At 54.1% G+C, this 137,134-nt stretch overlaps 9 protein-coding genes across 11 annotated transcripts; all 9 read left to right on the forward strand.

The window, feature by feature from the left end:
* The first annotated feature begins 12,431 nt into the window (after nt 1–12,431).
* HOXC13 (homeobox C13) lies at nt 12,432–18,947 on the forward strand. The gene is made up of 2 exons (XM_030323138.1): nt 12,432–13,164; nt 18,691–18,947. Exons 1-2 carry the CDS (start codon nt 12,432–12,434, stop codon nt 18,945–18,947), a joined length of 990 nt encoding a protein of 329 aa, XP_030178998.1.
* A 9,344-nt stretch (nt 18,948–28,291) lies between these two features.
* HOXC12 (homeobox C12) lies at nt 28,292–29,929 on the forward strand. The gene is made up of 2 exons (XM_030321041.1): nt 28,292–28,898; nt 29,691–29,929. The coding sequence occupies exons 1-2, from the start codon at nt 28,292–28,294 to the stop codon at nt 29,927–29,929; spliced, it is 846 nt and encodes a 281-aa protein (XP_030176901.1).
* A 16,855-nt stretch (nt 29,930–46,784) lies between these two features.
* On the forward strand, nt 46,785–48,967 carry HOXC11 (homeobox C11). Its single transcript, XM_030323319.1, has 2 exons — nt 46,785–47,466; nt 48,735–48,967. Exons 1-2 carry the CDS (start codon nt 46,785–46,787, stop codon nt 48,965–48,967), a joined length of 915 nt encoding a protein of 304 aa, XP_030179179.1.
* A 9,900-nt stretch (nt 48,968–58,867) lies between these two features.
* HOXC10 (homeobox C10) lies at nt 58,868–64,011 on the forward strand. The gene is made up of 2 exons (XM_030321595.2): nt 58,868–59,717; nt 62,878–64,011. The coding sequence occupies exons 1-2, from the start codon at nt 58,967–58,969 to the stop codon at nt 63,153–63,155; spliced, it is 1,029 nt and encodes a 342-aa protein (XP_030177455.1). The 5' UTR covers nt 58,868–58,966; the 3' UTR covers nt 63,156–64,011.
* Nucleotides 64,012–73,390: 9,379 nt separating this feature from the next.
* Nucleotides 73,391–77,256, forward strand: HOXC9 (homeobox C9). Its single transcript, XM_030322785.2, has 2 exons — nt 73,391–74,588; nt 76,335–77,256. Exons 1-2 carry the CDS (start codon nt 74,051–74,053, stop codon nt 76,577–76,579), a joined length of 783 nt encoding a protein of 260 aa, XP_030178645.1. The 5' UTR covers nt 73,391–74,050; the 3' UTR covers nt 76,580–77,256.
* A 6,020-nt stretch (nt 77,257–83,276) lies between these two features.
* Nucleotides 83,277–86,844, forward strand: HOXC8 (homeobox C8). Its single transcript, XM_030322786.1, has 2 exons — nt 83,277–83,759; nt 85,132–86,844. Exons 1-2 carry the CDS (start codon nt 83,324–83,326, stop codon nt 85,422–85,424), a joined length of 729 nt encoding a protein of 242 aa, XP_030178646.1. The 5' UTR covers nt 83,277–83,323; the 3' UTR covers nt 85,425–86,844.
* A 6,546-nt stretch (nt 86,845–93,390) lies between these two features.
* Nucleotides 93,391–104,668, forward strand: HOXC6 (homeobox C6). 2 transcript variants are annotated; one of them, XM_030322789.1, is made up of 3 exons: nt 93,391–93,520; nt 102,609–102,771; nt 103,495–104,668. In XM_030322789.1, the coding sequence occupies exons 2-3, from the start codon at nt 102,618–102,620 to the stop codon at nt 103,800–103,802; spliced, it is 462 nt and encodes a 153-aa protein (XP_030178649.1). In that variant the 5' UTR covers nt 93,391–93,520; nt 102,609–102,617; the 3' UTR covers nt 103,803–104,668. The 2 variants fall into 2 exon arrangements, with proteins under 2 accessions (XP_030178649.1, XP_030178647.1); XM_030322787.1 differs by lacking the exon at nt 93,391–93,520 and having other exon boundaries at nt 101,469–102,771.
* A 2,227-nt stretch (nt 104,669–106,895) lies between these two features.
* Nucleotides 106,896–108,782, forward strand: HOXC5 (homeobox C5). The gene is made up of 2 exons (XM_030322790.1): nt 106,896–107,544; nt 108,259–108,782. Exons 1-2 carry the CDS (start codon nt 107,091–107,093, stop codon nt 108,471–108,473), a joined length of 669 nt encoding a protein of 222 aa, XP_030178650.1. The 5' UTR covers nt 106,896–107,090; the 3' UTR covers nt 108,474–108,782.
* A 17,535-nt stretch (nt 108,783–126,317) lies between these two features.
* HOXC4 (homeobox C4) lies at nt 126,318–129,679 on the forward strand. Of its 2 annotated transcripts, none has more exons than XM_030322779.1 (3): nt 126,318–126,936; nt 127,085–128,025; nt 128,520–129,679. In XM_030322779.1, the coding sequence occupies exons 2-3, from the start codon at nt 127,587–127,589 to the stop codon at nt 128,873–128,875; spliced, it is 795 nt and encodes a 264-aa protein (XP_030178639.1). In that variant the 5' UTR covers nt 126,318–126,936; nt 127,085–127,586; the 3' UTR covers nt 128,876–129,679. The 2 variants fall into 2 exon arrangements, with proteins under 2 accessions (XP_030178639.1, XP_032449877.1); XM_032593986.1 differs by having other exon boundaries at nt 126,318–126,650; nt 126,820–128,025.
* The last annotated feature ends 7,455 nt before the right edge of the window (nt 129,680–137,134 follow it).

The raw sequence follows: 137,134 nt of genomic DNA on the forward strand, positions 1-137,134 counted from the left end.
GGTTCCTTCCCCCCATGGAACCTCTGACTTCTTGTATAGTGAAATGTGCCTGTAGCCCCCAGGTCTGCAGGAGCCTGGAAGTGGACAGTACTCTTAAAACAAAAAACAAAAAAAAAAAGGCCTTTTTGCTACCAAAAAGAATTGCCAGTGAAACTTGCCAGTGGACCCAGAAGCCAGTAAAAACCAGTGAAGTCAGAAGAATTGCTTGGCTCTTTGACCCTAAACAAAATCATGTATCACGTTAGATTAATTCCCAAACTGAATTTAATTTTTTTTTTTAAGTGCCTCGTTTTGGTAGGATAAGAAGACACATCTGGCAGGGATGAGGTCATCACAAGAAGAGTTTGAATACGTGCAATAAAAAAAAAAAATAAAACAAAACAAAACACCGCCTCTTCTTGAGTCTCACTTGAGGTAGAGCAAACAGCTTGGCAGGAACCATCACGGAGGGCAAAGTTTCCTGCAAGTCAATCTCCTCTGTTACCTATATTCTGGGCCTCCAGCTCGCTCCTAAAAATCAAAGGGCGCGGACCCACCATTCTGAGCGACACTCACGACCTTATTCGTGTCTGTGTGAGGTTTCAGTGGACTTTTACATTAAGCGCCCTCCCCTGCCCTGTTTCTCGAGAAGAGCTGGAACATACTCTGGTAAAACAAAAGGGGAAAGGGGAGACGGTCTGTCAAATCCTAAAGCAAAGAGCAACCAAGGCTTCCTAAGTAAATGAAAAGGACTTGGGGGAAAGAAATAATCCGTTGGTGTAGATACCGCGGGGTTGAAATGACTCCCCATCCCTGCAATGCCATACATAATTAAGAAGGACCCGATCTGAGCGGCTCTGGGGGTTGCAAAGCGGCAAAGAGCGGTCTTTGGAGGCTTGGGGTGTCAGCAATCCCTCAGTTTACCACGCCCCCCTCCTCCTCCCAGCCGTCCACGCGAAAGCCGGGTCCGGAGGCTTGCAAGGTCCGGAGACCTGCTCTCCGGGCTCGGCTGCGGGGCTGCGTCCCCGCGCCACCGCCGGCCAGCCGCCCACCGCCCGCAGCGGCCGCAGCTCGGACTCTGCCTGCAGAGGGGGCCGCCCCTCTCCAAAAGTGGCTTTGGGGAGCTATCTGTCCCGGGAGGGCCAATGCGGGAAAGTGACTGGGTCCCCCACCGTGGAGACGTAGCAGCGGGACCCCGCTCCAGGAAAGGGCGAGGAGGCGCTGGGCTCACGCCCGGCCCCAGTGCGGCGCCAACACGTCCAAGTTCCGCTAGGAATGTCTGAAAATCAAGTTTCTCCCCATTCGGTTCCCCACCCCCCTTTAAGTCTATTCCCTTCCAAAAACCAAACACTTTGACGGGCGGTCGCCACCCGGTCTGGGAACTGAGGTTCTGATTGGGACAGATTTCGTTTGGTTCAGGTTGAGGAAATAAGGGTCGACCTGTCCTAGGGTGGGAACGTGGGGACCTCTGCCTCTGAACTGTGCAAACCTCTGGGGCTCCCTCGAAGAGGAGTGCGCTTTCCCAACTGCCCCAAGCCTCGTTAGGTTCCGTGGAGACCATGGGCACCACTGGACCCCGGACCACTGTGGGGGACAAAGAGAAAGCACTGAGAGCCGCTGCCGGCACCCCTCAAAGTCGCCCGCGGGAAAGCCCGGTGGAACGCGCGCCACTGCGGGGCGAGGAGAAGCCTGTTCTCCTCCCTCAGCTTCTGCTATTCCCTCCGCCTGATTTCGGCTGGAGGAGGTCGTGGGTGTTGGAGGGCAGAAGACGAAGCTGCTGGGGAATTAGGAAGGCAATACTCCTGAGTTCCTTGACCGGCCCTGGGAGAGAAGAAAAGGAAATAACCAACTGATATCAAAAATAAAGATCTGGAGCGAGATTATGATCAAACGGGCTTTTCTGCTGACGCTCCCCACGCATGTCCGAGCTGGCTCTGTCCGGGAGGGCACGAAAAGATGCTTTTTTGGCATTGAGCAGGAGGAACCCCCCCCCCCAGCTTTGGATACTTAAAATTCAAGTGCGAAATGACAGCTGAAGAAATGGTGGAGAGGGAGGTGTTGAGGGGTTTTTTTCATTGTCCTAGGGGTGTGTAACAAAGCGGATTTTGAAGTGACTACAAATACTTTCCCTGTTCACGGAGCGTGGACCTCACTCTTCAGGTCCACTGTGGGGGGGGGGGCGGGTCACAGCGGCAAGATTCTCCATGGATGTGGGCGGACAATATTCCAGCATCCTAAAAAACATCATCAGAGCGACATCGTGGAAAAATTCTGGCAACCTTTCCTGTCACTTGTCTTTTGGTTATTTGAGTAATTCAGGAAAAGGAGAATTTTGGTTGCTTGGGGAGGGTCCTCATCGCTGGAGAAGAGAAAAAAAGGAAAATCTAATAGAGAATGGTGGATTGTGTTCTGAAATGGTGCAATGGGTCCCTCTGTGCATTTTTTTTTTCTGGTGTAAAAGGACCGAGTCCACCTTTCTGGGGCATCCATTTTTTCGAACGAGACTGCTCCCACTGTGGTAAAAGACATAGGGCTAGATAAAGTTACCAAAATGTGTGCGTGTGTGTGTGTGTGTGTGTGTGTCAGGGGGAGAACAAAGGTTTTCTACTTATATCGATGGAAAACATATTTCTTGGTGGAAATCATTCTGGGGCTCTAGTTTTTTTCCAGGGTGATCAAAGGTGGGTAGGACCAGCCCCCTCCACATAATCCTTATTCTGAATATGCACTTGCAGGTGAATCTGGGGCATTACTCCCCCTGACTTGAACCTGTAGATTCAGATCCTTATTCCAAGGTGGGCAGAGCATCTGAGAAATCCCTACTGAGTTCAGAGCCTGGGGAGTGAGCCCTCACAGGCCAGCGTGGAGACCAAGGGGATGTCTCTGGACCCAGCCAGGAGCTAGGCTGCACCCAGAGGGCCTGAGGCCAAGGGAGCAGTTACCTTGGGGGTGGGGGTGGGTGCTTAGGATTGGGTTTTCTTCTTCCCAGGATAAATCACTTTGGGGAAACTTTTTTCAAGGAAGGGACTAAGCTTTGATGGTAGTGAGCCCACTTTTCTTACTGGCAATATTCGAAGAGAGAAACTCACCGCTCACTCAATGCTCTTTGGAAGAGCGTCCCAAAGAAAAGATTTAATATAGAAAATTTGTAGACTCCGAGTACAAGTGTAGAAGTACATTTGCAATTATGTCCTACTGGATGGGGATTTGTCATCCTGGGTTTCTACACAAAACGTGACCATGCCGCCTCATATGCATGTAATACGTTGCAGCAAATGCCACAAATACATAGCCATACCGAATTCATACTGAGATTTCCATCATGTGAATAATTTGCTTTTCTCCTTTACCCTTGTGCCAGCTAAAACTTACGCAGCTTTGAAGAAGTCTTTTCTCGTGGCTTCCCTGCCCCTGTCTTCTAGCCCTTTCCCCCCACTGCTCCCCATTTTTCTTTTTGAGCCAAGAATTCTCTCTAAATTTTTTGAAAAATCTTAGTAGGTGCATGATTTTTTTTTTAACCGCTTCCTTATCCTAAGACTGGGCATAAGAAACAGAAAATAGGGTTTCCCCCCTTTCTTTCCCATTTGGGAGGTGCCCTTTTTACAGGAACAAGCAGACGGAGGCTGAGAAGGAAGGGAAAGCTGGCCGATTCCTGGTCCCGGCGTGGCGGTTGTCAACAGAAATCTGCAATTAGGATGTGACCCTGTAAATGGGCACGGGAGCCCCTGGAAGTACAGGGACCTGACTCCCAACGCCCCCCCCCCCCCCAACACAAGGCTCACTCAAGCACTCCCGGGAACGGCCAGGCACTGGGTAAGCCCACGTCTCCCCCACGCCCAGAGCTCTCAGCAACCTCGTTAGTCTGCCGTAGCCATAAATGAACGTACCCACCTGTGCGCTCAGCCATCGGTGCCCACCGAGTGCACGCAAGTGCATCCCTCGGGATTGCGGGGGCGATCGCGGCCGGCTCCTGGGATCCCGCTGACCGGCCGCGGCGAGTGGAGGGGGCGCTTCCCGATGCGGGCGCTCATCCCGCGGTCCTCCCATGTCGGCCATTTATTGTCCTGTGTGCAAGCGGCGTTCGCCAAGCTTCAGCTTGGCCAGAGTTAGTGAAATCAAATACTCAATAATTACTACATGCAAAACAACAACAACCCCCCCCCCAAACCAGCCTGTTAAAAGAAACCAAGGAACTCTCCAGGTCTTGGGAGCAATCCAGAGAGAAAAGGGAAAGGAGTCAGAGGCTTGGCTCCGGGCTCCCGGCGGAGGCAGGCGGCCGTGACTGCTCCGGCCGAGGGGACTCACCATCCAGGCTCCGGAAGTGACCCGAATCTCCTAAAATCTGTGCAGAGAAAAAAAAAATGCGCTGAAGGAACCCTGTCAACGCCAGGATTCTGCCAAGTTTGGCGAGAGGGCAACTTGGTTTCCCGCAGGCGCGGAATTCCGCTAAGTGATAGCTGGGGAGGGGTGGGGGACGGATCTGAGAATCACACACTGCGAAGTTGCTCCTGGATAGCCTCACACCTGGTGTCTTTATTCCCTCTTAAAAATAAAATTGTAAAAAAGCGTTTATGCCTTACATATGCTTGAATACCATTTCCCCTTAATAGCTAGCTGCATCAGAGAAAACACCGGTGGAAGTGAATTAATAAACAGGTCTGTGCCCACGTATATCTTTATCCACAAAACCGTAGGTCATTCCCAGACACACATATCAGCATGGGTATAAAGACAATTAAAGGCTTCATATTTTAAAAATTAAACGTGACTATGTTTCATAATCAAGGGAAATATTTTCAAAGTTTTTACAAAGATTACTTAATTATCTGGATAGGGGTATCTGAGGGCACATATCTTGTGTTAATATTTATCTAAAGTTCCCTCGACACCTAACAAAGCATCTATTATGTGCTTACTTATCTGAAGATGATAGGTCCATAATAGAGGAGAAATAAATAAATCTGTATTACTTCTTTGGAGGGAAATTCATTAATAAGCCAAGCATTGAAAAGAGAGTTGCAAGTATTTTAAGTCACAACGCAGATGCTGGCAGAAAAGGATCTTCCTAAGGCTTCAGAGTAGGCAAGGAATTGCACAAGTCCTTCCCTCCCCATGCCTTAAGAAAGCATCTCTGCAAACCTTGAGGATGGTCTTTTGTCACATCCATTTGTTTATGGTGGCTTAGAGGAAGGAGGGAAGGCCACCTCTGGGGACAGCTGGAGTTGGTGGGTCCACAGAGTCTCCCCAAGCTCACGTCCTTTCCTTTAACCCCTACCCACTCCATCAGTCCGCCCCAACTGGCACCCCTGTCATGACTAACCCGTAAATGTCTCCATGCTATACAAGCACTATACACACCCATCACAACACATGTTCCCCAGCACGGGCACTAACTGTCCAGTAGTGTCCAAAAGCCAGGACTCAACAATCAGACTCCCTGGAAATACTGAAGTTCACCAAGTATGAGGAGCATGGGGTGGTCTCTTTGCCTTGAAAGGTATTTCTTCTTATTGGAGTTAACTTTTCCCTGACTATGCAAGTAAGTGTGGTAATTTTGGGGAAGAGAGAAAATGGATGTTCTCGTTCTTTCTGGTTCTTTAGATTTCATCAACTTTGCTGAATGTACAAGGCAACACCACAACTAAGAGAGAGGAAAAAAGTGATCCTAAAATACTTCCCGAGGGAAGGGAAATTTGGGTGAGAGGGAGGAGGCAGTGAGGGAAGGAAAGTCTAGCAGACTCTCCCCAAGGATATCATCCTAGCGATAGTTGCCCACCAGTCACTAAAACTGCACCACATTACATCTTTTCAGGAAGATTGAATTAATTACCACCAGTTGGAATCTTGCTCCAAGGACCCAGACACTCAAACTCCCTCCTGCCTTTCTGCTCCACAGATCTCAGGCAAGGTTGGCTATTTTGTCCAAGAGTGGTTTATTCCCCCCACCCTGCCCCTTTTGTTGAGTCCTTGGGTCTTCACTTCCATCTTTGTTGGAGATGGGGGAAATTACATTTTCTTTCTTTTGATAAAGCATCTTCTGAAGGTCCTTTAGTTACTTGTCTCCTGCTTGATTCTTTTCAAATTAGAATGATGAGACTCTATGTTCTTCTGTGGCTTCTGAAAGTGTCTGGTCATGTGGAGAATGAGGCTGTAATCCATTTAGGGTGGAATTTCCCCCCTTCCTCCTGATAAAATGTACATGTACCCTCTGCCATCTGCCTCTTAGGGTTCCACAATATTCCACTTCCCAGCGGTGGCATTAAGGGGGTCTGTCACCTAGTTAGAGGTGAAATGTCTAACCTTTCAGCTCTTTTATATTTTGTCATTCTTTGGGACAGGTTTAACAGTCCACTTTGACACAGAAGAATGATGTGTTGGGGTTCACAACCCCTCCTTGTCCTGAGGAAAAAAAAATTATAGCTTCTGCATAGCTTCTTTTAAAGTAACTGGAAATTAGACAGACAGACAGAAAGAGAGAGAGGGAGAGAGACTGGTCAGCCTCCTTTCTAGAAGCCCCAAGTCTAAACCCTAAAAGATGGAGGAAATTATTGAAAGTGATAAATGCCTTTTCCAAGCATTCGGTGTGTTGGCTTTCTGACCAAAAGGGGCTTTTGTTAGATCTCGGCAAGAAAGCCAAACCCAGCTCCCAGCAAACACTCCTCCACCTCTTCCCCACCCCCCTCACTCCCTTGTCTAACTTGAAAATGAACTTGGACTTCCCTCGCAGACAGGCCCTAAAACCAGGAGAGATTTTATTTGTCTGTTTCTGAAGGGCTTCCTAAAAGGGGGAGGTGTTTGGGGGGGAGGGGATGGGCACAGAGGACTCTCTCCCACAACAGAGGATGGGGTAGGGGTAGAGGCTCTGGGGAGGCAAGAAGGGGAAGGAGATACTTTGTGAATTTCTTAACTCCCTGTTAATTCTCTGAATGTCTTTTGTTGGCGGAAGGTGAGGAGAGGGCAAGTGACAGGCTGAGATGTTGCTGAAAGAGAAAAGGGAGTAGGAGGGATGAAGATTAGAAAGGAGGTGACGCTAGGGAAGGAGAAGATGAGGAGGGCTGGGAAGGGGTTCTGAGATGAGCTTGCCCAGGCTGGGAGGGCAAGGCCTGGGAAGCAGTGGAAGAAAGAGGGCTGGGGTAGGGACCCTGGAGACCACTGGAGGAGGTTTCCTGACAGTTCTCCATGGACAGGGCTGATCTCCCTACCCACTCCAGTGCACCACCAGGAAGGGTCTACAATTGTGGGCAGGCTGGAGGAGAATCCAGGAAAAGATCGGTGATAACAGCTTGAACCCGAACTCCTGTGTGGATCCTTGCAGGACCAGACAGGAATGTTTGATATGGCTCCCCAAACTCGGGACCATTACCACAGGTCTTAAGTTGGCAGCAGAAGGGAGTGGATTTCCCTCATGTCTAAAAGAGGGAAGTGAATGGGGTCTTGAGCAAGGCAAGGTTGGGTCTGAGAATGGAAAACCCAGAAACTAGGAGCAAAGTGATGCTCGGCCATCTTGGTCTCATCTTCCCTCAAGCTGGGGGCCCAGGGAGGGAGAATAGAAATGGAAGATACCAGGATGGAAGCCACTGTCCAGGAGGTGAGTTCCCATACTGGGAGGAGAGGTCTGGGTGGCCCTTTTCTGAGACCAGGCAGTGGGGGTGGAAAAAATAAAGTAGAGGAGGTTCCAGAAGGATCCAGGTGCCTGGGAGGTGGCATCTGTGTCTCCATACTCCTTGGGTCATCCCAAATCTTCCAGAGCCCAGAGAGGTGGAGGGAAAAAGGAGAGGAGAAGACTGGGCTGGGCCAGGGAGCTTCAGGGTCAGTCACTTTTCTTTCCTTCTTCACCTGCTTCACCTTTGCAACCCACCAGGAATTTTCTCTGCATGTGTCTCACTCAGACACACACTCAGGGGTGCCTTCCCATAGGCCTTCTCTGACTCCCTAAACCCTTCCTGTATGTGGCCTCTCCATCCAGAACATCCCTTTCTTTCCTGGATAGTTCAAGCCCTATGTCCTCTGTCATCCACAAATCTCCTTTTCCATTCTGCAGCCCAGCCCGTGTTCTGGACAGGAAAGGGCCCCCCAAACTATGCCCGCCCACCAAGGCCCCAAGTCTGGGCCAGAATCCAGACCCCATGGTGGTGAGGCTCTTTGTTCTCCAGCAGCCTCAACCCACCCCCTCCTTTTTTTAAACTGGAATTTCTCCCATAAAAAAAAAAAAAAAAAAAAAAAAAAAAACAACAACGGCGTGGGGGGGGGCAGGAGCTTAAGAGCTTCAAGTTTTTTGTTTTTTGTTTTTTAATCCTGGGGAATATGAAAGAAACAGAGGAAATTAAGGGGAAAAGAAAGGGGAATCAACTGAGGTGTAATTTCCAGAAAGAAGAATCTGGGAACAGGGGACACGTCAACTTCATTCCTCTCCCCCTGCTCCCCAGCCTGGCATTTAAGCTACACCCAGCGCTCAAATGTGCCCTTGAAGCTTGCACCCTCCTGCCGCAGGCGCTGCCAACCTACATCTCAGACTTTGTCTTTAATACAGTGGGCCAGGAATCCCAGCCTCAACTTCAGAAAGGCACAAACATCTGCCTCTTCATTTTCCTAGTGTTTTCCTGGGGGAGGCATAGGTAGCTAGGATGGGCATGCAAATGAAATGTGTATAGGGAGAGAGAAACAGACCAGTAGAGAACATTATTTGCATACAGAGAATTTTGGCCAGAGCTAGGTGTCTTCATGAACACATTGGGTTGTGTCCACAAGGGCATGAGCTGGAACAGTGCATACAGCCTGCACACGGACCCAAATCCACGGGCCTGGAGCAAACACACACACACACACACACACACACGCACGCACTTTCACTGAGAAGGCACACTGAATATCTCCTTCGTATGTTAGAGACTTAGAAAAGAAGAATTTCAGAGTTGAGCTGTGCCTGGAACTCAGTCCCCAGAGGAAGCAGAGGACAGAGTGGCTCCGCCGCCCAGCCCTGACAAAAAAAAAAAAAAAAAAAAAAAAAAAAAAGTCCCTTTGAGAAAGGGGCCCCAGAGCGGAGCCCCAGAGCGGAGCCCGGTCTTCCCGACGGGGGCCGAGGGGCTATTTTCCATTTTCCTTTGATTTAATGAAACGCTCCATCTTTACTCCCACACCGGCAGCTCGGCGAGAGACGGAGGAGTCACATTTCTTTTCCTTTCTCTTGATTTCCTCTAAACTTCCTCCACAGTCCAGCTCCATCGCCCCATCCACGCGGCCCGGCGGGCGAGGTGTGGCGGTGCGGTTGGGGGGGGGGGGCGGTTGGCGAGCGCCGGGCCGAGGGTTTCAGCGCCCGGCTTTCTAGGGCGGGATCGCCTCGGAGATGTAATTACTACGTTTCCAGTGGTGCACATTCTCCTGGAGTGTTTAATTTGGTTTTATTTGTGTCTCAGCGAGATCCACATTTTTTTTTTCGGGGGAGGAGGGAGAAGCGACCCCAGGCTTAAAGTTAATTAACCAACCAGGCTTTACTTTTCACCGCCCGCCCGAAGGCGCCTGCACAGCCGCCTCCCTCCCCGCTCCCGGCGCGCCCCTGTCGTGGAACCAGTTTCAGGCGCGAAATGTCTTGGGGAACCCAGCGGAAGAGCCGGGAATGGTTCAGAGTATGCGGACACTTCCCTGGACGCTTTTAACCCCCGTAGCCCTAGACTTTCTCTTCCTCCAGCCTTCCCACACCCCCAGATCTCTTGGGGGGCCTACATCTTCTTTGGCTGGTCTTCTTGATGAAGGAGACTTTGGTTCCCTCTCCTCTCGTCGCTAAAATTTGGCCGCATCGTGCCCCTAATAAATGGAATTGTAAAATTGCCGGGTTAATTAAATCTATATCTCACTGCAATAGGAACAGTTAATGTCCTTACATAAACCTGGAAAAGAACATACTATTAATTTTATTTATTGCTGGGCCGCCCTGCACCCAGATCCTTCCCGCCGTTCTGCCCCCTACTCCCAAAGGCTGGGGGAAGCGTGTCTTTGGGTCCGGGTCCGCGGAAGAGGCGGCTGGCATTGAGCTAGAGCAGTCCTGGACTGGGGAGGGAGCCCCAGGAATGGGGTGGGCGGCTCAGGCTCTTTGTTTCTCCTGGCGGCCCCGCAGAGCCCGGTCCACGTAGCTCCGGATTCTCCACGGGACCCAGCACTTCACAGGAGGAGAAGCCTGGGTCTCCGCACTACCTCTACACCTGCGGCTGCCAGCCGGCAGGCCTCCTCACCACCCACCCACAGCAGCAAGGCAGCAGGCCGACGGGGGCCAAGGTCACACGACCCAGTCTAGACTGGCCAGACCCTGTTTGCTCTCCTTGTTTTACCTTGACCTTGGACCCTGAGGCAGGGGAGCCAGATTCCTAGCCTAAAGCCGGCTCTCAGCGAGACCCCACCTTCCCCTGGCTCCCCTCTTCTCTCTCCACCATCCTTGCCCTCAACACACTTTCAAGCGAAGGCAGCTTACATTTCAAGCCTCTCTCCTGTCTTTTCCTCCTCCTGCCAGCCCGGCCCAAAGCCTGTTTTTCAGTCGCTGAGGTGACCCTGCCGGAGGAAGATCACACCGGTAAAGATTACTCGGTTCTCATCCTAACTCACCGACCCCAGGGCGCTCTCCATCGTCAAATACCACCTTCCCCTTACAGGGAGAAAGGAGGCGGCCAGTGGGCCAGATCTCAGTACAAACCTGGCATCTGCTCTCAGGTTTGAGGGATCCAGTAGGTCCGGACTAGCCTGGGGCTACTGCGCGGCCCCCACTTGTGTGCTGTCTGGACAGGAGCACCCAGCATTTAAAATCTGTGGCAGTGGCAGGGAAGAGGGAGATGCTGCAGCCCCTCTCCCCTCTTTTCCTCTCTCTCTTTATTACCTCTTCTCCTCAGGGAGGCCCTGTGCTGAAAGGGAACTTGGCTCAATTCCACGGAGATGCGCTCTGGAAAGGGGTGACTCTACTGATGAGCTAAATTAGGCATAGGAAACCCAAGTCTGGAGACTGGGAAGGAGGAGGGGAGCTTTTGGGGGGGGGAACCCAGGAAGTTGGTACTAATTTTTTCTTTGAAATAGGGGGCAATTTTTAAACATGAAGACACTCCACACTAAAAAGGAGCGACCCCAAGAAAGCGGCGGGAGCTAAACTTGGCGTTGTCCAGCTGAGAACTGTGTTGATCCTGGCTCTGCCCCTCGGCCTTCTTAGGCCGATCAGCCCAGGCCATGGAGGGCGGAGACGGGGCCCCGGGGCTTAGGTCGGTCCTTCTGGGGTCTTACTGAGTTGTGCCTGAGAAGGATCCCTCCAAAGGGGCAGCTCCGCCGCCTGTCTCGCTTTCCACGTTTCCTTTTGTACACCGATCTGAGAGTGCTTGCTCTTGTTCTCATCACGGGCTTTTTAGCTTTTCTAGACCGTATCTTTCCCCCACTCCCTACCCCCCACGCCCCTGCCCTTTTCTTTGAAAATCTCTCTGAGGCTTTTTATTTCTATTGTACATTGAAATATCAGTCTATTCTATTGCCCTCATTTTCCTCCCTTCATTCTTTCTCCATTTTCCCTGAGAGCATCCCTCCACCCCCTCCATGTAGTGGTGTGTGTGTGTGTCTGTGTCGTGGGTTGGGGCTATCACATCCTCCCAGCCCTCTCTGCCCTGCGGTCAAGGAGCCGAAAGGGTCCCTCTCAGACAACCCGGGCTTTGGGGAAAGTGGCTGAAAGTCGGAAGTGGAAATACAATCCCGACACCAAAGTCTCGGTGCGCGGTGTCAGGTTCTTTCCATCCGTGAGCTCCAGGGGATTATGCCAGGGCCAGAACCAGGGCTCCCCACGCCTTGCCCGCGCGCTTCCGCCTGTCTAGTTTATTTATTAAGAGAGGAAAAAAATCAGTTTCTCCCCTATCCTTAGCCCCAACCCCAATCCAGTCCCAGGGATCGTTTTTTGGGGTGGGGGTCGGTCTTCCCCACAGACTATCTAAACCTAAACCTAGAGGGAGGCGCCCAGGAACAGTCCTAGCGTCTCCAGACCCCTTTGCGTCGGCCAAATTCAGCCTCCCCCTCCTCCCTCTCCCTCCCTCGGGCCTGCCAGGGGGGCGTTGCCCTGTCCCTTTAAATCTCCCAGCTCCCTCCTCTTTGCCCCTCCTGAGAGCCAATCAGAAGAGACCAGTTTCCCTTTGCCCCGCCCCACCGCCCGGGGTGGGAACCCCAGGAGACCTGGCTCCGGCGTCACGTGCACCGGTCGCGTCACACGGGCGCGGGAGGGGTGCAGAGGGGAGTCGGGCGGGAGACGGCGGATTTCTTAATGAAGTGTCCCCGCATGCGTAGAGGGACTGTGGGGAGGGAGGTGGAAGCACCCGGAGGAGGAGGGGAGGGGAAGGGAGGGAAGGGAGGAGGGATGGGGGAGGGGAAAAGAGAGCGAGGTGTCTCCCTAGCTCGCAGCCTCTGGCAAGTGGAGTTTTTAAAAAGCTCGAGCAGATCATGTCATGACGACTTCGCTGCTCCTGCATCCGCGCTGGCCGGAGAGCCTTATGTACGTCTATGAGGACAGCGCGGCGGAGAGCGGCAGCGGAGGAGGCGGCGGGGGAGGCGGCGGCGCGGGCGGCGCGGGGGGCGGCTGCAGCGGAGCGAGCCCCGGCAAAGCCCCCAGCATGGACGGGCTGGGCAGCAGCTGCCCGGCCAGCCACTGCCGCGACCTGCTTCCGCACCCCGTGCTGGGCCGCCCGCCGGCTCCCCTGGGCGCCCCACAGGGCGCCGTCTACACGGACATCCCGGCCCCAGAGGCTGCGCGCCAGTGCGCCCCGCCGCCGGCGCCCCCCACCTCGTCCAGCGCCACCCTGGGCTACGGCTACCCGTTCGGTGGCAGCTACTACGGCTGCCGCCTGTCGCACAACGTGAACCTGCAGCAAAAGCCTTGCGCCTACCACCCGGGTGATAAATACCCGGAGCCATCGGGCGCCCTGCCGGGTGACGACCTGTCCTCCAGGGCCAAGGAGTTCGCCTTCTACCCCAGCTTCGCCAGCTCCTACCAGGCGATGCCCGGCTACCTGGACGTGTCGGTGGTGCCTGGGATCAGCGGGCACCCAGAGCCGCGTCACGACGCGCTCATCCCCGTCGAAGGCTACCAGCACTGGGCTCTCTCCAACGGCTGGGACAGTCAGGTGTATTGCTCCAAGGAGCAGTCGCAGTCCGCCCACCTCTGGAAGTCTCCCTTTCCAGGTAAGGAAGGGGCCCGAGCGCCGCCGTCGCCAGGGACCCCTCCCCGCCCCGCCTGCCCCGGGGCTCCGCGCCTCAGCCACCCCCGCCGTCTGGCTCCGGCGCGCCGGCTCTGCTGGGCTGCCGATGGAGCCGGCCCGGCGAGCTGCGCTGAGGAATGCGCCGGGGAAGAAATCTGCTCCGACACGTTCCCCGGAGCTGCCCGGCCGAGAGTGAAGCAATCAGAGGCGCCCGATCGCCGGGCCTCCGGCTCCGCTCTGGTAGGGAGCTCGCCTCCTCCTCCCCCAGCCTGCTCCAGTCTCACGCGCGGCTCTTGGCCCCCCGTAGCCCGCTTCCAGCCAGGAATGGGGGTGGGGTGGGCCTTGGGTGCTTTGGAATCTGAAACCACCAGGACAAAACCCTCAACTCACCGAAAAATTGGGGGGGGGGGTGGATAAGAACTACCTCGCCTGAATTTTCAAGATCGTTCAGGCACTAGACAGGTTTTTTTGTTTTTGTTTTTTTGGATAGGGGTCTAATTTGCCGGTTCTAAAGAAATGCAGAATATTTTCTTTCATTGATTTATTTTAAGAATTCGGCCACGAATGTCCCGATCATGAAGGGATCCCAACTAAAATCTCTAGAGAGGGTGTAGAGAAAAGGGAGTTTGCATCTCTCTCCAGGGATAGAAAATTTTCTTTGCCTCTCTGGCATACTGAGCTCAAATCTTGTGGGTGTTCCCCCGCCAACTCCCCCAAATGTCGGAGAGAAAGAGAGTTTTCTATGTTTCAAACACAGAAAAAGGGGAATGAGGATGAGAAGTAGGGGACGGAAGACCTGTGCTGGATAGAGCTGGGATCCAGGCCTGGGTTAGGGACCCCTAAGTCTTTGCCTGTGTGTGCTGGGGATTTACCAGTGTCCTGTTTTTGTTTTTTGTTTTTTTTTCAACTGAGGCTATTACTGAACCAGAGGGGATCCTGCAATCCTCACCACTCCCCAGATGAGAAATGTCAGTTCCAGGTTTGTCAAATTCACATCAGGAGCTTAGGATTCAGCACTGCGCTGACAAATTACATATCCAGAGCCTAAGTCTGCTCTAGTTGTATGCAGAGCCTGGTGGGAGAGGGTTGACTGGCTCCATTCTATTGCCTACAGGAGTCCTGGGGGGCCCAGAGAAGCCACAAATGTCTCCCCATACTATGTAAAGGGGCCCCCAGCTCTACATGTGAGCCCAGGGACATTTTCACTGAGAATTATAGATCTGAAGACCTCCTAAGGGTGGGCCTGAAATTCCTCTGCATCCGGGATTGGGGAAAGGGCAGATGGTGAAAAAAAAAAATCACTGAATGGTGTTAAAAACTGTAGAAACTAACATTCTTGCAAATATTATGAGATTACTTAGTATAACACAACTGAATATCAGGGTGGGACCCACACTAGACACCCCATTTCTGGCTGTCAGAAGATTGCAGGATGATAGAATTTTAGTACGTTGGTATCATGCGTTACCGACTCTGTATGGGCCATAATATTTTTATAGAATAATTTCTGTTATTAACTACCTAATATGAAACACATGATGACACATTTCTAGACGACAGGCAATTCACATGTAAGTATACAATCATGTATTACAGAGAGACGGCCCTTTAATTCTCCATCTCACCCAAATGGAAAACTCCTTTGGAGACAGGGGTCCAGCAGGAATTCTGGGGAGCCGGTAGGCCATGCTAAGGGGCCAAGGGGCAGGGGAGCAGATGGCCACCTGGCCCACTGTGGGCAGAGGCACAGGTGTAGAGCAATGGGCAATGGGTTTAGCTTAGAGAGGTGAAGAGAAGGATACTCTGGCATCCTTGTGTATGTGGAGGGAGGTGGGGGTGAAGGATTGGAGAGAAGCTCAGAAATATCTTTGAGCAAAATATACATCTTAAAGATTCCCGGGGCGGGGGGGGGGAACTGCTCAGAATAAACACTTTTTGATCATAGCCTCCTAGAGAAAAATATCTTTGAAATAAAAAAAAAATACAGCCCAATTGAGATTTAATACACTTGCAAATTACGGCATGGAAATGGATATAAAACCCACTGTTTCTCAGCAGCTATGGGCTCACACACTCCCTGTGTAGAAATAGAACCAGGCTGGTGTATCTCAGTGAGTGCAGACGTCCAGGCAAAAAAGCAGATGAAAAAGAAATTATCTTCAGACACCCTCCACCTTTCTACCCACACAGAGATCTTTTAGAAGTAGTGAGATTTCCAGATAACTCTGTCTATGCAATTGTGGTTTTTTCCGGCAGCATCTAGGCATAAACACTACTGTCTCTCTTTAGCGCCTCTGGCTCTGAGAAACCTCATCTATGGCAGTCTGGGCTGGTGTGGGATATGGAGGCAATTGTTCAGAAAGATCCAGATAATTAGGGCCAAGATGTGTTGTGGCTTCTTCCTTCCCCCAATTATAGAGACCCTTGTTTCATTGCTCTTTTTTTTTTTCCTTCCTATGGTGAGATAGATACTTTTTTTTTTTTTTTAACAGAGAGAGGCAAAAATTCCAGAAGAGAATCAGCAAAAATTCCAAGATAGAATCAGAATGGGGGGTGGGGGGCAGAGAGGACAGGGAGAGACAGAGTCAGATGGGATTAGGGGAGACCAATAAAATGAAATAGTGGGTTCTTTGGGTCATATTGGAAGTCCCTACTGATAAGCTTTGGATTATGGTTGAGAAGAGGAGCTAGGATTCCTAGCTGGACAAAGTCCTCTACAGGGCGCAGAGCTCTGTCGTAAGAGTGGGTGGTCAAGAGCCAGTGGGCAGTAGGAACCATACACAGGACCCCAAGAGTAAGCTAGAGCTGAGCACTGATCTGATTTTTATTCGCTTTTCAAAGGTGTCTGTTAGATCCTCAGGTATGAAGTGGTGTGTGTGCGTGTGTGTGTGTGTGTGTGTGTGTGTGTGTGTAGATGTGTAGATGCTCTGGAGGGAGGTTAGGGAAGGCCTGATCATAAAATTAATAACCAAGTCCCCTACTTACTTTAGGCAGCATAGACACAACTCGAGGTCTAAACTTCCAGATGTTTCTACATCTGTGGATCCCAATTCCTTTCCAGACAAGACAGCGGACAATTAAAGGAGGCTTCTTTGAGAAGGCAAGACTGAACGTATTTTTCCAGGAGGCCAAAACAACCAACATTTTGGTCAGATCCATTAAAAACTTGGGCAAATCAAGCCTCGGCATCCTATAGAGAAAAATAACCAATTTAGACCAGTTATCTGTGTTTCAAAACGGATTTTTAAGGATCGTGTTGATTGACCCTCATCAGAAATTTAGAGTTGGGTTTAGGGGATCCAAAATTGGGAAGGTAACTATGAGCATTTTGAGAAAATGAGATAAAAAATCAGGGACAATTAGCTGGTTAATTCAGGAACCCAAACCCACTTTATCTCATTTTGCTCTCCAGTGAAAAGGAGGTATTTTGGAGCTGGATAGTACAAGAAAGGCTATTTCCATTTCAGAACTTACTACATCATGATGTCGAGCCAGAAAATCTCGGCTTAAAATCTGGCTCTGCTGCTTAAGTCATTTTACCCACTCTAAGCGTCAGATTCCTCCTCTTGTAAGTTGGGCTTAATAAAATAAACCTGAAAAAAATGTTCTAAGGATTTATTTTTTTTAAAGACATATACCTCATGGTATCACTACTTACTGTCTTCGTGTTACTCTTGTCCCAGAATCACCCATCTCCTGAATCATGGCTACATCTGTAAGAGTAAAACAGATTTGAGCACTGAGAGACGGTTAAAAATTATCTTGTACAAAAAAATCATTTTTAACCCAAAGGAGCTCTGTGAAAGTGAAGTTGTTTTGTGTTTCAGATTTTTTAAAAAAGCCTTGGCCCATTCCTACATAGGCAGACACAGGTGACAAGTACAACAATTTTCCTGAGAAATTGGCATCATGACAACAGCTAAACCAGGCCATTGGAACCCCCCTTTTCACATATTCTTCCTGAGTGCTTTATTTCCCACTGCATTTGATTGTGACCCTCTTCTCTTTCCAGCCTGTGTAGACAAGTATTCCTGGATGAGAGCAGACCCAATGGCAATGGTATAGAGAAGGTGTTTTATGAGGGTGGGGTGAGAACAAGCATTTCAGGAAGAGCTTTGTGTCTATGTTCTGGACTGCCTCTCTACTTCCCAAGGGCACTAAGAATGAAGGGGGGGGGGGTCCTCAAATATTCAGTCCTCATCATTGGCTTTTACCTGAAGAAATCTAACAATGACATTTTTTTTAAATTGAGGGGTGAATTATTCAGATAGTCCCCCCCCCACTCCCCACTTCCCCCTTGAAACTGTTGCCATGACCTTTTTATTAACAGGGATGAGAGTGGAGTGGAAGGGGGATATAAGTGAAATATATTGTTCTTAGTTCCTGGGAAATTCACAGAGCATAAAGAAATTGAACTAGCAGTGGTTGGGATAACAAGGTACTTAGGGTTTAAGGTTAGTGTTCCTGCATGCGATGGCCACAGTTTCCCTCAACTTTGGAGGAATGGAGAGGAGAGGTCTTTGGAGCAGAATTTGCTGTCTTGGTGAGTGGATGCTTGTAGGGGCAAGAGGAGGGGCACTGAGTTCTTTTTGTAGAAGACTTATGTGAACAGTGGGTTTTAGCCCAGAGGTCTCTCCTGGTACTTCCTTTGGTGGGCAGACCCTGGGGTGTGGACCCCTTAGCTCCAGGGGCCTGATGCCCTACAACTCAGGTCCAGGACCTCCTACCTTGGATGTCGTTAAATGGCTCACAACATTGGACTTCTAGAGCGATGGGCTCCCAGGCAGGCTGGCTTCACCTGGATACTTTTCTTCTCTACCTGTTCGTACAGGTCTCCGATTCCTAGGGTAGAAGCAGTGACCAAAGGCATGAGGCCCCACTTGGTGGTCTGTGCCCACCGAAGCTGTCTCTCAGCCATGTTCTCCCTCAAACACACAACAGAACATTTTCCCCCTGGTAATGGCACACAGTCTATACTAATGGTTGCCCAAATAATCTAACTGCAGGAAGGAGGAATTTTCCTGAATACCTGCAATCCTCTAGACCCTCAGACCAGGGTGGAATTTGTAGGGACCCTTTTACAGGTACAGGAGTCTAATAATGAGTGCTGTGCAGAGCCATATTGGAGCCTGAGGCAAAAGAAAAAAATCAGTACTACTGGTCCCACGTTTATCTTAAAATTTGTGATTTTGTTTATCATGGATTTTTTTGCACTTATTTTTTAAACATTGCCTGAAAATGTTATTTATTTCGATTCCCAAGTTTTTGGCGCCCCCTCCCCTCTTTTCAAGTTGGCATTAGGGGCAACACACCCGTGACCTCGCCTTAGCGGTGGCCTTGCTCATAACAGAGGCACAAAGGACTGGGGGGCAATCCCTCTGTCCCCTTGGAATCCCTGCCGCAACCTTGCGCCTACACGGTGATGCAACCTGGGGCGCACAGCCTGGTCGGTCCAGGGTCCAGACACACGACTCACTTCCCGCCGCCCGCCTTCTTTCTCTCCCCCCAGACGTGGTTCCCCTACAGCCCGAGGTGAGCAGCTATCGGCGAGGGCGCAAGAAACGCGTGCCCTACACCAAGGTGCAGCTGAAGGAGCTAGAGAAGGAGTACGCGGCCAGCAAGTTCATCACCAAAGAGAAGCGCCGGCGCATCTCTGCCACCACGAACCTCTCGGAGCGCCAGGTCACCATCTGGTTTCAGAACCGGCGGGTCAAAGAGAAGAAGGTGGTCAGCAAATCGAAAGCGCCTCATCTCCACTCCACCTGACCGCCCATCTGGCCACCCGCCCCATCTATTTATGTCGCCGCTTTGTACCATAACCGAACCCACCGATGGACGCTTCGCCGGTGCGGACGAATATTTAATGTTAACGAGAAAGAGTAACCGCGTCGCGGGAGGCAGAGAGGATCCGAGGGCGAGCTCCGCAGCCCCCTGCTCCCCACCCCATCCTCAACCCCCACCCCCATGCAGATGGGACCTACTAGCCTCTACAGCTTTGGAGGTGGGTGTGGGTGGGCTGTGGGAGGAAGGCTAACTGCCTCCACATCCCTTTGCCCTCGACCTTGGCTCGCCAGAAAACCTAATGGCAGCAGAGAGCCCGATCATTCCAACCAAAGCAGGGTTGGGGGACCCCGAATGACCCCATTCTTGCCTCATCCTTTGCCCAGGCAGGTTGATGACCCTCCTGAGGGCGGGGCCTCGGTGCAGGGCCTGGTGAGCTCATACCATCCCCCCCAGTTCCTCCTCCTGTTCCCAGTCCCTCCCGCGCTCCTTAGTTAGGCAAGATTTCCCAGTTAAGATTTTCTGTGCATATTTTAAAAGTCGCGTTAATATTAATGATACTTGTTAGGGATCTGGCATCGTGATTGGAGTACAGACAGCGCGTAGGTTTTCTTTCTTCCCTGTTTCAACAAAAGCTGGAATCGGTGGGGGAACTGCCCGCCCCCACTTCAACCAGGAAGCTGAATTTCTCCGGAGTCCCCACTGCCTCCTGTGTTCTGCTCTCCATCAACGTGCAGAGATCCAAGGAGATGGAAACTCCAACCACGCTGCTAAATCTCTCTCTTTCTCTCTCTCTCTCTCTCTCTCTCTCACTTTCTCTCCCCTTCCTCTCTCCCTCTCCCTCTCTTTACTGGGGATCAGGCCAGGCACAGAAGCAGAACGTTTTTCTAAGGAAAGGACAAACTTCTCTTCCAATGGGATGGAGAGTGGGTCCCCCAGCACAGCCCCTCTCCAGCTGCCCTTCCATGGAGGCAATAGCTGAGGAGACAGCCTCACACTTTCACTTTTACTGGTTGTCCAGAGGGAAGCAGTTTTCTTCCAGAAGGCCAAAATAACCAGCCCCCAATTAACCAGCTAATATAGACACCGCCTAACATTTCCCTCCTCAAAGGCCAACTCACTGCTGAGGGGGGGGGAGGCCCCTCACCTTCTCCCTTCCCACTGGTGCATTACAAAACAGTGTTCTTTTGAAATGTTCATCAGAAATAGGCTTTTTTAAAATGTGTGTATCTGTATATAGTATTGTGATGTCTGAATGACAACGTACTGAATGCAAAAAGAAAAAGAACCCCACAAACCTGTTTTTAAAATAAAATCTTTTTTTTTTTTTTGCCTTGATTTTATCGCTCAGATTCCTTCTGAAGACGCTTCTGTCCGCTTGCTCGTCAGGGCCATCCCTGATACCCTGACTCAGCCTGGGCGAGCAAGGGGAGGAGTGTAGACATCACCCCCAGCCGGGTAAATTCCAAACTCCTATTTTGTTCCGCTTACATTTCTAAAGTGAGTTACTTGGGTTGTTGACGTGATCTAGACAGGAGAAAAACACCATCCTCAGAATAGATGAGTGTATGTTGGGAAGAAACGGGTGTGATTAGCAACTGGGAAGGCCCGGAAGCAGGTGAGTGAGAAAAGTACGTTGCCATTGACCTCCGGTTAATAGTTGGGGGTCAGGCCTGGATTTAGGAGGTGAGAAGGCAGCGAGCACCCAGTTGGAGCTGGATGCTGCGGCGGTAGCGGACGGTGGTAGGGGCCCTCCTGCCCCCAGAAGGGTAGCCGGTTCAGGGCTGGGGCTAGGAAGGGCCTGCACAGCTGTCCTGATGGCTTGTAGCCCGCAAGCTCAGCATTCTTGGGCTGCTCTCTTTTGTCTTCCATCAATCTATGCCGAGACATCAGGCCGATAGGACCCTTTGGTCTTGCAGTTCACTAAGCCAACCCCACTTTCCCTCTCCAGCCTTGCTGGGAACCACAGTCTTCCAGGCAGTCAGGAGCCGCGTGGACTCTGCCACTAATTTGTTTCCCCCGTCGCGTCCGTCCGTGCCTATCTCCCTATCTGGCGGAGTTAATGAGATCGTTAAGTTGTCAGGTTAAGAGACTTTTAAAAAGCAGTATAGCCTAAAACAATGTTATCTCAGATTAAATCTTTACTGCAGCAATTTTTATTTATATATAATATTTTTTTCTCTCCTGAGACACAGAAAGACCGGAGGCGTTGGGTTGGAAATCAGAGTTCTCCGATCTCCCTTTGCCCAATGGCTGAAATTCTTACAATTTTATTTAAATAAACGTTTCTGGCGGTGAGACACATGCATGCGCGCGCACACACACACACACGCCACGGAGTATCACAGACAAAGAGCCTCAAGAATTCACTCTTGGTAGAGCCTCTGCTACTGATGCGGCTGCCGGTCCTGGTCCTGTTCTACTCCATTTCAACTCTGGGTTAGCCATCAAAGAATCACATGCTGGGAAGTGGAGGGTTAAGGGGGGAATAGGTGAACCTCCCAGGAATAAGGCTGGTTCTGAATTCCATGTCCCCACCCACCACCTTAACCTCTTCCCAGAACCCCGAGTCTCTCCTGAGGTGGAAAGAGGCGAAGACTAAATGTGTGTCAGAAAAAGGGACCGAGTAGACGAGAAGCCTGGGGCTCTCTTGATATGGGCCCCCATTCCTCTTGAGTGAAGGGTACATTGGCTAGTCCCATGACAGCCAGAGAAGCGGAAGGTGGAGACTGGGGGAAAAGAGAAGTCTGGAGTTCTCCAAGGGATCTCTCCACTTCTGCATGCAAACCCACACCTATGAGCGAGTCTTCCCACACAGAGGGACCCTCCGTAAGGCCCCAGAAGGGGGCGATGGAAAAAAGGAGGAAGCTCATGCAGACTCCTGGGGGCACTGGAAACCCAGGCAAAGACTGCAGTTCCTTGAGACCCTGGGAGCCCCAGTGTGCCAGGGTGTTTAGGACCCTCTCCCGCCCTGGATTAGATGTGTCTGGATGGGTTTTGGAGGATTATCGTGCCTGGATCTGTTTTGGAGATGCCTCTCCCATAAGAGTAAGCAAGCATGAGAATGGCCATTCCTGTGCGAGACAGGTATCCTGTGAGTGTGTGTTCTGGGGAGGCCAAGTTGGGAAGATGTATTATTCTTTTCCCGATTGTGTCGGTCCCTTAACTTTTCTTCCTCCAAGAATTGGCATTGTCTTTGGGGACTCAGTGAGACATTCCTGTGAAGGTGTATGTGTGCATGTGCACACTCGTGTGCAGCCACGTGTGTGTGTGTGAGCTTTTGACGAGTGGAGAATTTCCTCAGACTTCACTGCCCCTTGTGTGTGTGCAAGCATGTAAGTAGGAATGTTGTTATCTCAGAGTGTAGGGTGTGTTTTCTTTTCTTTATTCAAATCTATAAGTAGCCTTTCTTCCCAAGGCCAGTCTCCTAGTGTTGGTGTGAGAGGCTGCGATACACATTAGGTTGCAAGGGGATACAGGAGGTGTGAAGGGCTGTTGCCCCTGGAAACAGACAACAGCCTTTCTCCTCTGGGACTGAGGATCCTGCGATCTTTCTCATGATCCAGTCTCACTCCCCACTCCCCATGCCTCCCCCTGTCCCCCAGGCCAGGACTAAGGAACCTGGCTGGCTGGGAACCCCACAGGACTGTCCATCTGGAGGTCACTTTACCAGGCTGCCAGGGAAGTCTCAGATCCTTTCCTGGGCTTGGGGGAAAAACCCTTCCCCACCCACATCTTAGTCCCCAGACCCAGGGCCAGCAGAATAGGCCTTTCAGCCGGTAGTCCCACAGCCAAGAACCCACCTGAGAGAGCAAGGCCAGTAGTTCTCAGGGAGATCCCTCCACGACTGTCTCCAGACCATCTGCTCCTGAGGCTGACCCACAGGCGGCTGGGTCAGCAGGCCAGTGTGGGTGTGAGGCAGGGGCGGTCCCTGGGCCAGTCTCCATCTTTCAGGGATTGGAGCTGGGAACCCTGAGGCAGGTCCCCCTGTTAAAAAACGAGCTCCCCACCCTAGGATCCACCTGTGTCCGACTTGAATGGTGTCGGGAGCCCACCCCTCAAAAAACCCCAAGTGCTGGTTTGGGCAGATGTGTATCCAGACCTGTGCTGGTGGAGGATTGAGGGGCCCTGGGGAGCGAGGGGCTTCTGGGAGGAGGAGGGGGCCAGAGCCTTTTCACAACCAACCAGGCTCTTCCTCTTTTAGCCTTGACCGTGACTAGGTCTTTCTGACCTTGACATCACAGGGAACACAGGGAAGGGGGGCAGGGTGGAAAAGGCCTTGATCTTCCGGTGGCCAGAGAAGGGGAGGGCCGCTCGCCCCCTTGACGCGCCATCCCCCTTCCCGCCAGGGCCCGCCGCCTCTGTTTACACACAGAGGAGGTGTCGTCTCCAGTCTAGACAGGGGCGCTAATAACGCCCATAAAAGGCGGCCTCTCCAGAGATGTTCTGCAACTCAGCTCCCGCGCGCCTACCGCTGGCCGCTCCCTCCGCCTCCTCCGCCCCGCCCTTCTCAGATACCAGGCTGGGCCGGCGGCGGCCTCGGGGAGGGGGCATCCAGAAGGTTTCTAGAGGCTGAGAATCCCCGCCCCGCACCCTTCTGAACCTCTTCTGTCTCCAAAGGTAAGTAGACTCCCGCTCTTCCAGCCCAGCCTCGAGATTCGCAGCACAGTCTCCAACCTCCACCCGCCCCCTGGGCCGGTTGCCCCCACCGCAGTCTGCCTGCCCACCCCCCCTTTACCCCCTCCCAGCCCTGGACTTGGGGCTTGGATTTGGGAAGCAGTGGATGGCTGGGCAGAGTAGACCCCAGGCATGTCTTGGCCTCTCCCCAGGGCTAGGCCTGGCGAGAAGCCATGGTCACTGCCAGCCGCTGGCTGTGGGGCAGAGGGCACTCGGGTAGTCCTCACCCCTTACGGAGCTTCGAGGTCGCGGAGACCAGGCCCTGGGCTCCCGGATACGGTGCAGGCGGCTGTGGGCGTGGCGTTTGATGGGAGTGGTTTTTTTTCTTTCTTTCTTTCTTTTTTTTTAAACTTGGTCCCCACACCTTTCCTGACACTCAGTAATTCACTAGGCGGAGGAGATCCTCTGCTGGCGGAGGGGGAAAATGTCAGAGCCGCGAAACTATTTAACCATTGGTGCGCCGAAAGAACGGAGAAAAGGGGGGAAGAGGGCCCATTTAGGGATGCTCAGGTGAGAGGTGGAGACATGGTCTTCCAGATGTCCCCGCTTGGGACCCCCCCTTCATTTCCTGAGTGGCCATTGTGGTGGGAGCGGGCCCAGAGATGCCGCAGAAGGATTAGAGGAGGTAAGGAAGCTCGCTGCTGACCCCAGGCCTCTTGTGTGAGCTTGAAAGCCTGACTGGGCCCCTCACCCAAGGTTCCTTTAAAGCCTCCCCCCTTCTTCCCGTCAGGCTGCAGATCCCTAGAAAGCAGCACCTGGAGAAGGGGTCTCCCTATTTTCTTCTTAAGTCCTGGACACCCGGAGGGGTGGCTGGGAACCAAGGTGGGCTCCATGGAGGAGTTAGGGAAGGGAAGAAAGAGGAGACGGAGTCCCCCTACCTCCATCCCTCAGCCTTGTCTGAACCCGACAAAGATGCTGAACCAAGGCGGACCCGCCCCAAAGGAACGAAATAGAGAGGTCTGAAGGGTCGGATGGGGGTCCAGACCTTCCTCATCGGCCGCTTTTCATCTCCCCTATCCCCGCCCGCTCAGTGCCAACACACCCCCCATCGGGGGCCCAGGCCCTGACTTATTTGCATACGCGGCAGAACCGCTTTCTGCAAACTAGGCAGTGACCTTGAACTGGGCCACCGAGGCCTCTCAAGTGACCGTGGAGAAGGCAGCACCGCGCGGAATAATTCTGACCTGGGGTCGGTGGGGGAGCCAGATCACAGCAGCTAGCAATCGCTCCTCGGTGGCCTGAGCCTCACGCAGCCGCTTGGCCCCTGTCACCCGAGCCCTCGCGGACGCGGGAGGGATGCAGACAGGCGGCGCGGGGGCCAGCTGGTGGGTGCGCCGGAGCACGAGGGCTGCCTCGGGTCTTCAAGGAGAGCCTTGGGCCGCGTCCTAGCCTTCAGTTATAATTAACCCCTGAGTTAATGAGCGGGGCATGGTGGAGCCAGGCCAGCTACAGCAGGAGCCCGTGGCTCAGGGGCCAGCAGGCAGGCCGCCTCCACTAACCTTGTGATTTGATGAATGTGCGGGCGAACGGACGCACAGATCGCTCCGCGGTTCCAGAGCCTGGGTCTGGCCAATTATAGTTTCGCATGTGGGCTGCGAAATGCGGCTGGATGAAACTCTCGGTTAGACGCAGCTACCCGGCGCTTTGAGCTGCGAGTCCCTCCAGGTCCCCCTCCCTCAGCCCCAGTCGGTTCCCGCCGCCGAGGCCGGTTTTAAATTTGAGGCTTCGCACCCGAGCCTCCCGCCGGCCCCGGGGACCCAGGCTGGGCGCGGCGCTCAGGGGCCTGTTCGTGGGAGCTTGAGTTAAGTCAGGGGCCGAGCTGCGTGTGTGGCTGGGTTCCCTGAAGGTGGGCAGATCAGCGGTGGCGCACTGGGATTGCCTGGGTCCTCGCCGGCATCCTGAAAACCCTCAGGCTCACGATGGGCCTCGAGGAGCTGGACCGGGGATGCGAACGTGGCTGGTGGTTCTCGGCGGCTCTCCCTGAGAGGAAGCAGGGCCAGCTGCACGGAACCAGGAGGGATGTGTGCGTGTGCCACTGCCCACAGAGTCCGAAACCTGGGGAAAGTGGCCTTTTCGGTTGGGGCCGGATCCGACTGGGAGACACTGGAAGAAGGAAGCCCTCACTCCGTTCTCATTTCCCCCAGCGTTCTATCTGCCGCCCTGTGGCCGCGGCTCTGTGTGCTCAGCGGCCTGGCCGGAGGGCAGCGTGCCGGGCTCTGGGCCTGAGATTTTCCAACGAGGGAGGGACACGGGGAGGCTGAGGCCTTCCTCCTGGGGTCCCCTCTCGAGGAGACTGGAGTCATCTGGAAGAGTAAAAGAGAATGGGCAGAAGCCTCTGCCCCACACGGACTAGTGATTACTCCGCGCAGCTCAGCTCGGCATCCCTCACACCAACAATAGCGGCTGAGCACGGAGGCCTGGAGGCCTGGAGACCCTGCTGCCTGCGCAGGGTTCTGGTCGAAAACAGCAACAATCTTCAAGTCACACACCCCCCCTTTTTTTTAAATCTGGAGGACCCAACTCACCCCCAAATAAACGTTTTAAAAATTAAATTTTCAGTGGTGCTCATCAATGCATCTCGGAAAGGGGGCATAAATAGAATGTTGGAGATGCTGTGACGTGGAACTTGCGGCGCAGGGATGCTTCCTTCTGCAGCCGCGCAGCCCCGTAATCAATTAGGCACCAAAAGGCCAATCCAGGCGGTCTCCTGCCCGCCGCTCGGCGCCCCGGCTCGCGCGGTTCTGACTGGAGGTGACTGCACGGGGCTCGCATCTCACCGCTCGGCCTCGGTTCGGCAAGTGGGCCCGGCGGACGTGGGGCGGGCTCCTGGGCGCGGGAGGGGCCTGGCCGGGCAGCCGGGGCAGCCGGGGCGGGGAAGGGGAAGGGGAAGCGGGGCGAGGGGCGGGCGCCGCGCTGGGAGCTCTGAGCTGCGCCGGGCAGGGCGACGCTCTTGCAGACAAATTTCTGTCCGAGGGAGCAGTTCGGGTTTAGGAAATGAAATCGCCTGGCGAGCTGTGGAATTCGAAGAATCTGAGTTTCTCTCTGCCGCGTCCTGCAGAGGAGAGAGGGAGAAAAGGGGAGATGAGAAGCCTCAGCTTAGATCTGCTTTTGTAGGTTCAGCTCATTCTCAGATACTTAACTTTCACCTACGTGGGTTGCTTTCTGCCCGATTCTCACGGAGACCCTCGGTTTCTCCATCTAGCTCTTCCGATGCTTCCCCGTATGTAGACGTTTGCTGAACTATCTGTTGGACTTTGTATTACTTAAAGCCGTTCATATTGTAGAGGAGCCTGAAACAATCAAATAGAAATCCGAGTATTTTGTCTACTAGGCACCAATAGGATACACCTAGTGTTGAAGGCTTTGTTTTGTTTTTCATTTTAATCCGCTTATCTGTATTCTGTGGACCTGGTTGAGATCAGATTGTGGTTTCCAGATGTCGATTAATCTCATTAATGGCCAGCGTCGGGTTCTCAGCCTTTTCTGAAAGGAGCTGCCGAGGTTAGCACCGTAAATATAATTTTAAGCCCCCAACAAGATCATTCTCTGGATCCCTCTCCCTCACCCCCAGCACACCTACTGGCATTGGCACCGCCATCTGATGGTCCCAGCGGCAGGCTAAGATGGTTCTTGGTTCTGGAGTGTGGGGGAACACTCCGAAGTGGGAATCGGGAGCCTCTCAGGCCAGCCCAAGCTCTGCTGGAGTCCCAGAGCCTCTTGCTGCAAAAACTCTGGAAGACCCCCCCAGAAGCTCATGTGACCCACAAAAGTCACAAGGAAGAGTAGTTCAGGCCCCCAGGTTTTCAAGAGCAGGTAGTCAGGTCCACATCGAGCTGGGCACCTCCTTTTCCTGCTTCCTTTCTGCATGCATCCTATAATGGTGAGTGGAAATGTGAGGCTAGGGTGGCTTCCAGCTTGGGGGTGGGGTGGGGAAGTGGGAATACCCAGCATTGCAATTCTCTCATAGTCCTTCCTGGAGGAAAGGACCCCAAGTGTCCCCCCAAATTCCTGTGCGGATAGAGCTGAGGAGGGGGAGTACCGCAGTAGCAGGGCTGGGAAAGACCGTGGCAGGGAAACCTGTCCTTACCCCCACTTCGCCTCTACTGTAAATAAACCCCGAGCCAAAGGGCTCATCCGTCTCCTTAAACAGCCAGTAAACTTTATATGACACAATATCTAATAGTAATTTATTGGGGAGATATTGTAAATTCCAACGGTTTTAGTTAATAAAGGAGCTAATTAAAGAGGGACAGGCTGTGCTTGGCCAGCTGTTGGCGAGAAGATAATACATCTGGGGGGGGGGGGTGCATGGTGCAGAAGTGTGTTTGTGCGGGGATTTTTGGTGTGGCTTTTTCCCTTTTGCCCCGGGTCGGGCGATTGACTCACTGTCTGCATTAGGTTTTATGATATTTTTAAAAACCAGAAACCAGCGACTAAATCTGCCCCCGAGTTTTGTCTCTCCCCCCCCCACCCCAGAGTGGGGAAGGGGGAAGTTGGAGTTGGTGCAAGGTGGGGGGATTCGCTGTCCCCACCCATCCCCCTGGCGGCGGCGCCCACGTGAGCCGGATGGCCAATGGGTGGCCGGTGCAGGTTTAACTATGTTTAATGTCAGATAGCAATAAAGTAGAAGCTGCCGGCCGGGCCCCGCGGAAATGGGCGAGCATAATCTCCTGAATCCCGGGTTTGTGGGGCCGCTGGTGAACATCCACACGGGAGACACGTTCTACTTCCCCAACTTCCGCGCGTCCGGGGCGCAGCTGCCAGGGCTGCCTTCGCTGTCCTACCCGCGCCGTGACAACGTGTGCTCGCTGCCCTGGCCGTCGGCGGAGCCCTGCAATGGCTACCCGCAGCCCTATCTCGGCAGCCCGGTGTCGCTCAACCCGCCCTTTGGCCGCACGTGCGAGCTGGCGCGCGTGGAGGACAGCAAGGGTTACTACCGCGAGCCGTGCGCCGAGGGCGGCGGGGGCCTGAAGCGTGAGGAGCGCGGGCGCGACCCGGGCCCAGGAGTCGGGCCGGGGGCGGCGCTGCTGCCGCTGGAGCCGTCGGGGCCCCCTGCGCTCGGTTTCAAGTACGACTACGCGGCGGGCGGCGGCGGCGGCGACGGGGGCGCGGGACCCCCGCACGACCCGCCCTCGTGCCAGTCACTGGAATCCGACTCCAGTTCGTCCCTGCTCAACGAGGGCAACAAGGGCGCCGGCGCCGGCGACCCGGGCAGCTTGGTATCGCCTTTAAACCCCGGCGGCGGGCTCTCGGCCAGCGGTAAGCACCCCGGCCCACTCTTGAGGCGTACTCAGGACCGGACAGCTCACCGGGGCGGGCAGGGTAGGACTGAGCTAGGGCCGCCTGGGGTGACAGAATGTGTGGTGAGGAAGGGCTTCTTTTAAAAAGAAGTGCGGGGTGGGGGGAGTGCCTATAAACATGTAAATATCCCCATAAAAGAACTGGAGAGATTCCCCTTTTCTGGACCTGCGGCTGGCTAGAGGGGGCAGGGAGCTCCGGCGAAGGGGAGCTCCAGACTTCCCCAGGCCTAGGGGTGAGGGGTGGGGACCGAGAGCTTGGTCTCTGCTCTCTAGGACCTCACCCCCCCCCCCCCCCCCGCCTTCGCACAGACTCTGTTACCTACATTTTTTTTCTCTCTCTCTTAAGAAACGCCAGTGGACCTGGTTTACTCTGGCCACTGGCTCATTCATGTCTGTTCTAGCTGATCAGGGACCCAGCACATCCTGGAGAAGGTGAAAGGAAGGGGCCAGGATATCCGGGAGCAGAAGAGCTTTGGGGAGAAGTGAGGGGTTCGAAGCACAGAGGGTCCAGGGATACTACCGGTGGGAAGTCCAGTCGAGGAGGCCAGGAGGAGCGAAAGGGGGGAAAGAGGATGATGAAGGTGGGAGAGTTGATGGGGATGGGGGTCTGTGTAGAAGAGGGGAGATGGGAGAGGAGAGGCCTGGGGTTGGGCGGTTAGGCCAAGGTGCAAAGGGCTGGGGAAGGACCGAGGGCACTGGGCTTGTCACCTCTCGGTCCTCTGGCCAACGCTGCCGGTTCGTCTCCACCCAGGCGCGCCCTGGTACCCGATCCACAGCCGCTCCCGGAAGAAGCGCAAGCCCTATTCGAAGTTGCAGCTGGCGGAGCTGGAGGGGGAGTTTCTGGTGAACGAGTTCATCACGCGGCAGCGCCGGAGGGAACTCTCAGACCGCTTGAATCTTAGTGACCAGCAGGTCAAGATCTGGTTTCAGAACCGGAGAATGAAAAAGAAAAGACTTCTGTTGAGGGAGCAAGCTCTCTCCTTCTTTTAGGCAGCAAGACACGGGCACCGGCCCCGGACTGAGCCTGTCTCTGGCAGGGAGCAAGAGGGGGCGCTGCCTGGGACCCAGTCCCCGCTTAGAACGCCAGGCATCTCTGGCAGGCCCTCCCTGGACATCCTCTTGTCTGTTTTGTTTGTGGTTCCCTCCCACACACCCCCAGCAGGCCCTGCCAGGTCCCAGAGAGAAGGGAAGAAGCCAGCCAAGGAGAGAGGAAGCCCACAGCTGCAGGCAGGGGATAGGGGCAGGGAAGGCTGAGGTGCTGGGGAAGGACTGGTTTGCAGTGGGACCGGGGCACTGGGCCCGGGGCTGAGGAGCTGGAGCAAAGGTAATCCAGGCGCCCCCCTCCCACCACTTTCCTTCCGTGGTCGGAAGTCAACCTGCAGTAGGCAAAAGTGGGGACAGTGGAACCGAGGCCCCCCAAACTCCCAGCGGTTGGGGTTAGGAGAGGTGGAGAGGAGGGAGCAAGAGTGGAGCGTCGGCGGAGAGATTGGCAGGGGTCAGCGTAGCTACGCAAGGGCAGGAGGAAGTGGAGAAACCTGGGAGGAAGTGCGGTTTGGGAGAAAAGAGTGATCATTAATGCCCAGTAAAGTCCGCTGGGGTCTGGTCCTCTAGGCCTGGAGGCCGAAGGGGCCGAGGCACAGGCGTTTGACAGAGCCGGCTGCGGACAAGGCGACCATCAGCCTTAAGTCCTCTCTGGGGCGGGCTGCCTGAAAAGTCTCCTGGTCTCCAGCCCTCTCCCGACGCCTCTGCCCGCCCATTCGCTCACAGGTGTGCTGCCAGGCACTCTTCCTGCCGCCTAGGCGGCTGCGGACCGGAAGCCGCAAGCGCGGAATTGAGAGCCCAGCGGACGCAGCCTGGGGCATAGTAGCCACCCCAGGGACCCCCACCTGGCCCTCCAGGAAGCCCAAGGGGCTGTGAAAGAGTCTGCGAAGGGCGGCATTGATTGGCCGGGAGAGTTTCTGGCAGCCGCCCGCTACCGCCGATTCTCCCTTCCCCGCTGGCGTTCACGGTCACGGCCGGCCAGAGGCTGGACCGGCATAATTTACGAGGCAGGAGGAGAATCTGCCCCTAAAGGGGCTACCGGCCGCAGAGGCCCCTGCTCAGCCCTGGTTTCCCAGGCTGGTGACAATGAAGGAGGGGGGCGCTGCAGTCCCCCACACAACTCCTTTCTCTCTTTTACCCACCCCCATTCCACCCGCCCCCCCCCCCACCCCACAACGTCGCCCTTTGTCTCAGGATCCTCTGCCTCCGCCTCCCCCTGGCCGGCGAGGCGCCGAGTACAAGGACCAGAGCTGAAGGAGGGACACATCCTCAGAACCGGTCGGAAGCCAAAGAGTGGCTTCTTCTGCAGAGGGCCTTTTATTCAAAGCCCCCTTCAGGCCCCAGCCCCAGCCCACTAGATCTAGGCTGGCTTAGGAGAGAGAAGCAGTGGAGAAGCTCGGCACCTTCCTGCACTCCGTTTTTATCCCTCTTGGTGAGAGTTCCCCCGACTTCCCCTCTGCCCACCCACCCACCCTTGCAGGAGCAAGAAGGGCAGAAACAGGGAGCTGATGAGAGTTAAGCCCAGCCTGGACACTGTGAACTGGCCTGCCAGCTTGGAAGTTCTTCCTGCCCTGGAAGAGTCTCTCCTAACACCCCCTCCAATGGCAATCCACAGAGCCTGCCGCTCTCCCACCAGCACACAGCGTCAAGTCCCTGGACAAGACTGTGCAGAGGCATGGGCAAACCCAGGCACAGCGGAGCCCGGCACCCCCACTGGTCCCACCCCACCCCCCCCAACAGTACTTGTAAGCCGGCAGCCTCATATGTCCCCAAATGCAGCCCTGCAGAGTGGCGGTACAATCACATGCCCTCATCGCCACTGGGCACCTGCCACACCTTCCCCACTGACATAAACTTGTTTCACCCATATACAACAAGTTCACAGAAGTCAGCGCCATTCCTGCTGTCTGCACAATCCCTTGTGGGCTGGCCCTGAGTGTGAGGCACTCTCCCCTTTGCCTGGTCATCCATGTACCCCTTCGTGCAGCCCCTCCTGTGACCTTGTGGGCTCTGGGGTGCTGGACTCAAGCTTCACCCCTCCAGCCTGACTCCCACAGCCTACTAGAGAAGAGAGACCAGAACACTCCAAAGGGGGTGGGGGTGTAAAGATATGCAATATTCTCTTCCTGTCGCTTTAAACTTGACTTCCATGAGCTTCTCTGTCAATCTGTGTCCTGTTCTCTGTGTCCCTTGCTAGTACCTAGTCTAGTCTCTGTGGGTAGATGCCCTCCCCAGCTCTCTGTAGTGTGCCCTCCTAGTCAAACGTCTGTCTTTAGCACGTTTTCCCTTTATAGAGTCCTTGTACAGAGTTGCTTCATCATATTAATATTAATAATAATAATTAAAACATGACTGAATGATGATGTGATTTTTTTGAGAAAAAAAATTTGAACTGGGTCCCCATACATGGTCTTTTCTGCCTAGAAAGAATGGGATTCCCAGGCTCCTGACTGTCCCCTACTTTATTTTCTCCAGTTCAGGTGAATAATAAAAATAATAAGTGTATAATAATAAAGGAAGAACGGTGCAGGGGCAACAAAAAACATACGAGCAACCAAGATCTGTTCATGAGCTGCCGTCTCTAGTCCCAAGCAATTACTAGCAGAGAGAAAATTGGGGGATAGTAGGTTGGGGGGGAGGAGAGGGACAGCTAAGGAGTCATGGGGCCATAAAAATAATGTAGACAGCCCAGAGGAGACTGTAACCACTTTCAGGGCCAGAAAGAGGAAGTCTGGGCTGCAGGATCCCCAGAAGTGAAGCCAGAGTAGGGACTCTAGCAGGTTGGAGCAGGGATGGCAGGAGTGCCCTGGGATAGGGGGCAGGGGTTGGTGGAAGGACACTTCAAGTCCATGGTCTAACCCCATGGCTTCACTCTGAGAGCACATTTTGAACACTGCACAATGAATAGGCAGGGGACTAAAAACCCCTTGGAGCTGGTGAGATAGGCTCCATCTTCCCCAGCCAGCAACTTCTTCTGGGCCATGCCAGAGACCCAGGGCAGAACCAGAGTCCAGGTCCCAGCAGAGCCCAGGGGCCCTCTGTACCTCCACATTGCCCCTTCCTTCCGGGTGGGTCATCCTTCCTCTGCCTCCACGCTTGTGCCTCTGGTCCCTGAGTTTCCCTTTCTCACAGCCTGGCTCCAATTATGGAGTCTCCTCCAAATTCCTTCTCCACCCTTCTGGGGCTACTTTGGAATAAGGAGCCCCCACAGAGCCCAGTATCCAAGCCACACCCCTGCCTTGAAATCTCTCTCTCTCTCTCTCTCTCTCTCTCTCTCTCTCTCTCTCTCCCTTCTTTTCCTTACTCCTGCAACTAGAAAAACTAACAGATTTAGATTGAATCCCATTCTCCTTTAGCCCCTAACCCACAGCTTGTCTTGTGCAGCTGAGGGGTTTGGGCAGGAAGGAGATCCCAAGCTTTGGGAGTTACTCATACAAAGGCCCCCACAGAGTATAGGCAAAGCTGGGGACAGGATAGCTTCTGGCAGCCATGAGCTGGGAGAGGGACCGGGTGGCTGCGCCTGCGTCTGAATTAAGGCGGGGGTGGGCGTGTTGAATCCCAGTGAATCCAGGCCAGAGACTAAGCTCTTCTTAGGACACATCTATACGGGGGGGAGAGTTAACAGTGAAGGCATTTCTGGCTAAAAAGAAAGGAGTAAATTTAAAGAAGTTAGGAATAACTGGCCTTTAATTTATTCCCTTGATTTAGTCCCAGAGACACTGCAGCTCTGAGAGAGGAGGTACTTTGTTGGGTGGTGTCTACACAGGTCCCAAGAGTCAATAACTGAGAGACTATCAGAGAAGGAGAGACACTATAACCTCCTCCCCATGGCTGAACAACAAATCCTTGGGTCTCTCTGCCAAGGAGAGTGTAATGGTGGGAGCGGCAACCCAAATACTCAGGGTAAGGCTGAACTCTGCATCTGGGCAAGGATTGCATCTATTTTGCAACCGTTTGTCTGATTTAAGCCCTCAAACTACTATTTACTCCACGGACTTTAAGACAAAGAGCTCCGTGTCACAAACTGGGTCTTGAGGGGCAAGAAATGGAGAGAATTATCTGGATAATGCAATGAGGGTGGAAATAATTCTGCTGCTGTGTATTTGTAAGCTTATATCATCCAAATGAGCTGTGTATTTGGCCCTGGCTATCCACCCAGTTCTACTCCACTCTGACCTGCATAGACACAGCTAGGGTATTTAAGGCAGCTATTGAGCGAGCGGGCGGGAGATGGGCCAGGCAGCCCGGGTCCCGTGGATAGTAATGCAGCCGGAAACTGGGCGCGCGATCGATGGCTCAGACCCAGAGCAGAGCAGGGACCGCCAGCTCGATCTCCGAACAAAGCAAACCCCCGGGACCTTGGGTTCCGGACAGGCCAGAGCCCCCGCCCATCCTCCCCGCCATTACCAGGAAAGCAGGAGCGGTTCTTAGGCCCCGGGCCCGCGCGGGAAACGCACCCCGGAGCCCCCAGCCCTCTCCGCGCGGCGGGCACATGGAGGCGCCGAAGGGTCCGGTGTAATTCAGAGCGAGGTGGGCTGCAGGAGGCGGATCCTGCAGCTGCGCGGATGCCGAGCCTTAGACCCCCGCGGCCGCCTTCCGGCGGCTGCCTCCGTCGAGACGGAGTTGCGGGTTTTCCGTGGAGAAGCGTGCTGCCGGCGCCCGCCGACCCCGAACGCCTCGCACCGCTTGCAGCCCGGCGCCGAGCTCGCGGTCGCGGCTCTCGGGGACGCTCCGAGACAAAGGCGCGGCGGCCGCTGGTGGATGACGCGGGCGCCTGGAGCTCCCAGTGGCCCGGCCCGGTGGAGAGGGCTCTGGGAAGTCGGTCCACTTCGCCGGCCGGCCGGGCCCCGGCGCCGGATCCGCTGCAGGGTCCCGGGGAGAGGGGACCCGGCGCGCCTCTCAGCCCCTGCTGCCCCGCGCAGCTCGCCGCCCAACAGCGCCGGCAGCTCTGGTCGGCGCCCGAGGGCCGCCGGGCCCCCGCAAAGGACGGGATGACCCCTGCTGGCGGGAGCGGTGGAGGCCGCCGAGCCCCGCCCCGCCCGGCCGCCCAGCCCCGAGCACCCTAGGCCTGGGGGCGCCCCGCGAGTTTGTGGGAGACCTGGAAGGACAGCCCGAGTCGAGGCGCTGCCGGGCTGTGGGAACCAGGCCTCTCTGCTAAGTGCCCTCCCTCTGCTGGGCACGCGGCGTCCCCACAGCGGCGGCCCGCCCTCCCGCTGGGCTTCTCACCGCCAGCGGCGGCGGAGATTCCCGAAGCCTGTGGCTCCTAAAGGAGCCGGGGAACTGGGCTTGGATGAGACCAAACACAGCCGGACCTTTAGCCAGGGTGACCCAGCCGGCCGCCGGTAGGTGATCCCTCCTCTCTGAGCCAGAGCCACTTCCTGGAGACTAAGAGACAAGCCCTCACTTTGTCAGTTTCCATATCCCAGAGTGGAGGACTGACTTCCTTCCAAGGACAGGTCTGCGCAGACGGAACTCGCCGGTAGTTCCTGCTAGGAAAGCTCCCTGTGAAAGATGCAGAGTCCGTATACGGGGCACGACAGAGATGTTTCTGCCAACATAACCGATATATTGAAACAGTCTCGAACGCACAGATATCCATGTTATATGTACACCCTGGGCATGGAAAATATATTTCTGTAGAAAATGTACATACAGAGGCACTTTTATTTGCACGGGAAAGCAACCTTCTGGGAAAAGGTTACACATAGCATGGATAAACACCACATGTAAAGATTCATTTACATAAACAGTACACTCGCATATCCATCCCACACCGGGAATACACAGTCCTGCATCTCTTGAGCTACATAGATGTATACACTCCATAGGATGTATAAAATCATGCATGGAAAGTGCATCCCGATATTAATGTATCCACATAAAAAGTACATGGAAAAGGCATCATTATATATACAAATTGAATATCTACCCAATGTATGAAAAATATGTCCTGTAAATTAGTTTGTTTACATGGTGTGCAGGTACCAAATCCAGGGAAGTAAATTCTTTGAGCTCGCATATTATTGTATTTATAATACGCGTTTATTTGGCTGTTTTCCAAACAGTAGCTGGAGGAAGCTCGTGCTTTGGCAATGACAGTCTCCATTAACGGAGCCTCTTTTCTGTTTTCCTGTTTTTCTATTATTTCCATCTTTTGAAAACCCCTTCTATGTCTACATGGACTGTTTATACAATAATCGCTGGTCGCTGATCTCTATTCCCCTGTTACATCTCTTGAAGTCAGGGTCTATGTTTAGAATCCTAAGTCCTGTTTGCAGCGGAGTCTGACTGAATAATCACAGCCTGGTAAAGAATTAACATTATCTAATTAGGTTACTTCCCTTCCCTCCGTGTCTCAGGACTTGTTCTTTTAGACCTAAGGTAAATATATTACAGTTACTCCAGGCTGCCAGTTGGAAAGGAGGGGGAGGGGGCGGCAGGAGGGAAATGCAATGGCCTGACAAGGTGTGTAACAGGCAGGTTGGGGTAATAGGCAAGTTTCAGGTGTGCACTGGGCACGCACTGCTCCTGAAAGCCAAAGTCTGTTTACATTTTTTAAAATTTATTTTTAAAATCTGGAGTCTAGAGAGACAGCCTAAAGCAAAGGCTGGACCTGGTCTTCTACTCTTCTACGACTCTCGCAAACCACAGAGCAGCTCCACTCCCTCTCAGCCAACCAGGGAGAAGATTCTGGCCCACCTAGCCCCTCAGCTCTGACTCCCATCCCTAAGGTTGGCCAGGTCTACACCAGCAGCAGGGAAAAGTTACCGCATGACCCAAGTTTTTCTCAACAAAATCCACTCCTAAACACTTTCGGAGAGGCAGTAACAGCTTACAGCATTTTCTGACACTGAGCTAGCTCTGTCTCGCCCCGGAGAAATGAGTCCCACTTGGGTCTTTCTTTAGTGGCGAAAAATCCGCTACTTGACACATGCCTATGGAAAAATTCTTTGAGAGACAATGCACTCACACCCCGCAGAGATATTGTTTATGGGTTCCGTGTAGACGCTGCCATATTTTACTGTCCAGAGGAATCAATTAATTAGTGCCTCGCTAGTCCCCGCGCCGGCCGATGCTTGGCTGAGCGTGAGCGCTGAGATAGATGTGCGTGGCCAGCTCGCTGGTCTTGTTAACAAGCCTCGTCATAAAGATGGAGATGATAAGGAGAGGGAGGAAGCCCTGGCGGCCGCGAGGGGGGGCTTGGAGGGCCCAGCCCTCAGCGTGTGGGGCAGCGGCGGGTGGGAATCGGAGCCAGGGCCAGGGCCCGGTGCTGTCCCGGCATCCCCGCGCGGTTATTCCGTCTTCTCCCTTCTCCCCTTCTGGGGCGTTCGTGCTGTGATCTCGGATAATTCCCTCTCCACTCCCCCGAATCTTCCCTTTTCTTCATCGAGCCCGAATTAAAAAAAAAAAAAAAGTTAATACAAATACGTAAACCTCTGTCTGTGAGTGCCTGTCTCGCTCTCGGCCCGGCCACGTTTGTTCCGAGACCTGCCGCCTCCTCCTCCCCCCCACCCTCCGCCCCACATTACTTAACCGCGTGGTTCCTTTTCATCGCTGTCTGGAGCTCTCTTCCCTCTCTGGCTTCGTGGTTGCTTTTTCTACCAGGTTGGTGCTGGCTCAGGCCCCAGTGAGCTTGTAAAAAAAAAAATAATAATACAAATAACCCCTGGTTATCTCGCGGCAGAGTGAACACCCCCCAGATAAGCCAGACCCCATGGAAGAAAAAAAAAAAAAAAAAACCTCTTGGATGTAATTGCTGGTTTGGGTTGCAACACTTAATTCTGTTTATTCTCACCAATGTGCATATTTAACGAAGAGATATTGATATTAAAGGGCAGGGGGGAATTAATTTTACTTTTATAGTCATCTATTAAGAGCACAAGATGATCTGAGTCTCCTTTAAAGGGACCAAAACAGGGGGGGAGGGAGAGAGAAAGAAAGGGAGGGGGAAGGGAGAAATATGACTGAAGGAGAACAAAGATCTTTGCCTGAAGAAACAATGTAACACTAGACAGAACTATAAAGTCTGGGAATGTAACAACGCAAGACCCTCTCAACTTCCCCCCTTTGGAATCCTGTCCCCTGCCCTATGGAGGGAGAGAAGGCATTTCCCTTTTATTGTCTGATCCTCTCTGGTGTCAGCTCAGAGGAGGGGGGGGGCGGCTAGATGGCATATAGAGGAAAAGGAGGTAGTAGGGTCTCCCAGTGTCACCCTATCACCCACACCATGGTGACTCCTAGACCAAGGAGGTCCTAAGCAGGAGCTTATAGATTCTTAGAGATTTCAAAGGCCCCAGTGATCCAGGCTCATTTTTCCAAGATACTTGTCTGGCTTTACTTTGTATAGACCTGCCTCATCTAGTATTGTAATTATCACAAGTAAGCGAATAATAGATAATTATAGGGGTGTTGATAATATCATTTATTTTATAGCCACACAAGATATGATTAGAGTTAATGTCAGAAGCTCTGTTGGAGCCTGGTAGGCAGCAAGAGGCAAGGTAGAGAGAGGCCTGATAGCATTTCTTTTTCCGATTTTTACATGAGTGTGAATCTCCAGAAATCCCTAATTCTCTCAGTTCCCTGTCCAGATGTCTTAAGGGAAATCTCTAAAATTTTAGCGGCTGGGAGCTCAGAGAAGGGCTGAGTACTTAACAATTGGTACTTAAATCTCCCCTTTAGTCTCAGGAGCAGTGGTCTCTGCTCTCCCCATATTTCCCCACAGTGAAGGGCTTCGCCCTCAGTTCAAGACTACTAGGGTCACAGAGACTTAGGTTAGGCCAGTGGGAGGAAGACAGGGTCTTACCAAAACCAAGTTCATTGTCATCCCCAAGTGGGCACTGGGTCCAGAGTGAAGCCTCCTTTGATCCCAAATTGCCTTCTTTTCTGCACCTCTTCCCCAGGGACACCTGGATGGGGGCAGAAGCCAGGCTAGGACTGTGGAGGTTGGTGGGGATGGGGATGGAGACAAAACTGAAAACATGCTTTATTGTTTCTGGTATGCAGAAGACCAGAAGGCTGGGGTGTGGGGGGGGGAGTGAGCGAGTGAGAGAGAGAGAGAGAGAGAGAGGTTATGATAGAGAGCCAGGCAAGAGGGAGTCAAGGGAAACCATGAAATTGGAAGGCAAGAATAAAAGGAACGAGTGAAAAAAAAGAGCAGGAGAAACCTGGGGGGGGGGGGGAAGAAAGGAAATAAAAAGGAAAAGGTAAAAAAAGGAAATAAAAAGATGGGAAAGGAGGGACGTTTAAAAAGGAAAGAGAAATTTGGAAGAAAAAGAGAGGAAACAGGGAGGCAGAGGCCAGGGTCTGCAGGGCGCTCGCTGCCTCAGGCTGCCTGCAGCAGTCTGGGTGGGCGGGGGGCGCCATGACAAAGTGAAGGTCAAGTTAGCATCGTACCTTATAAGGAAGGCGTCGGTCCTCCATTTCAGCCTTTCTTTCTGCCGGGACATGGCTGTAGCATTTCTAGTCTTGTAAACACCGGACTCTTTGGGGCCTTAGAAAAAAAAATAAAGACCCCCTTCCTTCCTTTATTGGGGGTGAGCCCTGCTGGCTGGGGGAAGCCGCGGACAGAGAAGTCAACTAATGAAGACTCCAGGAAACTTTTCTCTCCTTTTCTCTCTCTCTCTGGCTCTGCTCCCGCCAGCTGGGACTCCCTCCCTCCCACCCTTCCTCCCTCCCTCCCTCTCTCTCTCCCTCCCTCTCTCCCTCCTCTCCCCAACCAAACGTCTCTTTTGCTCTCCGTATCTCTCGGTCTTCTGTATCTCTCACCACTGTCTGTAACTCTGGGCTCCGTCTCCCCACACCCCCCTCCCCTACCGCAGACTTCTAAATCCTTTCCATTCCACCGTGAAAAGCAGCAGGACGTAAGAATTGGAAAGCGAATTAGCCATCTCAGAGAAAAGTTCATTTACAGCCTCTGTTCTATTAAAATTTCCTTCTGAAAACAAGGCGGTTCGCTCGGTAAGGAGGAGGAGAAGTGAGGCAGCGCCAGTGGGGAGGGCTGACGAGGTAGGAGACTTGGATTTATTTATTTCTCAGATCCAGAGGCGGAAAGAAAGGGGGAGAAGCAGGAAAGGAGGGAGAAGCGTTTTACCCGGCTGAATGAAGGAGAGACTGCGGCGGATGGGGTTGGGAGCAAAGCCGCCGGCCAAGGACCCGGTCCTCCCGCAGCGATCATCCAGCATAAGCCGGCTCAGCCTAGGCCTGGGGTGCAGAGAAACAAGTATATCAAATATTTGTTAGCCTGAGAAGGGGGCGCGGCGGGCGGGGGGTGGGGTAGCAGCAAGGCCGCAGGGAGGCAGGGAGAGACCGAGGCAGGCGGCGCCGCAGCCGGCCAGCCGGAGGAAAGTGAGTTCCGGACCCGCAGCAGCAGTGGCGACCCCGGCTGGCTGGCTGCGGGCCGGGGTCAGCGCGCTGCTCAGCCGAAAACGAGGGGCGCGGGAGAAAGGAACCTGAAGTGGAATCCTCCAGCTTTTCCCTGCAGGGTAGCAGTGGAGGAGAGAGAGAGAGAGAGAGAGAGAGAGAGAGAGAGAGAATATAGCATAGGGGTGTCTGTGAAGGGCTCACCTCCTTTTTCCTGAACCTGACAGCTTGTTTCCTCCTGCTCTGCGCCCCACAGAGCCCTTTTTAGGGCTAACCAATGCTTTTTAAATGGGAACTCTAGGGCAAGGGTAGGGAGGGATGCTCAGAAAGCAATGCTGGGGGCCTCTGGTTCAATCTGGTGCTCCACAAGGCCCTCATTTTGTCACCTCTGGCCTCTAGGATCAGTCCCCTCCCACTTTACCTACCTGGTTAAGGTGCTCAAGGGATACTGGCACCTGAAATAGGGCCTGGGACCCCGGTAGGAGCAGCAAGAAGCACTGGGGTGGTCAGTGGAGCTCCAGGCCTAGTGTCTAGAGCCCTCCCATCCTGCGTTCTGATAATGAAAAACAAAGGGGGGGATGATTTGATTATTTCTGGCGGTGTTAAAGGAGCCAGGCTTTCAAAAACAGTCTCTGACCCTGAGATCTAAGGTGAAAGGCATCTCTCCCACAGACATTTAATCTGGGCAAATGTCCTACTGGCTGAGCTCAAGAAGAGGTGGCCAGGGTGAGGACATTTGCTGCCAGAAAGCCCCAGGAAGGGAGAAGCAGGCCCACTTTGGTATTATTCAGTGTTGTGTGGAGACTATTTTAAAAGGTCAGAATGAAATGGGGGAGGCCTCTCTGATGTCCCTCTCAGCCCTGGGAAGGGGAGCCCCAGGAAGTGAGGGAGTTTATGAGCTGGGACGTTTCCCCCTAGTTTGGGAAAGACAGAGATAGCCAGACCTCATCCTGCAAAAATGTGTTTCGTCCCTGTCCCTGTGACAGAAAATTGGTAGCCGCCTCTGGACTTTCAGGGAGTAGAGCAAAGCCAGAGGCTCTGGGGAAGGCAGAGGCTGAGGTGTGATTTAGGGGAGGTGGGAATCTGAGGGAGCCAGACTAGAAAGGTACCACCTAAATCCGTTCCCTTAAGAAAAGCCAAACACGTACACAATGGGCCCCAATATTGAAAAACGCCAGATGATCTGCTTCGAAGGGACATAAACAGGCCAAGCGGATGCAGGTTCATAAAACCTGCAAAAACCCAGACAGGAACACTTAAAATGCCCCAGAAACAAAGCGCACCGTGACAAATTCTCACCCAACACAAAAGTACATGCACCAGAATGTTCCCAGGCACAGCGAGACCCTCCCCACCCTGAGCCTCCCCACTTGGACACCCAGGTGTACCTGCCCAGCCCCAGGAGCACACACAAATTTGTGCACTTTCCTAAACCTACCCCCCCCAAAACCCTTGGGGGCAAAGGGCAAGCGCTCAGCCGCACACACACCCCACAGAGCCAGACCCGTGTCTCCTGAGCCTCAATAATGCACGATCCATACCCGGAGATAAAAGTCTAGACAATAGATGGCTGTTTATGACAACGGGGCTCTCCAAGTTTGGAGCCAGGCGATAAATCTCTGGTGAATCTTCCTGTAACTCAACTTCTGGCCGCAGTGACGAGAGAACCACGAAGACCGCAGAGAGGAAAGCAGCAAAATGGGAGAGACTTTTAAATCCTGAGCCGAAGGCGACTTCCCCGCCGGGGCAAGAGAGTGCAGGCGGCCACACTCGCCCCACATGGCGCGTCCACACTGTGGAAGCTTTCGGATCAAGCTTCAGAACACAGGCGAGTCAGGTTTCCTGGCCCCCCGGAAATCGGAGCGAAGCGTGCAGGCAGATGGCGGGGCCTGGAGGCTGGGAGAGACCCACAAACCATTTCTGCTGCAAGCAAGGGGTCTTTTTTTGTTGGTGACCACGATCTTCCTGCTATGTGTCACCTGAATTTTTTCACCCCAGTCCCCTCTTCTCCCTCTCCCTCTCTCTCTCTCTCTGTCTCTCCTCTCTTCTCACTCTCCCCTCTCTCTCTTTCTCTCTCTCTTCTCACTCTCCTCTCTCTCTCTCTCTCTCTCTCTCTCTCTCTCTCTCTTCCTTTTCCTTTTTGGATTGATGGGCTGTTCCCTTTTGCATTTTCGACCTAGGCATCTGATTACAAGTAAAGAGCCACTGAAGTTCATCTCATAAAAATGCCGCGAGCTCACTTTGATCTGCGCGGACTGGGTCCGAGCCTAAGTAGGCGCTAAAGCCAGGGAATGGCGGCTCCGGCCAAGCTGGGCTCAGCGGCGGCCAGGCCAGGGATCTGGGTGGCCCAACAGGGCAAATCCCGCCCAGAAGGGGCATTTCTGTGCTGCTGCGACTGGGTTTGGACACCAAGGTCCAATGGCAGTGGCTCCATTTCAGACTGCTTTTAAGGCATTTCCCTCATTTTAGAGCATTTGGTGAGGGGCCCAGTGAAACTGGCTCGTAAAATGGGACTTTTATGGGGAGAAATGGGGTCGCGTTGCTAGCCTCCTGGGACAATCCCTCAGCGGAGGAAGGTGGGTGGGGCTGTGGGGGCAGAGGAGCTGCCCTTGTCCTGCCCCTATCCCCTCCAGGAGCCTGAGGAACCTCGGAGCAGCGGCGGCCGGCTTGGGTGACCTGTCTTGGGCCCCTGGCCTTGGGGCGGTGGCCAAGGCTGAGAAGACGTGGGGGCCAAGAACCAGCAATCCCACCCCTTTCTAATTCTCCGGCTGGGATTATGAAAGGGATTATGAAACGCCTCAGTATTGCTCTAAGGGAGAAAAATTCGCGCAGAAAGTGCATGCCGATTTCTAACAGGGGCTCACCCTGGCCGGCCAAGCCTCTGGCCCGCTGAGGTTGTTCCCGCTCCCGTTGCTTATCTTTTACTGACTCCACATGGGACTGAAGTTACGGTCCAAACCCACCGGAGCTCTAACGGCCCCTCTTTTCTCCTTCCTGGCTTTCCCTCCCAGTGCTCGGTCCGTGGGATGGGACCCTTTCCCGGTTACCCCAGTCTGCTCTCTAGAATCGGGAGGTGGGCAAGCCGAAAGGCCAGCCAACACCGTGTGTGGGGTGTCCCAGGCGGGAACTGGGAATTCGGGAACTACCGCCCCCTTCTGAAGCCGCTTCTGGTATCCGTGTGTGGACTGGAACATCCCTGGAGTCTGTCACGGCCCTGGTCAGGGTACCGCATCAGCTGCCCAGACTGAAGCAGCTGCCTGCTAGGGGCCGGGCAGGCAGGCAGGCTGGAGGTGGTGACTGAGGCCCCCAAGAGCCGGTGAGGTAGGCAGGATGGATGGTTCTGCCCTGGAGGATTTCGGGTGAAAGATGGGACTCCAGGATTGTGGAAGGGCCATAGGCACCCCCGCGAGGTGGGGGAGGGGAAGCCACCTCCGCACCGAGGAGTGAGGCTTGCCAGGGCTCTTAGGGACTGATTTGGGGCCACAACTGAGTCTCATGTTGGGGGAAGCACTCCTGGGGTGCAACCTGGGGCGAACAACTCAGTGTACGCTTTGGAGGGGGCCTGGACCTACGGTTGGGCAGGGAAGGGGCCAGCCCACACCATGGGCATTCTTGCCAATCAATGCCTTGCTGACCTCAGCAACTAGGGCCTTCTTTCCTTGACCCCAACAGCAACCTCCAGTTGCTAGGATCTTTAAAAAGTCGTTGAAAAATTAAAAGTCAGACCAAAACTGGAAACAAAAAATTGATCTTCATGCCTGACTTTTAGGGGGAAGAATATTAATTCTCAGAAGCCTCTGTTGGGAGACCCTAAGAGTTTCCTGGACATCAACCTCTTTGACATTCTTTCTTGCCTTCGTTTTTGTTTCAAGGAAATAAAGCTGCCTGTGGCTCTTTGCAGCCGCCTTGCTCACTTTTATGGTGGCCCTGGAATAAACTTTGGTGGTCAAATTCAAGTGCTCAGGCCCACAGCTGGCTCCTCACAGGAAGCATACCCCCTCCCTACTGTCGGCCCTGGCAGTACAGAATTTGCCTTGGGGGCTTAGGCCCCACAACACCCCGGAGACCAGGATGGAGAGGGAAGCAGGGCCCTGGGGGGGGGGGGAACTGGGGAAAAGCTGAAGCTGAGACTCTGATCCCTTATCCACACCTCTGCAAGGGATAGGGGTACCTCTCACTTCCCTCTTGCTGGTTCCTATCATTGTTTGGGGAACATTTTGCCTCCAATAAACTTGAGTTTAATGAGGTCAGCACGAACCCCATAAAAGCCATAGTCCATAGTTCCCCATCATTATAATTAAAAACGCTAGCCTCAGGTCACCCTATAAAAAGGGGTAGAGGAAGCAGGAAAAGCAACAGGATTTTCTTCTTGCAGCCCCTCCCTGACAGAGAAGTCCTACACTTTAGCAAAGCCCCAGTCCCGGTCCTCTTTGCCCTCATTTAAGATCCGGCTGGGACTAAAGAAGGGCTCAGGAAGAATGGCCCAGCAAATAATGGGTAGAGGGGTGCTGGAGGCCTACCCTTGGGTATCCCAGAGCTAGCTCAACAATGGGACCCGCGGCCAAGGTAACTCCACCCTGGGTGATGCTCTAAAGGCTGGTCAAATTTGGGGAGGCAAGAAGGCTGAGAAAGAATGGATTTGGGGAATTATATCTGGGAACAGGATGCAATTTTTTGTGTCTTGTCCATCTGGTTTGGGGGCCGCAGTACCTCACCAAGAGCAGAAAGGAAAATAAAATCCAAATAATATTTTTAAAGTGGAAATCAATTTTAGCCAAGGGTTAGGAGTAAAAAAAAAGAGAGAGAGAGAAAGAGAGGGGTTGGGCCATTTCTGGCTTTCCTGAGTCCTTGGGGACGGTGATCCTCCCCTCTTACCTGAACAGATCATGCCCTGGCAGCTTCTCCTGGGATCCAAGGGTGCTTTCTGCTTGTAGCGATTGCTCAGGCCCCTTGGATCCAGTCCAGAACCTTTCAATAAAGTGATTCACAGCTGCCTAACTGTGTCCATGGTGCCCAGAGGGATGAGAGGCAGAGGGGGAAAGAACCACTGAGTTCACTTCTTGGGCCACAGCTATCTAGGAGGCTGGCAAATGTGGATGAGGGCAAGGAAAGGCTGAGAAATGGGAAAGAGGCACCAAGGCCTGCCTACAGCCCCCTTGGGAGCAGGGCCTAGGGGCCTCCACTAGGGAGTGGCCCCGGCCCTGCCCTGCCCACCCAGGTTCCTCAGCTCCTTTCCACTGCCCTGCTAGTCTGTCCAATGGACCCACAGCTGGCCCCACTGGCCACCCCCAGCCCCCCCAATCACTCAAGGACAGGAGCCCCAAACCCAGTCCCCCATCATGTCCTTCCTGGACCCTGACTCTGGGCTTCTTTTCAGCCCCCAAGGTGAGGCTGAGCCCCAGACCCAAAGGACCTGGGACAGAGAAAATACACAGATCTCATTTCAATCTTTGTCTTTGGGGTTGGAGATTTAAAAAATCCACAGTGGATGTAGCTTTCTGCACATTGATTGACAATAAAGGCAGGCATGAAATATTCACCCAGGGCCACTCTCTCATACTAAATATTTAACACAACATTAGAGAAGGTTTTTCCCAGACTTCGCCAGGCACCGGCTGGGCGGCTGGCGCACTGCTTACCACTCGTTTATGACTAATCTGAGTCCCTAGCCGCCGGCAGCACAGCAAGCCAGACAAAGTTGGGACACTGGCTTGCTGCTGGGCTGCCTCACCTTTGGAAAACTTCATATACTCTTCTGGGGAGTCTCTCCAAAGGGGAAAGGGAGTCTTAACATACAGCCCTGGCCAAGAAAAGAATGGACTTCTTCAAACTCTTGTAAACAGGCACTGGCCCTCTGCGGGTTGGCAGGGTAAGAGTCCCTGAGAGTTGGGGGGAAGGATTCACATCTCTTGTGGGACCAGGCAGTGGGGAAAGAGGTCTTCATTCCCCTCCTCAGTCTTGGGCTCATCACCGGGAGGAGGCAAGACCCCCAAACGTGGGAGCCCTCCTCCTTTCCCCAATCCTGGGTCGGGGGGAAGAGCAGCGGCTAGAAAAAAAAATACAATTACCCCCTCCCAGCCACTGCCCCCGCCCATCCCACCGCCCACCCCACCCCAACCCTCTCTCTCCTCCTTTGCTCGCTCTGTGGAATGGAGAGGAGGGGAGTGACGAGAGAAAAACGAATACAAATCTGCAATTGATTTTCATAATGTTTCTGCGGTGTTTGCAAACCAATCGCCTGAACGTCCCCATCTTACCTAAGAGAGAACCCCTCCTACGTCTGCGAAGTGCTCCGAACTGATATATGACAATATCTACTTTGGATCACGTGCTCGGGGAGAGAGACTAAGACGGATAACGCGTCATCTCGCCTTCCCAAATTTTCCCCCCTCGCTAGATCGGGTCCAAAACCTCCATCTGGAGCCGGCAGGAGAAGAGAACGATGTTTAACTCGGTCAACCTGGGCAACTTCTGCTCGCCGTCGCGCAAGGAGAGGGGCGCTGATTTCGGCGAGCGAGGGAGCTGCGCCTCCAACCTCTATCTGCCCAGTTGCACTTACTACGTGCCCGAGTTCTCCACGGTCTCCTCCTTCCTGCCCCAGGCCCCCTCTCGACAGATCTCCTACCCCTACTCAGCCCAAGTGCCCCCGGTCCGGGAGGTCTCCTACGGCCTGGAGCCATCCGGCAAGTGGCACCACCGGAACAGCTACTCCTCCTGCTATGCGGCGGCCGACGAGCTCATGCACCGGGAGTGCCTGCCTCCTTCCACGGTCACCGAGATCCTCATGAAAAACGAAGGCTCCTACGGCGGCCACCACCACCCCAGCGCCCCGCACGCAGCCCCCGCCGGCTTCTACTCCTCAGTCAACAAGAACAGCGTCCTGCCTCAAGCCTTCGACCGTTTCTTCGACAACGCCTACTGCGGCGGCGGCGACGCGCCGGCCGAGCCCCCCTGCCCGGGCAAGGGCGAGGCCAAGGGGGAGCCTGAGGCGCCCCCGGCCTCGGGACTGGCGTCCCGGGCTGAGGCGGGGGCCGAGGCCGAGGCCGAGGAGGAAAACACGAATCCCAGCTCGTCCGGTTCAGCCCACTCGGCGGCCAAGGAGCCGGCCAAGGGAGCCGCCCCCAGTAGGTAGCAGCGGCCGGGATACAGGCGGGCAGCGCGGGAGGGAGCGGGAGAGGGAGGGCGAGAGCAGGGGGGAGGCGAGGGGAGCGGGGACGGCCTCGTGTTTTGGGTCAGTCCGATTTTATGTGGAGTTTTATAAGCATTCAAAGGATTTTATTATAACCTACAAAGCCCTCTCTCCCAACGACTCGACTTTTTACGATGGAGAAGGGGTGGGGAGGGAGGGAAAAGGGCTCTTTGGAAAAGCCGGGTGAACCCCCCTCCCCGTTATCTCCCTCGGTCTGTGAAATTTTTAAAAGCGCCACCATCGCGAGCGATATTAACTTTGATCGTGAACTTAGAAGAGCATTTAAGGAAGGATGGGGAGCCGGGCTGCCGGGGGGTGGGACGGAGGGGAGGGGTGGAGGGGGAGAAAGGGGAGGGCGAGGGAAAGACAGGGAGAAACTCAGAGAGGGGGAGTGGTGGGGGAGAGGCAATGGAGCAGAACCTGAGACCGGAGAGGCCAGCCGGGACTGCTCTGCTTCTTTTAAAAACTATTTTTGAAATGTTCAAACTATGTGTTCGCGGGTCCTTGAGCAGAACCCCAGCCAGCCAGCCGGGGAGCCTGGCGACAGGGGGTGGGGAGAGGCGGCTCAGGGGGCTCCCTAGGCTCCAGGCCTGGGTCTCCGTGTTTCACTGCGGTCCTCGGCCTCAGCGCCGGCCTAGCCCGGTAGCTGGGCAGGCGCGGCCCCGCCGGGCGTCCTGGGGCGCCAGGGCCCCCGGAAGCGGCTCTCGGGTGGCTTTGGTGCCTGCTCGCTCGCTTCCTCCCCTCCTCCCCACTGCTCCCGCCCGATCTCACTTCTTCGCGCCTGTTCTCCGCGGTCCCCCTAGATTTGGGGGGGGGGGAGGGTAGTGGGTTCTCAGAGCCACTAGGAGGGCAGCGCAGGAAGGGGCAGAGGACAGCGGCTGGGCAGGCGCCCCCCCCCCCGCCCCGGGACGCACTTGGCCCGGTGGCTTCCTTCTCCCCCAGACTCCGTCAGCCAAGGCTCTCGCCCGAGGGGAGGGGCGCCGACCCTGCGGTGGCCGGGATCGGACGAGCCGGACCTGGCAGGGGGTCCGGGGCTTGCCCCAGCACCGCGGCCGGGGCGAGGAGAGCAGGCCGGCCCGGCGGGAGGGCTGCCTGGCGGTGGGCTGGGAGAAGGGCCGCTGAGCGCTCAGCGGGCTGGGGTCGCCCGGGTCTCACGTGTCTCTCTCCCCTCTCCTCGCACTTGCCCCCTCCCCTCCCCTCCAGACGCCCCCCGCACCCGCAAGAAGCGCTGCCCTTATTCGAAATTCCAGATCCGGGAACTCGAGCGAGAGTTTTTCTTCAACGTGTATATCAACAAAGAGAAGCGGCTGCAGCTGTCCCGGATGCTGAACCTGACGGACCGACAAGTGAAAATTTGGTTTCAGAACAGAAGGATGAAAGAAAAAAAACTAAGCAGAGACCGGCTGCAGTATTTCTCGGGAAACCCTCTGCTGTAACCGCAGACCGGGCCCTTTTGGGGGAGGGGGGGAAAAGGGGGAAATTATTTTATTTTATTTTTATTTTTTATTTTCTAACTCGCCTTCTTTCCGCGGGTGGAAAACTGGACTGTGGCCAGGGCTGGCCCCCACTGCCGTCGCCCTCACTTCTTTCTGGAACCTCCTTCACCTTCCGTCTGACTCTCGCTGTGGGACAGGGACCGAGCCTGGAAAGAGGGTGGAAGGGAAGTGTCCGACCCAAGGCGAGTGGACATAGCTGGCGCCGAGGCCAAGACTCTTTATTTAAAAGAAAACACACCTCGCGACGATGTCTTGCTGCTTGGTTTGGGTGGGGGAGGGGCGAGAGTCGTGGGCGCCTGAGAGAACAATCCTTGAACCAAAAGCCTTCCCTTGCCCAAGTGAAAAGATCTGCTAAGACACCGTGTCTGCGAGGGGAGACATCTCGGGCTCCCCGCCCCTATCCCACCTAGCCCCACTGCTAGGGGGCAGCTAAATGTGATCCTGCCTTGCTGTGAAATTTCTGTACCTTCGACCTGGTGTTAGGTGTGCAAAGTCCTTGTCCTACCTCCGTCTGCGCCCAGGCCCCGCCTGAGCCTAGTTGTTCTCCCCGTGAACGTGTAGAGTCCTTTTTTGAAATTTCTTAACTGGTGCATTGAGGTTTCCTAACCTATTTCCAAACGTGCCCCACTCCATGGATTTATAGCTATATAGTCTATGCAGTTGTTACTTCCCCTTTTTTTTTTTTTAAGGAAAAAAAAAAAAGACTGGGGTGGAGGAAGCCGTAGGGAGGTGGGATTGGGCGCCTCCCCCATGCTGGGGCCTGAATTTTTGTAAATAAATTTCACAAGCGTTGCTTTCTACCCAGAGGGGACGGGGTGGGGGGGGGGAGGACTCGCCTGGAATGAGATTCCAATCATCTATCTCTCTCCATGTGCGTGAGTGCGCGTGTACGTGTGCAATCCCCACCCTACTCCCGTCCCAGAGGGATTGCTGTGAATTTTTTTTTTTGGTGGCAAATAAAGATATTTCATTCTGTTCAATATTATGATTTTATTTGACCCTTTTATTAGCCCCTCTCCTCTTAAAATCCTCAGTGCTCCCAAGGCGGAGGAGGAGGAAGGCGGGGAGAGCCCAGCTGGTGAGGACAGGCTGGTGAAGTTGAGGTAGGCCGGAGCTGGTGAGCCTGCACCCTCACTCCGCTGGTTGGGGCAGAGCCTGGCGGTAGCTTCCTCCTGCTCTCAAGCTGAGGACATTCCGGTGCTACTCTTAAAGCTCTCCTTTCTCACGTGCAGCCCGAGCCGCGTCCAAACTCCCAGCAACGCTTTCTGTTTAAGTACACGTTTGTTGTGGAGTTAATTGTAACCATCATCGAATTTAAATTTATAGGAATTTTCTTGGCTCCACCGCCCTCCCGCCAGATGTCTCCGTCTGTCGCAGTTAAATGTGCAGGGTTGAGGGTAGGGCTTTCATTTTTTTTTTTTCTCCATGAGAAGACTGTATTGGAATTTTTATATACAGTTTTGAAGGAGGGAGGGGAGAGGAGGAGAAACCAGCCCCCTCCCTTTCTTCACCAAGACTGGCCCCTGAGGGTGGAAAGGTAGGGCCGGGGGCCCCCCTCCCCTCAGGCACAAATGGCCAGGGTCCGTCCTCCAGACACAACTAGATGCTAGATTGGGGCCACCCTGATGTTTATACATTGGGTCTCCCAGAGTAGAAAGCCCCAGAGATTTGTTTTGTAAAGGGTTGGCATGAGGTGGGGTACCGGATAAGGAGGTGACCCATGGGGAGATTCACCACACCCATCTATATTTGCTGCTTTTTTGGGGGGGGTATAAAGATAACCACATTCCTTTCAAGTGCTTTCAGTGGGGGCACTCTGTCAGTCTCTGCTCCAAATTCGTTATTTAGGGGCAAAGATTTGGAACTAATTCTTCTCATCTTTTTTGTCTCTTTGGAAACTGTTCTTATATAAGTCAAAGAAAATGTTTTGGTCAGTACACCTCTGTGGAATGAAAGGCAAAACACCTTGAGGGTGGACAATCACATCCAGGCTCCGTCGTTGTTTTTGATGACAGGGATCCATGCAGCTTAAGTATCTGAATCTGTAATGTGTACATGTGAGTCTTCAGATGGAATTTGCAAGCTAAGGTATATAGGCAGCCCCACAATTCCCTCATGTGCCCACACACAAATATTTTAAGTCAGTGTACCTATGGGTGCACATGAGAAGGGATATTATATGTATACTTTTTGCTGTAGGATGGAGTAAACCTGACCACATGCACATTAAGGGCTTGTGTCCTCTGTGGTGTGTAACCACTGGCAGTGTTTATGAGCGTCAGCAATAATGCAACTGAGGGTCCTCTGTGTGTGTATGTATGTGTATGCGCAAGACCCCTCTAGCCATGATATTTATCCCCTAGTCGTATGAAGGAATACTGTTGGCCTGCTGGCCATGTTGCCTATAAAATAAGATGGAGATAACTCTATAGAGCAAACCTGTTTATAAGGCAAAATATTCATCTCTGAATGGATAGTGATTTTGGAGAAGAAGATTTAAAACCTACAACTACCACTTTCCCTGCAAGATGCATCCCAGGAAAGATCCCTGGCCCCAGAAGGGATTTCGGAAGGCTGGGGGTGGGGGTGGGGGTTCACAGCAAAAGAAAAACAAAGGCTTCTGTGACCCGGGCCCAGGAACCTGCCAGTCCTTGGCGACCCTCTAAAAAGAGAAAAAAGGGGTCTCTGTCCCCCAAACAAACCCACCTTCTGGCCCCTGGGACGTCCAACCCCCCTCGCCGGTCAGGGGCATTCTGGGCTCAGCCTCTCTGGGTAATCCCCTCCAGCCGAGGCGCTGGCCGGGAACAAAAGATCTTCGTCTAGACGCCGCCATAAAGCACCCCCCCGCGCCTCTAAACCCAGTTTCATTTCGCCCTTAACGACCCAGTCTGGCCTGTGTTAGAAAATGCTTCCGCTCTAAATAGTAAACAAACCCACAGCGGATGGTCTTGGCTCCCCCAACACACCCCAGACCCCCACGCCATTACCCTCTTGCCCCGCATTTTCCCCCTCTTCTCTTCCAGCTTTTCTCAGCTCCCAGCTCCCCACCCCCCCCCACCCCCCAGTAAATAAACCCGAGGCCGAGTTCAAAGTTTCTCGGAGCTAAGGAGGAATGTTGGTTGTAAAAATCCAAGTTTATAGCGCACGTGGGAGTTTACAAGGGTATTAAGTGGTGTGGGCTGAGAGAGAGCACTCTGGGCCCCTCCCCCTCTCGCTACGGGCTTTAGGGGTGCAGGGGGAACTTTGGGAATTTGCAGGGAGAAATAGGTTGGGGCCAGCCTTGCGCTGGGGTTTCTTTGTCCCTCAGACCCCTGGGTTGCTGAGGAATTGGGATGCCAGGGCCCCTTGAAAGACAGCTCACACAACCCCACCAAGCACCCCTGAGAGAAAGCCCACACGTTCTAGGTGTCCCGGATGGAGAGGACGGGCAGTTCTGCTTTGGGGAAGCAAGAAAGATGCAGACCAGGTGTCTGAAAGGTAAACCGACATGGGCATACCTAGAGCCACTTCTCCACCAGAGGGAGAAAAACTACTTGGGGCTTTTTTCTCGAGTGGACTGAGGGCAGAGAGGGATTTTCTCACCAGAGCAAAGAAGAACTTTGAACTTCAAGGAAGTCAAGGGCGCCACCCCTTCCCTCTCCCCGCCCCTCTCAGGAATCTGTAGGGTAATTCGTTTCTGGGCCAATATTCCCTCAAGGGGGCAGTCCCAGGGGTTTCCTGGTGCCCCAGGGCGGGATAATGCTGTTTGCTGAACCCTCCCTGCTCCGAGCCCGCCAGAACCCTGTGCACGCGACTACACTCTTTATTATTCATATAAACCTTTGGAAAAGGCAACGCCCGGGAAGTTTTTATAACTTTGTTTGGCATAAAAGTTTTACAAGATTCCTCCTCCCTTTTTAAAAAACTTCAAGTTTTGGTTTCGCCATGGAATGAAATTTCAGGATCTTTGGGAGGTTGTGGGGAGAGAGGTTCTGGGGCCCAGGTGGGGGAGGCAGTGGTGTCTGAAGCTGCCTCGCTCTGCCTCAGGCAAAACAAGGCTTAAAGGTTGGAGTCCGCTTCTTCCTGAGGCCCACCTTGAACCCAGCTTTGGGGGCTACCGGCTAACAGAGGCTGTGGGCCTGCAAGAGTCCCCGCCACTCAGCTCTTGAGACATACCCTCACAGACCCCCAAAGTTTGGACAATGTCAGCAGGCCCAGACATTCTCCATCACACCCTCTTGTTCTCTTGCAGACATCATTCCCCCCCCCCCACACACACAGCCCCAAACACTCCCTCAACCCACTGCACAAAGTAGAGACCCATAACCTTGACTCAGACCGCTGATTTGGGAGAGTCTACACACATAGTTTTGCCTCCCTGTTTCTTGCAAGGTCCACACTGGGTTTTGAAGAAAGACAGGATTCAAAACGCCAAGAAATTCCTGCCCAGAGGTTCCAGGGCTTGAGTGGTTGCAAGACTGAAGGAGAAGGAGGGCCAGCAGGCTGCAGTCCGGAAGCTCAGAGAACAAAGGTGCTCATGTGGGAACATGGCTTTGGGCTGCTAAGCCCACCAGTGACCCCTTGGATCTGTGCCCCCCCCCACTCGTCTGGGACTGACAGAACCCCACTCCTTCATTTCCCCAGCCTTGGGGATGCCAGTTGGGCTCAAGTCAAGGCTATTTTACTGTTCAGCTCTGGAGATCAGGACAAAGGTGGAGCGACTTCTCCAAAGACAGACCTGGTGGACGAACCTCTTTTGCGGTGATGGAATTGAAGACACCTGAGCCCTCGAACCGGGCCCTTCAGGGAGCCATCGGAGTCAGTAGGAACGGGCCCCAGCGCCCGCTTTTCTTTTCCTCTAATGGCGACTGCTGAGGCCTGGCCGCCGGCCGCTGGCAGCCATACACTTCGCCTTGTAAGGAGCCGAGTTATTAAGGCTGAAGGCAGGAGAAGGTCAACTCCAAGCCTGAGCAGTGAGGCTGGGGAGAGATGCGACCGAGCCTGGCGCCTTCCCCTCCCTGAACCCTGCACAACAGAGAAAAACAAGAAAGGTTGGCAGGGGGGGGAGGGTATGGAGAAAGTCAGGGGGGGAAGGAAAACATTGAGGAGGAAAGAAAAGAGCAAAGAACAAATTGTGTAATAAAGGAAGAAAAAGGGAAGAAGGACATGAAGAAAACGATGAATTAAGAAAGAGGAGAGATCAGAAAAAATGAAGGAAAAAATAAATTGCAGGGGGAAAAGAAGGAAAGAAAAAGAGAAAGAGAAAGAACCAAATAAAGGGAAAGAAGGATGAACAAAAAGGAAGGAAGGAAGGAAGGAAGGAAGGAAGGAAGGAAGGGGAAAAAAAGATGGAAAACGGATCTCCGAAAAGGAATTTAGTCGGTAAGGGAGGAATGGGGTTTTTCTCCGGAGCAAGCCGGCCCGACCACAGCCCTGACTTCCCGCTGGAAACCCAATCTACTGGGGCAACTTGGGAGCAAATCGCTAAAGTGGGGGGGCAAGGCTCCCCCTGACAAAGACACACTCCCATCTGTCTCCTTCTCTCCAAGCTTCTTTCCAAAGTCTTTTCTGTCTGGTTTCGATTCAAGAGGCAAAGCAAAATTACTGGCCGGCTTCGGCAGGGCAAGAATGCAGTTGTGCTGGCTTAGATTATCAGACTTCAGGATATGGGGAGTGCAGGGAGCGTGTTTTTTAGGTAAAGGTGACTGTTTGTGGCTGTGTGCACACAACTAAGCGCAATTTCGACAAGTACGTGAACGGGTAAATTCCATAGCATCTGGGTGCAAATGTGTACAACGTCCAGATGTGAGAGGAACTCTGACGGCCGGGTTGCCAGGGTGGCTGCGAGATCCGGAGTGGACTAGAGGTCCCTCCAAGTGTCCTGGGTCTCCCATGTCTCTCTCATACCTGTTTGAAAATCGCCTTCCTGGGCTTCTGAGCATTCTTCAGTTTGCCCAGGATTTCCCTGCTCCCAGCTCAGCCTGGCCAGAGCCTTGTGTCAGTGAAGTCAAAAGGAAATTTTTCCTTCAAGTTTTGGGATGAAAATGATTTGTCTGGGCCTCCAAAACAAGAGGAAAACCTCCTGCAACTTTCACCACTGGTGTGATTTTGTTTTCCATTTCACTTGAAGAGATTTCAACACACAAACTTCATTATTATTTTATTTTATTATTTTACCCCAAAGGGAGAGACACTCTTCCTTTTTTCACTTCACCTTTGGAATTTCCCAGATGGTTTCCTGAACCTCTTTGGGAAACTCTAATTTTTTCTTGGAAAAATCGGGGTGTTTCTGGGGGGCACTTGGAGGGCTAGAGCCCGGAAAACAGTCGCGGTCCCTTTCTGTTCGTTGAGCACTACATTTTCCTTCTTCTGTTTTCACATGGGGACCCCTAGTGCCCCAGCCCTCAGCCTGCCCTCTGGAACCACCGATGTTCCTGGAATATGCAAGGAGCTAGCAAGGAGCACCCTTGTCCGCTCTCTTACTCCCAGTCCCACAGGCCCAGCCCCCCACCCCTGCTGCCCTTCCAGGGTCTGCTGTCCTACCGGGAAGAGGCGCACACAATGCCAGGGTTGTCCGGGTGGGTGGGATTGGTCGACAAGTAGGCACAGCCTGAGCACTGGTCTGGCCGGCAGCCCTTGGATTTTCACATCCCCAAATTGAGGCAAGAAGGGGAGCCCCGGCGTCAGACATAGGCACAGGTCTCTCAGCCCTCCCGGAAAGTTGGGAAAATGGTTTAACAGGGTGAATGCAGCAGCGCAGACTTCTCTGGACCCCAATCCAGTTCCCCAGGGGCGCAGGCCTGAGGGTCTTGGCTCTGCGGGGTAGGGCCGGTGGGTGCCGGCAGCGGCTTGGCCGTGGCAGCCCGAGTGCCTTTGAACGCCAGGCCCGGACAATAGGACGGAAACGGCCTTTGCTCGTGGCCTCGGAAAAGACGGAGCCCAAGGGGGCAGGGCTGGGACCCACATCCGACTGTACCTCCTTGGACCCGCTCAAATGCCCCCCTCGCCCCCATCCTCACCCTCACACTTTCCTTTCTTTCGCCTCCACTGGGGCAGAATCCCAAAGTCTGCAAAAACCCAACAAGTTATTCAAGTCTGCGTCCGCTCGGGGTCTCGTTTAACAGCTCCGGGTTTGCGTTTATCCTGCGTAATTAGAGGCAAACGTTTGTCCCACCGGGGGTCCCACTTAGGCTGATGAATTTGATTTCTTTTTTCATTAATGGGCCGTGTTTATCATACTTTTAATTATTTCAACTTTAAACACTATTCGTTCTTGTGAGGAGGTGAGAGCCGAGGCGGGAGGCTCCTTCTCCCGGGGGGGGGATAATTTCCATTAATAATGGCAAGAATTCTGAAGCGACTCCAACCCCTCCCATGGCTGAGGTAAGGAGTGAGTTTGGGGTGGGTGTCGGGCTGGTAGGGAGAGCCGGTCCGGAGGAGGCGGAGTGACTCCGCTCCTCTCCCGTTAGTTCCCCAGGTTAAGTCTTGGGGCTTGCTGTTTTTGAGAGGTAATCTGGAGTTTGTCCTCTTCACCCCCACCCCCTTCCTCGTCCCCTCCCAGGCTGGGCTCCCATTCTTCCCCTGCGAAGCTCTTGGCAACCCTCCACCACCCCAGCCAGATCCCAGTGTGGCCGGGGCAGAGGCTCCGGGAGGCCCCCAGCTACGGACACCGAGAGAAAAACTAGGAAAAGCTAAGGTTGGCCAAGCGGTACCTGGGTGTGAAGGAGAGGGCCCAGCAGACCCCCAAACAGGGGGCAAGGGCAGGAGACTGGGACGCCAAACTCCAGGGACAGGCACACCGGGCGGGAAAATAAAGGAGATGTGAAAGAGGGGGGGAAGGAACCCCCCCAAAGCCATATAATTCTCAATTGCTTTGGTCTTTAATTTCATCGCCCCATAAATGAGGAAATATCAGTTCCCATACTAAATTTTTATCCCCGGCTGATAAATATGACGGGGAATTTTCGTTGGGTCCTCGTAAAAGCGAACAGTTTCGATCAAACTGGTGGGGAAAGACTTATGCAGATAATACAAACAGAGTGGCCATAAAGTCTCCGCCGTTTCCCGCGGGGTGGGCGGTGGGACAAATGGCTCCCTGGATTGAGTGCCGCCCGGGCTGTCCCAAGTCTCGTCTGGGGCCTAAACAGCCTAACCTTGCCCCGGCCAACCCCTGCGCCGAGCCCACGGCGACCCCTGCAAATGAAAACACAAAACCCTTTCTACTCTCCCCCTGGCTGGCCCTGCAAACAAGTCACACATTACACATTTTCTTCCAGGATTCCCGGGGGTCCAGGGACCCCTGTGCCTCCTCTCTTGCCCCCTGGATGAGAGAGTTCGGCTGATTTCTTTCCGAAGTCCTTTTCTAGCAGCCGCTGGCTTGGGCCTCTCCAGGAGCGATCCAGCCTCCACACTCCACGCCAGGGCGCCCTGAGCACCGGTCCTTGCCTTGCCAGACTCCAGCCCTTTGGAAAATCGAAACCCCGGGCTTCGTCCGGGGTGGGGGGAAATGTGGGGCGACCGGAAAGACAAGTTATTCTCCAGATTCCGTTTCCTGAGGAAGGGGTGGAGAGTTTAGTTCGCTTTGGGAGAAAGGCCATGGAGAAACGGAAAGAACTATTTAAAATATACCCTGTCCCTGATTTCTCCTTTCCCTTTATTAAAAAATAAAACCCACAAAAACAGGCTGGTTCCTCTCCCCCATTTAAAAACGCCCCCCCCCAGCCCATTCGCTCTGCAAAGGACACGTCTCTGGGTAGGATTTTGTCGCATCTGGTGTCCTAGTTTCCCCGTGTGATACGTGACTCCCCACAAACCAGCGGAGGCCCCGCAGGCTCCCTCTTTCTCTCTGGGAATATTCCCTGTTTTAGTGGGGGCAAGGTCAATTGGAAAGCGAGGGCCGCCAAGGCCTGCAGCAAAGCAGCCGAACCGACTCCAAGGCCAAAGCCTTCCAGCCCCTGAGATGGTGACCCAGGAGCCGCCCACCCTGCAAAGGCCGGGCTGCGCTCCCGGGGTCGGGGAGCCGGTGCCTCTGGTCTTCGGCTTCCTCCTCCCCCGACCCCTAGATCCACTGGAAACCTCCTTTACCCTCCTGGAGCAGTCCTGAAGTGATGGTGACCCCCTCCTTGGTCCACTCCAGACACGGGAGGTTCCTCCGTCAAGCCCCACGGGGCACTTAGAACTCAACCAGCTTCCATGAGCGGAGAGGTCCGGGAACTGAGCTCCCGGGCCAAGCCCGGCGAACCGGGACGCGGGAGAGCAGGAAGTTTAGTTCTGTTTGGGATTCCTTAACTTTTTCTCCCTTTCTCTGCCCACTGGAGCCCTCCCCACCAAGTTCACCCCACACCCATCCCAAGGGAAGAAGCGGGGCCCAGAGGCCAGGAGAGGAAAAGAAGAGGTGAAGCGAAGGGAAGAAGTACCTGAATCGTGTCTTGACCTTTTAATTTGAATTTGACTGTTTTGAGCCCCGAGATGCCTTGATCTCTCCCTCTCTCCTGCATTTCCCCCCTCTCCGCCCCACTTTCCCCAAGAGTTACAGGCTTGTTCCCGGGTAAACAAACCCCATTCTTCCTAGAACCCCCCCCTCCCACCTTCCTCCACCCCTCTCCTGCCCCTGCCGCCCCGGGGGCGCTTCCTTTGTTCGCGGGGAAGGGCTCCGGCGCCCCTACCCCGAGGCGGCTGCTAGGTGGCGCTGTTACTCCACGCTGCGCGCTCCGCCTGCCGACAACTTGACCCCGCTGACGTCACGGCCGTCTGAATCATCAAGGCCATTTTCAAATCCCATTGGTCTAGCCGTCACATGGTGAGGACTGAATGCGCGGATAATTATGGAGCTGATATTTCCCCCCCCTCCCCTTCTTTTCCCTCCCGCCCCTCCAACCGCCCCCCCTCCCGGATGGGGAAAAAAAAAGATGTCAGCTCCTCCGCTGTAGTATTGCTCCTTAAAAACCCCTCTCTCTGAAAATGACATGCCCTCGCAATGTAACTCCGAACTCGTACGCTGAGCCCTTGGCTGCGCCCGGCGGAGGAGAGCGCTATAGCCGGAGCGCAGGCATGTATATGCAATCTGGGAGTGACTTCAACTGCGGGGTGATGAGGGGCTGCGGGCTCGCGCCCTCGCTCTCCAAGAGGGACGAGGGCAGCAGCCCCAACCTCGCCCTCAACACCTACCCGTCCTACCTCTCGCAGCTGGACTCCTGGGGCGACCCCAAAGCCACCTACCGCCTGGAACAACCTGTTGGCAGGCCGCTGTCCTCCTGCTCCTACCCACCTAGTGTCAAGGAGGAGAATGTCTGCTGCATGTACAGCGCAGAGAAGCGGGCGAAAAGTGGCCCCGAGGCAGCTCTCTACTCCCACCCCCTGCAGGAGTCCTGCCTCGGGGAGCACGAGGTACCCGTGCCCAGCTACTACCGCGCCAGCCCGAGCTACTCCGCGCTGGACAAGCCGCCCCACTGTGCCGGGGCCAACGACTTCGAAGCCCCTTTTGAGCAGCGGGCCAGTCTCAACCCGCGCGCCGAACATCTGGAGTCGCCCCAGCTCGGGGGCAAAGTGAGTTTCCCTGAGACCCCCAAGTCCGACAGCCAGACCCCTAGCCCCAATGAGATCAAGACCGAGCAGAGCCTGGCGGGCCCAAAAGGCAGCCCCTTGGAGAGCGAAAAGGAGCGGGCCAAAACCGCGGACTCCAGCCCAGACACCTCGGATAACGAAGCGAAAGGTAAGGCCGCCTGGGCCGCGGCCCGGCTGGGACGCTCGGGCACTTGGTCTTCGTGGCTGGGGCGGGGGCAAGGGGAGGGTTGGGCCGAGGAGGCCCTGGACGGTCCCGGGAATGCGATCCCGGCTTGCGACTCGTGTCTGCTGAGCGCCAGGCTGGTGGCGCGTCATTTGGCTAAGGAAGGTAAGCGGCAGAGTGGAGGGGCCGGGCCGGCAGCGGCCGTGGGCGCCGAGACCCGGGAGTGGTGCGCACCGCGGGCAGCCTGCAGGCGCCTTGTGCTGCCCAGGGCTGATGACGGCTCCCGGGCGCGTGCTGGCTTCGGTTTGCTTGCTTTGCGGTGGTGACTGGGGGGGCTGATGTCCCCCATACGGGTCAGAAGCTGGCAAAAAGCTTAAAATGGCGATCTTGGGCCAGGGACTAGGGAAGGCTTAGGAGAAGGGGGATTTCGCTTTCCTGCGTTTTCCCAGTTGAAAATTGTTTCCTTCGAAGCGCGATTTGTTGTTTGTGAGTCTGATTTGTGCTTGTGGTTTGGGCTCCTGCGGTTTGGGCTCAGCTGGGGGGGGCCTCAGGCAGCGGGGCTGGGGCAGAAAGAGGTGGAGGTGAAGGGCTGACCGCCACGTCCCTCCCTCCCTCCCCCAAACGCCTGGCTTGGGGATGGCGTTGGAACAGGGCATTTGGGATGTTGTAAGTTCTTTTTTGCCTCCCCTGTTAATTTTTTTTCCTTTTTCTTTCTCTACTTAAATTTCAAAAAAAAAATTTTTTTTCGTTGTCTTCCAAAAGCAGCTTACAAATGAGTGGTTGGAAAATTTCTGTGTGCGTGGCAAGCGGTCTTCTCCTGAAAGGGAATGTTGCTTTAGTTGGATTTCATCGTGATTTGGGTTGGAGAGAGAAAGCCTATCCAGAGTTCAAGCTCAGGGTTCAAGATTCATTTCTGCTGCAGGAACTGGGGGCCTCCAGGACCTTTCTCTGACACCTGGAGAAAGAATGTGGGGGAAATGGGAGCAGCGGAGGGAGCCTGAGGGGACCGACTTTCCCTGAAAAGTTGAAACAAAAAACATCAGAAAAGGCCCAACTGGGAGGAGAGGAATAAACCTGTTTCCCACGGCACTGGCTACTGGAGGCTGTATATAAATGGGGCTCTTTGGGTGTACAGGGAGATGGAATACTGAGAGAGAGCTGAGCAGACTGGGGGCGGCCTGGATCTTGTGGCGCTTTGTATATGGATGCGGCGCACACGCATGCCTGGCGGCGACCTGTGTCACACTCACACACACGCCTCTCTCAGGCTTCGCGCACACTCACGCATGCCCGCTCCCTCTCAAACACGCACACACGCACACACACTGTTTTGGCGGGCAAGGGTAGGGCTTTGCCCTCTTGGGTGTCTCCTCAGCCAGAAGATGAGCACGGGTGTGTTCATGAGGCTGCAGGAGTGAGGTACACACACCCACGGAGGCTTCCCTGTGGCACATGTGCAGCGTGAAAGTTTAATTTTGTGCCCCCTCCCCAGGCTCTGAGCTTTGTTGGGACACGAATTTAGGATGGGAAAACCTGCCTCCTAACCCCCCACCAAAAGCAAAGTCAAGGTTAACAAGTCTACCTCCTAACTGGGACTGCCCCCGTTGGGGTAGGCAACCCTTCCTCTCCTCCCCTGTCCACAACAACCTAAGCCCCTCCACCCCAACTAATCCCTCTAACTCTGCACTTTGCCTCTGCCTTTCTTGCTTTCACCACCCTCCCCCATATGGTGTCTCAACCAGGCCACAGCCAAGAGGGCTTTTGGCCAGACTTCCTCATTTGTAATTTCTCCCTTCCCCCCCAAACCCAACAAGCCCAATAAGAAAACAAATAGGACAGAGTTAGATGTGGAGAGCCTCTAAACAATTTGGCAAGAGGCTGCAGGTGCAGAGGCCAGAGCGGAATTAAGGACATTCAAATGTCTTAAACTATAGCCTCAAGTTTGCTTTTGTGTGTGTGTGTGTGTGCCTCTTGATTCCCCCAGGGCCCCGTCCCGCTCCCCAGGAAGATAAGAGCGAGGAATCTGGCAGTTTCATTTGGCAAAGCGGGGAGATAGAGCACAGAGCCATCAGCAGAGTCCTTTGCTGGGTGCCCTTCTTGAGTGTCTGGACTCTGGGGTTTTTTTCCCTAGAAAAGATGGCCAAGGTCTCTTCTGCTGCTTGAGGAGCAAGGCTGGTCCATTCCAGCCAACATGTGTACCAAGAAGAGAAGTTGTCAATAAGATAATGAGAAACACACACTATGTCTATAGCGTCTCCTTATATAAATAGACACGTGTGTGCCTATGTGTGTACATATGTGTGACAGTGTGCATCTCTACAGGAATACACATGTATGTACAGGCATACATATCTCTGTAGACTAGGTGGAGATTTCCAGGAGGCTGCATTTCCTCAGGATATCTCTCTCCCTTGACCTTAGGTCCCATGGCTAGGGCAGTTGTCTGAGGACCCCTCAGCACGCCCCAGAGCTGTTGCCCCTGACCTCTGCTGCCTGCACCAGCAACCCTGCTTCAGCTACTCACACCTGGGGGAAATGGCCAGGAGAGGAAGAGCTGGCAACGGGAGATTGAAAGGGGCAGAGTTGCTCTGTGGCACTTCAGGTGGGAACAAGGGCTGGGGGTCTGGTGCAGGGACAGCTGCGGTGGCCTCTGGCCACAGAGCCTAAGGCGACAACATCCCTCCACTGAGTTGAAAGGGGTCAAAGCTCTCTGGGAATTGCTCTAGGCAGCAGGGGGGACTCTGCAACCCCGTATGAGGCCTGGGAGGCGCTTTTCCTTCTAGTTGGATTTTTCCAGAACTGGAATGAAACACAGAGGAGGGAGGGCCTGGTGAGGTTGAGAGCGCGTGCCAGGGTCAGGAAGCTGAGGGAGAGTGGGAGTACTCAGAATCTGCTAGGTCAAGGTGGATTGGGGTAATTTAATTAATAAATGCTTTGGAGGCGAGAACTGTCTGTCTTTCCCCCCACGTAAGTCAGGACCCCAAAGAAATTCTAAGAGCCCTGAGCCCAAGAGGACCCCACCAGTCAGGCCTGTGGGGTGAAAGCAGCCCCCCTGTGCTCCCTCAGCCGCCCCCACAGCTGGCTGGCAGCAGCGAGGGTTTGCCTCTTCAAGGGATACTTATGTAAATAATGTTATTTTTAACAGAGGAGATAAAGGCAGAAAACACCACAGGAAATTGGCTGACAGCAAAGAGCGGAAGGAAGAAGAGGTGCCCCTATACTAAACACCAGACGCTGGAATTGGAGAAAGAATTTCTGTTCAATATGTATTTGACGCGAGAGCGCCGCCTGGAGATTAGCAAGACCATTAACCTTACAGACAGACAAGTCAAAATCTGGTTTCAAAATCGCAGAATGAAACTCAAGAAAATGAACCGAGAGAATCGGATCCGGGAACTGACCTCCAATTTTAATTTCACCTGAGCGCGCGGCCTCCCCTCCCCCTCCCCCCTCTCCCCGCTCCTTCCTTTCCCCGCCCCTCCTCCCTTTGTGCCTGGTGGTATATTTTTTTTTCCCTCCCTGAGTATAAATGCAACGCGCCTGCAAAAAAAGGCAAAGACCTCAGACTCTCCTTCCAAGGGACCTATGGTTCGTGCTGCGAAGATGCATCCACCTAAAGCATGAGAAATGGGGTGCCGGGGTGTGGGGTGTGGTGTGCCCGCATAGACAAGGGTGGGAGTGTGGCTGGTGTGTGTGTCAACCCCTCACTCACCCACGCACTCACACACACCATCCTGTCCTCCATGCAAAGTTAAGGTCGAATCCACCCGATCATAGGGGGGAAAAGAGGGAAAAAAAATCAACCAGAGAAGGTCTGTAATCTCGCAGAGCACAGTCAGAATCGCTCCTTCCTTGCTGCATTTCCTCCTTAGGATAATAGACGTTTTGGAAAGTTCGGCTAGTGTTTTGTGTGTTTGTCGTAGCGCCCAGCGCCTCCAGCAAACCCTCTCCGTGTCTTTACCTCCTGGTTGCTCTGAGAATCTGCTTGAAGTCTCGTATTTGTACTGCTTTCTGCTTTTCTCCCAATCCTCCCAGCACCCCCACATCCCCCCGCCACTGACACCTCAGAAATTCCATCCAGAGGAATACAAAAAAAAAAAATTTAAAAATTTAAAATAGAACATAGTGAAGCAAAGACAGAATTCCCCCCCCCCTCCCAAATATCGCCCTGTCCCTGTCTGGGAGTTGTGTTATTTAAAGATATTCTGTATGTTGTATCTTTTGCATGTAGCTTCCTTAATGGAGAAGAAAATCCTAATAAATTTCCAGAATCGTAATCCTCAAATGGGTGGTTTTTTGTTTTTAAATGTTTTTTTTTAGCAACACCCCCCCCCCAACGAGGCTGAGTGTGTGGATGTGTGTGTTTTGTGTTTGACTCATCTCCTAGAGCCTTTCTAGAATGTCTCTTGGCGGGTTTAATGTAAGTGAGAGACCATAACGTTGATTTAAATATTATCCAGGTGACCACAATAAGTCAAGGTCATAAAACAGTAATGTCAGGACGGTCTTGGTGCGCGCGAGAGGTGGATTTTATGATCTGCAAATATAATGTGGTGCTGCAGTAAAAGATGCATTTAAAGGTGACTGGAGGAGGGAAAGAGGCAGAGAGCAAACTGCAATCTTGAGGAGCAGACGGATCTGATTGCCTGGGGTGCTGGGCCAGGCACACCCCACCGCTGCTGGGGGAACCCCAAGAGCCCCCCACCTATCCAAGGAGAGGAATAAACTTAACCGCCGGAGGGGGACGAGGAGCTCAGCCACCCCCCCCCCCTCGACAGCAGCAGCAGAAGCTCGGGCAGAGGCAGGAGGAGGAGGCGGCGACAAGGTAAGAGAAGCGGTTTCTTGTTCTTCTCTTGGCGGCGGAGTGGGGACTAGCGGCGTCCCCAGGTGCCCGGCCGTGCCGCGGGCACAACAGGGAGGAAGGTGTTTCGGGCATCTGAGCTTGCTGAGAACCCAGGCTTGCCTTGTGGCCGCTCGCAGTGGAGGGCAGTGGCCGGGAGCTCCCTCTCCTCCCCTCCCCGACCCCGCTGCCTTGGGGTTCGGCTGTTAAAGGGGTGAATTGGTGGTTTTTGGCTTCTTTCGCTACACGGGCACTTAGGGTCGCCTTGAGGTCGACACATGGGTCTAGACGTTGCTCAGTCTGGTCGTCTGCTGGGGGAAGCAGGGGGAGGGTGGGCTAGAAAGGGCTGGAGCTTGAAGCTTGGGTTTCCTGCTTTCTGCTGGTTTGGATGTGAGCCTTATTCAGGCTCTCGGTCCCCACGCTCCCTGGCCGTGGGGCTTTGCCAGGCAAGTGGCCTGATTGGAAGAGGCTCTGGAGCACAGGCGCCTTGGTTCGGCCACCCATAGATGCAGGGAAGCAAAGCAGAGCTGAGAGAGGGAGAGGATCGGAGGGATTCCAGGAGGAGAGCACAGGAGAGCCAGATGGACAAGACAGGGGACCCAGCTCAAGAGTGGAAGGACCCTCCAGCCTCCCCCAGGGCCAGAGCCAGAGGCAGGGGAATAGCTCCACTGTGGTGCTGGGGGCGGGGCGGGGGGTTTGGCGGCTGGAGGTCCCATTTCACCAGAGTTTCCCTGAGCAATTTGCTTAGACCAGAGGCTGATGAGGGCAGTCAGACCCCCTACCCACCCAGCCACCCAAAGTCTACTCTCTAGTCCTTAGGGAGGTTGTGGGGGCGGAAAGGGGGACGGGGCTGAATTTCTTCCTTCCCCAACCCCCTTCCCTTCTCCTCCCGATAGATGCAAAGCCGAATCTCCCGCCCTGCTCGCTCAGCTGATCTGTGGCTTAGGTAGTTTCATGTTGTTGGGATTGAGTTTTGAACTCGGCAACAAGAAACTGCCTGAGTTACATCAGTCGGTTTTCGTCGAGGGCCCCAATCCACCTACCCGGCTCCTTCCCTCCCCAGTGGGACTGCCCCACAGCCCCCTCCCAGATAGGGCAAATGGGCACAGACTGATGAGGGCAAGCTGTGAGTGGGGCCGCAGGACAAGTCTGGAGAGCCCCGTTTTATACTGTCCACTCCTCAGCCTGTCCCAATCCCTGTGAGTGAGGGAGAGGAGTTTTTTCCTGCAGCTATTGTTTCCTGGGCCCAGCTGATGGAGACAGACAAAGAAAGTCTAGCCAATTCCAAGGAAATTCAGGAATTTGAGTAAGAGGTGGCCTGGTGGGCCAGCTCAGTTGGGTAGCTGGGTGGGGCAGGATCAGTAGAAGAGAGGAGAGCACAGAAAGAGAAGGGAGTCTCTGGAAGGGCCAGTTTCTCTCACCTGCCACCTCCAAAGACAAAAATCTGCCTCCAGTTGGCTGGGGCTGGAGCTTCCCCTTAGAAAAGTGGGGTGACTGGGGTGGGGGGGGTCCCAAGAGTTGGGGAACTCTGAGCGCCAGCTCAGCCACCCCCCCTTCCCCTTCTATAGTTCCATCCCCAATGAGAAAGGGCATATTTAGGGTATTAGTAGGTTAGAGGGAAGCCATCAAGTCCAAGTAGAAACCCCCCCCCACACACACACGCCCTACTGGGAAACATCAGGACAGGAACCTGGCTCTAGTCTCTGTCTCGCTGTCTGTGGCCCACAGGCCTGGGTCTGTTGTGTCTGTGGCTGTCAGGCAGCTGCTTGTCTTTGCGCTGTGTGGAAATGTCTGGGTGAACGGAGGCTGCCAGCGCCCACCATTACCATATTGTTGGGAAGGTTGTTGGCTGATGCCAGGGGGAGGAGGGGAGGATAATGGAGTAAAGGAGAATCTGAGCAATGTGAAACTTTGCAAAGCTTCTTCCCCTCCTTTCTCCATCTGGTTCCTCAATCCTGGCCCTGGTGGCTAGAGAGAAGGCTCCCCAAAAAGGCTTCTCTGCCTGCAGAGAAAAAATGGGGGGGGGGTGTCAGGGAGAATGGGGAGATACACCCCTGCTCTCAAAGAGATTTGGAAAGAGAAAGCCAAAAGGAAGAGGACAGGCTGTTGGTTCTCTTACTTTGGAAATAGTATGGTTATTAACACATTCTCAACTTGGAGACGGGAACACAATTGTGTCCCTGTAACAAAATATATACCTGGAGTTCTATATTCTCACAGTGGTCTGCTGGGGGGATATTTCTAACCCTGTATGAGTGTGAGTCTCTGTTTCTGTATCTCTGGCTCCTCCAGCCTCTCTCAAATCCCACGTCTATTTTTTACGTGAATACTTCACGTATTTTTCTGTCTTTCTTATACAAAGAGATTTCCTTTGACCCCAGGGAGGCTAGAGGAGAAAATGGAATAGAGCCTTTCTTCTCCCTAGCTGAATTTGTTAGTCTGTCTTTCCGTCTGTCCCCCAGCCCTTTGTGGGGGAAAAGAATCTCTTCCCTTGAAGGAAAACGCTCAAATCTCTCTATGGCTCCCGGGGAAATAGGGAGATTTTCAGAGAGGAAGGCCAGCTGGTGCGAGGCAGGCAGGGGCTCCCCTGGTTTGGGAGCCCTTAGCAGTCTCTGAGTTTTCAAGCTGTCAGAATCACAGGGCCAGTTGGAGTGAAGGGAGTCCCAGGCAGGGGCGGGGTGCTCAGGAGTGCCTGGCTTGGGGAGAGCGTCCCTCATGGGCCGAAATTCACCAATGAACGACTTTTGCTCTTTGAGTCTCTCTCTGCCCCCATTTCCGTTTCAGAACTGGTGGGCTTGATGGGGGGTGGCCACAGAGCCATGAGTCTGGGGTGTCCCCCTCCCCAAATCCTGGGAAATGGGGTGAGTTCTCATCCCGCCAAGGTGAGGGCCAGGCTGGTGGCCAGAGTCCACCCCGGGGCCCTGGGACTGTAGATTATGGCTAAGGCGATGGTGATTATTTATTCGCTTCGCTGGAAGGGAGTCTTCAGAAGAAACAGCGTGAAGAGGAGGGAAAAAATTATCTCTCTCGTCTGCGGATATTAAGATGGATTTTTATTTCTTAAAGGACCCTCCCCGCCGAGAGCGCATAAGCGTAAACTTAATATATGCTCCGCAGCCCAACTCCAGAAATCGCAATAAAAGTTAAAACCTCCCCTACTGGTTTTTTTTAATTATGATATGGGAAAGAGGAGCAGGATTTATAGAGCTGAACTCTCGGCGTGTGAGTGTTTAAGACTTGCGGGAGACGGAGGAAAAGGCAAGAGCTCGCCAAGGAGAGCTTTGGTCTCTGAGATAATCTCGCGGGCTGCGGGGGCTCCGGCTTAGCCCGGCGGATCTTCTGTAGCCTCCCTGGGACCTCGGCTCCCCGGTTCCCCCGGCACCCTCCGCCCAGGCCCACGGCTTTGCCCCGGCTCGGAGACGCAGCCTTTCTCGGGAACAGGTGAAGGGCAGCAGCGGCTGGGGACTGGGGGCTGCGGGTGGGAGCGTCAGGGCACTGGGCTTTGTGTGGGTCCCGTGCAGGGGACGAGGTTTGCAGTCCCGGGCAGGACCGTGGGCCGAGTGTGGCCCGGCGGGCGCCTCGGCCAGGAGGGGCGTCCGGGCCCGGCGCGAGAGCACGGGCAAGGTGGATTGTGTGTGGACTTTGGCCGCAGACGGAGCAGAGCGGGCTCCGGGGCGGGCGGAGGCCAGCCTCGAGGCGGACGACCGGATGTTGAGTCTGTAGGAAGGACCTTGAGGTCTGTTTGGTGTTTGGGCTGCCGGGGGGCGGCGGCCCAGAGTGTGGAGCGCGCTGTGCGAGGGGCGCGGCGGTCAGCGTGGGCGAGGCAGCAGGCCCCGCACACCTCTGCTGCTACAGGGCCGTGTCCAGGGCGTCTGAACAGAGGCCGGCCAGTGGTCAGAGCTTGGAAAATAAACGCGGTTAAGGGTCTTTCTTTCTTTCTTTTCCACGTAAGAGGTCCTTCTCTCTCTCTCTCTCTCTCTCTTTCGGAGATACCTGGATTTGGTCCAGAACAGGTTGCCCGCGGGAGGGCCCCGCGAGCGGCAGCGCGCGAGGGAGGGAGAGAGGGAGGGAGGGCGAGAAAGAGGGAGGGAGGGAAGGAGGGCGGGCAGCGGCGGCGGCTGCGGTGGCCGGGGCTTCCCTCCCCCGGCGGGAGGCGGCTGCCCTGCATCTGTGGCCGTGGGGAGCCGAGGAGCAGGTAACGAAGGCGCTTCCCGAGGCGGGATTGGACCAAGCCAGAGGGACGGAGTCTTCCGGGTCTCTGCCCAACGCCCTGGAGGGGAGAGAAGGTAGGGAGATCGGCGCCTGCCCGGCCTGGCAGAGAGGCCTCGGGAATGTTGAACCTGCATTTGATTTTAGGCTCACACTCATGTTGTGAGTCTGTCTGCCTCCGGAGATGCGGTTTGCCTGTCTGTCTGTCTGTCTGTCTGTCTGAGACGTCCCAGACCCTAGGCTCTCCTTCCAAAAGCTGAAAAAACCGGGAATTTTCGTCGGAATGTGCACTTTCATTCATTGGATTCGCGGCAACACAGCAGGGCTGGTTGCTGCGCCCCCAAGTTGGAAGGGAGCTCTCCTCCAACGTTCTGGATGCCGGATCCTCTGGTTCCCTCCGGCACGGGCTGAGTTTCCGGCTCCAGGTTCGCGGGTTGCCCTGAGGTTTGAGGCCAGACAGCTCCTAGTCTGGCAGGGAGGGCGGGGGAGAGACTAGCGGCTCTGGCCCCTTAATTGTACTTCGGGCCCGTATTGTCTCTCCTTTCGCCACCTCCGCTTCCTCAGTCTGGGCTCCAAAGTCACTGCAAATTTCCTTGCGACACACACATCACACAAAGATCAGGTAACAAGGCGCCCAGAGCCATGGGGGCTTCGGGCAGAGAGCACCCCTGGTTCTGGGGCCGCTCCTCCTTCAGCCACTCCCCAGGCTGGGAAACCAGACCGGGTTGGGGGAGCCGGAAACAGCCCCGTTTGCTGCGGGGCGGCAGGGCGGGCGGGGGGCCGGCGGGAATGCAGGCCGTGGCGTTGAGAGGGCCACGTTCACAGGCCCTAGGGGTTTCACTCCTGCTGGGCTTAGGGGCCTGACTCCTGGCTTGTAGGGATCCCAGATACCCACCTGGGGTGGGGGCAGGACGCGGTCTCCTCGCGGCGGGCCAGGAGAATTCAGTTTCTGCCTCCAGCGCAGGCCTTAGCCAGGAGGAGTTGTGTGTGGGTGTGTTTTTCCCAACAAAGAGGGACCAGGAACGAGAAGGGGGGAAAGAAGAGGGGAACCGGGGAGGGGGCGGGGAGGGGGAGAGGGCAGCGGAGAGGTGAAACGAGCCCATTTCAGGGGGAGAAGGAAAATGAAAGCAAATGGAGCACGGCCTCCTCCGCGCGGGCGGGTGCTGACGAGCCGGGGAGCGGGCTCCCTGCCTGCGGCGGCTGCGGACCGGGAGAAAAGCCTGTTTTAAATTTAATCCGAACTTGACGGTGTGGATTGAACCGGAGGGAATTTAAATCACTGAGAGGGAGGCGCAGAGCAAGGGGAGGGGATGACGCTAACCTGTCCGTCTGTCTGTCTGTCTGTCCTTCCCACGGTGGTGCTAGCTTGGTTGTGGTCGCAGCTGTGCAGGTCTGAGGTGATGGAGTAAAGGTGCCCCTCCCCCTTAGGGGGGTCTCCTGTGCCTAGTGTAATCTTTTGGGGTCGGAGGCAAGCTCTAAGCACCAGAGCGGATGCAGAAGTGCCAGCTAAAGCTGGGGTTTCCCCCCCTCCCCAACAGGGACTCCCAGTGTCCTCCAGTCCCTCGGGTTTGCCCCATCGGTGCTGAGGAAAATTGAAGGGAGTGGTGGGGGTAAGAGGGAGTCTGGGAATCTGGCAGGAGATTCAGAAGGAGTAGGTGATCCTGGAAAGACGAGCGATTCCTTACTGGTGCCCCCACATCCTTTGTGCCCCCACATCTATAGGCCTGGCTTTGGGGGGCTGTGGGGGGAGCCTGAAGTTCTGCTTCAGGGCCCTAACCTGCCTGCCATCCCACCTCCAAATGCAGAGACTAGGGGGTACAGCCCACATGCAGCTGTGGAGCCCGAGGGGCCTCCGCCTGGTGAACTCAGGGACTCCCAGGCTCTTTCAGCCCCCTCCTCATGGCTGCTGCTCTCTGCAAGGCCTAGGCAAAGCGGGGCATTGGTGGGGAGGGGGCTGTGGGCGAGGCCTGCTTCCTGATCCACAGCTGTGTCTGTGCCTGAGTGGGGAGGGTCTGAGTTCACGCTCTCAAACGAAGGCGACAATCTCCCCTCAGTTTCACGGGGAATTTGGCGGCAGCAGGGAGCCTGGGCCTTGGGATCCCGGCTGCCCCGCTGCTGTCGCCTCTGCTGGGTGGGCAAGCCGGGTGGGCAGGCAGCTCAAGAGTTGAAAAGAAGGCAGTGGCCAAAGGGGGTAGGAGAGAAAGGGGCATCTGCTTACAGCCACTCTGTCTGAAGGGCTCTCCCAAATAGTAGAGGCCCACGGAAGACGGTCTTTCGGGGCGCCTTTCTTCTAGGAGACCTGAGGTTGGGGCAGATGGGCCCTGTCGCCTGGCGAAGACGAAAAAGGAGGAGCAGGGCTTGAGACCTTCTCCTTCATCATGTCTTCTTAGCTCCTTGGCTAGAGCGTGGCTCAGCCCCCAGCCGCCTGGGTGGCTGCCTGGGCTGAGACGGGGTTCCACATCCCCCGGAGGCCTAGTGTACCCACCCCAGCAGGTCGCCCGGGAGGGGCCAGAGAGGAGGCCTCTTTCTCCTTTGTGTCCGGACAGAAGTGGCCGCCGCGCCCTGAGCCGGGTCCCGCGGCAAAGGCCCGGCAAGCAAGCGGACTGCACAATGCCACGGCTGCTCCCAGCTCGCGCCCTGCCCCGTCCTGCCTGCCTATCGCCGCCCTTCCTCCCTCACACTCCCCGCATGCCTTCCTCTCCCTGCTCTCCCATCTCTTTTCATCTTGCCCCCCCTCTTTCCTTTAATTCTCCCCTCTCCTTTTCTTTTTATCCCAGCCCTCCGTTTTCTTCTCTTTCCCTCCTTCCTTCCTCTCCATGGGCCTGGCGCCGCGTTTCAGTTGTTATGTCTCAGGCTCAGTCTCTCTCAGGCTCTGTCCCCTGATGTCCTCTAGGTCTCTGTCTGGCCCCCGGGCCCGTTGAAGGCTACGCGTCTCTGCTCATTGCTGCCAGCAGCCGCCCAAGAGCCAGGCAGGGTCCCCAGCCGCCAGGGCTGGGGGAGGTGCTGACGGTGCTGGGGATTTGGAGAAAGCCTCGGCAGGGGGACTGGAGGGAACCTCCTGTCTTTTCCTTGAACTAGTGAGGGAGAAATTTTGATTGACAGCTAACCCGACTCCATCAAGGCCAAAGAGATATTCTGTTTCTTGCTGTAATTTGGATTTCCCACACCAGTCCAGCCCGGGGGAGGGGAAGACAATCAGAGCTGAGGGCGAAGAGGCTGAGGCCCCGGGTTGTCTGTCCCCAGCCAGGCACTTCTCACACACCCCCCGTGAGTCGAAATCTCAGCCCCGCTAGACCGAAAAGGAAAGAACCGGAGAGGGGGAGGAGCAGGGACTGGGGAGGGGGCCTGGAAAGCTGGGGTCAGTGCTGCAGGCTGTAGATCTCCCCTTCCCCCCTCAACTTTCCTCCCCCCCCCCCCAACATGCATGCTACACTCTCTGGGACACCTCTCTCTAGCCCTTCTCCACCCTAGAGGAGACAGGTCGACAGAGATGCAGGAGAAAACCATCCTCCACCCCCACCCCTGGCGTTTGGTCCCCTCCTGGGGACAGGAGTGGGAAAGAAGGGCAGGCGTCTCATGTCTGGGAATCCTTGTCCTTCTGCTGCCTCAGAACCTGCGTCTGAGCCTCAGCTCCTGCCTATCTCCCATAGCACAAACTGGGACCCTTCTTTTCTGACCCTGAAATTGCACCCCTCCTTCAAACTCCCTCTGCCATACCTAGGGTGCATTGTGTCCCTGGGGACATCACCTGCCCTTCTCCCTACCCCCAGCCAACCTCCCTGCCCCCTCTCCTGCACCCACACTGAGAATTCCCTGCCAGCTTAAAGCCCACCTTTACTAAACCACCATGGGGCAGTCTGATGGAAAGCAGAGGGCTGGGCAACAGACCCCAAATTCAAGGAGGAAGGTAGCAACCAACTTATTGGGGGGAGGAATCCAAGTTGTCTGATCTTCCCTACAATCACACTGCCCCCTCCGGAATCCCTGCGTCCGACCCCAAAGAAACTGCTCTCTCCCATCCCTCCGTTGCTTTTTTCCCGTTCCAAAAACAGCCTACAATTTTATTTAATGAAAGACACATTTATGAACAATCAAATGATCCTCATAAAAATTTTATTGAAGGACGTAAAAACAAGCTACTTGCCCACGACCGAGGTCGCTCTCTCTCTCGCCTTGCCCGCACTCACCCTGGCTCTCTGCAGACAGAGCCCTGGAGTGACTTCTTTTGGGGGGGCAGGGTGTCGCAGAGATGGAGTTGGGGGCAAAGGAGGGTGAGCAGGAAGACGGGATGGGGACGCCCCACTTAACTTGTGCTGATCTCTCCTCCACTTCTTCAAGCTGGCAAAGAAAGATAAATAGATAGAGACAATAAATTTAAAATAAAGGAGCTTGCATATCTGTGCCAAAGCAAAGAGAGGACTTCTGAGGATAAAGGTGTATGAGGTCCCGAGGTCCTACCCCTCCCACAGGCGGACCACCTTCCCCAAGCTGCCCTACCCCAGATTTGGGGGGCTGAGTTGGCCAGTGGCAGAAGGACGCTCCCCTTTCCCTCCTTCCCTCCCTCCACCCCAGCCTCCCCAGTCCCCTCCCACCCTCCCTCCCTCGCTGCTGCTGCTCCTGAAAGAAATACATACATACACACTATTTAAAAACGCATTTTTAAAAGCCACGTTCCGAACTGACAATCGCTGATCTCGGCTCGCGCAGAGACTGCGGGAGCGTCGGGGCGACAGAGACGGATTACGTCAAGAAATAGTTCCTCCACCTACCTCAGCCGGCCTCTCCGCCCCTGCGGGGCTCCCGCGCCCAGCTCGGCCCTGGGGGTCCGGGAGCCCTGGCTTCGGGGACTGGCATTTTCACCCCATTAAGAAATCCTCCAGGGTTGGGGGGGGGGGTGCGGGAGGCCATCTGCTTATGGGTGGACATGGGCAAGGGAGTGCTCTGATGAGATACGAGTTGTCCTGAGGGGGTGGCCGACGCTTTGGGTCCAGAGTTCCGGACCCCCAGGAAAACGCAGGTCGCGGGGATCAGCAGAGAGAAGGGGGTGGGAGAAGGGAAAAAAAAAAAAAAAAAGCAAGGAAAAAAAAAGCCCCTGCGCATTGATCCGCGCCGTATTTTTGGGTAAATACGATCACGTGGGGGCCGGGGAACCAATGAGCTGCGGGGAAAAGGCTGGAAAAATAATTACCTGCCTTGATTGTTCTGTGAGCAGATAAAAAGTACATATACAGTTCATACAATAATCTTATGTATGTAAAACCCTGTTACGATGTCGGCGACGGGGCCCATCAGTAACTATTACGTGGACTCGCTCATCTCTCACGACAATGAAGACCTCCTAGCGTCCAGGTTTCCGGCCACGGGGGCTCACCCCGCCGCCGCCAGACCCAGCGGTTTGGTGCCGGACTGTAGCGATTTTCCGTCCTGTAGCTTCGCGCCCAAGCCGGCAGTGTTCAGCACGTCGTGGGCGCCCGTGCCCTCGCAGTCGTCCGTGGTATACCACCCGTACGGCCCCCAGCCCCACCTCGGCGCCGACACGCGCTACATGCGGACTTGGCTCGAGCCGCTGTCCGGCGCCGTCTCCTTCCCCAGCTTCCCGGCCGGGGGCCGTCACTACGCCCTCAAGCCGGACGCCTACCCCGGACGCCGCGCCGACTGCGGCCCGGGCGACGGCCGCAGCTACCCGGACTACATGTACGGCTCGCCCGGGGAGCTGCGCGACCGCGCCCCGCAGACACTGCCCTCGCCCGAGGCGGACGCACTCGCCGGCAGCAAGCACAAAGAGGAGAAGGCCGACCTGGACCCCAGTAAGTTGGGAGCAATTTTCCTTTACAACCAGCGCGGGAGGGGAGGGGAGGCCGGGCGGGGGGGAGCCGGATTACAGCCCCTCGGAGCGGCGCAGGGAGCGCGGGAGAGGGGCGAGGGCGAGGGGGCGAGGACTCAATAAAAGCGAATTACCTTGGGGAGCTTTCAGGGGCAGGAAGGTCTGAGAAGGGAGCCCAGGGAGCCAGGTTGGGAGAGGGCTGAGGGGGGCTCCTCTCCCTGGAGCTGGCTTTGATGAGAGACCCCCCCCCACACACACACAGACACACACCCCCAGCCCAGGCTTTTTGGCTTAGTTGCTACTTTCGAAGAAATGCAGACAGGGCCAGGGGATGGGGTAGGGTTGAGGTTCATTTTATGGTTTGAGGTGGGACTGGAGTGGGGGGGGGGAGATGAGGAGGACACTGGGGACAGAGAGGAAATACCCCAGGGAGAAAAATCACCCCTACCTCCCAGCCAGCATGGGGAGTCTCACCTCAGAAGGAATTCCTTAAAGAGAAGGTGCATGGACTTCTTATATACCCAGGAGCACTAGGTGAGGGGTCTGGGGGATTTCACAGCCTGGGAACTTGGAGAAATCAGGACTTACAGAGTTGGGGAAGAGAAGTGGGGTCCCAGTCTCCTTAAACTTGAGAGCCCTCTTCTGAGGGTCTGCAGGAAAGAGGGTTGAAAACCGGGCTCAGGGATGAGGAATGGGGGGGGGAGCATCTCCCCAGATTAGAGAATTATACACACACACACTCACACACACACACACTCCCCATCAAGGAGACTGGAGCCTTCTGAGTATTGCAGAGAAGGGCAGGGGTAGGTGTGTGGGGGCGGGGGGGGGGCAGGTGGGAGCTGCTGGGCCAGAAAAAGGGGAAAGAAGGAGAAACAGCAGGGGAGGGGGTGCAGCCCCTGGGTGTGAGGAAGTGTCTGGGGGAGTCCCAGGAGGGGGCTGCAGGAAATCCTTTCCTCCAGCCCCATAAGGGGCCAGGGCCTAATTATACCCCTCTGAAGGCTTCCCTCCTTGCCCTCAGCTACTCCCATAAACCTGAAATTGGAGGCTTGGCTCCTGCAGAGCCTGTCCTGGGGCTGGCAGGAGGGGGGCACTGGAAGCCAAACAGGGAAGCTAAGATATAGGGGAGCCTGTCCCAAGGCCAGCAGCTCTCTGGGGAGAGGAGAAAGGCTCTCCCCATTCCAGCATCACTCTGAGAATTCGCCTCAGCAGGGTTGAACTCCGAGAGCAGAGACGGGCGCTGAAGAGGGTGGTGAGGGGCTTAGGGACTCTCAGGGTCAGGAAACAGAACTGCTGAAATTTCAGGACTTGGTCGTGGGCTGGGAGGGTGGGAGGGGGCAGAGGAGGAGGGAAGTGGGGAGGAGAGAGACCTCGCTATAAAAATAAAAAACAAGAGAGAGAAGCGTTTATGGGCCTATGAAACAGTTGGGAATTTGGACTTTTTATGAGCATATTCTCGAATTACTACTCTTGAAGCTGAGGACCAGACTGTAGGGGCTTTGATAGCTTTGATTTCCTATAGTTTTAGGTGCTAGAAACCGAAGAGGGGGAAGATGGGGAGAGGGCAGAACGCAAAAGGAGTCAGGGAGAAAATTCCAAAAACCAAACGTGTCCAAATTCAGGTTCAATCATTGCGTTTGGGGAGCCTGGCTAAGCCTAGGGGTAGGGTGGCAGGGGTCCTGGGCTAGAAAGGGGCTCCGCTGACCCCTGCCTGTGTTTGGCCCTCCAGGCAACCCCGTGGCCAACTGGATCCACGCCCGCTCCACGAGGAAGAAGCGCTGCCCCTACACCAAGTACCAGACGCTGGAACTGGAGAAGGAGTTTCTCTTCAATATGTATTTAACCAGGGACCGTCGGTACGAGGTGGCCCGGGTTCTCAACCTCACCGAGCGGCAGGTCAAAATCTGGTTTCAGAACCGGAGGATGAAGATGAAAAAGATGAATAAAGAGAAAACCGACAAGGAGCAATCCTAAACCCTGCCCCAGCCTGCTGCCTCGGCACAGCCAAGGGAAAAACAAAAAACCCCACAAAAATACCCCAACCCAGGCGGGAGAGAGCACGAAAAGAAAAGGAAAGAGCAAGATAGAGAAAAGCCCATCAGCTTAAAAAGAGACAAAAAAAAGGAAGGGGAAAAGGAAAACTCTTGCGATTTGGGAGGGTTCAGTGTTGAGAAATTGGTGTTTTAGAGTTAGTTCTACCCAGCGAGGAGGAGGAGGCGGGGAGAGAAACCGCGTTCTCTTCTCCCAGCGCAACTGAAATAAATGACACACACAAATGTGATTTTTTTCCCCTCCTTTCTTCAGAGAAGCCAGTACTTGAATCGCTATATTTCTATTTTTTTTTTTTCTGTATCATATGTGGTCCGGGCCATCCCTCCCCAGGCCTGGGGTGCTCTGCGTGCAGATTTTGTACAAAAAAAAAAAAAAGACACACACACATACACAATAACAATTCCCAGCCCAGGAGCTGAGGGGCGAGGGCCCGGACCGTGCCGCAGGCTGGGTCCGGCGGCGCAGGCCGGCGCCTCGGGTGTGTACATAGCAGTGTTTCTTCTGATCCCCAGCGTCCGTCCTGTAACGTGCTTCTGTTTGTTATGGTAGAACAGCTCTGTGTTAATATATCGAAGTCACTTAAAAAACCAGAAACCCAACCGCATCCAGTTCTCGTTATTTCTCCTCCCTGTGGCTCCCAGGCTGCTGTCGTGGAGGAGGCAAGTGCTCAGATCCTTTGGGGGAAGCCAGAGCCAGGGAAGGGGCTCCCTCTACCTCGGAAGGGCAAGTGCCTGCCATTGCTCTCCAGGCAGGGTGGGGTGGGCGTGAAGACTCCAGGGGTGGGGTGGGGGCTGCTGAGGCCTGGGCCCAGCTCGTGCCTGCCCCGGCTGGCTGCCTTGTGAGTTTCCTGGTAGCTCGTCGGAGTCCAGGGGTGGGGGGTGGGGGCATGGCATGAATGGTTTTCCCTGGCTGTAATTAATTGTAATAATTTATGAGTACACGAGATCGGAGGGAAGAGATAGGTGAAGATGAAAGTTGGGTGCTGGGTGAGGGCCCGGGCTGGATTCTTGCCTGTCTGCATTGGTGCTTCGAGGGATGGCTGGGAGGGAGGGAGGGTGTGCGGTGAGCGGTGAGGAAGAAGGCTGAGCAGGCCTCAGGGAGCAGAAGAGGCACTGGGGAATGCGTTGCGAGTGAAAAAAGGGAAAGAGAGAGAGAGAGAGAGAGAAACAGAAGAGGGAAGGAGAGAGGGAGCAAGGGAGGAAGTAGGGAGGAAAAAAAAGGAAGAAAGGAAGGGAGGGAGGAAGGAGAAAGATGGCAAAACCAATACAATCAGATTTAGATCCACTTTCAACTTGTCAGTGCATTCTCAGCTTCTCTCTCTCTCCCTCTCCTAGGTCTCTTTTCTTCTCAATCTCTCTCTGGTGTTTAGTTTGAATGTTGGTTTGGGGGTAACGGGCTTATGCTGAGTGGCTGCAGCATTTCTGGGAGATGACGTGGCCAAGGCCCAAGGAAGTTGGTCAGGGATTAGCCAGGAGTGGGGTGTTCCCTGGTGGTGGTGGGACCGCAGGCGCAAGGGTAGGCGGCCATACGTGTGCAACAGCCCGAAGGGGCTGGTCAGTTGCACTGCACCCCAGAGCGCCTTCCCCAGAACCGGCAGTTTTCATCTGCTAATCAGAAGCAGACACAAGCTGCTGGGTATGCTTCGGCCCGGCGCCCCCTTTCTCGGAAATCCCCCAATCTGGAAACTATTAAACTCAGACTGCTTGAAATATAGCCCTTTAATATCTCAGGCTGCCCATTCTGGTGAGGGTGCAGGGTGTTGTTCTGAATACTTGGGGAATACCACCGTAAAAGAAAATAATTGGGGATCCCAGTCCTTCCGTCGCTTCCTCCATCGCATCGCCTAACAGGATTGGTGAGGCACTTGTAGGGACCAGCCCCTTCCCCATCATTTGAATCTCCTACCCCCTCCTTCCGTCCAGCACGCCAGTTTGGGGGGCTGGAGGAAGGTGGGAAGGCACAAACATTTTGTTTGGGTGATATTTTGAGGGGAGCCATCAAAAGTCGCAAACGCTGGTTTTCCCAGTGGCTGAAGCACCCTCTCCTTTTTCCCACTTAAGAGACCTCCTCCCCAATTCCAGAAGCAGTTGTTCTCTTGGTCCTTTTGAATGGTGCTTTGCCCGTAGTTTTGTCTCTTTTTGCAAATCCTCACTCTCCCCTTTGGCCACTGCGCTGTTCTGAGACCCTGGCGTCAGTTTCGCACAGGGCGGAGGCCAGGGCATCCGTGTCCCTGGGTCCTGACTGCGGGGACTGGGGCTTTTCTCCCAGCCCAAGCTCCGCGGCGTTTCCGGGCTTCCACCCCGCCCCTGCTCCAAGGCCCTGTCGCCTCCCCTCCTCCGTCAGCGCGGCCTGCTTCCTGCAGCCCGCCCGAGCCGGCCTTACTCCGGGCAGGAAGGAGGGCCGCCGGGCTCCGAGGGCCCTGGCGAGACCGTGGGATCCAGAGCAGGCCCACCCGGCCCAGCCCACTGTTCAGTTCCAGCTCAGCCTCCAGCCTGCAGGTCAGGATTCGATTCAATTTTTATTTATTACAATTCGTGAATTTAAACCACAACACAACGCAAACCCACATCTAGGGAAAGAAACGAAAGCTGGGGGAAAGAGGGGCTGGCAAACGCCCTCCTGCCCTAATCTTCCCCTCCCACCTCTCCTCTGCTCCTTTGTCAGAATCACAAAACCCTAAAGGTTGTTCCACTTGGGAAGGCAGCGGATAGGTACATTTCCGCAGCCCCGAAATGCCACTTTTATGGCGCTGTTTGTCTCCCTGCGCTGGATTCTGAATGGGGCCGAACAAAACAGCAGCGCGGAGCTGGCTAGACGTCTGGGCTTAATTGTTTTATGGTTTAAATAAGGTGGACACTCTTTCCTTTGAAATCGGATTATAGGAATGTTTTGTCTATGGCCCACGGAGAACGGGACCTCACTGGCTGGGAGGGAGAGGTGGAGAAAGAGCGCGCGTGAGAGACAGAGAGAGGGATGGGCTACAAACCAGGGGGCAAACAGTCGGGAGAAGTCACAGTCCCACCCCAAAGTCCTGCAGGCAGCGGCGGAATAGGCAGTGCGGAACCAACGGCAGGGTAAGAGGAGCGAGGAGTTTAGGGTGTGCGCCGCGGGCAGGAGGTCGCGGGAGCCTCGGAGCGTGCATCTGCGTGAGCGGAGGTGTTCTGAGCCCAGAAATGCGCCTGAATAGGGGGGAGATCGCGGCAGTTCCTTTGCACAGTGTCTCTTAATGCGGGAAGGGAGGGTGACAAAAAGAGAAAATTGTGTGAAACCTTTGACAAGGTTTATTTGGAGAACTTGGAAAACAAAAGGACAGAGGTCCCGATGAAACTCCCTTCTGGGGAACCCCCCCCCATATCTCTCTCTCCTCTCTCTCTCTCTCTCTCTGTCTCTCTCTCTCTCTTTCTCGCACCCATTTGGAAACTCCTTCCTCTCACTTCCCACCTTTGGGCCAAGGCTGGGACCTGCCTGCTCTCTTGGCTTTTTCCTGGCCCGACTGCATTGGAGAAAGTGGACGCGAGGTGGCGCTGTTGCTCAATGTTAGAGGCGGCGGCAGTGCCCCTGGCCGGCCTGGCCGCACTGACATTTGAGGCCCGGCCCCGAGGAGCAACCGGGAGAAGGCCCCGCGCCCCGGCCCAGCCCGGCCCCAGTGGCTCTGAGCAAATCAATCCTCTCACCTGCGAGGTGTAAATAAATCGCGAGTGGCGGCGGGAGATGGGCCCTAGCTCTGGCAGCCGGCTCGAGAGGCTCAGGAGGGCGGGCGTCGAAAATAATCGCTTTGCGAAGGAGATAAGCACCAAGCAGGCAGCGCGTAATTAACACAAAAAGGCAGAATGACCCGGACAAACGAACATAAATCCGTGGTACCTAGGAGGGCGGAGCAGGCCTCGGGGCGAGGGGCAGAGACGCCCCAGCGAGGATGGCTGCTTGCGGTTCCTTTATATCCGAGCTCCGGGAGCGAAATCAAGCAGATACGTGTAAAAGAAAAAAAAGAAAAAAGAAAAAAAAAAAGACAATCAAATGAAAAAAGAAAAGGCGAGGGACCCCCCCCAAAAGGGGAAATCGAGTCCAGCCAGGGGGTTCAGGACTGGTGGGCTCTCAGAGCAGACGGTGGTGGCGGCACACTCGGGACAGTTGCATTCCAAGACACAAAGGCCTGGAAGAATAGCTCTGTGGCAGGGTTTTCGCTGGACCATAAAATGTCGAGATATCCCCCCACCCTCTAAAAGATAAGGCGCAGGCCCCAGAGCGGATCTGGCCTGCGGAGCCTCCTCTTTCCAGGCGGAGAAGGGAAAATATTTATGACAGTCCCCAATGACCCAGATGCTGGGAACCCAGAGCCCATCTCCTTCAGCTTGGTACTCTGAGCAGAGTAGGCTCAAGAGAGACCGCAGGGCTGGGACCAAGGCTGCAGCTGGCTCTGGTAGTGAAGGAGACCTCTGTCATGCCCCACACTGTCCTGGACCCTAGGGAGGCCTGCAGCCCTGGCACAGCCCTCCTCTGACCCTCCCCTCCTGCTGCTCCAGGGCCAGAGTTCCCGGATGTTGCAGAGTTTGGGCAGTCCCTAATTCAGGTGGAGGTGGGTTCCTCCAAATTCAAGGGATCCTGGAAGTGTCCTTTGCTGGGGCACCAGGGAATCTCCTTTGGGAATTGGGCTGAGAGTGGCCATCTTCCCAGCAATTATTTAGATAATAGAGGGACTGGGGGAGGGGTCATTCTACACCGTCCTTTCCTGCACTGCCATTCCTTATCCATCCCCAGAGCTGGGCTCCAGATGGGGAAGGCAGAGACCTGGATTCCTAACAGCCTCCTTCCTCATCCAACCTGGAAACCCAGGATGTGGAAAGAAAATAGGTAGCAAATTTTTTCATGATGCAAAAAGCTAAAGATGCCTGTGTGTCTGTCAGGTCTTATTTTCCTGTGTGCCTGAGTGCACAGGGTCTGCGAGGTGACAGGGGCGCTTCTAGGCATGCATGATAGTTTAAGGAGCATGCACTCGATGTGTCTCAGGGTGGAAGGTGGCACATACAGGATGTGTGTATCCTGAGTGTGCCCCAGTATTGCCCTGTGTGTGACATCCCCGCACAGCCTTGGAAGGGGAAGACCGGAAAAATCGTTCTTGTTCCTCTTCCTCATTCGTATGCACACAGCACACGGATCCACAGCTCTCCCTCTTCTCCCTTTTCTCCCTTTTCTCTGTCTGTGTTAAGCCCCACATAACTGTACACGCTTATGGCCAGAAAAGGGTCCTGATGGACTAGGGTTCTTTTATCCGTTAGAATTACCTTGAATTTCCCTAGTCTTGGAGATAGGGGAGGAACCCCCTAGAGAAACTGTGGGTAAATATTTAAAGAGTGTCTGTTGACAGTTCCCATCCACATCCCGGCCTGGGCAGCCGGCTTGGGGAAGTAGGGGGTGCAGTGAAGCCAGGGGGCCCCTCCGGGCTGAGCTGGCATTTCCTATAGGGTTAGAGTATGTGGAGACAAGTAAGAGGCCTGCTCCAGTCCCTTCCAACCCAGATAGAAATGGCCTCCTGAGAAGAAACATCCTGGATCGGCCCCGCCAGAGGGCCAGGGACCCTCCAGCGGCCCTCTCCTCTGTCCCCATAAACTGCTTTGCTCTCAGAGCCCCCAGCCAAGCCTCAGGCAGGAGCTGGTGTCTGAAGGGGCAGTGCCGCCCTGACTGGGTATATGGAGAGCGCCCCACCTCCGGCCCCTCTCCTCTACCCACAGCGGACAGGCCAGGGAATGTTAGGGATGGTGGAAGACAGGGCGGCCTCCCACCCTGAGGAGGGGCAGGAGACATGCAGGGTTCGGATGCCTGAAGTATTGGGGGATACGAGGTACTCAATTGCTAGCTCCTTCTGAGTGCCAGGCTTAAGGACCCCCTGGGGAGCCCATCGTTTGGGTTAGGGGACCTGCTCTCTCTTCGCGGCATCCGACCCCCTGGGGCGGGGTGGGGGGAGAGTCTCATACCTGTTGAGGTAACCTGAGTTGACCTGCTGGCTCAGGTATCTCTGAGAGGAAGGAAACGGGAAGGGGGGAGAGGCACCTTCAAATCCGAACGCGCACCTTGGAGAAGCTGGCCCCAGCCATTAGCTGGGGCTGGCTCACCACCCCCCCCAACACACACACACAGACACCACACCCCCCTCCCTCCCCCTTCCTCCCCTCCCCTTCCTCCAGGTCCCCCCAGCCCTGAACCCCTCAACCCCCCGCCACCATCCCTCCTTCTCTCTCTCTCTCTCTCTCTCTCTCTCTCTCTCGCCTGTCTTCATGTCGTGGATTGATGAACGCGAATCGCGTGTAAGCGCCGCCACCGCCGGGAGTCTGAGGAATTCGCCTGGGCTGTTAAAGGAAAGAGCTAAGTGCGAGAGCGCGAGCTCTACCTACCGACAGTGAAGAGAGCCGCCGCCGCCGCCGCCGCCGCCGCCGCCCGCCCGCCGCCCGCCGCCCGCCGCCCGCCGCCGCCGCCCGCGCCCAGCCCCGGGAGCCGCGCGCGCCGAGCCGGCCGGGCCCGGCACCCAGGCGCCCCCCACCTGCCCAGCCCAGCCCCGGGGAGCCGGCCGGCCCGGGGTTCGCTCCCGGGGGGAGGGGACTTTCGGGGGTACCGGGCGGGGGGGAGTCGCGAGCCAGAGGGGAGGGGGCGGCGGGTTTTCATGTGCCCAGCATGAGCTCCTACTTCGTCAACCCCCTGTTCTCCAAATACAAAGGCGGCGAGTCCCTGGAACCGGCCTATTACGACTGCCGGTTCCCTCAGAGCGTGGGCAGGAGCCATGCGCTGGTGTACGGGCCCGGCGGCTCGGCGCCCGGCTTCCAGCACGCCTCGCACCACGTCCAAGACTTCTTCCACCACGGCACCTCGGGCATCTCCAACTCGGGCTACCAGCAGAACCCGTGCTCGCTGAGCTGCCACGGAGACGCCTCCAAATTCTATGGCTACGAGGCGCTCCCCAGACAGTCCCTTTATGGGGCTCAGCAAGAGGCGAGCGTGGTGCAATATCCCGACTGTAAATCCTCCGCCAACACTAACAGTAGCGAAGGACAAGGCCACTTAAATCAAAACTCGTCTCCCAGCCTCATGTTTCCATGGATGAGACCCCACGGTGAGAAGCCTTTTCTCTTTCCCCCTTGGTCTCCCGCGCTCCGGGGTCTTTCCCCCCTCCCTCGCCTCCTTTTTGTCTGCCCTCGCCTTCCCTCCTGGCTTTGGGGTCTCTCCGGCCCCACCCCCGGGGGCCTGAGTGGGTTTCTCGAGGTTGGGAGGTTCGGCTGGGGGTGGGGCGCGGGGCTCGCCTGGGGTATTGGGGGGACGGGGGGCGAAGGTGGTGTCCGGGTGCAAAGGGTTAAAAATCGTTTTCTCCACCACTGTCTGTCTGTCTGCCCATCTCCCCCTCTGTCTCCCTCCCTTGCCATCTCTACAGTCAAAGTTGGGGAGGTGGCTGGGCAGGGGCCCCGAGGACCCTGAGGTTATCAGCCTTTGGAGCAAACCAGTCTTTCCATAAGGCAGAGAGCCTCAGTCCAGAACAGTGGCCAGGCTTTCTTGGGGGCAAAGGGAGACTCCTGTTTCCTTCCCCTAGCGGGATCAGAGGGTGACAAGACCCCAAGGACAGGTGCCCTGGCTCTCTGGGGGTACCCACTGCCTCCTCACAGAGAACTAGCCTTAGGGCCACCACCCCAACTTTGCTTTACTTCCCTCAGTTGGAGAGAAGAGAGGGAGCCAGAGAGGAGAGAAAAAGAGTGCACGGAAGGAGAGGGGCCATGCAGATTAGAGGGCTCTGGGCTCCAGAGGACCCAAGCCCAGCTGCCCCCAATCAAAGGTTTGTGGGCTTTCCCTGAGACCTTCAGAGTGGCTCAGGCCATGAGCCCCTCCAAGGGTGGCCCCTCATGGCCCAATTTCGAAGTAAAAGGGGAAGCGAGAAAGCGACAAGTTCCAGCGGGGATGGCCCGTGATTTATTTGCTGGTCTCCAGTTAGCAATCAGGCCAAGCAGTGATACATTCCAGGAGATCAATTATTTTTCTTCCTGGCAAGGCATTAGGCAGAGAGATTCAAGGAGGGGGCAGTGAGCAGAGTCCCTCTTCCTCACCCCCAGACCTTTTTCCTTTCTTTTGGAAACAAGACTGTCCCCAGCTCTGCTCACCAAATGCCACTCTGCACTTGTAAACAAAGCTGCAAGGGCCAGTTTCCTGAGCCTGCAGGCCTGGGGGGGACTCTGCAGTGCTCCCTTGGCCCCTGCCATCCCCCAGTTTCCTGACAGACCCCAGTCCCTGCCCCCGCCCCCACCCCACCTCCCAAGGTGAAACCAAACAAAACAAGCCCCCAAACTTTCCTGCCCTTGCCTGCTCCCTGCTCTCTCGCCTGGTCTTCAGGAGGGAGGGAACTGGGGAGATCAGAGGGGGGACTTCAGGGGAGGAAGAGTGGCAGGGGAAAGCCGAGCCCCCACCCAAACATAACCAGACTGGGGTTCTATTCTGTCCAGCTCCGGGGCGGCGCAGCGGAAGGCAAACTTACAGCCGGTATCAGACCTTGGAACTAGAAAAGGAGTTTCTCTTTAATCCTTATTTGACACGAAAGCGCCGGATTGAAGTCTCTCACGCCCTGGGACTGACTGAGAGACAAGTGAAGATCTGGTTCCAGAACCGAAGGATGAAGTGGAAAAAGGAAAACAACAAGGATAAACTGCCCGGAGCCCGAGATGAAGAGAAGGTGGAGGAAGAAGGAAACGAGGAAGAGGAGAAAGAAGAGGAGGAAAAGGAAGAAAACAAGGACTAAGCAAAAAAGAGAGACCCCCCCCCCTTAGCAACTCCCTTGAAGTTTCGTTTTATGGTAGCGGATAAATTGAGAAGTTTACGACTGTCATTTGCTTTTATAGAGAATAGAATGACACTCACAACTCTAACTACCTGTCAGATACTTGCAGCTCTGGTTTTATTACCTTTGGACTTCCCCCGATCTTTATTTGTTTGGGGGCTGGGGGGGGGGAGACGGAGACACAGCGAAAAGTTCGGACTCTGTCTCAGTCGTTGCCCCAACACACACACTTGTCCCTACCCCCACCCTTCGGAGTCCTGCCTGGATTTTGAGGTCTGAGACCTGGCCTCTCTGCCCCTCTCTCACCCCTTCCTGCCACTCTCCCACCTCCCTGCTTCTCTGGTATTTATTTTAGAGGGGAGCCCTCTCAAAATGCAGAAGAAGACTTGTGGCTTTGTTTTTATGCTAGGGTTAGTGTATTAGATTTACTTTTAATTTTTCCCAAAAGAAAGGAAAGAAAAGGGAAGGAAGGAAGGGAAGGGCAATGTTTAAAGAAACGTTTAAAAATGATAGCAAGGAATGTCCCTTCCTCCTCCCTGGGGCTCCCCCATTTAGAAAGACCCCCCCCTTGACTTTCTCTAGAAACCTGATGGAAACCTGAAGGAGATGCGGGTCTCTCCCCTCCCCCCTCCCCTCGGGGTAGATAGGAGCCTGCAGTCGCCGTTAAAATCCTACCTAGCCATCCCATGGTCACTCGGGCCCATGCCTTCCTCCCCTTTGCTGTCTGATTTTTGTTGTTGGGCCCAGCTTCCTCTGAGCTGTACTAGTCTTAGCGCTCAGAAATCACCATAATCATGAAAATAATAAGAATGATAATAATAAAAATAATAATAATAATAATACTGATAATAAATCTTTAACATACTACCTAAAGGGAACCTGCAATAATCTTGAAGAAAGAAAAAAGACATTTTTGAAAATCCTAATATGCAAGAAAAAAAGAGAAAAAATTTAAAATTAAAAAAAAAGAAAGAAACCTCCAACGTATTTTATCACTACCTATAGAGAGAAATCCTGCTTTGAGAGTATTCGTAATGCGGTTTTGTTGTCGTTTGTTGCTGCTTAATTTCACTAAGAAAACCCCAACAACTGAGACTGCCTAGCCCACCGGTCCCGTGCGCTTTTATTGTGCTTCTAACCCCAGTAGAGTAGAGCTAAATTGCACTGAATGTATAGTTAACTCTGTCTTGAATTCTCTGTTTATGCAATGTGCTCGAAAGAAAAAAAATGTTAAAATATATCTATAATAATAATTTTTGGTCATTTGTCTTTATGTCCAGCTATGAATGTAGATTTTGTGTCCCGGCAGCAGCCCTGTTCCTGGTCCAAGTACTTTGTATTGTATACGTGAGTCATAATAAAAAAAAAAAGGAGAAAAACATATTTGAAGCTGGAATGACTTGCTTTTTTCCCAACCCCCCCCCCCCCCCCCCCCCCCCAATTCTTTACTCCTCCTTCCCTCCTTATCCTCCTCTCCCAACACTGTGGAAAAGGTGTCCGCCACTGGTCTGACTGGGCTGGGGGAGCTCACGTGGAGAGGCGCCTAGGAGTGGAGAGGGCAGGCTGGTCAGGGAGGGCAGGTGAAAGGTGGGGGAGGTGTAGAGGAGGAGGAAAAAAAGCAGTTTGCTGCAAGTGTGCTTTTGGGAGAAACTTGGCTCCAAACAAAGTGGGGTTCTGGATCCCAGTGGGAAGAAAGCATCTCCCCCACTGAGTCACCTTCCTCTTCCTCAGCCTTGGGCTGGGCCCAGACAAAGAATATGCCCCCCCTGGGCCCCTCCCACAGCTAGGCTCTTTTCTTCCAGGGGCTAAGGATGAGGCACTGGGGTCCTTTCTGATCTCCACATGCCCCTCGTGACCAACCCTGGGCACCCAGCACCCAGCACTAGGACAGGGAGCAGGGTGGGAAGGATATGAGGCTGAAGGCCGCCTGGAGGACTTGGCTGGAGGAAGGTGGCTAAGGGTGGGGAGGAGGAAGCTGAAGCCTGGGGGGGGGAGGAAAGAAGGGGAAGGTGAGGGAGTTGGTACACCAAGCAGCCTGGGTCCATATTCTGATATTCAGATTCTGCCAGCAGACTCATCACTGTCCCCCAGGTCGCTAGCATCTACTCAAGCCTCTGTTCTGGCTGTTTCACACTGGCCCCTGGCTTCACCTTGGCAATTGGGCAGCCAGCCCTGCCCTCATAGTGTGGGCCACTGGCCTGGGGGGTGGGTAGGATGGACCTGCTGAGTGGACAGTCCTCCATCCCAGCCACAGCAGGGGAAGGGGGGTCTTCATGGGACCCCTCATTCCCCAAAATAAGGGGTTGAAGGCTAAGGGACTCAGGGGGTAAAGGGGTCTCTCACTCCTTCCTGGAGCGTCCTAGACAGAGTAATCTGTTTATGCCAATAAGATTCTGGTCAAATAATACCAAATTCCAGAGATAACAAGTCTTCTGACTCAGTCAGGAGAAGGGGGAAAGGGAAGGCGATGGGATCCTCTGGTCCTTAAAACCAGATCCCCCCAAAGACTGAAATATTTTTGACAGCAGATATCTCTCTGTCTCTGTCTCTGTCTCTGTCTCTCTCTCCCGGTCAATTATTTCCCCTTAGGCCCAGGCTGACTCTTATTTTTGTGTAATTTCACCGGCATCTGGGTCCCTGGCACCCATGCAAAGTGGTCGTGAATATAGGATTGGGTCAGGCATCCTTGATAGGGGATGCCTGCGGCCGGAGAGAGGCTGCCGACTGCAAGCACAGGCTGCAAGCAGCCGGGAACAGCTTTGCACAGCTCTGGGGGAAATCTTTGGAAACTTGGGGTCCCTGCTGCGAGCCGCTGCGCCAGCCAGGTAACCCCGCTTGCTGCGGGAGGCCCAGGCTACCCACCGGGGAGGCCCCAATAAACAGCATTTCGCTCCGACCTCAGGCCTTCCCACGGGCGCCCCTTCCAGACTCCGAGGGCCGGCCGCGGGCTGTTTCATTTTTTAATGTGTCATTATGATTTCTTCTAATAAACATCGCCGGCCCCGTAGCCAAGTTGCTTGAACCCTACACTAAGTGGCTCCGGAGGACCTCGCCGAATTTTCCCCACACCCAATGCCCCCATTCATCCCTGGCCTTCTCAGCAATGCCCGTGGCCCCAAGCCGGGCGTCGGAGGGCGGGGTGCATCTGGCGCCCGGCATCGCTTGAGACGCAAAGCCTCGGGTGGACCAGACCAAGAGAGCTCCAGCCTCCCGTTCTTGCAGCACCGGCTCCCCCACCCCTTCTGCCCACCGCCTCTTTTTTTCTCGTTTGGAGAGAAAAGGAGGTAAAACCCGTTTTATGGGGGAACTTAATTGCGAGCGGGATGCGCTCTCTTTAGAAACGCGTCCTCCCAAATGCTCCCGCCGTCCCATTACCGGAATGGGGACCATTCGGCTGCAGCAGATAGGACTTTCTCCCATTCTTTACTTTTTTATTAGCCAATCAAAGTGGCTTCCGAAAGCTATTTGTGATTTGTGAAAAATAGTATCTTTCAAAATGCTGAGTTGAAGCATCTCGCTCATTTCGCCTTGAATTTATTATTCTAATCTCAACCGTAGAGACGGGATAATGCAGCTATTAAGTTGGGGGGTAAATTCGTTTCTCTGGATTTTTTTTTTTTTTTTAATTCTCGGCATTCTATCTCCCCTCCCATTTCATTGCAGAGGCCAAGGGAGGTGTGGGCCTGCAGGGGACCTGGGTGGGGGGTTGAGGAAGGTAGTGAGTGCTCTAAAGGGCTTTGGGGGGGGACCCTAGGGTGAAAGAGTTGCCTGGCCTTCCCCAGGCTCATCTTCCTTAAATGAGACGCCCCACTGGCTGCTTGACGGCTGCAGAAAGTTACGTGGCCCCAATTAGAGTGAACTCGGGACAGGTTGTGCCACAGACTAGAAGTAAAATTTCCCGTGAGCAGGCCGCAGTGCCGTCCCATTCTTCCAGTGGCCCATTGTGAAAAGCTGGGCCAGAGCTTCCTTGTCGTAATTTTTAACTACCTGTTATAAAATTTATGGGTGGGTTTGTAAAAGAAACTAGGTCTCTGCATCCGGCTGAGGGAACTGCTTCCCTCACTGAGGGAGGAAGTTTGGGGAGGGGATGAGGGACCCCCTATTGGCTGGGGTGGGGCACCCAGCCCTGGAAGTCCCTGTGCCAGCTCCAAGCGGGATCAAGGGGAGAGCTTTGGGCTTTCAAATCTCCAGCTGGTGCAGAGTCTTGGGCTGTTGACTAGGCTGGGTTGCGAATGGTTGGCAAATGATCTCTCTGGGGGAATTTATTCTGGGTTCCCCCTCATTGGACTCATCGCCAAAATTAGGGGTCTGGAGAAAGTGGGGGGACACCTTGGGTGCTTGGAAATTAGCACAGAAGGTGGAATTTGGAGAAGGATACGTTTCTTTTTTTTTCCGGGCCTCCAAGGTGTATCCCAGCTGCTGGGACACCAGAATTTTTCTGAAAAAAGGCAGGTGGGTGTGGGTCACTTGACAAAGCAGAAAAGGCTTCAAACTGCCTTACACTCAAGGAAAAAAAAAGCGGGAACCAAGATCTTGGACCTTCATTTTATTTTCAATTCTAAAAAGATTGGGAATAAGCTGCCCTCTGAACCTAGGAATTGAGGAGACTTGACACCAGGGATAGTCTTGGAGAAGGAAAAATGTCATTTTCTCTGAGAAAGGAGCCTGAGGATGACGGGCTCTTTGGGGGTTCTGGAGGCCGCCCCCAACTCTCACCCCTCCTGCTGCCTCCGCAGGGCTGCCCAGTATGGGTCTAAACCCTCTCCGCTCGTCAGAACACGGCCAGGTCAGGCTTGGCTAGGAGGTTTCCAGCGGCGTGTGTCTCCTGTTCCCGTCTAGGGTGGAGTGGGGGGCTGCCTGGGCTCCCCACTGGGAAGGATGTAGCTCTCTTCCTAGAAAAAAAAAACGGTCGGAGTAGGAAGCGCATCCCTGCTCAGTCCCTTCACCCCTTCAGCAGTCACTGCTCCACCAATGGCACAAACCTTTGCAAAGCTTCGGTTCCCCCAGATCCGACCTTAATACCCCCTTTATTAAGAAAAAGATTTAAAATTCGGTGTGGCAAAGGGAGGCGGCCGACTCAGCGCCAGAATCCTTCCTTTCCTCCTGTCGCGTCCCTCCTTTGCCCTTTCGGCGCTAGCCTGGAGCTGCCTGGCCCGTGGGGAGTGGGCGGTGGGTGGGGGTGGGGTGGGGGTCGGGGGATGCTCCCTCTCCGAGAGAATTGGGTAAACATGGCGACCGCGGCGCCCATTTGCACACGCTACACAAATGCATCGCATTCCCGGTTGTTTGCAGAAAATTTACAGCTGAGTAATAAAAGTTTACGATCGACTCACAAGTTGGATTGGCCACAAGAAGTCATGTGGATTCCATCCATGAACGTGAACTTTTTATTGTGGTTTGTCCGTTCGGAGCGCTCCGCAGAACAGTCCTCCCTGTAAGAGCCTAACCATTGCCAGGGAAACCTGCGCTGGGCGCTCCTTTCATTACCAGTATTTTTTTTTTATTAATCTGATTAATAATTATTTTCTCCCCCCATTTAATTTTTTTTCTCCCAGGTGGAGTTGCCGGAAGCTGGGGGCACCTGGGGAGGGACGATGGGGGGGAAGGGCAGGAGTTGAGGGCACCTCTCTCTCCCTTCCCGATCCTCTAGCCCCCCAAGGGGCAGGAGGAATGCGGGAGCAAGAGTTGAGATAGGGAGCTGCAGATGCCTCCGCCCCTCCCCTCCCAACCTTTCCCTCCTGCCCCCTTCTTGCAACTCTCCTTAATTTTATTTGGCTTTTTGATCATTGGGACTATTCTTTTTTATTTTTAAATTTATATAAAGTATATATGTGTGTGTGGAGCTGAGACAGGCTCGGCAGCGGCACAGAATAAGGGAAGACGAGAAAGAGAGAGTGGGAGAGAGAGAGAGGCAGAGAGAGAGAGGGAGAGGGAGAGTGACAGCAGCGCCCGGTAAGTGTTTCCTTATTGGTTCAAATATGTAACTAATGGTCCGTAGCTGGGTGGCGGTTTCAAGATAAGGACAGCAGCGGCTTGTCTTGGTTAGAGAGGAGAGGGGGGCTGGCGAGAGGGTGGGCGTGCGGGCAATTATGGGGAGGAAAAGTGGGGGGGGCGGTTAAGCTGTAATATGGTAGTGTGGGAAGTCTGTTGTCCTGATGTCACTGTGCGCCGAAGTTGGGGGTTGGGGGGCAAGAGGACTGCGCCTGTGGGGCTCAAGGCCGGGGTCTAGTGCGCTGGCCCGCTGCCTTATGCCCACCCTGTCCTTACCTATTATAGATCCGCGGCCTCTTGGCTAATAGGACTGGGATGGAGGGAGCCCGGAAGCTCAAACTCCAGGGCAAGAGAGAGAACCTGTAGGCTGTAACCATTGCCCCCTAAGCAAAGTCAGCCCCCCAACCCCCAAACAAACTTTCCAGCGCCCCCTCCTTGCCCGCAGCCCCCTCCCTCCCGGAGAGCGCCGCCGCTAGAGCTCACACATGCGCAGTGCGGGCCCAGGGCCGGGCTGCGGAGCAGGAAGAGAGCGCAGCTAGGCTGACGGCGGGGCCTGTTAATTGGCAATTAGGGGGGAGGCTGTTGGCTGGTGCGCGTCAGCGGAGGGGAGTGCGTCTGCCCACCCCCAGCTCCCGCCCCCACTCGAGCGGACCGAAAGATGGGAGGTGCCCTGCACTGCGGGTGGATGGGTGGATGGGTGGATGGGTGGGGGTGGGGGACGCGGTACTCAAAAGCCATCTTGTGCTTGGAGAAAAGGGGCCAATCTGCCTTCTCTCACCCGGCCCAGCGTCCCCCACCCCCAACCGCGGCCACCGCACCAGGGATACCCACTGGGCTGCTTCACCCGCCTCGCCTGGCTGCCCTGGGCTAGGATCTGCCTAGTCTGGGGCGGAGGTGGGAATTGGGGAGGCCCCAGGCTGGGTGGGGACAGGCCTAGGTCTCGCTGGCGGGGCTTCTTGGGTGAGTGGAGGCAGTGAGGACTCCAGGCGCGGCTGGCTCATGGGGTAGGGACGTCAGAATTGGGCGGCCCGGAGGGTCCTGGGCGCTCGGGATCTTCCTAATAATTGGTGCTAATGGCGTGTTGTATGGTCTTAACCCGACACATATGGTTTCATAACACAGTGGCTTAATTTCTTCCAAATGTACGTGGCCCTGAATGTGTTGCAGTTTGATATATGACCCCGCCCTGCTGCCTGGCCTGGGTCCGAGGCGGCCCCTATATGTGTGAGCTTCTGTTTATAAAGGGCGATGCACACACAAACGCTTACACACCCAGGCAGACACACCCCAGAGCTGGGGGAGGGGAAGCGCTTATTCCTTGGAGAGGTTTGAGAGTCTGGGGGCCAGACTCACCTTCAATCCGAGCTAAGAGCTGCCCCCCACCTCCAGTCCTCTCTCTCGTGGCTCGACTGGGCTTCTCCGCCAAGCCCCAGTGGGGGAGGGGAACGCTCCTCGATTTCCTGTTTAAACCCTGACCCGTCGCCTGGGGGTCGGGGGGGTGGGGGGTGGGGGGTGGGGGGGGGTGGGAGGGAGAACCTGTTTTTATCAAATTCTTAAAAAACATAATTCGCCTGCATTCAAATCAAACCCCTTGGGTCCGAGTTGATGGTGAATCTTCTCTCCCCTCCCCCCACAATCCCCTTCCCTTCCTCTGCTGCCCCCCCAAAATTCCCGTTTCATATCCGACATAAAGGCCTCTGAGGTATTCTCCCGGGGGAAGAAATGGCATTTTCTCTCCCCCTTTCACTCCCCCCCCCTCAATAGGACTTGTGTGTCGGCAGAGGCGTCTGCCGAGGGGCTAATTTCGCGTTCCTTGTTTACGATCGAGAAAAGCGCTTGGCTCTCCCCAAATGGGCCCAGCCCGCCGCCTGCTCAGGCTGCCGCGCGCTCTCCCGCCGCTCCAGCGCGGCCCTGGGGCTGACGCCCCGGGTACCAGGCCGCGGCCGCGAGACCCCGTGTCTGTGGGACCTGAGAAGGGCAAGGGGAGTGCGGTGGGCCAGTGGAGGGGCCCTGGAGGCCTGAAAATGGGAGCCTTTCTCCTGGCGTAATGTGGGAACCGCCGACCGGTGAGGCCTCTATTTCTCTCTTTCGCCTGTATTTTGTCTGCCCCCGCTGTCTGCCCCCCCCCCGCCCCGCCGCCGAAGGCCGCACTGACTGTGGGGGGGGGCGCGCGAGTCTCCTTTGTTTGCCCCCCCGAGGAAAACAGTTTCCGGGGAAGGCCACTCAGGACAGTGGGGATTCACCTGGGATATTAGAGGGGCCCCCTCCCTTCGGAGGGTTGGGCCTGGGTAAGGCTGGGGTATTTATCTCGGCCTACAGGGATCTAAACAGATGTGCTGCTGGCGAAATTTCAGGGTGCTGGGTTCATGGGTGACGGGTTAACGGCTGCATCCGAGGTGTCCTTATATAATATTTTTATCAATTGATTTTCTGTCCCTTCCTGGCTAGGGTCCTGCAGGCCCCCACGTCCTTCACCCCCTAGATCCTCCTCATGAGACAGAGGGATGCAGAGAAAGCATAGCAGCAGTGACTGATCCTGGTTTTCCAGTTTTCTAGTCTGGCCAGGGGATAAATCCAGCCCCAAACGCCAACCCCTTCCTTCCCTCCTTACTTTCGATTTTCTTTCCCTTCTTTCTCTCCCTCCTGGTGCTCAAACAGAAGCACAAGAGGGGCCACCAGTGGCAACCCCCAGCCTCCTTGCAGGCCAGATTCCCTGTAAACGTGGTCCTGAGTGCAGGAAAGCACTGGTGTGATTATCTAATAATAGCCAGGGCGGCTGAGACTAGAATCTGGCTCAAGGACTCTGCACACGCCCAGGACGCCCAGGACGAAGGCTGGGCAGAGGCACTGAATCTGTGGGTCAGGTTCTGGCAACACTCCCCGGAGCCCAGGGCCCCTAGCGTTCCCCTCTTTGGGCACCTCAGGCCTGCCCCTTCTAGGCTTTGTCAGCCCTGCCATGGACTGTATTTCATGCACCAGTTCCTAGCTAAGGAGAAATGGGCAGAGCAAACCCTTTCTCCCCCTGGGTCTGACAGTTGTGATCCCCACGAAGAATGCACCCTTGTTTGGAGAAGGCGGCCTTGTTGGGTTGGCTGTTGTGTTGCAAAAACCAGGCTTGGTAGCTTTATACACTTATTATATACAGGCTCAAATGTACAGACTCTGACTTATGCGTGAATATATACAGACTCATGTTTCCTCGGTGGTTAATTGTATATTACCATGCTTATACTCGCTCAAACACCGTTTTATGTGCATGCAAAATTTTGTTAGATGGGATTGGGCTCAAGGAGGCACTGGGTGCACCAAGAAGGCTCTCTGGGCATGCTCTCCTGGAAATGTGTGCACGCTGGAATCGGAGTATGCGGGTTCCAGTAACCAACGGATGCCACAAAGGCTCTCTCAGACCTTATTGCCTTCACAGTCCAAGCAGCTGGGCCAGGGAAATATTGAATCCCTTCGGCTTTCTCTCCACACTTCCCCCCCAAACTTCCCCAACTCAGAGGCTGTTTACCAGGGGAACACTGTTGTGTTGAAAGTGAGAGTTTTGTGGGAAGCTCTTTTCGTGTTTTCGTGGGTAAAGTGGACGTTTGAGCAGTTCTGAGCACTCGGCTAGGCCCTGGTGCCTGAGCATTGCTGGGACAGCAAAGGAGATCTGAGTGGCTAGTTAATAAGGTGGCCTCTGGGAAGTAGTCTGGGGCAGCTGTTTGAAAAGGCTGGTGGAGAAGGCGAGACAGAATGGGTTAGGGGTGCGGTGAACATCTATCCCCGCTCTTGCCCCTGCTCACCGGACCCCAGATTTGCCTGCGTTGTCTGGGGGGCAGATTAGGGGCTCTCTACGCTTCCCAAATAGGCAGATCTGGTTACGGGTGAGATTTCGTTTTAATTCTCTCAGCTACCGACCGAAGCGGGGCGAAGGCTGACCGGCAGAGCCGGAGAAGAAACTGGGTCTAGCTGCCTGTGGGCCTGGGGCACTGAGTGTGGCCCGGGGCTGGGAATTAACAGCCTCCTTTCTTAGCCTTCCTCCCTTTTGGGGCCCCGAAAAGACAGAGCAGGGGAGAATATAAATGTCCGTGAAAAGCTCATGAAAGAAAGTAAGAACAGGAAAGGGGCTAGTGGGGCTTTCCTCCACTCCCTAGGCAATCAGGTTCCTCCCAAGACTCCTGTCCAGACACGCTGCGGGTGCCGGGTGCCGAGACATGCAGCCTTCTTCCACCTTCTCCTGCCAGCGCTGGGGGCAGCCTTGGGCTTTTGGACCTCGGCCACCCGTGGGTGCTGGAGTGACATGACCCCCAAATTGTGCCCCTTACGCAGCCCCCCGGCCTCTGCCGCTGTGGCTGCAGCCGCCCCTGTTTATTGTGTCTGTGAGTTGTTTACTTGTTTTGTCTGCTGCCACCCTGCGTCAGAAACCCGCCAAACCAGCAAACTCACCCAGGAGAACAAAGTGCGGCGCTATCCTCTGCTCCCTCCCCTTTCCGGCACCCTGCTCCGGCCATTACCTCCTCCCTCACTCTCTCTTTCCCAGGGGACGAAGCAGAAATCGGCCTAAAATAGGGCAGCTGTTTATAGGGTTGGGGGAATTATGGGGACACCATAAACCTCCGGGTGTCCTGGTGGTGGAGAGACTTAGAGCTGCCCTCCCCTCGCCTCCGGCTTTTCTTCTTTCCCCTTGGCAACTGCTTGGTTAAGGGGGCCACAGTCATTGAGGAAGCCGAGCCCCCCTTACCCCACTCCTCCACTCCTTTCTGCAGGAGTTTTCCCTGAGACACAGGTTGTTGGGTTTTAAATCAGGGTAATGTTGGCGGATGCATAAAACTAGATAAAGTGTTGTCACTCTCCCCTCACCCTCCCTTCTCCTCAGTCCCCCAAAATAGCAGTGAATTTAAGCAAATCCTACAAAATTAAATTGCCCCTTCGCTAAAGATCCTATAAATCTCCAATCCCGCCAGGTATAGAGTCGGAGAGGCCGCTGTTTGCCTCTAATCTTGCTCCTGGCTATCAAATCTAAAAGAGTATCATCGAAGTAAGTAATATTCTCGTTTCTGAAATTAATTCCCCCCTCCCCATCTCTCTCTCTCTTTTCGCCAGTGCAGATTAAATGGTTCTCTCAGATCTGCAAACAATAAAGGATAAAATTATTTATAGGGAAATGAGGACGATGTTTCATTGTTGGCTTATTGTTCCAGAACATAATAACATTTTATTTTCAACTGGGAGAACTTACGCCAGGGGAAAAGGGAAAAGGAAAAAAAAAAAGGCAGGGCACACCCCCCACACACACACAAAACTCCTACTGTATATAACTTATATGACATTTACAATTTCCTCATGACAACTCACTGTGACGTCATAAATGCCATGCTCCTGAATTTTACAGTGCTCATAAACCAACAAAGTGGGTCCAGGCAGTGCTTAGTGGGGAGGGGATATGAGAAGCCAGGAATTTGAGGATCCTTTGGCCTCATTCTTGGGGCGAAAAATATTCTTAATATTCTAGATTCTCATTCTTCCTCCTGGGCCAACCAGGGCCACTTGCTTTTCCGCCCTGAAATGTCACTCAGCATCTGAGTTCCCTCCCCATGCCCAGCGGGGATGAGATACTGTGTCCAAAGGCCCTCTCCTCAGCTGGTATTCAGCTGCTTGGGACAGAGGTGGGACGCTTGGGGACCAGGCCCCCAAAAGCCAGAAATGATTTCTTCCAAAGGGAGCCCAAAGGGGCTCAGGGCTGAGTGGGATGGGACAGAGATGCTTGGGATCTATTTTCCTTTTTAACCTTCAGTTAGTGAAGTGAATTGAGAAGCTAAACAAATGGCATTGTGGGAGCTTGTGTCGGCCTAGTGGAGTGGTGGTAAAGAAAGGTCAGTAAGAAATCTGGAAAGAGAGAGGGAGGAGAGAAAATAGGACGTGAGTTAGCAGAGCCTCTGCATGTACCTTTCTTCTCTGCTTAATTGCAAATAAAGCAAAAGCAGCTTGGGCAGCCTCTCAGCCTCTTAGCTCAAAAGAGGAACTGCCAGCCCAGGCCTCAGAGGTGTTTGGGGCAGTTCTCAGGCACTTGACATGCCCCATCTGGCCTCTTCCTCCTTCTTCCCTCCCTGCTGACCCCCAACTCCATTCAGCTGGCCAGCCTGGGCCCTGTCCCCAGAATATCAGCACCCCCAAATGGGATCCATTTCCGGGTTGGATGTGTCAAATTTCGCTTTTCTCCAAGTGTCTCCATGCCTGAACTTTGAAAGGAGGAGGAACGTTCTGTTTTGGAATGCAGTGTGTGCATGGGGAGGCATGCGTTCAGACAACTTCCCCGGAGCATATCTGGCAGAAACTGGAGGCTCCTTGGGTGAGCTATGCTTTGGTGTCCCCAAGCCGACCCAGTTTGCCGCATTCAGGTTCTCTGGCGGACTTGGAGACTCTCTTTTTGCAATCCTTTTACTCCGGATTCTGTGGAGATCAAAGGAACTTATACGCAAAACACTAGACATTTGGAGTAGGATTTATTTTTCAATTTTCCAATTGAAAGAATTCTAATCATAAGCCAGTCGGCCCAACTGAGCAACCACTCTAGAACAGCAAAGCCTTAACCAAACAGTGGAATTGTAAGGTGAGCTGAACAATTATTGAAACTGGGGTTTCTCTGCAAGAGGGATTTCGGCCCTTGCCCAGTGGCACAGAAGGGGCTGGTGGGGCAACCGCTCTTCCCCTGCTCTCAGAATTGAGAATTGGCAGGGGTGGGTCCGGCAGCTGCAGAGGCTTCCGGGCAGCCAAGCGCCCAGGCCGAGCGCTGAGTCCTGGCGGCCCCGGTGTCCAGGTCGTTGAGCAGCCTCCGGAGGCGCGAGCTATAGTTGTGGTGCGCGGGCAGCCCGAAAGGGAGTGTGTGTATCTGTGTGCGAGGCTGGGTGAGTCACAGACATCTGCGCAGAAGTGGGGGATCTAGGGAGAGAGAGAAGACTGGCAGAACACAAACTAACCGGGACCTCTGGAAAAGACTGTCCAGCAAAAATTCCAGACCTCATCCCTCTCGCTTCAGATCCCCTTCCCCAAGAAATTAATATATTTCCCAGAGCAGAGTGGAAAGCAAAGGCAGGCAAGATGAGGCCTGCCCACGAACCCCTTCCCAGTCACACCTATCCTCTCCCCAGTTCAGAGCTGCCCCGGGCCTCCAGCCCCTGGCCTGGAGCAGGTTCAGGCTGGGGTAGGAGCGCTTGACTCGTTCTGAGAAACCTTCAAGTGCCCAGCCTCCAGAGCACCCCATAGCCTTGGGGACTCCAGGCCAGTGACTGCCCCCCATGCAGGCCCATGGCGCCTGCAGAAGGTCCCTCTCCTATAATTAGCGCTCATGAAAAGCATGTGTTTTGGGCTGGGGAGATAGGGGGACTGGAGCAGCGAGCGGCAACGCTCCCCCTTTATTCCTGTACTGTGTTTTTTGAATTCTGTTTCGAATCCACTAATTACAGCTCCGAAAGTGAAAATCTGTTTTCGCCGCCAAACCCCCTCGGAATGCCTGATTCCGGAGGCCCAAGGGGCAGAGCAACTCGGAGACCTGCGGGCCTGATGGGGGTGTTCTCTGATTGCTCTAGGCTTGTTTTATAGAAACAAAGAACAAGTCCCCCCCCCAACCCCTCCCAGGACTTGTGCATATTTACAGAGCTCAACTGCAGTTTTAATAAAACATCTGTTCTTGCTTCTGCTGATGAGTTTCCATAATTGTTTTCAGACAAATTTAACAGGAAAATATAAATATATTTAGAAAAACCCAAGTCCCAGCTATCCCCCCATAGACAGTCATTCTTTTGCCAAAAAAATAAAATTAACGTAAGATGAGAAAAGGAAAATATAATCCAATGGAGGGAAAATCGGGCTCATCTGACCTGCTCTCCCCCCTTGGAGCGAATCCTTCCAGCAAATTTCAGCTGCATAATTAAAGATCCAACTGAAAGAAGGAGGCTTCTTTTCTCAGGAATGGAAGGTGATGGGGGAGAGTATGTTGGAAATTAATTTGGCTGAAAATCTTTAAGCAGTGGGGGAATTTATTTGTATTTCTGCTTCCCCTCCTCTCCCCCTTCTAGCATTTCTGCCTTTTTCCCCCAGCAGCTGGTTTCTGTTCATTATAAATCGGCGAGACCTTTCAGTCTCTGCCCTCTGTTTAGGGACGTAATAAAACACTTAACTTTCCGGGGCTGAGACTTACATTCTGCTCCTCAGGTCGCCCACCCCCCGCGCCCACTGCTTTTAGGCCCCAAATGAGACTATCCCCAACTTTGGGGCCCCTTTCCCCTCCAGACTTTGTTTAGGAGGGGCTCAAGGAAAGCCAGGCATCCTTGCTGGGGAGCTGCAGCACATGCTTCCCTAGAAGTCCCTTCTTTCTTCCAAGGTCCTTCCTTCCCCCACTCCCCCACCCACCCACCCATAAAAGAGATTTAAAAATACATAGAAAATCAACACTCATTGAAAACGAAACCTCATTAAGACATCCTATCTTCCATCATTCAATTTGTTGTACATTGCAACAATTTAATATCTTGAAGGAAATATCACTGACATGATTTATCCCTCTAGCAATCTCTCTCTGAAATGGGGGGGGGGCGGGGAGGAGGGAACTTATTCTCTCTTCCGGCCTGTTCTATGTGTTACACTGTTACCCTCAGGGCAGAAATGAGGCTGGGAACTCTGGGAGCGGCTACTTGTGTCCAGGGGTGCGCTGACTTGTTTCTTAGCTCAGCCCTCTGGGTCTTCGCCCCCCCCCCCCAGTTCTTTCTCACTCTACCTCTTTGCCCTCCAGGGGGCCTGGAGCCCCAGCCAGCTGTTGAAAACCTCTGTCCAGGCATGCCATGAATTTGAGGACAGCTGGATTCTAGAGCAAAAATCAAGTCACGCTGGTGTCTGTGTTTATGTACCTGCCATGTCACCCCCAAATGAGACAACTCCTCTCAGAATTTCCCTCTTAAATTGGAACCCTCCTCAATCTTTCACTTTTATCTCGCTGGGTAGAAGAAAGTATGGTCCACAAGGGGGAACCTTTATAATATGGGGGTCTTTCCCTTAACCCTTTTAAATATCAGCAAATTTCCCTCCTTTCTGAAGGTTTGGGGCTGTATTTTTAAGAGCCAACACAAACTGTCAGACAGGGAGACTCCTCAATCCCCTAACGAGGTTCATGTATTAACTAACATGTTGTCTCCACCAGCTCCTACACACTGTCTGCTTTTGGGTTCGAAACTTTATTTTTCCCCCCTAGCGACACTCCAGGGAAACCTTAACGTTACAGAAGATGAATAAACGAGTTTTTTCCCAGCGTAGTCCCGTTTATGGCTTTATTGCTACCCATTGATTACTCCGCTTTGTTACACAGAAGGAAAAGATCATAAAATCCGGCGACATCCGGGTTCTTGTTATAGCCACCCCCCCCCCCAAAATGGTGAAGAGAAAAATATGAGCTTCCACTGCTTCCTTCGCTAGCCCCACCGCCCCCTCTTTGTCAACTCAAAGCATTTTCAGTCTATGTCACGATATCAAATTAAGTTTGGATTAATCAGGAGAAAACCCACATCTGCACACCTTCCGCTGTTTCAGTTCGCCCACTGCGGCTCCCTCAGAAGCCTCGTACTCAGCTGCCTTTTTCCTAACCTTCCCTTCCTTTTTCTCGGCCCCAAGGTGGAAAGAAAATGGGGGTGGGGGCTGCTGAGAGGCCCGGCTCTACCAGGTGTGGCTGGCCCTTGAGGGAGCTCCCCAGGAGCCCTTTGCTGGAATCTCCCAAGCCCCCAGGGCTCAGGTCCAGGGGTGCCTCCCTTGGCAGGGGCAAGGGGCTTCTGACCTGTGTAGGGGCTCGAGCCTGCCAGACGCTAACTGTCCTTCAGAGCCCCACCAGCCTTGTCTCTCTGCCTGGATCTTATGTGAATTACCCCACCGGCCCTCCCTGGCTCCAAATCATAAATTCTCACCAACATAAACAGGAGTTGATGTGTCTAGAAAGATTCTCAGAGTTCTTTCTTCTTCCTTATTTTCCTTTCTCTCTCCCACCTTTTACTCCTTTCTGTCTTTTTCTATTGTATTTTCATACATTTTCCCCTTTTCTACCAAAATGCTGCAGCAGCTTCCCCCCAAAAAGGGGGTTCTGAGAGGCAGAAGGAGGCTAAAAGGAAGAGGAAGCGGATGCATGGCCCTTTTGCCCACTTTAGCTCGCCACTGTACCCTGAAGTCTCATCCTTACCCCCTTTAGACTTACTTACTCCCTACATCCCCCTTACACCTAAGCCTACCAGCCACACTCTCCTTCCTCTGAGCGCCACGTTTTATGCAGTTTCTTTCTACTTTTGATTTTTTTTTTTTAATTACTGGGGTGGGGGAATCCTGGCTTAGTGATGAGGACTCACTCCATGGAGGGTCAAACCAGGATTTCCTGCAGGATTTCTGGGGATTCCCCCCCCTGAGCTGGGAAGGGGCTCTTCCCATGGAGAAATCAGGGTGTAATTTTAGAAGGGGGAAGATATAAACGATGAAATCGGATCGAAAATAGAGGGATTTCTCCAGCCCTGGCTCTAGCCACAGCACAGTAAAGTTAGCTGGAGCTTAGAGATTTCCTAGCAGTGTAGCCCCTCTTTCCTGGGCCCCAAGGCCCTGCTAATGCATATTCACCCTTCTCTCACCTCCAAATCAGTTCCCTAACATATATATTTTTAAAAGAAATCCAAGTCTTACTTTCAAAGCACACACTTAGTCTCAACTAGGGAATCAACAGAAGCAGAAGCGATTTTTTTCCCCCTTCTTGACATCTGGCTTGCGATTGGCTAGAAGGGGGTCAGCTGACTTTGTCATTTTGTCTGTCCTGGATTGGAGCCGTCCCTATAACCATCTAGTTCCGAGTACAAACTGGAGACAGAAATAAATATTAAAGAAATCATAGCCCGACCAGGTAAAGGCAAAGGGATGAATTCCTACTTCACTAACCCTTCCTTATCCTGCCACCTCGCCGGGGGCCAGGACGTCCTCCCCAACGTCGCCCTCAATTCCACCGCCTATGATCCAGTGAGGCATTTCTCGACCTATGGAGCAGCCGTTGCCCAGAACCGGATCTACTCGACTCCCTTTTATTCGCCACAGGAGAATGTCGTGTTCAGTTCCAGCCGGGGGCCGTATGACTATGGATCTAATTCCTTTTACCAGGAGAAAGACATGCTCTCAAACTGCAGACAAAACACCTTAGGACATAACACACAGACCTCAATCGCTCAGGATTTTAGTTCTGAGCAGGGCAGGACTGCGCCCCAGGACCAGAAAGCCAGTATCCAGATTTACCCCTGGATGCAGCGAATGAATTCGCACAGTGGTGAGTTTTACAGCTCCGAGATATAAATTAAATAAACTGAACTGGCTTTATGACCGGCTTCCCTAGAAGAACGGGCGGAGAGAGTTTTTTATGGCCCCATAAAAACAATCACGCTCGTCTCCTCGCCGACGCCGAGACAGGGCCCCCTCTTCTGCCCCCTCTGCTCGCCTCCCGCTTGCTCGCAGGGGCCTGGCCCCCTCGGCCCCTGACGCATTGGAGGGCTCCAGGCTGAGGGGGCAGGAACAGGGCAGGGTATGAGGGGAGGGGGCAAAGGGTAGGGGAGCCCCCCAAAGTCGAGTCAGGCTGAGGAGAAAGGAGGGGGAGAGTAGGAGGCAGAGAAGTGGGGAGAAGTTTCCAAGGAGCTAGGGTGCTTGGGGAAGTGGGGGAGCCCAGTCGTTGAGAAATGGGGCCCTCATCCCCAGTATTTGGGATTTTTCAAAAACCAGTTTTTAGACTTACAGCTTTCTGCCTGATTCTTGCCCTCCCCCCCCCACCTTTCTTTGGGACACTCACCCACCCACATACGGTGGGGGACTGAATGAAGTTGGGATCCTGGCTGTACCCCCAGTGGGGGTGGGGCAGGGCAAAAGGGAGAAGGCTGGAGTCTGAGGGGGCCCGTCAGCTGCTGGCCAAGTTGGGAGGGTCAGGACTTTGCTAGGCTAAATCGTCTACGGAGGATGCCTTGCTGATTGTTTTTAGTGTGTTTTGTGCCCGGATCTCTAGGGGTCGGCTATGGAGCGGACCGGAGGCGCGGTCGCCAGATCTACTCGCGGTACCAGACCCTGGAACTGGAGAAGGAATTTCACTTCAATCGCTACCTAACGCGGCGCCGGCGCATCGAGATCGCCAACGCGCTCTGCCTGACCGAGCGACAGATCAAAATCTGGTTCCAGAACCGCCGGATGAAGTGGAAAAAAGAATCTAATCTCACGTCCACGCTCTCAGGGGGCGGCGGAGGGGCCGCGGCCGACAGCCTGGGCGGAAAAGAGGAAAAGCGGGAAGAGACAGAGGAGGAGAAGCAGAAAGAGTGACCAGAACTGTCCCTGCCACCCCTCTCTCTCCTTCTCCCTTGCTCCCCCCCAATTCCCTCCTAATCACACCCTCTATATTTATCACTGGCACAATTGATGCGTTTTGACTCCCTAAAACAAAATTAGGGAGTCAAATATGGACCTGAAAGTCAACTCTGGACCCCTCCCTCACCGCACAAACTCTCTTCCACCACGCGCCTCCTCCTCCTGCTCCCTCGCTAGCTCCTTTCTCGGCTCCTCTGCAGGCCCCTTCCCCCGCCCAGGCCTTGGGGGCTCCGTCCCTGAACCTCGCTTCAGCTCCACAGATCTCCTTCCAAATGAGGACTTGGCCTCCCACCCCCTCGGCGCCCCCACCCCCGCCCCTGCGCGGAGAGCTGGCTCCCGGGCCGGGGCCTCCGCTCCGGGGCCTCAGGGCCCGGCCTGGCAGCCGGGGAGGGCGGGAGGCCCAAGGAGAGCGCGTCGTGGCCCCACAGCAACCCCCAGGGCCTCCCCGCAGCCCCTGCCCGGCCCCTCTGCCCCAGCAAATGCCCAGCCCAGGCAAATTGTATTTAAAGAATCCTGGGGGTCATTATGGCATATTACAAACTGTGACCGTTTCTGTGTGAATATTTTTAGCTGTATTTGTGGTCTCTGTATTTATATTTATGTTTAGCACCGTCCGTGTTTCAATCCCATCTTAAAAGGGGAAAAAAAAGAGGGAAAATTACAAAAAGAGAGAAAAAAAAAGTGAATGACGTTTGTTTAGCCAGTAGGAGAAAACAAAATAAATTAAAAAAAATCCCCCTCGTGTTACCCTCCTGTATAAATCCGACCTCTGGATCCGTTCTCGAATATTTAATAAAACTGATATTATTTTTAAAAGTTTATATTGGGATTTCTGTTAATTCGCTCGCCCGCCGGCCTGGGGTGAAAGTTGGAGCAGGCTCCGAGCGCTCCCGCGTCCGCCCGCCGCCTGCAAGCCCCCAGCCCCCTGAGGTCGCCTTTCCCGGGAGCTGGGCGCAGAGCCGGGGCCTCCCCGCTCTCCTGGTGGACGTGCTGGGGGAGCTGGGAGGCCTCTCTGGGCTTCCCAGCGGAGCAACACACTCACCCCGCAAAAAAAAAAAAAAAAAAAAAAAAAAAAAAAAAAAAAAAAAAAAGGCTGCATAGGCTCTCGTTGGGGGTGGGGGGAGAAACCCGGTTGCTCGGATTGGTCTCCAGCCGCACACAGGCCTTTCTTCCAGCCTGTGGTAGTCTGGGGTCCTCGGCTTCTGAACCCCGAGCCCCCAAGGGCCAGAAAAGAAGCATTCTCCAGGCACCAGGGCCTCTCCCGTCCACTTCTGGGAGTGAGGATGGGGGGCGCCGCGCGAGCAGCCCCCCGGCCCCGCGCCAGGCCGACTGTTGCGAAACGTGGCGGAGGCGGAGAGCCGAGGGGAAAGAGAAGACCGCGGGATTTGAGCCCTTCCGCAGGGATTGAGCGATTCAAGGACATCTCGAAAAAGAAAGCCTGGAAACTGAGCCTGCTCTGGGACTCCTGACAGGGCTGGGACAAAATTCCTTCTTCCTTACAACCCCAGTCCCAATCTGCTTCCTTCCTCCTTCTTCTCCCCTCAAACTCGGCGAGTGAGGAGCGCAGCCAGACCCTACCCTAACCCTTTCCCCAGCTCAGGCCTTCTCTCCTTAAGCCCAGACAGAGAAACCTGAGTGGACCTAGGGGTGAGGTGGTGAGGGGGTCTCCCGGAGGGAAAAAATCCGCCAGAGTTTTCCAGACCTTCCAGATCCCCGCCAGCGCCCCCTCCAGCGCCTCCGCCAGCGGGGGGGGGGGGGGGGGGGCAGGAGGGGGGCTTCTCCTGGCAGGGGCGGGGATTTCCTGGGGAGAGGCAGGCAAGAAAGAATAAGACTTGGGGCTAGGGGAGGGGGTTCGGAAAGGGGCCGAATGGCTGCGGAGCCCCTGGCCACAGGCTGTGAAGGTTGCCCAGGCGCCTGACCTGCCCACCTCCCCCATCCCCCACCCCCAGCCAGGTCCTTTACACGCCTCCAAATAGCTCAGAAATTGCTCTCCTGTGGACCTTCTGTATCTAGGTCCCTGGAAAACCTGTTCCAGAGGCATTTTCCAAAAAGGGCACAAAACAGGCCTTTTCCTCTGCCATGCTCATATATTTGTGGAAGCTTGAATCTTGCTTCTTTATGCCCTCAATTAACATCTATTTTCTATCTCAAATATATGGCAAAGGTACCACATGAGGATCATGCATAGGGATACAGAGCAGTCCTCCAAGCCCATTGTGTCTGGTTACACACACACACACACACACACACCCAAACACACACACACACACACACACACACACACACACACACAGAATTGCCTTTTGCCACTCTGGAGTCCAAACATGGTGAGGTCTACCCAACTCCCCCTGTATCCTCACCTCCAGGATCATCCCAGAGTTCCCAGGACTCTCAGATTTGTGACCCTCAACCCCCCCCCCCATCCAGTTCTGCCCACCCAGGACCCCTCCTTCTCTGGACATCCTGTCCACCTCTCCAGGGACTGGGTTCACTTCCCCATGCTGACAGTCACCTCCTCAGCAGTAGCAGGGCCTTGGGGCCTCCAAGGAGAGGGACTTCAACACTTAGTTTAGAGAAACTGAGATAAATCCCTGGGATCTCCAGCCTGGGCAGATCCCCCCCCCCCCAAAATCTCCTTCCCTCAGCCATTTTTGGAGATTGAAAGGCTCTGGGGGTGGGGAGGACAGAGATATCCGTTAGTTTTTGTATCCTAAATGAGGCCTCATCTTTTCTTAAAATTAAACACAATTTAAAAGGCCATTTCAAGGGTTTGTTGCAGCAACAACCAGCTTCTCCTCTACAGGGTAGAAAATCCAGTGGTCTGAAGGCGAGCCGAGAAGCCAGGCTGCAATTCCTCCAAGTAGGCACCAGGTGTCGCTGTGGGCTCGTTGTCCCGGCTACCCCCCAATTCCAAGAACCATTTTTTTTCTCCCCCTTCTCTCTCTCTTTCTCTCTCACTCCCTCTCCCCCTTGGTTGGGCTTTGCCAACATATCAAGATGCGTTTCGCCGGCTTCCATCACTAACCTCCCGGAGGTCATCAAGCCAAATTTATGAGTGGCCGCTCGAGTCACGTGACTCTATTTAAGGCTCCCTTATTTGGGAAGAGCGCATAGGATAAAGAAAGAGATATCTCCACCTATAAATTGTGCACTTTGGAGAACAAAAAACCCCTCAACTTCAAAGAGTCACAAATCACCCTTAATCAAAAAGGGTGCAGAAATTTTTTTTGGGCCCTCCCCGCCATGAGCTCCTACGTAGCCAATTCATTCTATAAGCAGAGCCCCAATATCCCTGCCTATAACATGCAAACTTGTGGGAACTATGGATCGGCCTCAGAGGTGCAGGCATCCAGGTACTGCTACGGTGGATTGGACTTAAGCATCACTTTCCCACCGCCTGCGCCTTCCAACTCTCTCCACGGGGTAGACATGGCTGCCAACCCCCGGGCTCACCCCGACCGCCCCGCCTGCAGCGCCGCGGCCGCTCCGGGACACGCTCTGGGCAGAGATGAAGCGGCTCCTCTGAACCCCGGGATGTACAGTCAGAAGGCGGCTCGCCCAGCGCTGGAGGAGCGAGCTAAGAGCAGTGGGGAGATCAAAGAGGAGCAGGCGCAGACAGGGCAGCCCGCCGGACTGAGCCAGCCACCGGCCCCGCCACAGATTTACCCGTGGATGACCAAACTGCACATGAGCCACGGTAAACTTTAGGACTTCATTTTGCGCGCTCGGGTCCGCCTGGGTTTTATAGGCCATGCGGGGCAAATAAAGAAAAAAAACCTGCGGCCATAAATTTTACGATCCAGGCATCAATGGCTCGTAAAACTGTCCACTAAAAGGCTTAGAGGCTGTGTGCGCCCAAATTTACGACGACATAATTGGATCATAGGAACAAAACGTGTATAAAAGGCAATATTCAATTTTGGGGGGAGAGGGAGGGAGTTAAAAAAATAGAGGGATCTGAAGGGTGAGGAGCGCGGGGCTCCAGAGCGGGGATCCCCCCGCGGCTCCCTCCCTCCCTCCCCTGTGGAGCCGGCTCGGCCGGCGCTGGCCGCTCCGGAGGATTCCAGCGACTCCGGGAGGGGCGGGAGGGGGGTCCCCGGTGCTCGGATCTCGAGGGTGCTTATTGTTCGGTCCGAGCCTGGGTCTCCCTCTCCCCCCAACCCCCTCAGCCCCTCCGGCTTGCTGAGTGAAGGCTGCGGCGGAAAGTTTCCTGCCAGAGCGGAGGCGCCTCTCCCGGGGCTAGGCTGGGCTAGGCTGGGCTGGGCCGGGCCCGCCTGCGGCCCGCTGGGCCTCTCCTGCCCTGCTCGCCTCCTCTCCCTCCGGCCGCGGGTGGGGGCCTGGGCTGGGGTCGGGACGCTGGGGCGCTGCACGCTATTCACCCCTTCCTGGCTTGGGGGGGTTTATATTCCAGAGACGGACGGCAAGCGGTCCCGAACCAGTTACACGCGCTACCAGACTCTGGAACTGGAAAAAGAATTCCACTTTAACCGCTACCTCACTCGCCGCAGGCGCATAGAGATCGCCAACAACTTGTGTCTCAACGAGAGACAGATCAAGATCTGGTTCCAGAACCGCAGGATGAAGTGGAAGAAAGATTCCAAAATGAAAAGCAAAGAGGCCCTTTAGAGGCAGCGGGGAGGCCCGCAGATAGCGCCCTGAGCCCGCTTTGGTCCCTGCGCCTTTCCTTTTCGGTTTTCCGCTCTCTATATTTTGGGGCAAGGGCGGGGGCTGCAGCACCGGCTCCGGGGCCTCACAGACAAAAGCGCTTTTCCTTGGCATTCCGCATCCCCACCGACCCCAGGTTCCCGCGGGGCTGCCCGCGCTGCCCGGACTCCCCTCAGTTCTGCTTAGCACCGGGGGGGCCCAGGGCAAGCTCCGCAGGGGCTCTCCAGAGGGCTGTGGTATACCGGCTGGTGCCGAAGGAACCCTGGCCTGGGCCGCCTCTCAGGCTTCCAGCCCCAGAGCGGCCTGCCGGAGTTAAGGTCGGCCTTGCGGGCGCCCCAGGCCCCGCGCCCCGACCCTCCAGCCTCCCCTCTCCTTTGTTCCTGGCTTAGGCTGGCCAGGAGGCTGCGGGCTGCGGGCTGCGGGCTGGCGAGAGTGGTTGTGCCTGGCGGAGTCCGGCGCCAGACTCGGGGTGCTTCGTTGTAGCGACTAAACTCCTTGTTCGGTTTTTAAATGATTTGCATATGAAAGGGGGGAATGACTGTAGGTCCGCCTAGGGTCCCCTCGGTTGCCCTCGGCTCTCCAAACCTTCTCCCCCATCCCTAAGCCCGGTAACCTCTCCAGCCTGCGCCCTCTGCATGTCCTCTCAGGTCCTCCCCACCCCACCCCCGCCGCAGACCATTAGCTAGCTCAACTATTGGGGTTCCTTGCCACTGGACCCCAGCAAGCAGTCCTAGAGGCTCCTGGCTGCCCAGTAGTCCCTGCCACGACTTTCTGTGCCCTCTTGCCCCCTCGCTGTTGTCCAACTATTTATTGACTCCAGGTCTTTCCTGAAACTATATTTTGTCATATCAAATAAAGACAAAGAGAGAACAGGACTAAAGATGCAGCAGTGCCTCTCTGTTTGGGGCATGTATTGGGTAAAAGTGTCTAAGTGGGCTCTGGGGTGTAGGGGAGGCCCACGGCCTTTCAGCCTCTTTTTTTTTTTTTTTTAAAGAATTCTTAGGAGCTTCTAGGGGTATTGAGAAGAGGAAGGTGAAAGTGAGCTCCTTTCCAGATCCCTGGTTCCCAGAAGGGCCTCTGGAGAAAGGGGAGGGCACCTAGGCAGTCTGTACTGGCTTTTTCCCTGCTGTGGCTCTCCAAGGCTTGCAGGCCTCTGCACCCCGTTCCCACCTTGGCTGGCTGGATCTGAGGCCTCTAGACTGGCAGCAGCCTCCACTGCTTGCCAGAGCTAACTTGCAGGGACCGGTGGCTCCGCGATACCTCTGAAGATCTCTCCCAGGGCCAGGGGTTCCCTGAGGGGCCTCACTGGACATCGAGGGAGGGCTGAGCCTTCAGCCCAGGGGCCCATTTGGTCCCAGAAACATCCTCAGGAAGAGTTGGTACTGCTTGGTGAAGGGGGTGTGGGGGAGTTGGAGGAAATGTGTCTTAGCTTTTTATGATACTGGGGGAGATGGGAGCAGGGAGGGCAATCTACAGTGTACCTGCCTGGCAGGAAATGGTCTGACTGCTTCCCCACTTCTAGGGCCTAAGGCTATGCAGGACAATTAGCTGGGAAAGGAGCTGCATAGACTGGTGCCTGAGTCCTGTTTGCCATCATTTGTCTCAGTCTCTGGGATTTTGTGTGGAGGGGGAGGGTGGGCTAAGGGGAAGGGGGAAAGGCAGATAATTCAGGTGGTGCCCGAGGCTGGCTGAGGCCCAGGCTCTGCTCTGCCCCAGGCTCCTGGGATGGGATGGGGGAGGAAGTACTTTATAGGAGAAACAAATGTGGGAAGGGTCCATAAAACTTTACTGCATTTCCTCTCCCGCCTCCCACAACGGGGTGATTTCCTGGAGCCAAGCCTAGGCCCCCCACACTGGGGGAGGGTGCGGTTCAGGAGCTGGGCTAGAAGACTGCTATAGCAGCCAAGAGGGAAAGGGAGCAGAGAGACTCTGGGGAGGGGCAAGGGGAATATTTATGATTATTAATGCTGATGCTCCTTGGATTTATTATAAGGACTGACTTCTCTGCATCCCACTGCCTAAGCTATCCATCTGTCTTTTTTTTTTTTTTTTTAACCCAGGAGCCTCTCGTCACCCCATGCCTAGCACGTAGGAGGTCTGGACAAATGATTATTGAACTGCACCCATCGCTGTACCCTTACCTTCGCCCTGCACTCAGGCCAGGTTAGGGCGCCCGTAGTGTCTCTCCATGACTAGCACACAGCAGTCTGCCCAGCCTAGCACCAACTCGGCTCCTCTCTCAATCTCTCACTCTCTCTCTCTCTCTCAAATAAAATGTGTAATTTTCTTCAGGGAGTTATTTTAATTTTTTCTCCATGCTGAGGAAAACTATTGGGCGAGCGGTGAAGCGTGGAGAAGCACTGGCGTCTCCAGTGGGTAACGGTTAACTAAGAAAGAGGCCGTGGCGCCCGCCATCGCGCGAGCCGGCATCCCGGGCTGCCGAGGCCCTGAGCTTCCTCCCCAGGGGACGCACCGCCCCAGGGATAGAACCAGGGGCTTGGCCGGGGCCAGGGCCTAAGTGACTCAGACCCGCAGGGTAGGGCGCACCGGCCCCACCTTGCACTGAAGGCCTCCTTCCGCCAAGGCAGGGCAAGGTGAAGGCCTCTCTTTCCCTGGAGCAGCTGGAGGGCTGACTGAGGTTGGCCGGGCTGGGGTAGACGCAGCCGCGCCCGCCCGCCCCCGCCCCTGCCCCTCCTGTCAGTCTGCAGGCCTGCGCCCAGGCCCCAGACTCTGCTCCAGCGGCGTCAGCGGCCACAACCTAGCCAGAGGCCTCGGACGCACTCCCCTACACTGGGAGTAGGTACCGCCCAGACCCTCGCTTTCTCTCCGAGCAGAGGCCTCTGCTTTGAAGTCTGAGGTGGTTCTCCCACCAGCCAGCCTCCTGGAACAATCTGCGAGTACCAGGATTTGGCGTGGCTCTGGGAAAGTTGGTGGAGGGGCTTCTGGGTCCCAAGCAGAGACCATGGAGCCTGCCTCTCCACTTTGCCCTGAAGCCCACCCCCTCTGGCAGCGAGAAAAAAGGGCAAGAAGCGTGACTTACCTTCCCCGGGGGAGTGGGAAGAGGGGGACACGGCCCACTCTGAGCAATTAGAGGAGAGAGGAGGAAAAAAAATAGGAGGAAAAAAATATCAACACGACCTCGAAGGCGACAGGTCCTTATGGAAATAAGTAAGTAAATAAATAAATAAATAAGGATCCACCCTCTCCCCCCTCCCCACCCTGCAAGGGGGGTGTGGGGGTGGGGCAAAGGAGCAGCACAAGGGCTTTTTAGTGTAACTGAGCATTAGAGAAATACGCACGGCTTCTATGTGAATTTAGGAGTTTGAAACTTTTGGAGGTTATTTATGTGAATGGCCCGAAGGCAAGCCCGTGAGTGGCTCTTGGGGGACCACGTGATGTCATTAAACCAAGTTTTATGGTGTAGGGAGAGCTGACAAACCCACAATATATTTACATCATATATAATCTTAACTGTCCAGCCACGCAGCTGCTGGTGAGGTTTAATGCTAGGACAGAGGGCCTGGCAGTTAGAGGGGATTACGGCGCTGGGGATGATGGTGAGAGTTACATCTTCGCAAATGAATCCCAGGCGAACGCTGTAAGTTAATTTTCTCTCTCTCTGACCCTTTCTCCCGTTTACCTAATCCCCCTCCCCAAGATAGGAGGCAGTTCCCACTCATTAAGGGGAGGGGAAGAAGGCCTCCCCGGGCATCCCCAGGCTAGGGTGGAAGAAGAAGAGAAGAAGCCGCTGGGAGGTAGGAGGATGGGGGAGCTTGTCTCCTCTGACCAGCCCTCCCCTCCCTGCCCTTTATTCCCTCCAGCTGGGAGTCAACTGCGGTAAAGAGAGGCCTGGGTTCTTTAGAGCTTTGCTAGGTCTTCCTGACCCCTTCTTCCTCCTCAGCTGGGAAGAAAGACTGCGGCACACACATGGGTGTTGGGTGCTGGTGAGAGTGTGTAAACTCTAGGTGCAAGCGCACCTGGGGGGCCCTGGGCCAGGGAGGGGCCAGTTCGGCCCTTGGGCCAGGGCAGGTCAGGCAGCTGGAGAGGGAGGCCGGGAGGGAAGGCGTTGGGACTTCTGAGCCCATAGGCTGCGACCTGAAATGGCAGAAGCATCTTGAAGGTGGCTGGTTTGAATCCAGGGAGTCCCAAAGCGTTTTCTCTTTCCTCGTCACCAGGCCTGGGTGGGCAGCTGTCCCAGCGTCTGTAGTCTGGGGTCTTAGTCTGGCTGGGGCCAGTGTGGTTTCGTGCCTCCTCCCTCTAGCTGCTGGGGTCTTTGCTGGCACCCCTAGCCCTTGCCTGAGGTAAAAGTAGGCCGGGAGGCCTAGAGGTTCTGCTGTGAGTGGAGTGTAAATGAGTGGGAGAGTGGAGGCAGTGTCTTTACTGGGCTGGCCAGGAAAGATCCTCAGCCCGGAGGAGAGAGTGGCCTCTGGGGGATGGAGCCATCAGGGCCCAATATGGGCAATGATTCCTGGGGCCAGTCTCAGGCTGGGGCACCCTAAAGATTTCTAGGAAGGAGCAGTGAAGGCGTCGGGCACGGGAGGCACGTGTCCTCCACACCTGCAAGTGCGTATCCCTCCCCATGAGTCACCCGGAGCTAAGCCAGGATGGCGAAGACATAGAAACTCAGGCTCCTTGAAGGGGCCGACCATATCTCCCATATCTCAAGGGATTCCGAAGCAGGGAAGAAGGCGGGCCCATGGAGGGCTACTGGCCTAGGCCAAGGGAAAGGGGAGGAGAGGGGAGGGGGCGAGCCAGGTCAGCGCCTACCCAGGGGGGAGGACTGCCTTAGGGCTCAAGGGGGGGGGCCTGGACACCGTTTTTGTGGAGAAGTGTTGGTGGGGGGACGGGGAGAGGACGCTGTCAGTGTGCCCCTGCCGCCCAAAGAACTGAGGAAGAAGCGGGACTGAAGCAGAGACGGAGAGCCCAGGGAGACTCCAGGAGGGTGAAGGGGAACAGAGACCCAAAGACATCCGTGTCTGAGCCGATCCCCATCCCTGGCTCTAGCGGGCTCTCGCCTGTGTGAGGAGCGCTGGCAGGGGACATGGGGAACTCCTGGATGCCCTCCCTCTGGAGCCCTCTGTCCCACGCCAAGATTGGGCCTTCCCACCATCCCCCCCCCCCACTCCTTTATTTCCCAGGGAAGCATGAGCATCCCAGAGGATTTCCCCAGTAGCCCATTCAAAAAGTTAACTCTCAGGTTCTCCCTTTCTCATAAGCGGCCCTCTCCATTCTCCCCTCCCCACCAGTCTGTGATTTTAAGGGTTTCTGGAAACCTTCCATTCAAACCTCAGGGAGACTGGAGTTTTCCTCGGTCTCTAACTTGACTCTGCCCTTCCGCCGGCCTCTATAGGGCTTTAGGGAGCGAGTCTAATGGCCTTTAATCAAGAATTTAGCCGGGTCCAGAGTCCCACACCCAGGCAAACTCAGCCTTCCCAGACCCCTGGCCAAATTGCAGTCCATTCCCTTCCTGTCCGTGGAGAGGGGTGTGTGTTTCTGTTTCACAGATTTATGCAACGTCTGTTGGGGGTTCTATGACTTCTTCATCTCCTTTTCTGTGTCTTAAGCTCAACAGTTCCATTTAAGTATCACCCTCTCTTCCTGCCCCAGTAGTAATAGATCGTCCTTCCTCTCAAATACCTGGGCCAGTTTTTTGCTGTTTTGTAGGACAAATACACAATACACAAATGGAAGAAAGACAAATACAAATTGGGCCTGAGACTCTTGGTTTTCCACCCCGCCCCCACACCTGATTTTGGGGTCTCCTGGAGCAGGGAATGGGTGATCAACCAGGTGCCAAGGTGCCCCAGTCAACCTGGGAAGCTTTTGATTTTGTTCCTAGGTCTTTAACCCTAGAAAAGGTCAAACAACCAATCAGAAATGCGCTAAGCAGGGTCACATGGGCCCCACAAACCAATCAGCCAAAAAGTACTTGGGTCTCTGTCTCACTTTTCCCCTCAACTCCTCTTCCTCTTTCCCTCCCTCACCACCCGCGTTAGCCCCTGAGTCCACCCTTTCTCAGCTACAAATGGGACAAGCGATACTGAGAATATTCTAGCCCCTCTCTTTGTCCCTGAACTAGTTCTGGGGAGTCTTTGGCTTGCGTTCTCTGGTTCTAACAATGTGCCTCGAGGTGAATATCAATTGTACGGGGATCTGAAGTTGGAGGTGTCCTCTGGATCATTCCCATTTCCCCCCGTGAGGTCCTACCCAATTCACTGGGCTTTATAGACGTAGACTCGAGATTAGGGTGTACAGTAGGTGTGGATAGGGACTCCAGCCCTGAATTCAAATTCTGACAGTGATTATTCCCTAAACACTTACCTTGTAGAGTTTTCATTCTCTTCAGATCCTCCTGGAGGCAGGTGGGGGCGATTAGAAGAGACCTCTTTTGATTTATCATTCTGGAAGTGCTCAGGAGCCATTAGGTTTATCAAAGGACCTCTGAGGTGGTTGGGGAAGGGAGCAGACGGGGAGATTTTTGCAAGTTGTGTTTGGTATCTTTAGTTTGTTGAATAACTTTTGAGCCAGTTGAAAAAGAGATTTGGTAAAGGAAGTGAGCACAGAAAATTAGGATCCTCCCCTGTTATATTAAACAGTTGATCAATTTAAGTCCCTTTCCTTTCCATTCTTTTAATATAATAATAATAATATCAATCTTATACAATTATTATACAATAATAGTAACAACAATAATAACTAAGTGATGATCCTGTGTCCTCGCCACAAAGGACACAGCCACTGAAAGTGTGGATTTCTGTGTTTGTGTTTAGATGGATCAAGTCAGAACAAGCAGTGGGTGAGAAACTGTTTTGGAGCAAGATTGTCTAATGGCACAGAAACTGTGCACGTAGGACAGAAAGGCTGTGTTTTCTGAATGCTGGGGCTGGGCCCTAAGCCAATCCACTCGTGAATCCAGACCCAGAGATTTCTCCCTCCAGTACCCCCCATGCTCTAGGGCTTTGTTTTGTGGTTAATTTTATGGTTGAGTTCCCTCTCTTCTCTTGATCTTCTGCCCTCCTTGAGCTGACTGAGGGGCAGGAGCTCTGATGGCCTGTGCCTCTCAGACCTCTAACCCCTCTTTAGGGGCATCAGGAGTGCACGAGTGCAAGTAGTAACCCAGTTTGAGCTGGGCTTTGTCAGCACCACTCTGCTTGTTGGTCTTCTGCGTGGGCCTGATTTGGGGACAGTGCCACAGGACAGAGGGGAAGGATTAGAATGAGAAGTCAGAGGGAGGGCAGCTCTTCTCAGAAAGCATGGGACCTCCACTTCCCACGTCTCCGTCAACCACACTGCACCACTGACCTCTTTCATGAGTTTGAATTAAAGCACGCACATTTATTTTTCCCTGGTAGATGGTGTGGGAGTCTTTGAGACCAACTTTCACCTCCACTGTGGATTTCTCACACTGGAGTTTCGAGATCTCATGAAGGGTGGAAAAAGAAAGATGGGGGCTTGCTTCTGTCCCAACAGGCACTGGGAAGAGAGGTTTGATTGCTCCAGTCCCTTCTAATACCCATGTGAACTTTTTCTGTCTCTTTGATTCTCCCTTTCTGTGTATAATTGCTTTGGGCTGAGTTTTTGAGCTGAAACATCATTGTCCTAGGCTTCAATTCTGTGTTTTCTTTTGCTGGGGAAACAAGAATTACCCTGAGCCTCCTGCTGGTGGGACTGGAGACCCTGGAGCCCTTTTAGATGGAGAAGGGAGACAATCCGGATTTGAGACCCCAAGCTAAGGCTTTCTGGGTTAGAGATTCCATTTAAGGCAGGAACTAGATTGCTGGAGGGCCAAGAAAATCACATTCCCTTTTATTGGGTCTTTGTCACCCAGAATAGTATATCTGTATACTCCCAGATATACTATTAGTATATATACTATTATACTAATAGTATAATACTATTATATTAGTATATATACTAGTATAGTATATAGTATATATACTAATACTAGTATATACTACTAATAGTAGTATACTATTAATAGTATATCTCCCTTGGCTGCTTTGAAGGGACCCCAGAAGCCCAAGGAGGCTGGACTGAGGAACTGGGGTGAAAGAGATCTCTTTGTCCTTGAATCCTACAGAACCCTGGGATTCACCTGCTTCTGCCATTGCTAAGGCTCACTGTGGGGCAAAAGGAGAACAGAGATACCCAGGAGATTTGCTGAGTGTGTGTGTGTGTGTGTGTGTGTGTGAGAGAGAGAGAGAGAGAGAGAGAGAGAGAGAGAGAGATTGGGGGTGTGTGTGATGCAATTTGGGACTTGGGAAAGTTGGGCTAGGTAATCCAGGACCTTATTTCAGCCTCTGATGACCAGGCCTTAAGATCTACAATGAGAGGTTGGATAGGTTTATGCAGGAAGGCAGCTACTTCTCTACACCTGACACTCATACAGAGAAAGTTCTACCATGATCTGCAGCCCCACACTGGCTGGGTGGGATGTGTGGGTTCAGTTACCTGGTGTTCCTTCAGTACCGCAGGTGTCTCAGCTCTCTGAGAGGCAGAGCAGGTTGGGTTCCACCCTTGAAAAATCCCCAGCCCTCAGCCCCAAACACCACACCAGAACACACAGTAGCATATGCACATGCCCAGAGAAGCCCAGTAAACCAACTGACTTGAGCCAACCTCGCACTCATTGTCCTGCCCCATTTTTCCCATGGGTTCAGCCTGAAGGCCATTTGTCCTCCCCAGCTCAGCCCTGCCCCTCAAGCTCTGGGCAACTGTTAAGTTTCCTCTCTCCTGCCTCCCTGGAACACCAAAACGCTGGAGCAGCCCCCACAGATGGGGGCAGCCAGGCTCTTGGTGACCTTTAGTGTCCTGTTAGCCTGTTGGGTTGTGGGGTGTTGAAAGGCATTGAACTGGGACTTTTGAGACCAGACCCGTCTCTGATCAGATTCTCCTTTTACTTGCTATCCTAGGCTCAAACTCCAAAACTCCAAATTTCTCAGGGCTGCTTCTTTGGTCAGTGGGGGACAATTTTGTCTAGTAAATACTTCTTTAAAAAGTCAACTTTCTGGAAAACCCAGTGTGTGTGTGTGTGTGTGTGTGTGTGTGTGGTGTGAATGAAGGGAGTAAGGGTCAGGTCCCTCATTTTAGATTGGGTCTCTCCCCCTTCTCTGGGTGGAGGATGGGGGCGTGGGCTGAGGTTTTATTGAGGGTGCTTTTCCTGTTGGGAGTAGAGATGGGGTCATAAAAGCCTAGAGGAGGCTGTTTTGATCTGGTGACTTCTCAGGAAGTAGCATCTGAGGTTTTGCTTTGTAAATCACTCTCCCCCAAGCTGGCCAGCTAGATTGGATTGCACTTCCCGAAGCCCACCTGGGGCCCTCTTGCCTCCCTTTCCCCAGTAAACCAAAGAAGAAAAAATAAAAGGAAGTCCAGGGCTTTCCAAATCTTATGCCTCCAATAAGAAAAGCGCTTGTTGGTGAATTTTCCCCCCTCAAAGTTCCAGATTTAAAAAACATGCAATCACTCATTTTTCTTTTGCCCACACAGACCTTGGTGTCCCCAACCCCTCAATTAAAAAGGAACTAACATAGAATGCAATCAGCTTTTGAGCCTGGTGGTTGATACTATGACTCCTGGGGGCTCTACCATGACTTCTGGATCTGCTATCTCCCTGTGACCCCTTTCCTGAGCCCAAACCCCTTCTTGACAAGATGGGACTTCAGAGGTAGAAAGAGCTCTTGAAAAGAGGCATTGGGAGTGAGCATATAGAAGAACCCATCCAGCACCTAGCACCGAATGAATGGAGAAAACCCTCTGTGACTGGGTTTTATGTAATTAAGATGGGTGTAGGTGTGTGTGTGAAAGCCCACAGCCTTCTGACAGCTCACTGTAACTGAACTGTCTCCAAACAAAATCATATTTTACCTGAATAGCTCCATTTTGTAATGTTAATGAGCCTTCCCCTTCTAAAGACACCCCAACTTCCCAAGGGTCCCCCCCCACCTTCCCCAGCCCTGGGCTAGGGAGCAGAAGGGAAAGGAAGAAAAGAGGTCTCTACCTCCATCTCAGCGAGGGCTATATCAAGTCAGGACGCTTTCAGGCCCAGGGATCAGGGCTCCTATCCATTGCCAGAGAAATGCCCCCATATGCTGGAAATGAGGTCATAGATTATGAGTTCCTGGGCTTCTTAGCACTTGCACAGGTCCTAGTTTACCCTCATTTGTTTCCCAGAGAAGTCTGGGCTAGGACATCCCAAACGCACAATCACTAGAGAATCTCCCTCATTCCTAGGACTCAATGCAAATACACATATTGTTATAGAGAGCTGAGCAGTCCAATAGCTATACACGTGAAAATGTATTTATAGATCGATCTATGTCTATATAACAGGATGTATGTTTTATATCACTTTCTGCTCCACATTTAAATGCAGGTATATAGATCTTTAGATTTATAGATCCACAGTGAACATACCAGTCCTCCGTTGAATTCCTGCGTGCGCATTACCAATCTTTCTGTAGTGTTTGGATGTATACGCTGGGATGTATTGGTACAGTCTCTCTAAACATCTAGATGAATCTTTGGGTTTTTTTTTTTTCTCTCGATGGGAAAGAACTATGTGTGTGTTGCTCAATCTCTATTTTGAAAATTTTATCTAGATTTATGCAAGGGCCTCTCAACCCGTAAAATAGCTACATATTGAGGCTACACATTTGGAGATCTTTACAGCCTTTGCAGTTTTGCTGCAAACTTAAACATTTGAACATATGTTTAAAGGGGTTCCATAATGGATACATCTGTATGTAGGGGCATAGATCTCCCTCTGGAAGGATTTAAACTTCCTGCATCTCTCTATCTCTGTGATCAATAGAGACATCAGGCAAGTGGGGATGGAGAACAAATACCTTTTGGATGTTTTGCTTGTTAAAGTGAGTGATTCTGTTGCTATCTCTAAGGCTATCTCCAAAACTAGTCCAACTGAGTCACCTGCCCCTTGAAAACCCACTCTAGGGACCATAGCCTCTCTCTCCAGGCTGTCTCTGTGACAGCCAGGCTCCCCATCCTGCAGTACCTCTCAAGACAGCCTAAGGAGAATGCGAGAGAAGGGGAGAGCCCTCAGCTGGGCTTGTCTTGGCTCTCAGGGTGGAGAGGCTGACACAGGCATGAAAGTCTTCCCCAACCCCAAATGGGCCTTTGAAATTTGGGAAAAGTGCGTTCAAGTCTCCGACTATTTTTGTAGAGTGCCCAAATGGTGCCAGGGTCACTGCCTGACCCCTAGGTGCCCCCCTCCCCAATTGTTCTTGGTGCCCAGGGCCCAATTAAGCGGCCGCCTCGCTCCCGGCAGCCGCTCTCTTATCGGCCCGGGATTGATGCCTCCGCGGCTCCTGTATATCATTTCCAAGATTTTTTCTGTCCAACTCCTCGGCTCCTTTGGCTTCCGCGGCTTTGACTAATGATTGCTACAGATGCCAACGTCTCCAGAATCCTAATAGCCAGGCAGGCGGACTCTTATTTACCCGGCAACATTGCTGCGGGGTCGGGGTGGGGGGGGAGGTTGGGGGGAGCAGGGGTTGGGGGTGTTGTAGGTCGGAGTACAGGGAGAAGGTTGTGACCAACTCAAGTTTCCCTGAACTTCTTCCCCAGTGGGCAACACATTCCTGAATCCCTCCTCTCCCTGAAGGAAAAAATGTGTGTGTGTGTGTGTGTGTGTGTGTGTGTGTGTGTGTGTGTGTAGTCATAAAATACTGCTAATAGTAAACTCATTGCTTGCCTCGTTGGAAGGGATCAAAGAATAAACAGGACGTGGGAGAATACTCAGAGAAGTGTTTATTGGTTGTAAATAGATGAGAGAGTAAGCGGAAAAGCAGTGGTTTGGGGAGGAAAGGGAGCTGTGTTTTGTTTTGTTTTGTTTTTCTTCCGGAGACAGGGAAAGAGGTCAGCCACGGTGGGCAAAGGGGCTCCTTTTCTTTATTTCATGGCTTCCCCTTCCTCTCCCCACCCCAAACCTACACTTCTCATAAATGAAAATTCCTCCCCTCTTTCCCTTCCTTCGCCTCACCTTCAGTCCCTCCGGGGAAGGGGCTGTCGCCCGGCGTGTTCCTGGACGCAGGTGCCCGCGGCCGGGCCCGCTGGGGCTGCCAGGGCGACGGGCCTCTGTCTGGGGCCGGGAAGCCAGAGCAGACTCAACGACCGACGGCAGGCTGGGGGCCGCCAGCCCCACGGGCCCGCTCGCGCTCGGTGGTGCAAAGTTGTGGCCGAATTTGCTTGTCCCGGCGCTTCTCGAGCTCCCGCGCGGGGCTGCTCTTTGGGGGAAGCGGCTCGAGCTCCCCGCGGAGCCTGGAGCCGGGCGTGGTGCCGCCTCGGGTCTCCATCCAGACCTTCTAATGCACACCACATTCGGGGGAAGAGAAAACACAAAAACGCGGAGCAGCCCAGCTCCGGGCCCAGGCATGGAGTGATAACTCAAACATGGAACATTTTTCTATCAGAGGATAATGGAGCACAAAATAATTCAGGAAGGCGAATGGGCAGGACCCGAGTATCAGAGCCCGGCGGCGTGGGGCTGCTGCAGCCAGGGCCGCGCCGAGCACCGTGGGAGAACCATTTCGTTGGCGTGTAGGGTGAGGCAGCAGCCCGGACCCACCGGACCCAGGCCACCCGAGGGGCAGTCTCTAAATTACAGCCCGTCAGGAGGACTCGGAAACACAAAAAGGGAGCCGAAAGATTTAAACAGTCGGAGGCAGAGGCGTCCCGACGCGACCAAAGCGAAAATCAATCACGTAATTAAACCGGGGAGAGGGCGAGGCCCGAGGCTGGGGGTCCTGGGTCCGGAGGAGGCGGCCAAGGTGCGGGCCGAGGCAGGCGAGTGGCCTGGGGATGGGGCTCGCCCGCCGCGGCCAGAGTGCGGAGGGGGCTGCGGGCAAGTTTAGATCAGATCGCAATGGATTCCCGCTTGGCTGGGAAGTCCTGAAGCCGCCGATGGCCCCTTATCGAGCTCCCCCATTTTTATGGAGCTGTGGTGCAGCATTAAAGGCTGCTCCCCATATTCCAGTGGTGCCAGGGATGTGTCTAGGGAAGTGTGTCCGGGAGCCCAGGTGGCACCAAGATGCTGCCTCTGGGTTTGAGGGGATAGAGGGAGGTGGCACCCTAGTTTCGGCCCTTACATGTTGTCCTGGGCCTTAACTCCCCCAACCCAGGAATCAAGGCAAGCCTTTGGAATGACTCCCATCTGTGGGCCAAGGGGAGTAGGAGGCAGGTAGACTTATTAAAGGAGAAACTTGGGGCTGAGCAAACTGGGCCCCTTTGGGCAGGGAAGGAGAAGGGAAGATTCCTGGAAGAAGAAAATTAGGCACACTGGGAGCTCTGTTTTGTGAGGGAATGTTGTTCTTGTTATTATAGAGGTTAATAATGGTAATGATCTTGAATGGCTGGGTCAGTCCAGAGAGACCAAGCTCTCCACAGTCCTTCCTCACAGAAGCTTTTCTGGAGAAGTCAAGGGGTCCCCAACTTGGTTGTGGTTGAGGAGAATAAAATAAAGACCTTTCCTCTCTCTCCCTGCCCTTTCCTCTCTGACTCCTTGAGGACCCCAGGAAAAAAAGGAACCTTATAAAATCGCCATCACCTTCCCCACCCCCATTATTTTTCCTCTCCTCTTTGCAGTTCATGGAAAATGCACTGTCTTCTTCGGGGGGTGGGCTTTCCTGGGGTGCCCTGTTCATGAAGCAAGCAGTTACCATTCCACATCCCCAGGAATTCTGTCTCTGACCCTAGAGGAGAGAGATCCAGGATTCTCTTGCCTGCTCCATGGAATTCTCCCTCTATCCTTAGCCTTTCCCAAGCTCTGCCTTCCTTGGTCCTGGGTGCCTGGTCCCATGGGTCTCTGGCCTCTCAGAAGCCAAGAACAGATTGGGGCATTTTGAGATGCCCTCATCAAGCCCCTATCGTTTCCTTAATTCTGGGTTCCCAGCCTCCTATCATTTCTTTAATTCTGGAAGCACCAGGCCAGGGAGCCCTCCATAAGCTACCCTAAAGCCAACCTAATTCCTAGAACTTTCAAAACTGCCTTTCAGCTCCTTTAAAAGTCCTTTCCCCCTCTAACAGGAAAGTTTAGGTTACAAATCTCCAGCAGCGCAAGCTTCCTGAAGCCTTAAGTCAGAATTTTCAACAGCAACAACAATGTTAATAATAATAATTAAAGCTTGCATCAAAGGGAGAAAGGGACACCCCAGCTCAAGTTTTAAAGGGGATATAATCCAGCAGCCTTGGATGAGAGTGGGGTAGGGGGGTCAGTGAGGCCAGGATGAGCAAGGAAGGGGGTGGGGAACCCAACCTCTAACTAACAATTTCTCCAGCATAAAAATGAAACATCAAATTCGTTAGCCCAGGGCCTTCATTTTTCCTCTTCCACATTATAACTAGTTATTGAACTCGCTGGAAGATCTAAAGGCCATTTGCGAAGAGACAAATTTCAATGGAGTTTCCCCATCAATAACCCCATGGCAGTGACCTATTGGAACAAGTCAAACACCCGAGGTGAAATGCAGGTCACTCTGTCTAACCAATATTAAAATGCGGCCACTTTTTAAAAAGCCACTTTAAACGAGATTTGAGGAAAATTGAATTCCAAGGAAGGCAAGGCAAGGAGGGGGAAATCCACGAGAGGACCTTGCCTATGGTCTCCGAACAAACAAGAGAAATTCATCTTTAATATTTTAAAGGGGGGCAAATTAACATTCCATGATTGCTTTTTTTTTTTTTTTTTTTTTTTTTTACTATAAGCGATTCCAGGAGAAAAAAAAAGGTTTAGTATTTTCTGGTGACATGTCCGGGTTATTAAAATCATTTTAGACCAATTCATTACTTTTACTGACAAGAGATTTAAGAAAAAATCAATTAAGCATTTGCATATTCTTTTGCATACATTACCTCTGCCTGCTGGCATTAGAAAGGGACAAAAACACCCATCTATACGTACACACACGACAAGAAATAAGATAGGAGTCTTGCTTTGGTTTGGGGTTTTCAAGTTGCTTGGAGAAAAAATAAAAATGAAATGAATTACTTGATTGCATACCATCTAAAAGTCAATTTATTTGAGGAAGAGGAAAGAGATGTGTTGCGATTTTTTAATCTCTAAAACAACAACAAAACCACACACACACACACAATCCTGCACTTCTGAGAGTGGGAGAAGGAATGACCCTCATTTTCCTTCTCTTTGCCCTCCAAATCCTGAGTTGGCTCTCCCATTTATTTTCTCCCTAGGAAAATCTAGGGAGTCTGAGAGGTGAGATTTTAATGCAGCACAGAACGTGTGGAGCCGCCGAGGTCCTTCAGCCGGCTGCTTGTTACTGGGGAGGGGAGGAATATGGGTTATCCAACGGTCAGTATGGTAATCCGGGCACAATAAGGCCTCGCACACAATGGACACATATTTTTCTTCAGTGGTGTCAGAAGGGAAGCGCTTTGTACTGAAACAGGTTTCCGAAAGAGAAACCAGATCGAGATTCAGAAAGGAGATGGGGAGGGTGGCATTCAGAGAGTGTTTGGAAGCTGGCAAAAGGTGGTCAGAAAAAATTTAAAAATAAAATTGGGTCAGGGAGAGAGAGGTAGAGGGCAGAGCAGTGGTGGGGGGGTGGAGACCCCCGGGCTGGCAAGGCAGGAGCAGGAGGGCAAAGCACAAAAGGAGACAGGACCAGATAAGAGGGCTCAACACAGGCAGGAGCGGCTTTAGTACTCCCCCCTCCATAAAGCCAATGCTAAGTGCACTGCCTCTCCAGAAGGATTTCATTTCTGTGATTATAATAATATCCAGGTGAAAATGTTTGCATGTATGTGTATGGTGGAGTCTGGCTGGCTTGCTATTTTCCCTTGTGATAGGTGACTTTCTTGCTATTAAGCTATAGGCACCCAGAAGGAGTTTTATGGCGAATGATGTAGATGAATGTGGACAAATTTGGGGGAGTCTCCCAGATTTCACTTTCTGGAGGTGCGTGTTGAATTGGCTGTGCCAACGTGGAACGAGAACCCCACATGTTTATGGCTGCATAAGGAGGCATCTGATGTATTAACAAGTACTAATAGTATGTATGCATATATATTTGTTAGCCGTAATAACCAAAGACAGACTTGACATTCAGCTGGAGGCAACTGAACTCTGTATCTATGTCTACATATTGGCCCAAGGTGGGTTTTCTGCTCCTGCTCCCTTGAACCACCTGCAGGAGCTCAGAATCTTGGGGAGTGGGGGCGTGGGACCGGCAATGCCTTGGGAAGAACTCCCTAAGAATCCCGAGAAGGTGAAGAGATGGAAGAAAAGAGGGTTGTGGTGGGGGCAGGGCTGGTAGAAGGAGAGTGGGAGGGCTGGGAGCAGAAGAGCCAGGCCCAGACCTCACCTTTCCAAGGTGGGGAAGAGAATATTCCGGGCCAGGACTGGGTGGGGCAACCTGATCCAGGTGCTGGCCTGAAAGGGAGGTTGGGGGTGGGGCTGGAAGGCTTTCTTCTTCTTCAGCAACCCTCCCCCCACCCTACCTGAGCTCTCTGGAGCTTTGGCTCTCCCTGTGGGGCAGTCTGGGGCTGCGGTTCAGACTCTTTATGTAGGCAGCATCCAGCACTGGTTTCCCTCTGCCCTCTTCCAGCAACTTATGATTAACCTGCCCCTACCCCCAATAAAGACGACAAATCAAACCCTCCCAGACTCCACACCACTATCACCCAAGTAGCAGCCTTCTCCTCCTCACAGTTTCACGTTCCTCTTCCAGCCAAACTGGCCAGTCCTCACATGCACACGGTCCCAGACAGGAATGGGCAGAGGTTCTCAACCCACTTGGGAAATCTGGGAATCTCCTCTAAGAGATGGTGGACCTTCAGGGAATTCCTGTTTCCTCAGCCACCTGGTGGGAGGGGGGCAGGGCACTGTCCTCTTGGGGAGAGGGTATCCAGGAGCCCCCAAGCACTCCTCACTCCTGGTGAGCCTGGGGTGAGGGGGGCCTCGGCATGACATCGGAGGATGTAAGGTGGTCAGCGGGCCCAGGCGGTTCTCATTTCTGCCCTCAGGGTGAGCCCTAATTTGGAGATGGGAACCCCCCTCTCCCGCATCCCTAAGGTGGTGAAAGATAGGTGGGGAATCTCCTGCCTTCGGTCTTCCCTCTCATGAGAGAGCTTTATTTTTTTTTTTCCCTTTCCCCTCCTCATTCCCTTAATTGCAGATGTTCTAATTAAACCCTCAAATAGTTGTTATGCCGTTTTAAAAGGTACTTATTCAAGTGTCAACCAGGCTGGGCTGGGAGGAGGCAGCGTAGGGCGGCGAATTAAAGGTAGATTGACTAATCACGGCGGCGATCATAATAATAAAATCAGAGGGAAAAAAATCACATTACGACTTTTCGTGGAAAGGAGGGAGCAGGCAGCCAGCGGCCGCCAGCCCTGCGCCGCCGCCGACACAAAGAGTGCGGGCGATTCCGCGAGACTGATTTATGACGTTTTACAGCCCTATAAAAGCTGGAGCGACGAGGCAAGCGCTCCTACCACCGCTGGCAGATTTAGTCTAATAAATAAAACATAAACAGTTAACTTTATGTGTCACTTTTATTGTTATCAAGTAAAATATAGCCGAGCCCCGGCAAGCTATGATTTTAAACTATAATTGTTATCAAGTACAACAAGGGGACCCAGCTCCCTCCCTGGGCTCTCCCTTCTGCCACCCCCCAACTCTGAGTTATGGGATCAGCTAATTGGAATTGGTGGCACGGCGTGGCCACCCCTGGCTGCGGGGGGGGGGGCGTCGGAAAAAGCAGCCCTTCCTTGCCCCCTCCCTCCTCCAGGGCCCTGCCACCCCGCCATCAGGGTGTTCCTGTGGGTGGGTGGCAGAGACAGGGGAGCGTGGAGGAATGGGCTGGAGACCCCTGAGGCCTGCCCAGCCTCCCCAGCTCGGTGAGCTCACCCCTCAGCTTTTGGAAGGCAGCCTGGAGCTGGCCCTTGGGAGTGTGTGTTTACATGTAAACACATGTGTTACATGGATACAATCCCTGGCCGGAAGCAGGCTCTACCCACACAGGCCTCCCTCTCAGTTAGGTCGGCTCACTGTGGGGATGAAGAAAGAAGAGCGCTCAGGGCCGTGGCTGGGCACCATCACAGGGCACTGGTTCCTGGCAGATCCCACTTCTCCTCGCCCTAGGTCCTTAGGAACCAGCCCTGGAGGTAGTTGTAAGAAAGCAGCAGGCCAGACGGAAGGAGAGAGGAAACAGCAGCCAGCGGTGGAAGAGATCATCTGCTCTGGGGCTGGGGCAGGGAGGGTCAGTGGGTTCTAGGGGAGGAGGGCAAGGCTTCTGAACTCTGCTTTTGCCAACCACTTCCTGTCTCTCTTCAGCGGGGGTTCAACCCCCAGACTTCCAGAAATGACGTCAGAATCATTTGCATCCCGCTGCCTCTACCTGCCCGGTCCAGCTGGGACCCTGCCTCGCCGGCCCCATGGCCAGAGGGTTGGGTGAGTGTGTACGGGGAAGGGGGCTGGACTCTGGTATCCTTGGATGGGGGGCACCCCAGGCTCTCCAGCCTCCTGGGCTTAGCCTGGGCCCCTCCCCATCCAACCTCCACTCCAGTCCTCCTCATTCAACTTCCTCTTCCTGCAAAAGAGGGGCGCTGCCCGGTGACCTACACAGACTGAGACAGGATCGCCATGAATGGAGACCTCTGGAAAAGCTCAGGAGCCGAGGCCCAGGGGGCCCACCGGAGGCCCAAGGGGAGACCATGGGAGGGGGCTGAATCACAGCCTCCCGACAGCCCCCCAGTGCCCAGGCTTTGGAAGGGAGCTGGGGGCTTCCCATCTCCTTTTGCAGGGGAGGGCTGTCAGTCGGCGGCGTGCGCACTGGGGGCACCTCAGCCCCCGCCAGCTAACCCCACATCACCACCACCACCACCCCCAGCACCACCACCACCACCACCACACACAAAAAAAATTGGATACATTTTGAATAAAGCGATTCGGTTCCTTATCCGGGGACTGGGTTGCTCCGTGTGATTGGCCGGCGGAGTCACATGGTGAAAGTAACTTTACAGGGTCGCTAGCTAGTAGGAGGGCTTTATGGAGCAGAAAAACGACAAAGCGAGAAAAATTATTTTCCACTCCAGAAATTAATGATCATGAGCTCGTATTTGATGGACTCTAACTACATCGATCCGAAATTTCCTCCATGCGAAGAATATTCGCAAAATAGCTACATCCCTGAACACAGTCCGGAATATTACGGCCGGACCAGGGAATCGGGATTCCAGCATCACCACCAGGAGCTGTACCCACCACCGCCTCCGCGCCCTAGCTACCCCGAGCGCCAGTATAGCTGCACCAGTCTCCAGGGGCCGGGCAATTCGCGAGGCCACGGGCCGGCCCAGGCGGGCCACCACCACCCCGAGAAATCACAGCCGCTCTGCGAGCCGGCGCCTCTCTCAGGCGCCTCCGCCTCCCCGTCCCCAGCCCCGCCAGCCTGCAGCCAGCCAGCCCCTGACCATCCCTCCAGCGCCGCCAGCAAGCAACCCATAGTCTACCCATGGATGAAAAAAATCCACGTTAGCACGGGTAGGCAACTTTGCTTTTTGCTCTCCCCCTCCCTCCCCTCTTCCCCAGCGCTCCCCACCCTCCCCGGCCCCCTCCGGCCCCCGTCCTCCTTTCTCTCCTTCCCCCTCTCTCTCCAGGAGCGACTCTGGGTTAGCACAATTGAACTGGATTTACGAGCGAGAATGGGTAATTACATCCCCCATAAATTTTATGGCTTAGCTACTCTGGGCAGTCCGAGCCATGTGCTACGATCTGTTATGTATGTGTGAAAACTATGCTCGCTTTCTAAGGGCGCATAAATAATTCAGTGTCGTTACAATGAGGATTCCCCTCTTATTACACTACAAAGTCTCCAGCTTCCTTCAACTTCTTTATAACCCATTTAGCTTGATGACTTTATTTCCACCACCCCCTCCTCCTGTTCCACAGAGCTGAGGATGGGGTGAGGGTGGGGGGCGGGAGCCTGCTGCCTCTGAACCCCACTATTTGCTTTTCCCCTCCTCCTCCCCCCCCAGTGAACCCCAATTATAACGGAGGGGAACCCAAGCGCTCGAGGACAGCCTACACCCGGCAGCAAGTCCTGGAATTAGAGAAAGAGTTTCATTACAATCGCTACCTGACCCGAAGGAGAAGGATCGAGATCGCCCACTCGCTGTGCCTCTCTGAGAGGCAGATCAAAATCTGGTTCCAAAACCGTCGCATGAAATGGAAGAAGGACCACCGACTCCCCAACACCAAAGTCAGGTCAGCGCCCCCGGCCGGCGCTGCGCCCAGCACCCTCTCGGCAGCCACCCCGGGCACTTCTGAAGACCACTCCCAGAGCGCCACGCCGCCGGAGCAGCAACGGGCAGAGGACATTACCAGGTTATAAAACATAACTCACACCCTGCCCCCACCCCATGCCCCCATCCTCCCCCTCACACACAAATTGACTCTTATTTATAGAATTTAATATATATATATTTTTTGGTTCTTTTCTCTCTTCCTCCCACCTTATCCCTTGTCAATTCCAAACTGACAAAACAGATAAGCCCTCTGCCCTTCTCTCCCTTCCACTGTTAAGGACCCTTTTAAGCATGTGATGTTGTCTTAGCATGGTACCTGCTGGGGTTTTTTTTTTAAGGCCATTTTTGGGGGGTTATTTATTTTTTAAGGAAGAAAGCTGCAAAAATTATATATTGCAAGGTGCGATGGTCTGGTTTGGGTGAATTTCAGGGGAAATGAGGAACAGAAAAAAAGGAAAGAGATTTTTAAGCCAATTCTCCTCCTTCTCCTCCTCCTCCTTCCCCCCTCTTTCCTTAGGCCTTTTGCATTGAAAATGCACCAGGGGAGGTTAGTGAGGGGGAAGTCATTTTAAGGAGAACAAAGCTATGAAGTTCTTTTGTATTATTGTTGGGGGGGGGGGCTGGGAGGAGAGGGGGGAAGACAGCAGACAAAGCTAAATGCATCTGAAGAGCCTCTCAGAGCTGTTCAGTTTGAGGAGCCAAAAGAAAATAAAAATGAACTTTCAGTTCAGAGAGGCAATCTATAGGTAGAACCCCCCCCCCACCATCGTGGTTATTGTGTTTTTGGACTGAATTTACTTGATTATTGTAAAACTTGCAATAAAGAATTTTAGTGTCGATGTGAAATGCCCCGTGATCAATAATAAACCAGTGGATGTGAATTAGTTTTACGTCAATGTCTGATGGTTTCTTTTTATCCCCTCCTCCTTCTGGCCTGATAACATCCCCCCTTCTCGATAGTTGCCTAAGTTTACTCTAAGCAAACACACAAATCTTAACTCTCCACTCCGTTTCCAATGTCCTTAGAAGAACCAGCAAGGGGGTTGGGGCAGGGGATCCTCAGAAGAGGGCATATGGAGGATTAGTGCTGATCTCTCCTGTCCCTTCCCTGAGTCTGCAGAGGCCAGACTCTTCTGGGGGTACTTAGAGTGGAGCTGGGAGGGTCTCACTTCTCTGTAGTTAGGTACCCGTCTTCTTTTTGTTGATTTCCCTCTCCCCTCTTCTCTTTTCTCTCTGCTGAGTAGGCCTGCCTGATTTGCAGACAAGAAGGCAAGTTTAGGGAGTGGGACAGAGAAGAGTTTTCATCGTTTTGGACCGTTTAGGGATGAGGGATTAAGGAAGATGCCCCCTCAACAGCGTGTGCTCCTTAAAAGAAGGAAGATTTTGAGCTGGTGATTCTGTAGCAGTGAAGTGACCTGTCAGGGTGGCTTCTCTGTTTGTTTAGACTTGGAAAGAAGGGTGAAGTGGAGGCCAGAGGCCTGGGAGGCCCCCTTGCATGGGTAGGCCTCAAAGCCTGATGCCTGGAGATAATGAAGAACTTTTATTTTTTTCCATAACTTTTATCATGGACCTGGCAGGTGTTGAGAAAAGACACAGGGAGAGGCAGGGACTCCCCACCCCTTTTCCTATAACCTCCCAGGTCCTGGCAGGGATTGAAGTTAGCTGAAACAAGGCTCTCCGGCTGTTAAAAAAAATTTTTTTTTCCAGTCGTTTCCCCGGGGGGCTAAAATGAGGGAAACAAACAAACAAACAAACAACAACAACCAAAACTGGCCTGAATTACCTGAATAATTAATTTAAGCCAAAGGCTCCCAAATAATCCTGATCTTGAAGACCAGGACCTAAGCAAGGCCTGCTCAAATTTTTGCTTGTTTGTTGGGAGAAGGGGGGGGTAGTATTTGGCGAGTTTCTCAGACAATTTATCCAAATTTCCGAATTGAGGGCTCCAAGAAGTAGAAGAGATGAGGGAGAAGAGATCTGGGATTTGTAGAGGAGCCAGGGATACCCTTATCCTCTCTCCCTAAATTCTGGAGTGGAAGGTTACAATGGGACCAGTTGTGAAAAGCTGTTGTTCAGTATGCTTTGGATTTATTTCCTCTTGAACCACTTGCTGGCTGGTACTTGGAGTGGAGTGTGTGTGCATGCGTGTGTGTGTGTGTGTGTGTGTGTGTGTGTGTATGTGTGTGTGTGTGTTGGGGGGAATCACTTGGTCCTGGAGGTCTACTTTCCCCTCCCTCAATGGTGCCCTGGAGACAGCAAAACATGCTGCCTACAGTGTGCGGAAGCAGGGCCAACAATTATCTGGAGTTATTTTATGTGATCAAGTGAATTAGGAGCCAAATCTGACTGTAGCTCCTATCATCTTGAGGCAATTGACTTTGGGGCAGTAAAAGGGGGTCTAACTGTGCTTGGGAAAAGGGAAAGAAGGTCTGGGGGGGGGGAAACTTGGGTGTCTTTTCAACCCTGTAAGGAAGTTTAAATGGAAAAGGGGGGTGGGGAGAAAGAAAAGGAACTTAAGATCCATAGTCTTTTCTAACTTTGCTTCTTTGATTTTAGAGGAATTTAATCCCCTCTCCTCCCAAAAGTGGAAGAGATGAAAGCAAGGAGGAGAAAAATTACCATCTTTTATTTCTTAAGCTTCTCTCTGAACTTGCGAAAGGGACGCTGTCTAGCGCAGGAAAACATCCGGAAAGGATTGGGACTGTTCCTTTATTTCCCCTTCTTTAGGGGCTTCTCTCTCCTCTCACACATACTGTACACATAGTTCTCTGTCCCGCTCCGTCTGAAAAGGGGAAACATTAGAAATCTGTAATTCTTGACCAATGAAACAAAACGAAACCCCCTTACATCTGAGTTTGTGAAGATTTTGGCCTCTGGCCTTCCCTCCAGTGGGCTCCATTCTCTCCTCTTTCCCCAAAGCTCTCCTTTCCTTGGACCTGACTGCCCAGAATGGGATCAGGGTGCCGGAGAGGGATGGGGTGGGGGGGGGGGCGGAGGAGGGAGTGAGGGGCATGAAGGGCCGACCCCTTGGCCGGACCCCTAGTTCCAGAGGTCTGGGTCCCCGCTGCTGCTCCACTCGGGGCGCTCCAGCCTCACTGGGAAGCCGAGGGCTGGAGTTTTTATTGAAGTTGGGTTGAGCAGAGGGGAAAGGCTGCTGGGGGGGGGGGTGCGGGGAGGACGCAACCCAGGTTCACGGGGAGGACACAGCATTTTCTCTCCCATCGCCTTTATATTCGGCAGCGCCTCTGACCTCTCCCCCACCCCCATCTCCGACCCTCCCAAACCAGCCCTCGCTCAGCCCCTGGTCTCCAGATACGATGCCACTGCTTTTGTAGGGCTGGAGATTTCTTGCCCACAGTAATGGGAGAGGCAAGGCGCATGAATGCCTGCCAGCGCGTTGTATCTCTCTCTCCAATGGCTAAGTTAAAAGAAGACGGGGTGAAAGCGGCAACGCCACTCTTCCAAGGTCCTTCTCTCCAAGCACCAGGAGATCCCCACAGGTCAAAAATCCCCTTGACATGTAAGTAGTTAGCACTCGATCTGCTCAGGGCAAGGAGTACAGCATTTGCAACTCTGTCTCGTTTTGCCATTCAGTTTTTAGCTCAACTCCGATCTTAGGGAGGGAAGGCGGGAAATCCAATCCTGAACGGAGGGCTTCCGCTTGGGGGAAATGGAGTTTCTGGGCCGAGTCTTGTACCTGGGGAGTGAAGAAACTTCGCTCCAAAAGGAGAAGGTGGGGAGGGAAAGTGAGCCTGGGGTGGGGGAAGGACTGGGGAACTTTACTTCTCCGAGGGCCTCTCGCTGCTGCTTGCATGAAGTTTCCTACAAAGTTTTCTCTGCATTCTGGGCATCAGCTTCTGGGTTGTTTTTTTTTTTTTTTTTTCTCCTGCGTGGACTTAGCAGATTGCAGTGCAGAGCCGCCTTCCTGCTGTGAGATGGATGTGTATGTGTGTGTTTGGGGGAGTGGTAGGGAAGATAAAACAGGGGGTTCTCAGAGCTTGGGACCAGGGTACCCTCTGCTAGGCACCATTTGTCTGCTTGTCCAAGATTAGGGAAGACGGACTCCGAAGGGGGCCCTTGAGGTGGAGGGTGCTATGATGGGAGAAGCAGCATGCCGACGTGATTCCACATCTTTGCCTCTGCTTTTTGCCAAGTCCTGGGGGGAGCATTGGTGTTGCCCTCACAAAGCTCCTTCTCGTGGTTTTCCACAGCTTCTATCTGGTACCCCACCTTCGAAGAGCTAATTCTAAGAAACCCTTCCCAGCCTCGGAGAAAGAGATGAAGGATTCCCCTCCAACACCAGTGGCCATCAGAACAGAGAGGATATTTATTACCTCTCTGGATATCATTATCTAAGAATACAATTTTATGAACTTCCTAATCTGTTAGCTTGATTTATCTGGTGGGCAGAAGCCCAAAATAAACATTTGGGGGATTTGGTAGGAAAAAAAAAAAAAAAGCCTTTGCCTCTGACCACTCTTTCTGGTAGAACTGATCACCCCCTACCAACTTGGCCTGCTTTTGCTACACCCCATAGAGCTAGCCCCATTTTAATTTTTCTCTGTAGCGCGTGACTGTTTGGGGTATCGGAATTTTAGCTGCCTCTTGGGGGTTAAAAATGGTAGGGTACACTGTGTGAACCAGAGACCTGAAGGGGTCCCTCAGCCACCTTAAAGTCTGTGTACCTCCGGGAGCTCAGATCCCTTTTGGCTTTGCTAGCAGGGAGAAACCAAGGTTTGCTCCTCTGCCCTCTAGGTCCAGGAGCCCCTTCTCAGACCTGGCTCTGTCTCCACTCCTCAGGATTTGTCTTCTCTTCTCTCTGCCATCAGCTCTGTAGCTGCTTTTTTAAAAAGGGTCCATCCAGCAACGGAGCCCACATCCGCGCAAACAGGGTCAAGGGCCTTTGCAGTTTCATCCTCCTGTAGACCCAGCTAGCTGATGAATTAAATTAGGAGGCAGAAAAGACAAGGATGGGTAGGGAGGGTCTCCCATGTTTGAGGGTGACTAGGGTTACATAGCCTAATAAATGGAAAGGACTATTTAAAATTTCCAGTCCCCAGCAGCAATGGCCAGATTTCCTAAAACGTAGGGCACTCCAGGGTCTGTTCTGCCAGCCGTGATGGGGATATGGGTCAAACCCAAAGAAGTGTCACCTCGGCTCACTCCTCCTTTCTGACCCTCTCTTCCCACTTCCAGCATCTAGAGAGGGAAGTATATTTGAACTTCCGGGGGCGAAGCGTTAAAACGGAGCGTGTGGGAGGCACTGCCAAACAGTCCGACCCCAGGTCCCCGCTGCCGGCCTCTGGCCTCCCAGGCAGCCGGTGCGAGAGAATGGGGCCCAGAGCGGCTGCCGCCACCGGGGGTCCCGGCTCCCTTCTGGAGCGACCGGGGTCCTGAGGATGGCGAGATGGGGCCGGCCCGGGCAAAGGTGAGGTGCGAGAGGCCGGCAGCGGCCCGGCGCCCCCTCCGGGTTCCACGCCACGGCCGCCCCGGGCGCCGTGTCGCCTTCGGCTGGGTCACGACCCCGGGCTCGGACCGCGGACAATAGGGCTCTGGGCGGGGGCCTCGGGCTGCGCGGCCGGCCGAGCGGGTTCACTGCGCGGTGAACTCCGCTCCACCTCCGGGGTCTCGCCCTTTAAGAGCCCAAGCTACCCCCCCCCCGCCTTTTTTTTTTTTTTTTTGCCCTCTTCGGCCTTCATTTTTTTTTTTTCGTGGAAAATTGAGCACACTCTCAATTGCTCCTCGACCGACCGATCCCCCACAGTTACCACCACCGAATGAGATTTCATTTTCGCTAGCAATGAATGCATACTTTTCCCCGAGTTACAAGAGCGGGGAAATGGGACCCTCTCAAGATTTTTGTGGGCACAGAGAGAGAAGCATCCCAGGTCATCAAACCAACAAATAGTCTCCTCCATCACAGGAATTCTAGGCCAATGGGTCCTCCCGGCACCTCCACCCCAACTCAGGAAGAATTGCTTCCCTCTTCCCCTGGCCTTTGTCTCTGGGCACTAGATTAGGATTAGGGCTCTTATAAAAGGGGGAATTTGCTCTTAAATCTGATGGGCAGGGACAGGGCTGGGTGATCCACGGGAGGGTGGGGTGGGTACAGAGTGAGTAACTTGGGAGATGTCCCCCAACCAGTTTGTTCTTGTTCACCCCATCTCTCCCCCATCCCTACGATGGCCTGGCTCTTGTTTGTGACTCTGTCCCTTTTGTCAGTTGCACAGTGTTTGTAACTTTGCGCGTGTGGAGTCCTTCTACTCAGCTAGAATAGACCTTGGAAAATATGGTTGCTGAATAGCAGTTGGTTCTAGCTGGAGGCAAAAAAGGAAGGCAGTTTGGTGAGAGGAGAAAATGGGGGAGGCATGGAATATTCCCCATGTACATTTGCTCCCGTCTTTCCCCAGCCCCCACCTCAAGCCCTGTCTTGCCTGAGCAAGCTCAAAGGTCACATGGAGAGATGTGTGCCTCCCCCCACCCCTCGTTGGAAACCTTTCTTCTTGGACTCTGTCTCTCTGCCGATTTCGACCCATTTTGCAATGTGACTGCCTGCAGCCCTGCTTGTCTTTGCTCAGCTGTTTCAAGGTCTCTGCCTGGCATTTCTACTGCTTTCAGTGCTCGGTGTTTCCTCATATCCCTGCTGCTCTGCCCCTTTCATCCTGCAGCAATCCTCTAGGACATTCCCCAGCCCCAGTGCTCCTCTTAGAACTCCCCTCCAACTGAGAAAGTGGAGAAGAAGAACCAAAAGGTGGGGGGGGGGGCAACAATCTGGAGGGACAGCTGACGTTCAAAGGTTCCTGGCTGAGCCTCCAGTCCAGGCCACCTCAGGGGCTGATCTGACTGCTCCAGAGCCAGCAGCAAATAGAGCAAGGTTTTACAGCCTGGGCAGATGTCTGCTTAGCCAACTCACTCGGATTCCCCTTTATCTCCTCCACCAAAGAGGCTCCAATCCCCACTATACCTTTGTTCTCTTTCCTTTCCCCCCACCTCCCCCTCCTCTTCCTCCGTTTGATCCTGCCTTTCCCCCTCAAATTATTTCTTTAGATCTGGAAGCATCTGTTCCTGCCTGCCCCTCCCCCCCACACCCTCCTTTCCTCCTTTTCCTCCTCCCTCCACTTCTGGGAATCAAAGAGGCCCCCAAATGGAGGGCCTCTGGCTTCTAGAGGGCTCTGCTACCCCAGGGCTCAGAGACCTGTGAGGCCAACCCTTGAGAAGCTTTCCCAACCCCAAGTCACTTGAATCTCACCTTCCCAGCTGGAGAGGCACCCCCCCCCCCCAATGGTGCAGTCTGAGTCCTGGCCCCCAGGGATCAGTCTCTTCTCTCACTGGGACAGCTATCCATTAAATTCAGGTAAAAGCAAGGTATCTGAGGTCGAAAGGTTTGGTGCAGAATTTTTAAATAATTGCCCCAGTTCTCTGAGGGCTGTTTTGGGCTTCAGAGTTTGAATGTATCTTCCTATCCTGACCACAGAGGGGAGATGGCCTTTCCTAACCTCTCTGTCTGGTCATTCTGCCCCTTCCTTTGATGGCAAACACATTCTCTGAGCAATTAGAATGTCCCTCAATAGCTCCCAGAATTCCGTAACCCAAACTGAAGAAATCAAGACAGTGTCCATACTGTGCACACTGGAGGGCCTCTTTTCTCTATCTCTCAAAAAAGAAAAAAAGAAAAGAAAAAATGACTCCCTGAGATCCTCCTTTCCAACACTCATATCCAGGAATATGTGGTCTCCGAAGCTTAAGGAGAGTACGGTAAACCCAGTCAGGGTAAATAATAGGCTATCTTTTCCTCTCTGTGTCAATCCAGTTGGGTCTGAGTCCAGATAATTCAGGCCAAGACTCTTGAACTCTGCCTGGGAGACCTGTCTTTAGCAAGAACCCACTTCATATCCCAGAGCCCCAGACTGGAATAATCCCAAGGTCTTTGCCCTAGTGCCCACAGTTGAAAGCTGGTAGGAGAGCATAAGTTCCCCTCCTCCCTTCCTTCCCTCCAGCTCCTTCCCGAGATTTAGCCTTGCCTGGCATCCTGCTCCCTCTTCTGTCCTTGAAGACCAGTGGTTGGCCAAGAGCCCCAGATTCATGCTCCCCGTGGCTTGCCACTCAGTTTCCATGGCAATGAGAGGCAACTGAACTATTCCCCCCTGTCCCTCAACTGGTTGGATAGACCCATACCAGCCAGAATGTTCTCTGGGGGAACCTGACCCAAGAAAGATACAGGAGGTGGTGGGAGTCTGCATTTTGTTATGGAATTTTTGCTAATGGGGACGGAAGAGGAAAGACTGGGAAGAGAGTCCCTCCCTCCAGCCTGTAATTTCACACAGTCCTTTCTCTCTGCACACGTT

Source organism: Lynx canadensis, chromosome B4 (assembly GCF_007474595.2).
Source record: "Lynx canadensis isolate LIC74 chromosome B4, mLynCan4.pri.v2, whole genome shotgun sequence".
Classification (NCBI taxonomy): domain Eukaryota; kingdom Metazoa; phylum Chordata; class Mammalia; order Carnivora; family Felidae; genus Lynx; species Lynx canadensis.

Coding starts and splice junctions, on each gene's coding strand:
- HOXC12 (XM_030321041.1), top strand. CDS start 28,292: ATGGGCGAGCATAATCTCCTGAATCCCGGGTTTGTGGGGCCGCTGGTG. Junction 28,899..29,690: donor CGGCGGGCTCTCGGCCAGCG/GTAAGCACCCCG, acceptor GTCTCCACCCAG/GCGCGCCCTGGTACCCGATC.
- HOXC5 (XM_030322790.1), top strand. CDS start 107,091: ATGAGCTCCTACGTAGCCAATTCATTCTATAAGCAGAGCCCCAATATC. Junction 107,545..108,258: donor CAAACTGCACATGAGCCACG/GTAAACTTTAGG, acceptor TTTATATTCCAG/AGACGGACGGCAAGCGGTCC.
- HOXC6 (XM_030322787.1), top strand. CDS start 102,372: ATGAATTCCTACTTCACTAACCCTTCCTTATCCTGCCACCTCGCCGGG. Junction 102,772..103,494: donor GCGAATGAATTCGCACAGTG/GTGAGTTTTACA, acceptor CCGGATCTCTAG/GGGTCGGCTATGGAGCGGAC.
- HOXC4 (XM_030322779.1), top strand. CDS start 127,587: ATGATCATGAGCTCGTATTTGATGGACTCTAACTACATCGATCCGAAA. Junction 128,026..128,519: donor AAAAATCCACGTTAGCACGG/GTAGGCAACTTT, acceptor CTCCCCCCCCAG/TGAACCCCAATTATAACGGA.
- HOXC9 (XM_030322785.2), top strand. CDS start 74,051: ATGTCGGCGACGGGGCCCATCAGTAACTATTACGTGGACTCGCTCATC. Junction 74,589..76,334: donor GAAGGCCGACCTGGACCCCA/GTAAGTTGGGAG, acceptor TTGGCCCTCCAG/GCAACCCCGTGGCCAACTGG.
- HOXC13 (XM_030323138.1), top strand. CDS start 12,432: ATGACGACTTCGCTGCTCCTGCATCCGCGCTGGCCGGAGAGCCTTATG. Junction 13,165..18,690: donor CTGGAAGTCTCCCTTTCCAG/GTAAGGAAGGGG, acceptor CTCTCCCCCCAG/ACGTGGTTCCCCTACAGCCC.
- HOXC11 (XM_030323319.1), top strand. CDS start 46,785: ATGTTTAACTCGGTCAACCTGGGCAACTTCTGCTCGCCGTCGCGCAAG. Junction 47,467..48,734: donor GGCCAAGGGAGCCGCCCCCA/GTAGGTAGCAGC, acceptor CCTCCCCTCCAG/ACGCCCCCCGCACCCGCAAG.
- HOXC10 (XM_030321595.2), top strand. CDS start 58,967: ATGACATGCCCTCGCAATGTAACTCCGAACTCGTACGCTGAGCCCTTG. Junction 59,718..62,877: donor CTCGGATAACGAAGCGAAAG/GTAAGGCCGCCT, acceptor TATTTTTAACAG/AGGAGATAAAGGCAGAAAAC.
- HOXC8 (XM_030322786.1), top strand. CDS start 83,324: ATGAGCTCCTACTTCGTCAACCCCCTGTTCTCCAAATACAAAGGCGGC. Junction 83,760..85,131: donor TCCATGGATGAGACCCCACG/GTGAGAAGCCTT, acceptor TATTCTGTCCAG/CTCCGGGGCGGCGCAGCGGA.